At 42.4% G+C, this 144,179-nt stretch overlaps 6 protein-coding genes and 3 non-coding genes across 19 annotated transcripts; 1 reads left to right on the plus strand and 8 right to left on the minus strand.

Moving 5' to 3' along the window:
• Positions 1-5,989: 5,989 nt before the first annotated feature.
• Positions 5,990-10,703, minus strand: LOC129854278 (60S ribosomal protein L13-like). Its single transcript, XM_055921147.1, has 6 exons — positions 10,605-10,703; positions 9,975-10,092; positions 8,153-8,294; positions 7,425-7,598; positions 6,647-6,703; positions 5,990-6,200 (listed from the first exon to the last, which is right to left on the minus strand). Exons 2-6 carry the CDS (start codon positions 10,076-10,078, stop codon positions 6,042-6,044), a joined length of 636 nt encoding a protein of 211 aa, XP_055777122.1. The 5' UTR covers positions 10,079-10,092; positions 10,605-10,703; the 3' UTR covers positions 5,990-6,041.
• LOC129854651 (small nucleolar RNA MBII-202) lies at positions 6,374-6,458 on the minus strand. Its single transcript, XR_008759358.1, has one exon. It is a non-coding gene; the product is annotated as a small nucleolar RNA MBII-202 (small nucleolar RNA).
• LOC129854649 (small nucleolar RNA MBII-202) lies at positions 7,168-7,251 on the minus strand. The gene has a single exon (XR_008759356.1). It is a non-coding gene; the product is annotated as a small nucleolar RNA MBII-202 (small nucleolar RNA).
• LOC129854650 (small nucleolar RNA MBII-202) lies at positions 7,915-7,994 on the minus strand. The gene has a single exon (XR_008759357.1). It is a non-coding gene; the product is annotated as a small nucleolar RNA MBII-202 (small nucleolar RNA).
• A 1,035-nt stretch (positions 10,704-11,738) lies between the features above and the next one.
• LOC129854279 (glycine cleavage system H protein, mitochondrial-like) lies at positions 11,739-15,816 on the minus strand. Of its 2 annotated transcripts, none has more exons than XM_055921149.1 (5): positions 15,598-15,816; positions 13,890-13,969; positions 13,427-13,490; positions 13,186-13,257; positions 11,739-12,856 (listed from the first exon to the last, which is right to left on the minus strand). In XM_055921149.1, exons 1-5 carry the CDS (start codon positions 15,746-15,748, stop codon positions 12,759-12,761), a joined length of 465 nt encoding a protein of 154 aa, XP_055777124.1. In that variant the 5' UTR covers positions 15,749-15,816; the 3' UTR covers positions 11,739-12,758. The 2 variants fall into 2 exon arrangements, with proteins under 2 accessions (XP_055777124.1, XP_055777123.1); XM_055921148.1 differs by having other exon boundaries at positions 13,186-13,317; positions 15,598-15,814.
• Positions 15,817-16,987: 1,171 nt separating this feature from the next.
• On the minus strand, positions 16,988-45,120 carry LOC129854277 (lysine--tRNA ligase-like). Of its 5 annotated transcripts, none has more exons than XM_055921143.1 (15): positions 39,486-39,574; positions 27,093-27,281; positions 26,794-26,926; positions 24,769-24,934; positions 24,580-24,673; positions 24,295-24,481; positions 24,015-24,140; positions 23,687-23,806; positions 23,438-23,600; positions 23,128-23,301; positions 22,937-23,022; positions 22,761-22,846; positions 22,463-22,589; positions 18,426-18,569; positions 16,988-17,491 (listed from the first exon to the last, which is right to left on the minus strand). In XM_055921143.1, exons 2-15 carry the CDS (start codon positions 27,233-27,235, stop codon positions 17,417-17,419), a joined length of 1,824 nt encoding a protein of 607 aa, XP_055777118.1. In that variant the 5' UTR covers positions 27,236-27,281; positions 39,486-39,574; the 3' UTR covers positions 16,988-17,416. The 5 variants fall into 5 exon arrangements, with proteins under 5 accessions (XP_055777118.1, XP_055777117.1, XP_055777121.1 ...); XM_055921142.1 differs by lacking the exon at positions 39,486-39,574 and adding an exon at positions 31,375-31,476; XM_055921146.1 differs by lacking the exons at positions 27,093-27,281; positions 39,486-39,574 and adding an exon at positions 45,086-45,120.
• A 633-nt stretch (positions 45,121-45,753) lies between these two features.
• LOC129854281 (nuclear factor of activated T-cells 5-like) lies at positions 45,754-98,568 on the minus strand. 5 transcript variants are annotated; one of them, XM_055921150.1, is made up of 14 exons: positions 98,245-98,568; positions 70,669-70,797; positions 59,002-59,662; positions 57,661-57,850; positions 56,575-56,765; positions 56,223-56,395; positions 54,962-55,096; positions 54,790-54,842; positions 54,005-54,137; positions 53,312-53,380; positions 53,071-53,174; positions 51,056-52,925; positions 50,655-50,911; positions 45,754-50,447 (listed from the first exon to the last, which is right to left on the minus strand). In XM_055921150.1, exons 1-13 carry the CDS (start codon positions 98,315-98,317, stop codon positions 50,673-50,675), a joined length of 4,020 nt encoding a protein of 1,339 aa, XP_055777125.1. In that variant the 5' UTR covers positions 98,318-98,568; the 3' UTR covers positions 45,754-50,447; positions 50,655-50,672. The 5 variants fall into 5 exon arrangements, with proteins under 5 accessions (XP_055777125.1, XP_055777130.1, XP_055777127.1 ...); XM_055921155.1 differs by lacking the exon at positions 98,245-98,568 and adding an exon at positions 60,255-60,317 and having other exon boundaries at positions 70,669-70,756; XM_055921152.1 differs by lacking the exon at positions 98,245-98,568 and having other exon boundaries at positions 59,002-60,317; positions 68,917-70,761.
• A 1,991-nt stretch (positions 98,569-100,559) lies between these two features.
• Positions 100,560-105,533, plus strand: LOC129854282 (26S proteasome non-ATPase regulatory subunit 7-like). 2 transcript variants are annotated; one of them, XM_055921156.1, is made up of 7 exons: positions 100,561-100,737; positions 101,209-101,300; positions 101,402-101,494; positions 101,596-101,693; positions 101,826-101,906; positions 102,176-102,267; positions 104,834-105,533. In XM_055921156.1, the coding sequence occupies exons 1-7, from the start codon at positions 100,664-100,666 to the stop codon at positions 105,279-105,281; spliced, it is 978 nt and encodes a 325-aa protein (XP_055777131.1). In that variant the 5' UTR covers positions 100,561-100,663; the 3' UTR covers positions 105,282-105,533. The 2 variants fall into 2 exon arrangements, with proteins under 2 accessions (XP_055777132.1, XP_055777131.1); XM_055921157.1 differs by lacking the exon at positions 101,402-101,494 and having other exon boundaries at positions 100,560-100,737.
• Positions 105,534-105,841: 308 nt separating this feature from the next.
• LOC129852920 (polycystic kidney disease protein 1-like 2) lies at positions 105,842-131,580 on the minus strand. Its single transcript, XM_055918518.1, is given in 41 exon segments — positions 105,842-105,906; positions 105,909-106,002; positions 106,163-106,294; positions 106,393-106,494; positions 106,600-106,810; positions 106,928-107,088; positions 107,207-107,334; positions 107,432-107,565; positions 107,676-108,006; positions 108,131-108,316; positions 108,407-108,547; positions 108,703-108,799; positions 108,894-109,363; positions 111,058-111,280; positions 116,546-116,778; positions 116,866-117,065; positions 117,159-117,305; positions 117,423-117,601; positions 117,695-117,796; positions 117,990-118,220; positions 118,327-118,514; positions 118,644-118,869; positions 119,054-119,185; positions 119,386-119,506; positions 119,681-119,805; positions 121,467-121,619; positions 121,732-121,869; positions 122,516-122,695; positions 122,829-122,971; positions 123,137-123,526; positions 123,781-123,922; positions 124,276-124,393; positions 124,580-124,772; positions 125,097-125,354; positions 125,446-125,853; positions 125,950-126,179; positions 126,268-126,415; positions 126,599-126,709; positions 127,867-128,055; positions 128,188-128,346; positions 131,256-131,580. Coding segments are annotated over 41 exon segments (7,644 nt in total).
• Positions 131,581-144,179: the final 12,599 nt, after the last annotated feature.

Consider the following 144,179-nt stretch of genomic DNA (forward strand, 5'->3'; position numbering starts at 1 on the left):
CACCTACAGCACATATCCTTTCTGCCTTCCCACTTGGATGACAATAGGCTGGGTGAAAGAATTAAAGTGCACTATATGCCTGTCCCCATTGCTTCAGGGCGAAGCCTATTCTGGGATGCAGAGAAAATGTCTGACTTAGCAATTCCTCTCCAAATGTTCTCTAAAGAGGATACAACATCATTGGTGGTAATACATCCTCTGGGCTCTGTTGTTGATTTCACCTCCTTGACTGGTGGTCAGTCAAGGAGCACTCCACAGGTACGCATTTGGGGTCTTGCTCCTTATAAAAACTAGGCCTCCGTAAAGACTATTGGCAGCGAATAGGGAGGCTAATCAGCATTGGGCAGAGAGCTACTTATTCAAACAGCACTCGACTAAACGTTTGGCTCTATTTTAATTATTCGCTTTACTGGGCTGTTTGTCCCTCATCATGATCACATCAACAAACCCTGCAGCAGGAAACATCCTCCCCTCCAAGGCTTTCTGTCTCTATAAAACGGAGATAGGGCTGTTTCATTGACCTATGACCCTCTGATGGTGATCAACTGATTTCCTTTATGTTATAATTCTTATAAGTAAATGTGCATAAGCTCACGAGTACAATAATTAACATGGCAACGACAGGGGTTTGATGCCACGGTAGCAAGAGGGTTAATTGCAGTTGTAGCCTAAAGAATGGTTACCCTATCATCTTAGATTCTCACCTCCTGTGTCTTGAACTCGATGGGAATTCATTGCGAGTAGGAACCAACAGTGCCCTGGGCCATACACCTGAGCTCCATTATGCTGTAGCTCTTAACCAGAACCATCTGTTGCCGCTGTGCCAACACTAAGGCCTTTCCCTCTGGACTTCCTGTGTATTTATGCATATATTTATCAAGAGTCCTCTCGCTATCTAGCTGTTTATACCACTCCAGCTACCAGGCAGACATTATGCTGTTATGTAGTTCAAATGTTTTCCAGTAAAAATTGATTGCTTGTTTTCAACATAACAGAAAATAATTTTGATAATGAGAGCTACATACCAACCAACTTTAATTATTCCTGCCATTCAGGTAACAAAAATAATGGAAAACATGAAAATGGAATTTGTGCAGGCGCTGGTGAGGAGTTTATGTAACTTCATATGTAATCCTCCACCCAGCAGTTCCCCTGTGTTAAGATATTCTTAGACACATTGACTTACATGTAGGTTTTTGGGCAAACTCCCAATACTTCATTGATTCTAGAGGCTCCCATACTGGCTATGGTTGCTCTAATTTCCACTTAACAATCTATTTGGTGTGCTTTTGTTTTAACATGATCTAGTTGATCTAAATATGGCTCAGTGAATTGGAAATGAAGCCTATCCTCTTACCTCAACACTATTCATTGAGTGACCTAATATGAAAGCTGTCAGTCATAAACCTTTCAATCAATTCCTGTTGGATCCTAAGGCCACGATACAGGCCTAGGGGAGAACATTCAAGAAATAAACACTAGTAAATTATGTTTTGGGAAAGACTAAGTCAAAGCTACATTGAACAGATTGTATCATCTTACAGTTTAAACACTCAAAAGTCAGTCAGAACATGAATAAACAACCAGCAGCACAATCTGAAGTAAATAATCAGAACAGATACATTAAAGCACACCTGGTAGAGACAGCATCTTGTGCGGTTCTCACCTGATCTTTTATTCTGCTCAGGTCAGAGGTTGTCATGGCTAACAGAGTGTGCAGGAGCAGACGAAATGTGACGTTGTGTAATACTCCCACTGCCATCCCCGCCTCCGCCCATGAACACTGCTGAGCAAATCAAGAGACATGACATCATACAAAGCCCGAATACACTCAATTTGATATTTAAATCACATTTATAAAGCCTGTCTTACATCAGCTGATGTCACAAAGTGCTGTACAGAAACCCAGCCTAAAACCCCAAACAGCAAGCAATGCAGGTGTAGAAGCACGATACTGCATTCTTTCATTTTTAATGGATAGCCCACACACCTCAAGGCTGCCTTCCTTTACATAGTCAGAGCTACAGTGTATTGGTTGTATAATTGCTATTATAGCATACATTGCTACAGTTGACATTCAAGTAACCTAAAGACATCATGCTGTGGCAGTAAATCTAGCAGAGGGGCATAGGAACAATGCTGCCAGACTTCATCACCCGAATGATTTTTACCTTGAAGTAGTATGACCTGCACTGTCCTTATTTTACCACAGATTCTGCCTTTTCTATGGTGATAATCTCATCCCCAGGATATTACTCACAGTGCAGGTATTAGGTGGGTGAGAATACCATAGTGGTGATAGAATGTTAATGTACAGTGCCTTCGGAAAGTATTCAGACCACTTGACTTTTTCCACATTTTGTTAGGTTACAGCCTAATTCTAAAATTGATTCAATTGTTTGTTCCCCTCAATCTACACACAGTACCCCATAATGACAAAGCAAAAACAGGTTTAGACATTTCTGCCAATTTATTAAAATTAAAAATCACATTTACATAAGTATTCAGACCCTTTACTCAGTACTTTGTTGAAGCACCTTGGCAGTGATTACAGCATCGAGTCTTCTTGGGTATGACGCTACAAGCTTGGCACACCTGTATTTGGGGAGTTTCTCCCATTCTCTACAGATCCTCTCAAGCTCTGTCAGGTTGGATGGTGAGTGTTGCTGCACAGCAATTTTAAGGTCTCTCCAGAGATGTTTGATGGGGTTCAAGTCCAGGCTCTGGCTGGGCCACTCAAGGACATTCAGAGACTTGTCCCGAAGCCACACCTGCATTGTCTTGACTGTGTGCTTAGGAAAGGTGAACCTTCGGCCCAGTCTGAGGCCATGAGTGCTCTGGAGCAGGTACTTGATCTCCGTTGATCTTTCCCTCATTCCTGACTAGTCTCCCAGTTCCTACTGCTGAAAAGCATGATGCTGCCACCACCATGCTTCACCGTAGGGATGGTGCCAGGTTTCCTCCAGACGTGACGCTTGGCATTCAGACCAAAGAGTTCAATCTTGGTTTCATCAGACCAAAGAATATTGTTTCTCATGGTCTGAGAGTCTTTAGGTGCCTTTTGGCAAACTCCAAGGGGGCTGTCATGTGCCTTTTACTGAGGAGTGTCTTCCGTCTGGCTATTCTACCATAAAGGCCTAATTGGTGGAGTGCTGCAGAGATGGTTGTCTTTCTGGAAGGTTCTCCCATCTCCACAGAGGAACTCTAGAGCTCTGTCAGAGTGACCATCAGGTTCTTGGTCACCTCACCTGACCAAGGCCCTTATCCCCCTATTGCTCAGCTTGGCCAGGCAGCCAGCTCTAGGAAGAGTCTTGGTGGTTCCAAACTTCTTCCATTTAAGAATGATAGAGGCCACTGTGCTCTTAGGGAGCTTCAATGCTGCAGACATTTTTTGGTAGCCTTCACCAGATCTGTGTCGCGGACAATTCCTTCAACCTCGTGGCTTGGTTTTTGCTCTGACATGCAATGTCAACTGTGGGACCTTATATAGACAGGTGTGTGTCTTACCAAATCATGTCTAATCAATAGAATTTACAACAGGTGGACTCCAACCAAGTTGTAGAAACAGCTCAAGGATGATCAATGGAAACAGGATGCACCTGAGCTCAATTTTGAGTCTCATAGCAAAGGGTCTGAATACTTATGTAAATAGTTTTTTTCTGTTTTTTTTTTTTAAAGTTTTCACGTTGACATTATGGGGTGTTGTGTGTATATTGCTGATTAATTATTTTTATTTAATCCATTTTAGAATAATGCTGCAATGTAAAAAAGAAATGGAAAAAGTCAATGGGTCTGAATACATTCCGAAGGCACTTGTATACTGAACAAAAAAACAAAAAAAACATGTGGTTGTCAATTAAAGCAGCCCCCCGCACCTCTGATTCAGAGGGTTTGGGTTAAATGCGGAAGACACATTTCAGTTGAATTCACTCAGTTGTACAACTGACTAGGTTTCCCACTTTCCCCTTTAAAGTGTTGGTACCATGTTTCATGAGCTGAAATATAAGATTCCAGAAATGTTCCATACGCACAAAAAGTTTATTTCTCTCAAATTTTGTGCACAAATTTATTTACATCCCTTAGTGAGCATTTCTCATTTTCCAAGATAAACCTGACAGGTGTGGCATACCAACAAGCTGATTAAACAGCATCATTACACAGGTGCACCTTGTGCTGGGGACAATAAAATGCCACTCTAAAATGTGCAGTTTGTTACACAACACAATGTCACAGATGCAATTGGCATGCTTACTGCAGGAATGTCCACCAGAGCTGTTGCCAGAGAGTAGAATGTTATTTTCTCTGCCATTTGCCACCTCCATCATTTTAGAGAATTTGGCAGTACGTCTAACTGGCCTCACAACCGCAGACCACTTGTAACCACGCCAGCCCAGGAACTCCACATCCGGCTTATTCACCTGCAGGATCGTCTGAGACCAGCCACCCGGACAGCTGATGAAACTTTGGGTTTGTACAACCGAAGAATTTCTGCACAACTTGTCAGAACCCGTCTCAGGGAAGTTCATCTGCATGCTCTTTGTCCTCACCAGGGTCTTGACCTGACTGCAGTTCAGCGTCGTAGCCACTTCAATGGCCACTGGCATGCTGGAGTAGTGTGCTCTTCATGGATGAATCCCGGTTTAAACTGTACTGGGCAATGGCAGACAATGTATGGTGTCATGTGGGGGGAGCGGTTTGCTGATGTCAACGTTATGAACAGTGTCCCATAATGGTGGTGGGGTATGGGCAAGCATAAGCTATAAACAACATAATTACATTTTATCAATGGCAATTTCAATGCAGAGATCCCGAGGCCCATTGTTGAGCAATTGAGCCCCTGCCATCAACCACTTTCCAGCATAATGCACGGCCCCAATGTGCAAGGATCTGTACACAATTCCTGGAAACTGAAAATGTCCCAGTTCTTCCATGGCCTGCATACACACCAGATGTCACCCATTGAGCATGTTTGGGATGCCCTAGATTGACATGACAGCGTGTTCTCTTTCCCGCCAATATTCAGCAACTTCGCAGAGCCATTGAAGAGTGGTAAAACATACCACAATCAGCACCATGCAAAGGAAATGTGTTGTGCTGCATGAGGCAAAAGGTGATCACACCAGATCTGACTGGTTTTCTGATCCATGCCCCTGCACTTCAGGGCTAGGTTGAGAATCGAGGAATTCCACTATTAACCACAACAAAACCCCTCAAAACCACATTTTCATTAACTTCTAGAAGGCTGGAGCATTGCTCGTAAGTCAATCACACAAGGTTCTGGTTGAGCTAGCAGGGGAACTAATGTGAGCAGTAAACTATTCGAAGCTGGTAGAGGTGCCAAGGATGGCACATTCTATTGAGATTTTGTAGATCGACTGCATTGTGAAAAAAGCTATTTCATAATCAGGAATTCAAAGTACGGGAAACAAATCCTTTGAAAGCACCCACCACTTTGGCTTTACATTCCCTAACCTTTTGAATGGGTTCATAATAAATTCATGAATAACGCATTCATTTAAGATAAATTATAGTTTGTGGATGACTGTACTCCTGCCAGACGCCTTATGAATTTTTGGGCTTAAGGACTATTGTTCTTCATTTGACTCGTTGGAGACTATTTAAAAAGGCCACTTCCATAGTGTATAGCCCATATTCAGGAGACTGGTTTCCACATAAAATTTGAAAATTCCAGGGTGAGGGATTTACAATGTAGCACAACCACCACCTGCTGGTAGTGACTGGGAAAGATCAATTCCATCCATTGTTCTCTTGGGCAACAGTCAACACTCAATTTAATGTTCGCATTGATGGCTGTATTTCTATAATCCATCAAATGTGATAATTTTAATACTAAAGCATGAAAATCAATTTTTCTAATGTACCAAAGTTGAGTGTTTATCATTGTTCAGAAATGTCTCCACAACGGCAATAAAAAATTAAGAGTAAAAGATGGTAACAAACATGACCCTTCATATTGAAAAATGACCAGTGAAATTGTACACATTTTTTTTATTTTGGAAAGTTCCATAGAAACTAACGGTTTATTTCTTCTTGTCAATACTCTCCGCTTCCGCCTCCTTTGCCCTCTTGGCACGGATGCCAAAGAGACGAGCATTGGCACGGGCCATACGCAGGCTGGCGAAAGCCTTGAAGTTCTTCTCATCCTCAGAAATCACCCTGGCCTTCTCCTTCTTGTGCACCTGCAGCAGAGGGAGAAGAGCCCAATTACAACGATGTTGATGTAAAGATATACTCATCAAGAGTAGAAGGGCATTTCAGTCAAAAGAGAAAGTCAAATACAATGAACGGATTAGCAGAGTCCCATGTCATTACTCAATGCCTTAATTATTTGTGTCCACTTCTGTAACTTACGGCCCAGCACAATCTGGCAGTCATCAGCTAATAGGTTCAAAGAAAATCATCAAGGAAATACAGAGATTCCGGAGAATTTGTCATCACTTGACTGCTGAAAGAGCTCTAACATATGTGTCCAATACATGTATTCTAGAAACATCCTAATATTTCAACTATGACCTGGTCTTCCCATTTACAGACAATAACCCTAATCAGTGTTCAGTGCATTATAAAGAACATGAACTTAATTTTTGGGGATAAATGATAAGTGATATGAATGTGTGATACGTACATTCTTGATGGGCATGACAGCACCAGAGAGCTGCGTGGCCATCTTGATTTCCTCCTCCTGGAGAAAGGGAAAGGTTTTAATACATTAAGGGAAAGGTTTTAATACATTCAGGAGAAGTAACATCTACCATGTGCACATGCAAGACGGTACTGTCAAACCGACAATGCTACTGGGGTGAAGAGAAGAGATTTCAAACATTTAATTGCACACCAACTGAATCTAAATCGGAGCACATAAACAAAGTAGTCACATAAGTTGTAGTCCAGATAACCATGCAGATCTGTTGTGTAAACAATATTTTAAATTACATTCCAACACTGTCCACGAATATGTCTAAGACAGTAATATCTATAGCGCAAACGTCTGGTTAATATCCTGCCTCTGCAGATCAATGTTACTCTGCACAAAAAGCAGTAAAAACATTGCAAAACCTTCAGACCTGTTTGAAGCCCAATTTCCACACCGTAACTCCAAAACTTCTTTGCTAACAGGTGGCTTCAGAAACTACAGAATGGGTACTGGACACACGAACCCGGCAGTCATCAGATAATAGGTTCAAATGTAATCATCAAGGTAGTACAGAGATTCCGGAGAATTTGTCATCACTTGACTGCTGGCCCAGTGCTGCTCACGATCCAGGTTTCATCACAATTGCAATCATTGCCACACTGCAAATATTTATCATCTGACCTTCAAATTAAACAATCACTTTGACAATATGGTTATGCGTGCCCATGTTTATAAACACTCAACCCAATGGTCTATGACTGACACTTACAGTGCTGTCTCCCTTCTTGGGTGCGGAGGCCTTCCTGGGGAAGAGGATGAGCTTGGAGCGGTACTCTTTCAGGCGCTGTACATTGGCCTGCAGGGACTCCGATGATCTGTTGCGACGGCGGGAGTCAACCGAGATGCCAATGGTGCGGGCTGTCTTCTTGTGGATACCGGCGGCCTAGAGTACAAAACAAACGCAAGAACCAAATATTTAAGAACTGTTGGGCATTTAGTTGCTAGCCATGCCTGGACTTCTAGGAGTGTGAAGGCGTGCACATAATTCAATACAAGTAGATTGCTATATTCAGACAAAAAAAGCCTGTCAATCAAATGAGTTAATAACTGTCTTGAGTCCAAAGTTATTACTCAATTGACTAGCTTTGCGTTAGTTTTTTAATATGCCTATAGGCAATGTTTCCTGTGATTTCTGGTGAGGACCTGCCTTACAACAGGCCTACAAGCCCTCAGTCCAGCCTTTCACAGCCTATTGACACATTAAAAACAAGCAGACATCAGCAAATAGGTTCATATTGAATCATCAAGGAGGTACAGAGATTCCGGAGATTTGTCATCACTTGACTGCTGTAAAAGGTTCTAGTAGTCTGCAAGCTAAAATATATTCAATAAACACACACCCGTCTTTCAGGCTGTTCCGTCTTACAACGTACTAACACTGCCTAAACCCGGAGGTTATTATTCAAAAGTTAAATGTACTGTTAATTTTCCTCTTACCTTGAGCTCCTCCAGGGTGAAGCCACGTCCGGCACGCACCTTGGTGTGATACCTGATGGTGGGACACCTGACTTGAGGCCTGAGGGGACCAGCCACAGGACGTGGAGCAATACGGCGAGCCTTGATTTGACGGGCCTTTCGCCTGAAAAATGAGGAGTAGGTTAATAAACTCAGCAAAAAAAGAAAACATCCTCACTGTCAAGTGTGTGTATTTTCAGCAAAGTTCAAATGTGTAAATATTTGTATGAACATAAGATTCAACAACCGAGACAAAACTGAAGTTCCACAGACATGTGAAATTGAATAATGTGTCCCTGAACAAAGGGGGGGGGGGGGTCAAAAACAAAACAGTATCTGATGTGGCCACCAGCTGCATTGACTAAGTCCTGCAGTGCATCTCCTCCTCATGGATTTGCCAGTTCTCGCCGTGAGAGGCTACCTCAGTCTTCCACCTGCAAGTTCTGGGGGGGGGGAACAGGCTGTGCTCAACGGGATTGAGATCCAGGCTCGTCACTGGCCATGGCAGAACACTAACATTCCTCTCTTACAGGAAATCACGCACAGAATGAGCAGTATGGCTGGTGATATTGTCATGCTGGAGGGTCATGTCAGGGTGAGCCCGCAGGAAGGGTACCACATGAGGGAGGATCTATTCCCTGTAACGCACAGCGTTGATTTTGCCTGCAATGACAAGCTCAGGTCTATGCTGCTGTGACACCGCCCCAGACCATGACGGACCCTCCACCTCGATCCCACTCCAGAGTACAGGCCTTGGTGTAATGCTCATTAATTCGACGATAAATCCGAATCAGACCATCACCTCTGGTGAGACGAAACCGCGACTCGTCAGTGAAGAGCACTTTTTGCCAGTCCTGTCTGGTCCAGCGACGGTGGGTTTGTGCCTATAGGCGATGTTGCCGGTGATTTCTGGTGAGGACCTGCCTTACAACAGGCCTACAAGCCCTCAGTCCAGCCTCTCAGCCTATTGATGACAGTCTGAGCACTGATGTAGGGATTGTGCGTTCCTGGTGTAACTCGGGCAGTTGTTGTCATCCTGCACCTGTCCCGCAGGTGTAATGTCCGGATGCACTGATCCTGTGCAGGTGTTGTTACACGTGGTCTGCCACTGCGAGGACGATCAGCTGTCCGTCCTGTAGCGCTGTCTTCCTGTAGCGCTGTCTCACAGTACGGACATTGCAATTTATTGCCCTGGCCACATCTGCAGTCCTCTTGCCTCCTTGCAGAATGCCTAAGGCACGTTTACGCAGATGAGCAGGGACCCTGAGCATCATTCTTTTGGTGTTTTCAGAGTCAGTAGAAAAGCTTCTTTAGTGTCTTAAGTTTTCATAACTGTGACCTCAATTGCCTACCATCTGTAAGCTGTTAATTTCTTAGACCGTTCAACAGGTGCATGTTCATTAATTATGGTTCATTGAACAAGCATGGGAAATAGTGTTTAAACCCTTACAATGAAGATCTGTGTAATTAGGATTTTTACAAATTATCTTTGAAAGACAGGGTCCTGAAAAGGGGACATTCCTTTTTTTTGTGTGCAGAGTTTATATAGCAAGTTATTTGAATGACCTTCATCACCTACATACAGCCGCAGGCATGTCATGCACAGCTACACAACAAAATTACACAATAGCATCATTCAATCCATACTGCTATCAAACCAACTAGGTATGTCACATATCCATGCTAGTTAATAGCTGGTAGGTTTGCATACCGTAGACGTTCGAACGTAAGACAGTTCAACCGAAAGTTATCATTTATCCAACCATTATACTTTACTTAACCAAAGTAACTAATCAAGGCCTACCTGCGAGTCTTCCTTGCGGGCTGGTTGAACCAGGTGCGCACCCTCGTCTGCCAATCTTTGTGGAAATGTGGGTTCAAAAGCATGCCATTCCGGCTGGGTGCCATGGTTGCCTAATTCCCTGAAACAGAAGTTGACATTAACACATGTAGGCATAGAAGATAATCACATTTAGCAATACGATAAGCCCATCCAGCAGAGGAAAAAAATGGCTGACGAAGTGCTTAATAGGCCAAATGTTAGCCAGATAGCCATCACGTCAAGGCTAGCTGGGGTGCAACAATGAATGCCAACACAAACAGACGTATATTTTATTGTGATAATGACTCCGTAATCATTGGAGTTCATTGGCGATAATCTAGACCATTATCGACAGGTTGGTGACAATGAAACACTTGTAAAGTCACTGACAACACAGACATACATGCGTCTACAACCGATAGGTTGACTACTAAACCTATCTGGGTCGCCTTTATCTTAGCCTTTTGCTCAACAAACTCGTCAATAGTCATATATTCTGAACGACAACATCATAAACTTTCGCAATAAATACATAAAAGTAACATCAACTTCGATATATTTGAGGATGAAGGGCGATTTCGTTTGAAAAATAGTGAGCTTATTTGAACATACCGTCTGAGGCGGAAAATGGCCGAAAAGAAAAAGGAAGTCCAAAAATTGTGCATTGTGGTATATATAGATGGCAGCCAATGGTAGACGCAATGGCGTTTCAACCGGATGTACTAAAATTCACGTGTGAAGAGTTTGATTTAAAAAATATATCTTGTTCAGAATTAGCTTTTTGTACGTTTTTTTGTTAGTAAACCAAATCTTCTTGGTTTTGGCATAATGCTACGTAATAACGTGCTTTGTATACCCTATTCAAGTCCCAATACAACACATTGAAACAACCAGTATGCATGCATGACAGATTATTTGTTCTTTAACTAATGGTCGTCCACCCAAATCAAGATGTATATGTAGGTACACCACAAGGGGTCACTGCAGTCGCACAAGAAAGTTACACACATTTCACTTACGGACCTGTTTCAGACAGCCAATTTCTCTGAGTATCGCCCAATTTTCCATTCTCATTGTTGTAATGATCCTTATGAATTACATGTTTTCATTATAGGAGTGCTGTGCATCAAAATATTTAACCCTAATACGTTCTTGAAATCATATGCGGCACAATCTTTTAAAAGTGCACACAAACAGCAACACCATCACTTTGCTCATTGTGTCAAGAGAGGACCATTCCGAAAGGATATTTTCTGTATGACAGGCAAATTGTATTCTCCTGTAAGAGTAGTAAAGCCCCATGCCCCATTCATAGTTAAAGGGTAAATAAAAATAAAACAAAGTCAAAGATATGCTCAGTTTCTCTGCTGCACTGATCCTGTGCCCACTTTTGCCATTAATCATTGATCAATCCCCCCCTTGCACCTCATCTCAATCTAAGGGCAAAGGTCAAGGTGTGCCAAGCTTCAATGAGAAGTGCTTCTCTATATCTCTGGGTTTTCACCAGTTAGGCATCAGAACAAAAAGGTCTAGTTTAAAGCAGGGTAATTTCTAGGAATAGGTTCACACACACCCTTCACAGTATGTGAAACTTGCCCTTTACAATCTAAACTACTGTTCCATTAACTGACTGGGCTGATTATGTGTTAATAAATCAATGATGATACTGTGCAGATATATTAAATGTGTTAATATCACTTGTGTAACTTTCAGTTACCATTAGCTTGAATCACTTGGGTTGGAAAATACAGCAGCAGCATATCATATTTTATTGGTCACATACACAGTTTAGCAGAGGTTATAGCAGGTGCAGCAAAATGCTTGGGTTCCTAGCTCCTAACAATGTACACGAATAGTCAAAAACAAGACATGAATGTCAGAACAAATCCAGGTAACCCAAATAACACTGAGTAATCCAAATGCAATCTACGCATATATAGGCCTACACCAAAAATATATACTAAGAATGATATGTATAGCAGTAGATATTAGTGAACTATGTCTACAATCACAGGCAGTGTGTACAAACAGCACAACAAAAATGCAATATATTCCACATAGTCCTGATGTCAGATGTTACCTCAAAATAGGAAAATACACAAATAGAATTGATTCTTGCTTAATTTGTGCTTTAGTATTTTGTTCTAAAGAAGGTTATATTGCTGAAAAATGTGAATCTACAAGTGTGGGAGTCTTTGGAAGGGCCAGGCTGCCAGCCAAGGTTTGGTTTTGACTAGTCTTGCATTACCAGACATCAAATTAAGTTTTGACTATTAGATAATGACTTAAGGTGGTTTATGTAAAGGAAGTTAATAGTACTGTATTCCACCCTTCCCACCAGATGGAATAGAAAAGCCATAATGAAAAAAATGGATTGTAGGTTGTATTTATTGCATCTTCCCATTTCCAATCACTTTCCAACCTGTTGCCACTTCTCTGCATTTTTTCAGTTCAAACTAAGCACCTGAGGTAATCAACTCTTATTGACGTGCCAACAGGATTTATCGTTGTGCCAACAGGACATGGGAACAAACCCTTCAGGTTGTCTTGTGGTTTGTTCAGCAAAAGCACCTAAGTGAGTATTGTAAATTAACATTTTGGTTATCTTGGTGATTAAACAATTACAGTGAAAATAAATATGGCTACTTTATATAATCTCATTTTAGCTGAGATTTTACAGCCAGTCCAGATAGGTCTTTCACACTAATCCTGTAATCATCATTAAAAAGAACATTTTTTTTAAAAGAACATGGAGAGCCGAGCAGTCTACTCATCAAGTGATTTGATAAATTTCTCGTAGGAGCCATCGTCCATGAGGCCATCAAGTTCTGCAGGGTTGTCAATAGTCATCTTAATTAGCCAGCCTGGAAGTCAAAGGAGAACAACAATCAGTAAAATTGTCAGGATGGGGGTTAATAAGTGTGTTGAATGAGTATTCACCCCAAAAATATATATATAATAATTCACATAAGGTGGCAAGTACCATAGCGGTTAAAAGCATTGGCCCAGTAATCAAATGGACGCTGGTTCGAAACCCAAAGCTGAATAGGTGAAAATCTGCCGATGTGCCCTTGAGCAAAACAACCCTAATTTGTAAGTCGCTCTGGATAAGAGCGTCTGCTAAATTACTAAAATGTCAAACAAGCGTCTCAACTGATTTGTCATGTCACTTTGTCTTGCCTAAGATACTCACCCCCTTCGTAGCAGGATTTATTCACTAGTCCAGGGTTGTCTGCCAGCTCTGTGTTGATTTCAGTTACCTCTCCTGTCAGAGGAGAGTACAGCTCACTAGCAGCCTTCACACTTTCCAAAGCACCAAACTCCTCTGAAACACAAGCAAAGGACATGCATGACCCTCCTTATTGGCAACAAAGCTCATGGTCACAAGAGTCATTTACTTGTGGGAAGAAACTTAAACCTGAAAAAAATCTCACCCATTTGTTCAAGTTTTTGCCCCACCTCAGGGAGTCCACAATATACCACATCACCTAATGCTTCCTACAATGGAGGGACACAAATTCTATCATTTTAGCAGCTACACAGAATTTGCAACACAAAATATTCATATTTGAAGTACACATTGAGGAAATTCTGGGAAAGCATAAAATAAGGCCAATGTACATTGTGGTAAACTTCAAGTTCTTGCACAAATATCAGATTGGCCCTCACATTTTAAGCCAGGCATAATAGAAGTAATCAATTACCCTAAACAATAGTCATACATATGTAAAATTGTCATTCTGGTATATGTCTTTGTATTGCAGGACAAAGTACAAAGTTCCAAAATAAATCTCTCAAGACAATACAGGCATTATGTAGACCAATAAATGTCAGATAAGTAATTTAGAAACAGCAGCACACTAAATCATTCATAAAAATATCAACCAAACTGCCTACCTGAGCAAATTTGCTAATGCCAACTGTGCCAACTCCTCCCTCTACTCGTACCCACTCATGCTTGTCTGAGAATTTGAGGGCTGTAAAAATAGACATTCACATCAGATAATGGGATGCATGTGCATAGAAAAACAGCACAGACTAATGTTCAAACTAATAATGTTTTAGTACACTACACTGACTAGTTGACATGGCCATAATCTCAAAAACTTGACATTTTAGTTTCTGTGTTCTATGAGTACACCACCATTAATTTAGGGTTTCCAAACTCTAGTGTGTGGGGGACAACCTAACTAAGTACCCATCCCAAACATTTCCCTTGTTATTAACTGTCCAAAGGACACTAATGTACTATGGACCAGAGCCAAAAAGTACTGTGCAAAACAGCAAACCTCATTTAAAATACTGGAAGGTGGCAAAAGATACCATTAATGTACTGCCCCACATTCAGTCCTGTAATGTCAAACAAGATGTGAATTGTATTACTCTCACCATTGTGATGTCAATTGCTCATACAATGTACTAGCATTCTCTAGCTATTACTGTACATTGTAGTATGGTTGTACACCGTATGAGTGGTGGGAAGGAGCACAAACACATTTAAACATCATTCCTCTAATCTGCTATGTGGGCTGTTCATTCTATTAAATAGTAATATTTTATATATTTTTGTACAAATATGTAATCCGCAGTTAAAGCAAATAACATTAAAACATGGTTTATGTCAAACGCTGTCAATTTTTCCAGATACGCTGGGGAGGAATTAAATGCCTCAACAGTTTCCAATGCTAGCACCAGACCATGCAGAAAAATACAGGTTTGAACCAGATTGTGAACTGTGCAAGATGCCTTACCTTAATGGAGATCTTCAATATCATTTCTAGACTAAACCACCACCCACAAATTACACCATGCATGTATCTGCAGACTACACATTTAGTAAATATGCTAAATATAGGATGTATGCTCAAATGTGTTACTCCTGACCATCATTTGACTTGCCTACGTCCAAACTCGTTCGTGATTTGCTCTATGTAATTATCCATTACATTGGGGCACGAGACAGTGGGTGTCTTGAGTGCCTAACAAAAATAAAATGTTTTTAAGACCGCGGAAAGCAGACCCAGCAAATAATTGCAAGTTTAAGTTAAACCTCTGATAAACAATGTTTTACAGTGTAGTCTAAGAAAATGAAAACTTTAATCAACCTGGATTATTTTGGGGACATTCCAGATTGCATTTATGGAAAGCGACCATATAATAAAACATGTTACGGTTAAACCAACCTAACGCGGGGACCGTTGTTCGACAGGCTGGTCAGGGAATCACACAATTCCATAAAAACAAAATCCCTTGATTTCTGTCTGGGAATAACGAGAGAATAGTTTACTTTTAGACCACGTAACGGCCAACATTTGGCTACTTTTTATTTGACCCATCGACCAAACTTTATCGTAGCAGGGCATGCGTCCTAAACTGTTTATAAACCTGGACATGCTAACCACAAAATAATATTAAAATCGCAGTTCACGCTCTCTCACTGACGTGTAAAATGTACCGTGGGGAAGTGACAAAAACAGTGTGCGATTATTCCCCCCTCTGTGACTGGAATGTGTAGCCACAGACCCGTACATCAATTGTGATGTTAATAAATCTAGCATGCAACACCGACTGCGCCAATTTTGGCAACATTGTAACAAATTGCTACCTGTGGACAGTAGTGAAGCCGTGCTCAGTGTCTGTGTGGTGTTGGCCTTCCATAAGAGCCGACTTGCGGATATCTGTACAGGTCGAGAACGCTGAATCAGTACTGGGGAAAAGTTTGCAGTTAGGCACCGGAACGCTACTCTCATCGCCATCTTCAGTGTCGGCCGAAATGATTACACATGCAATTGACTGAGTGGAACGCGCACCATCACCCTTTGCGCGCTCTCGACATGAAATCGAAGCGGCTTTTCAGCAGGACTTTGTGGAAGTTGGACCGTATTTGCCAATAAGGTTTTTCCTTATATGGATACTCTCAAGGCGTAACAGATGCACAACAGAATATTTAGGATACTAATGGCTTTTTCGCATAGTTGGTAGTGTTAGATCTTCAGTCTACTCTGCATCTTTATGGCATTGTGGAACTAACCATACGGTTTTGGGCGCGTTCCTCTGCACAGGCGTTGCTGAAGCATGCCATGTTTTACACCGCCAGGATATGTATTAACTATCAGCGCACCACATATGTTAGAATAATCTGATAGTCGATGACGTGGCACACAACCATTGGTTGATTCATCAACGTCTGAACAGGTGAACGGGACCATTCTCATTATGCTTGATAGGTTGTAGAAACTGGGTTATGACTAACTCGTTTTTCCTTCATGAATATTACAGCCCTAACTCAATGTTTCTATTGTGTCCGACACAACTTCTGAGATTGGGCAACAGTTCCTAGAACCTAGTGTTGCTTTCATTAAACAAATGATGGTTCTCTTGCTAGACTTAACACTAGGGTCCTACAGTGCTCTGCAGCATGACTAGAAAGTGACTGGACTTCATTCACTGGAAATGAACTCACCTTGTGCTCTTCCTCATCGACCCAACGGTGTTGTACACAGGTCATCCCACAATCCTTTCTTAGGGGATCCATATAGGTGGGGTGCACATTGGTTGTCAAGAGTTCAGTCACCAGGGGTGTATTCATTATGTCTTGCAACAGAAACAGTTTACCGTTTAAGAAACACAGATGCAGAACGAAATGGATTGCCCTACCTGAATTTGTCCAATAGAAACTTTAGTTTGTTGCTAAATGTTTCCCGTTTGGAAAAAAGAAAAGACAGACAAAACGTTTTGTAACAGAATAGGTGGTTATTCTGCCAAACTGTTTCAATTGGACAAATTTCGGTACGTCCCTACCAACTTCGTTCGCTTCCGTTGTAAGAAATGATTTGGCTGAATGACTACACCCCTGGTTCATCCAAAAGCTTATGAAAAGGTACATAATGAAGACCATGGCTAAAGAACACAGACCAGTAACTTAAGCCTAATACAACAGTATATCAGCTGCAGACACATACTTTCACATGTAACTCAATCATAGGAATACAGAATCACCTTTGTCATTTTATTTTTGTGACAATGGCAGTTGTGTGGATGAACATAGATTTTTTTTTAAAGTAGTTGGACTGTATGGCATACACAAACATGCCCAGAAACCCTCATTCACTGACATTACATTGGGCTTGGATGTCCAACACTCTAATGAGGGAAGACAGAAAAGAGACAAAACCGCAAGATAATACAAGGCAAAACAGCACACAATTGAATGTTTCAACTATGTAAAGGTGGAAAAATAATTTTAAAAGATACTTATTTCCCTTAATAATGCAGATTGCAAGATTCAAACCATATGATAAAATGGATAACATTCAATGCCACCGGAACACACAGTGAGACCAACAGACCAATCAGATTATTTACCCAGGCGTCATCACCATGCCAACCCCTGCAGAGATTTGCCAGCAGGCGAGGTCACAATACTACACAGAGGTGCCCTCTGGGAGAGGGGCTGTCTTGTTGTCATCAGGCTTCATGGCAGGGAAGAACAGCACCTCCTGTGAAACAGAATTAACATCAGGTGGTTTCACACAGACATAGAGTCCTGCTGAAGCGCATTGAAGTTTGTAGTGCGTGTGTGTGTGTAAACAAGCATCAACACAATGTCCTCTACAGCATAATAATAAACATACATGCCTAAAGCCTTGTACACATTGGCAGTTTGAAGTGACTAAAAAGCAAATTTTTTTTGCATATACAATTCAAATCTATTATTTTTCCTGCAGTCTGAACAGCCAAAAAGCACATGGAATCAGATATTTCAAACCACCTTCGTAGGTGAATCTGATTCCTGGCCATGCAACTTGTGTCTGAACTGTCAAATGTGATTTATTTGCCCGCAACTGTTTTTGACTTATTCGGCATATCTTGTTTGCTAGCTGCTCTGTTGACAGTTTGACAGTTTGAGAAGAACATGTGGTAGCTAACTAGCTTGTTAATGGTTTACAAACAAATTAGTGAATGTGCTAAAAAGCTAAACAGCTACCTAGCTAGCGGACTGTTGTGGCTAGCCAAAAAGGACTCCTTTTGAAAGGTGGATCAGCTTATCGTTTGAGGCTTTATAAGTGTTCTTACACTATGACTTTTAACATTTAAAGGAACAGGGAAACATCCATCGCAGACATTGTTCTCGCCTTAGCTTGCTACATAACTTGAGTGATAGGAAGCAGGAGCACCACCAATCAGCCTAAACCACTGCGCACACACCAGTCGTTACTATGACAACTAGCATAGCCATGTCTGCAAATGACTGCCGTCTGAACACACACAAATCCGATTTGGTCACTTGTAAATTCCTGTTTGGACAGTCAGTATTTCAAAACGAGCTTAAAAACTATATTAATTTGAGCATTAAGGCCTACAGTGTGAACAAGGCTTTAGAGATTGCAAAGGATCTATATTGGCCTCTGCCTGTATGTACTTTGACTGTACCTTAATGTTGTTGGAGTCTGTGAGGAACATGGTAAGGCGGTCAAGGCCCATGCCCCAGCCAGCAGTTGGTGGCAGGCCATACTCTAGTGCCGTGCAGAAAGTCTCATCAATGGACATGCTCTCGTCATCCCCCTCTGCCTTGGCCTAATAAAACACAAACATACACACAGGAGCTAGATGAGAAACTAAAGCTAAGTAGCTTATCAAGATTTACAGGGTGGTGACTCAAACGGGAAAATATCACAAAGAAAATGAAGCACCAATGGTAACTAAGTTGACGTAAGGCAAGAATTTTCGGGAAATGCTTCAGTTCAGTGGCCCCTACTACTACATACAGTTGAAGTCGGAAGTTTACATACACCTTAGCCAAATACATTTAAACTCGGTTTTTCACAATTCCTGACATTTAATCCTACTAAAAATTCCCTGTCTTAGGTCAGCTAGGATCACCACTTTATTTGAAGATTGTGAAATGTCAGAATAGAGTGATTTATTTAAGCTTTTATTTATTTAATCACATTCCCAGTGGGTCAGAAGTTCACATACACTCAATTAGTATTTGGTAGCATTGCCTTTAAAATTGTTTAACTTGGGTCAAACGTTTTGGGTAGCCTTCCACAAGCTTCCCACAATAAGATATGTGAATTTTGGCCCATTCCTCCTGATAGAGCTGCTGTAACTGAGTCCGTTTTGTAGGCCTCCTTGCTCGCACACGCTTTTTCAGTTCTGCCCACAAATTTTCTATAGGATTGAGGTCAGGGCTTTGTGATGGCCACTCCAAAACCTTGTCTTTGTTGCCATTTTGCCACAACTTTGGAAGTATGCTTGGGGTCATTGTCCATTTGGAAAACCCATTTGCGACCAAGCATTAACTTCCTGACTGTTGTCTTGAGATGTTGCTTCAATATATCCACATTATTTCCCTTCCACATGATGCCATGTATTTTGTGAGGTGCACCAGTCCCTCCTGCAGCAAAGCACCCCCACAACATGATGCTGCCACCCCCATGCTTCACGGTTGGGATGGTGTTCTTCGGCTTGCAAGCCCCCCCCTTTTTCCTCCAAACATAACGATAGTCATCATGGCCAAACAGTTCTATTTTTGTTTCATCAGACCAGAGGACATTTCTCCAAAAAGTATGATCTTTGTTTCATGTGCAATTGCAAACCGTAGTCTGGCTTTTTTAGGGCAGTTTTGGAGCAGTGGCTTTTTCCTTGCTGAGCGACATTTCAGGTTATGTTGATATAGGACTCATTTTACTGTGGATATACAGTCGTGGCCAAAAGTTTTGAGAATGCCACAAATATTAATTTTCACAAAGTCTGCTGCCTCAGTTTGTATGATGGCAATTTGCAAATACTCCAGAATGTTATGAAGAGTGATCAGATGAATTGCAATTATTGCAAAGTTCCTCTTTGCCATGCAAATGAACTGAATCCCCCAAAAAACATTTCCACTGCATTTCAGCCCTGCCACAAAAGGATCAAAAGGACCATCATGTCAGTGATTCTCTCATTAACACAGGTGTGAATGTTGACGATGACAAGGCTGGAGATCACTCTGTCATGCTGATTGAGTTTGAATAACAGACTGGAAGCTTCAAAAGGAGGGTGGTGCTTGCAATCATTGTTCTTCCTCTGTCAACCATGGTTACCTGCAAGGAAACATGTTCCGTCATCATTGCTTTGCACAAAAAGGGCTTCACAGGCAAGGATATTGCTGCCAGTAAGATTGCACCTAAATCAACCATTTATCAGATCATCAAGAACTTCAAGGAGAGCGGTTCAATTGTTGTGAAGAAGACTTCAGGGTGCCCAAGAAAGTCCAGCAAGCGCCAGGACCGTCTCCTAAAGTTGATTCAGCTGCGGGATAGGGGCACCACCAGTACACAGCTTGCCCAGGAATGGCAACAGGCAGGTGAGTGCATCTGCACGCACAGTGAGGCGAAGACTTTGAGGATGGCCTGGTGTCAAGAAGGGCAGCAAAGAAGCCACTTCTCTCCAGAAAAAACATCAGGGACAGACTGATATTCTGCAAAAGGTACAGGGATTGGACTGCTGAGGACTGGGGTAAAGTAATTTTCTCTGATGAATCCCCTTTCCGATTGTTTGGGGCTTCCGGAAAAAAGCTTGTCCGGAGAAGACAAGGTGAGCGCTACCATCAGTCCTGTGTCATGCCAACAGTAAAGCATCCTGAGTCCATTCATGTGTGGGGTTGATTCTCAGCCAAGGGAGTGGTCTCACTCACAATTTTGCCTAAGAACACAGCCATGAATAAAGAATGGTACCAACACATCCTCCGAGAGCAACTCTCCCAACCATCCAGGAACAGTTTGGTGACGAACAATGCCTTTTCCAGCAGGATGGAGCACCTTGCCATAAGGCAAAAGTGATAACTAAGTGGCTCGGGGAACAAAACATCGATATTTTGGGTCCATGGCCAGGAAACTCCCCAGACCTTAATCCCATTGAGAACTTGTGGTCAAACCTCAAGAGGCGGGTAGACAAACAAACTCACACAAATTCTTACAAACTCCAAGCATTGATTATGCAAGAATGGGCTGCCATCAGTCAGGATGTGGCCCAGAAGTTAATTGACAGCATGACAGGGCGGATTGCAGAGGTCTTGAAAAAGAAGGGTCAACACAGCAAATATTGACTCTTGCATTAACTTCATGTAATTGTCAATAAAAGCCTTTGACACTTATGAAATGCTTGTAATTATACTTCAGTATTCCATATTAACATCTGACAAAAATATCTAAAGAAACTGAAGCAGCAAACTTTGTGGAAATACATTTTTGTGTCATTCTCAAAACTTTTGACTGTAGATACTTTAGTACCTGTTTCCTCCAGCATCTTCACAAGGTCCTTTGCTGTTGTTCTGGGATTGATTTGCACTTTTTGCACCAAAGTACGTTCATCTCTAGGAGACAGAACGCGACACCTTCCTGAGCAGTATGACGGCTGCGTGGTCCCATGGTGTTTATACTTGCGTACTATTGTTTGTACAGATGAACGTGGTACTGTTGTAATCGGCTAAACATTGAACATCGAGATATTAAATAAATGATTGAGAAGAAGCCTTGAATAGGAAGAGTGAAAGAGACTGGGTTGTGTGTCAGAAGTTAATGGTTCTCTGTGGGAAGACGGATAGCTGTGGAATGTGTTGGGTGGAAGGAAGTAGAGCGACGGTTGAGATAGGGGAGACAGATGGACATCTGTGGACTAGGGGAAGGAGAGGTTGAGGTCAAGAGGTGAGGTCAGTTCCCCTTAAGGGAGTAATCAGGGTTTAGTATCTGGTTACCTTCTTCCTGTTGAACCATACGATGTAAGGATTGGAGAGAGAAGGAGGAGTGTCCTAAAGTGGGATGTATATAACTGTGATGGTGAGAAATGTTTTGCTGTCTGAATTCAGCTGTGTCGACCCTTTGGGAAGAATTAAACTTGGTTAAGCTTCTCTAGTGTCCGTGAGTTATTTACTCTGAAAAATAAGAACCTAACAGTACCTTCAGGCATTTGGAAATTGCTCCCAAGGATGAACCAGACTTGTGGAGGTCTACAATTGTTTTCCTGAGGTCTTGGCTGATTTCTTTTGATTTCCCCATGATGTCAAGCAAAGAGGCACTGAGTTTGAAGGTAGGCCTTGAAATACATCCACAGGTACACCTCCAATTGACTCAAATTATGTCAATTAGCCTATCAGAAGCTTCTAAAGCCACGACATAATTTTCTGGAATTTTCCAAGCTGTTTGAAGGCACAGCCAATTTAGTGTATGTAAACTTCTGACCCACTGGAATTGTGATACAGTGAATTATAAGTGAAATAATCTGTCTAAACAATTGTTGGAAAAATTACTTGTGTCATGCAAAAAGTAGATGTCCTAACCGACTTGCCAAAACTATAGTTTGTTAACAAGAAATTTGTGGAGTGGTTGAAAAACGAGTTTTAATGACTCCAACCTAAGTGTATGTAAACTTCCGACTTCAACTGTAGTTTCTAGCATTACTCAGCTGACTCGCCCAGGCACACTGACCTTAGCCTGTTGCTCAAAGAGCTCCCTCTGTCTGATAGGGTCGTTCAACTCAGTGTAGGCATTACAGATCTCCTTCTTCAATACAAACAGCTCAAAACGCTCCGTCAGGCCTTTCTCTGACCGGTGCCTGTTTGGGGAGAGATCAAGGAGAGCATAGCTAGAGACATCAGCATTGACAAGCAGGGGGCACTGCAATACCTATGACTCAGTTTCAAATGGTAACCTGCAGTCCATTGGAATGTGAATAAGAGCATTGTTGCTTGTTTTTAAATGAGTAATATGGATAGGTAGAGCTCACCATTTGGCCAGGGGGCTCATGATCTGTGGGTGGTCACAGATGAACGTGGGGCTGATACATGTGACTTCCAGGAATTCTCCCACCAACTGCAGGGATAAACATCAGTTTAGTCGTGATGTCAACAACACGGAAGGGGTATAGGAGGAGGGTTTCCTGATGTAGATTAGAAAAGGCACCTTGTCAAGGAGGCGGGCAGTGGTTCTAGGAGGAGGGCACTCCACTCCTTTTTTGGCACACAGTTCATCAAAGAATCTACGGGTCTCTGGGATTGGTGGAAAGGGACAGGTCAGTAAGACAACCTAGGAAATTCTATAATTATATAGAGGTATAGCTGTGGCACTGTATTGACCGCCATTCATTCTCTTACCGTCACTGTCGTAGGTGTCAGCAGCTGGGAACTTGACGCCCATCTCCTTCTCCAGGTCGTGTGTCATGCTGACCCTCCTGAAGGGAGGAGTGAAGTCGATCTCATAGGTCGGGCCCTCTGGACCTTCTGGATGATACTTCACTTTGTACTCTCCAGTGATGTGCTTGACCATCCCTGATGGAAAGAGAGCGAGCAGACCAGTTAGTAAGGGAACCTACCAGCTACACACCTACATGTCACTGTGAGTAACACTATATATATATATATTCACATTTCAGAATGATGAAGTAGAAACATCCCCTTCATTCACCCGAGAGAAGCTTCTCTGTGATATCCATCAAGTCATAGTAATCTGCATAGGCCATATAGAATTCGCAGGTGGTGAACTCTGGATTGTGGGTGAGGTCAATGCCCTCGTTTCTGAACTGCCGTCCAATCTCATACACTCTGTCAATCCCCCCAACCACAAGCATCTGGGGGAAAAAGACACAGAAATATGAGCATGGAGTTGAAAGTGTTTTTCCATGTGTTATTGGTCCTTCCTCAGGGGACATGTTACCTTGTGGTAGAGCTCAGGAGCGATCCTCATGTAAAGGTTCATGTCTAGGTCATTATGGTAGGTCACAAAGGGTTTGGCCACGGCCCCACCAGGAATCAGGTTCATCATGGGCGTCTCAATCTGTAAGAAACATGTGTTGTGGTTTTAAAGTCTCAGTTACATATCTCCATCTATCACCAAAACCCTGTTTGTGAAAAAGAAGCCTTTAAAATTACTTTCCACATCAAAGAGAAGACAGCTTTACCCTCTTGAACTCTTAACCTGAACTCCTCCACACTCCAATGTAATTTCCCTGACACAAGTGCCCCCTAGTGGCCATTTCCCTCACCTCCAGGAATCCCAGCCCGTCCAGGAAGCTGCGGAGGTAAGTGATGATCTTGGCACGTGTTACAAACTTCTGCCTCACATAGTCATTGAGAATCAGATCCAGGTATCGCTGGCGGAATCGTGTTTCCTGGAGGCAATTGGTTAGAGAAAGTGTGAAGATCCCTAAAAACTGTAATTTCTTCTGCAGGTTACATGAATTAAAGGTGTCCTGTATCATCTCTCATTCATATGAAGGCCTGACGTTTTCTGTATGTCCACTACAGGATTGGGAAGGTGCTCACCTTGTCCTTGAGACCAAAGTGCAGGTGGGGCAGCATGTGCAGGCAAGGTGAAAGCAGGGTCATCTCTATGGGAATGATGCTCAGTTCGCCCTTTTTGGTCTTCCCTGGATTACCACGAACACCAATGATGTCACCACGCCGCAGCTTGTTGTTGATGCGCACAAACTCCTCTTCAGACTTGTAGCTCCTGACAGGGAAGATGGACAGACGGGGTTGGAAAAGATACATGTGGGAGTTATGAGCTCACATGAGTAGTGGAGTTCTGGAAAGGACCATGTTCTGTACCTGTTGGTTGCCATAACTTGCAGCTTGACGCCTTCCCCTCGCAAGTCATAGAAGATTAACTTGGCCCCAGACTCTCTCTTGGCATGGACACGACCTGCCAACAACAGAGTTTCACATATGTCAAAAATACAGATTGACCATCAAATTACATTATTCCAAAACACAATAGTTGAAAACAGTTGTCAGTACCTGATACATTGAGAACAATGTCTGTTAGCTGGTCTCCAGGCTGTAGGCGGTTGTATTTCTCAATGAACTCTGTGAGCGACAGATCTACATTGTACTTGTGAGGGTATGGGTCCTCTGCTGTGCCCTTCAGAGCCTGGATGGCCTGAGTGCGGATCTTAAAGTATTGCTATTGGGATAAACAATATCAAGTGAGGTTACTGCAAATGTACAAGAGCTCAATTACTGCAGCCCTATTTTTGAGAAATACACTACCGGTCAAAAGTTTTCGAACACCGTAATCTTAGAGTGAGTCATGTTACAAAATGTCAAGTTTGCATGTACAGTACCCGTCAAAAGTTTGTACACACCTACTCATTCAAGGTGTTTTTAAAAATGTATTTTTACTATTTTCTACACTGTAGAATAATAGTGAAGACATCAACTATGAAATAACACATATGGAATCATGTAGTAAGCAAAAAAAAAATGTTGTTACACAAATCAAAATATATGTTTTACATTTGATATTCTTCAAATAGCCACCATTTGCCTTGATGATAGCTTGGCACACTCCTGGCATTCTCTCAACCAGCTTCACCTGGAATGCTTTTCCAACTGTCTTGAAGGAGTTCCCATATATGCTGAGCACTTGTTGGCTACTTTTCCTTCACTCTGCAGTCCAACTCATCCCAAACCATCTCAATTGGGTTGAGGTCAGGGGACTGTGAAGGCCAGGTCATCTGATGCAGCACTCCATCACTCTCCTTCTTGGTAAAATAGCCCGTACACAGCCGTGGAGGTGTGTTGGGTCATTGTCCTGTTGAAAAAAAAAGGGTTGTCCAACTAAGCCCAAACCTGATGGGAAGGCGTATCGCTGCAGAATGCGGTGTTAGCCATGCTAGTTAAGTGTGCCTTGAATTCTAAATAAATCACAGACAGCGTCACCAGCAATGCACCCCTACACCATAACACCACCTCCTCCATGCTTTATGGTGGGAAATACACACACGGAGCTCATCCGTTCACCTACTCTGCGTCTCACAAAGACATGGTGGTTGGAAAATCTCAAATTTGGACTCCAGACAAAAGGATAAAATTCCACCGATCTAATGTCTATTGCTCGTGTTTCTTGGCCCAAGCAAGTACCTTCTTCCTATTGGTGTCCTTTAGTAGTGGTTTCTTTGCAGCAATTCGACCATGAAGGCCTGATTCACAGTCTCCTCTGAACAGTTGATGTTGAGATGTGTCTGTTACTTGAACTCTGAAGCATTTATTTGGGAAGCAATTTCTAAGGCTGGTAACTCTAATGAACTTCCTCTGCAGCAGATTGCAGCCCAAATAAATGCTTCAGAGTTACCTTCAAAGTTACCTGGCGCAGAGGTAACTCTGGGTCTTCCCTTCCTGTGGCGGTCCTCATGAGAGCCAGTTTCATCATAGCGCTTGATGGTTTTTGCAACTGCACTTGGAGAAACGTTCAAAGTTCTTGAAATGTTCCGTATTGACTGACCTTCATGTCTTAAAGTAATGATGGACTCTTTGCTTATTTGAGCTGTTCTTGCCATTATATGGACTTGGTATTTTATCAAATAAGGCTATCTTCTGTATACCCCCCCTACCTTGTCATAACACAACTGATTGGATCAAACGCATTAAGAAGGAAAGAAATTCCACAAATTAACAAGGCACACCTGTTAATTGAAATGCATTCCAGGTGACTACCTCATGAAGCTGGTTGAGAGAATGCCAAGAGTGTGCAAAGCTGTCATCAAGGCAAAGGGTGGCTATTTGAAGAATTTCAAATATATTTAGATTTGTGGTTACTATATGATTCCATGTGTTATTTCATAGTTTTGATGTCTTCACTATTATTCTACAATGTTGAAAATAGTAAAAATAAGGAAAAACCCTTGACTGAGTAGGTGTCCTAAAACTTTTGACCGGTAGTGTATATACATTTTTTATCTTCTACTAAGATTAGCAGTCGAATGTTCTCAAGCAAATCACAAGAGGGAGGGAAGGACGATCATAAACATCCATATAGCTCACGTTAGGGTCCAGGGTCTCCTCATCTGCATTCTGATCTGCCTGGTCATTGGTCTCCTTCTGCTCAACCTGCTCTTTGACTTTTGCTTCCTTCTCAGATGCCTTCTTCTCAGCTTTCATTCGCCTCTTCAGCTCACTGACAACAACAACACAGACAGAGAGGGTAACATCAGGGTATCTAGTGGACTCAGCATCGGGATTGAGGGGACTACTTTATAAAGCCATACAAGTAATGCCTAAAAAGGGAATCATTCATGACAAAAGGTTGGTTGTTTTTCTCACTGAATGGAAAAGCCACCAACCTTTTGTCACCTCGATAGCGATTCCCCTGAATTAGAGCTGGGACTGACGCTGCGCTGGGGAGAGCGAACTTTACCCCCTGTGACCTGACCCCAAAGGCTTGACACACCTGGTGCCTGGAAGTTCTGACCACCAGAGTCAGCATGGTGAGGCAGGATGACCTACTGTGCTACCCCAGTCAATGACCAGACCTGGAGAGACACACACACACAGAGCACAGCTGACTTATTTCTGTGAATTTGAAACATGGGACCAACACTTTACATGTTGCGTTTATAATAACTGATTGTTATTTAGCAACTGATTTTGCTTCTTTTCCATTTCGGCAGCCTCCTAGAATGACTCAATTCTCTTCTAATCCGTGATGTAAAAATGCTCAGATTCCACGTGTCATTTGAATATGGTTAGTTTAAAGTGGAACTGACAAGTGTTTTAGCAACATGACTTTTATTTGTATTTATTTTTACATTTTCTGACAATGTGAGCACTTAGATATGGTCATTTCCACGTCTTAATAAATTCATTGAATGTTTGGGAATGACGTTTGAGAACTATTGCAATATAGAGTGGGAAAGTGGCCATGCGTTTTGAAAATGAATAGATATTGCAGTAAATAAATTACAACAAAAAAAACATTTGTCTCACCCAGGACCGGAGTCTACGCAAACCGGTGCAGAATAGCCAATCAGAGCTACAGTAGGCCTTTATGCCATACAGGCCTCCTATCATTCACTTTGAACTGGACTGTGTTTACCAGCAGTAGCAACGGCACGATTTTAGATAATTAGAAAGCATTCGCCAAAAGCCACAAAATACACCTGAATGGATTTCTACAAATATTTAAATACCATTGGAGTCTGATTGATCAAACAACCATGAAAAAGGTAGGCTCCCTCCCCCCTAGTTGTGCACATCAACACCAAGATCAACAACTAATGCTAGCCAGAGCGAGATGAGCTAAACTCTAACGAGGGAACATTAGATAAACTCTATTAAACTTTTTCAGCTAGTTAGCCATCAAAAATTGCACTGATAAACGATGGGGAATGGTAGCCTGCTCGTCCTTCTGAAGCTTGCCTGGCAATGCGTGCTTGTCCCCAACCCACGTTTTGACAACTGAATGGGAACTTTGCTGCACGCACATTTGATCAATGCCAAATACATTTGATTGACAACTAATGGTGCGTTGGTAAATTACCTTCAGCGTGTCAGTGCGCTCTGGGCCGTTCGTAAATTCAGCGCATTGTCAGACACTACACTGGACGCTGTGGCTATGGGGAGTGGGGTTGATCCGAGCGTTCCTCACAATTGCAGTCAAGCCACAAGCTATCTGGCCACCTCACTCTAACCATTTTACCTGCCCTAGCAGAGCTGGTTAGGCTGTTTACATGTTATCTAGAGCGTTCGTGACTAACTGTGCTAGTGGCAACAATTCATCAGTTATTCTGCGCTCTGGCACATTCAGACGAGAGTGCTCGGAAATTGAAGTAGGTATCCAGAGATATGCTAACTGGATAATAGTCGTTCAAATTCAGAATAGTTAACTAGATAGCAAAGCAATTCATATTTATTGCTAGTTAACCAAATGACACCTGTATCTCTAGCTGTAGCCACTGAAAAAAATAAGAGGGGAAAAAGGTCAGTCACTCACTCACTTATCCAATGACATCCTCCTTAGCTAGCTAGCTAACGTTAGGCGCCATGCTTTAACTTGCTAGATAAATAGCTACATAAATAGAAATGCTAGCTTATTAGCCACGTTATGAATGACCTGTGATCATTGCCCTTGCTAGGTTTATTGTATTGCAATCCCCAGGATTAGTTACATTTCTTCCTATCTGCTGAGTAGTTAAAGCGCTGTCAGTTCAACTTTAAACAGCGCATACAACCCAATTATTTCCCCCCATTCTATTGATGTTAATGTGATATCAATATGAGTGATTAACAAAATAGTGTTGCGTTAACCTTTCCAAATTGGCAACCCACTTTAAACAAAATGCAACAATCCAAAATGTAGCTGGCTATTTTTTACAAGTTATCCTCTAACCAGTGATATGCACATTATTCCCAGATTCCATGCACTTTTTCAGTAGGGTTCCTTTGAACAGGATTTGCAACCTGACCCCCCCCCCCCCCACTTTATTGTATTGATTACAATGTGATATCGATATGAGTGATTGACAAATAAGTGTTGCATTTCCCTTTGCTTTGGCGACCTCCAAATCAAAACATGACCCGTTTCAGGAAGCTAGGCGAATGTCGCACGTCACTAATACACAGGAGAATTCAATGTAAAACATTTTTGGGGATAAAAATAGAATGTGAACTTTCATGTGCCTTAATAACAAACTGTATGCCATCTGTAAATATGAATCAAATTGTTAAATTACGATCCTAGTTGGTTTAGCTACATAAAAAGACAGGAACCTTCCCGCTGGTCATGATTGGCTGAAATAATGGATGGGATGGACATGCCGAGAGATGAGTTTGGATTGGTCTGCAATGTAGCATTCTTCTGTTTATAACATGAGCTACTCAGTACGTCAATCCGTTTGTACTGTATGGGTTGGGATTATGGTTCACTGTTTAGCTAGCTAGCTACCTAAACAAGAGACTCCGCTTCGCCAGATGATTACACAACCCATTAAGTTAGCCAGATGTGTATGGGGATGATTACAACCATCTATTGTATTTCATGAACATGTGTACATGTCTAGACAATAGTGACACATCCACTTAGGTAGATGTGGCTGGGGGGTGGTTATAGCATTTTTTTCCACATGACCCATCAATTTAAAACAAGTGTGTCTGGGTAAGCATCATCTAATAATTATTAAATATTTTTACGTGGACACTTAATATTGCTACTATGCAAATAACAATTTCACTGTGCCGTTTACATCTTCTGTATCCTGTGCCAAATAGATATTGATATGTAGTGTGTGTTTACCAAAAACGGTAATGTGAAGAACAATATGACCTGCACCAATGTCAGATTAGGATATATGCCTTAGTAAAGTGTATTTTTACTGCTACTTTCACCATGTTTAGTCTTGAAATCTTTGGTTGTTTACTACACTAGTCTTACTTTGTTTAGCACATGGCCTCACATGTGAATCCTTAAAGAGATGGGTGGGGACAGGCTTAAGAATGGTGTGAGCTTTGCTGAATGGGTGTTGACAAAGAGCTCTCCAGTAGGTGTACCAAAACATTCCATGTCCATTTTCTCAAAAGTGGTGATACAAGTCTATTAACTTTCAAAGCAGAATTACTTCCATTGTTCCTCAACTGCAGTGTACGATACACCATTTTGTAGCTGATTACTATTTTCAATTCATGTTTTAGGAATAACAATGGAATTTAACATTAATTTCCAATAGAATTCTAATTAAAATCAGGTAAAAACTGCTGAATGAGTTTGATGAATTTTGATGATATACCTGACATCGTGAAAATGGGTTTGTCCTGCCTAGTCACGTTTGTGTCCAAAAAAATCAAGCATTTTCTTTTACTTTTGATAATTAAGTATATTTCAATATTTACTCAGGTAATTTTAAGTATATTTCATGCTTTTACTCAGGTAATATTTTACTCTGACCTTCACTTGAGTCATTTTCTATTAAAGTAACTTTACTTTTACTGAAGTATGATACTGGGGTACTTTGTCCACTGAGTAGGCAGAACATTTTCACTTTCATTCAGAGCTGATCAGACCACTTAGCACAGAAGTAACTTAGCTAGCTAAATTCACTATATCTTTCAAGCCATCACATTACGGAAGTGAAATAGGATATTTAGCTGGGATGCATAAAGCTGACTACTTCAATGTTTCCCCAAATATATAGCATATCTGTATGACCTGAAAGGTTGGTGAAGTTGGCAAGCACCTCATTATGGTAAAGCCAAAAAGGCAAACACTTATTCAGCTAAAACGTGGTTTTGTCAATAAACCTAGATGAAAATAAGGAACTTCAGGTCAGCAAATTACCTGGGTAATTTATACGGTGCAATATGGATTTTGTAGTCATCACCATTCACAGAATAGGATGAAGAGCATGCATGTGCGATACGTCGTTTAAACAGTAAAGACCATTGGAATGTGTGTGCACATTCTCAATGGAACACTTGTTTATCCGATCTTTATCCGATCTGATGCAACTGTGTTCAACAATATCCTACAAATTTTATCGAATAATAACACGGTAGTGAAACACACACCATCAACGTGTTGCACACATCCTCTTAGATTATTTCCAATATAAGAGTGAATCGACATTGGCTTACTTTTTGCTGAGTTCATTTGCGTCAGCCATCTTCCTCTTGCTGCAAGCGAGATCAAGGCCGACACACAACTGTACGCAATGACGTCTCAACGCGCGAGGGCATCAGTCTGACGCAAGACGCTGCGTAAAAGTAGGGTTCCGCACTCAGACCACCAGGGGATCATATGAGTTTATTTTGTTGTTTCAAGTAACTCCATGGGTGGAGTTCATTTATATATTCGTTGAAGAACACAGATCCTTTACTAATTATAAATGTCTAATGCGAATATTAAAATACATGTCAATATGTGATCATATTCATCTGGTTTCTGAGCATCCTTTCTTCCCTCGCTCTCCTCCCTTCATAATTTTAGAACATGTTTTGGATGGACAACTAGGGTATGACCACAATGCATTTAATTGATGATTAGTTATGTTACTCTTCAAACGTAATTAGATTGATCTGCTTGTGATTTTGACATTTCAAATCTTTCACGCTATGGGAAATTCATGTCTGTGTCTCCTGAACAACAAAAGTTGATCAATGCAAAAATTGAACCAAAACCAAACATCAGAGTGGGTACATAAATTAGACAAAGGAAAACGTATCATCTATCTTTATTAATATAGATACCAGCAGGTTTACATAAGTATAACTACTAGGGATGCACAATATATCGGTAAGCATATCGGAATCGGACAATATTAGCTAAAAGCAGTCATTTGCAGTCATTTGGAAGAGTAAGAAAAGTTCAGCGAGGCAACTCATAGGCGAAATCCTTTAACGTCAAGATAATGGATTCATTGCCCTTGACAATCAACTATTCTCTGTCGTGGATGATGTTGGCTTTTGCCGACTGTTCGAGCACTGGTACACACTACCAAGTAGGTGCTATTTTTCAGATGTTGCTCAACCAGAGTTACACATTATTGTTGAAACTCACATCCATGAGCTACTTGCTATGGGCGTCACTGCTATTAGCTTAACGACTGACATTTGGACCAGCAATGATGTCAGCCCCATGCGCATTATGAGTCTGACAGCACAGTGGGTCAACGAGGATTTCCTACTGAGGAAAGCCGTATTGCATGCTCAAGAATGTGCTGGTTCTCATACCACTGCTGCCATTTCAATGGCATTTGAGAACATGAACACTCCTAGCTCCATTCGAACAACTGACTCAAGAAATAAGGTCAACTGCATCGGCAGCAGACGTGATACCCTGTCATGGCATTGAAACGCCTGATCAACAAAAATGCCAACACAGACCGTCGGGTTAAAGTACTCTACTAGAGGCTGTGAACAAGCAATTTGGTGGCACTTTCTCTGAGTCGCTACTGTGTCGCCGCCATGCTCGATGCTAGGTACAAAGACCGCTACTTCGATGCAGACAAGAAACAGGGTTTACGTGAAATGTTACAGACACAGCTGGACAAGATGGAAATGGATACAGTGACAGTGCGCACCGTGGAAGAGAAGCCACGGACAGACAGAGCTGAAACTTCACTGCTTGACATTTATGATGAAATCCTGGTTGAGACTGAACAAATTAACAATGAAACAACACAGCAAGTAAGTGAAAGAAATACGTTTTGATTATGTTTTACTGGTGATGGGGACATACGTAAATGCCAACAAAATAACGTTTTGGTCAGTGTGTGTGTTTCAACTATTTAACTGTACTAGAATGCCTAAAAGGCAGCTAAAATTTAACATTTCGGTTATGGGTATAGTTTTTTGGCAAGGAAAATATCGAATATCGTATCAGCCAAAAATGTCATAACTACAAGAATATACAAATGCCCCAACAAAAGCAAAAATAAATGTTATATAGATTCATTTTTTTAAAGGTAATATTTAACAGTTGTTCACATGGTAGCTAAAAACACATAGGCGATATGCACTCCCCATGCTATCAACAGGTTCAATAATGATCACCAGAAAAAAAATGACAAGTTTGTTTGAATTAAGTGAAATGTGTTTGTCTTGGTTGACAAAAGCACAATCATAAAAATAAAATAAAAAACCCAGTGGCACACAGTATCAATACTATTCAAAAAAGCTACATAAATAACTCATAGAATTACAATGTTTCGTTATAGTTTCCCCTTTGCAATGAACAATCAAGAGAGGCTAAATAGATAACATATATATTAAAAAAGTAACAGGTACACACTACCGTTCAAAAGTTTGGGGTCACTTAGAAATTCTTGTTTTTGAAAGAAAAGCCATTTTCTTGTCCATTAAAAAAACATCAAATTGATCAGAAATACAGTGTAGACATTGTTAATGTTGTAAATGACTATTGTAGTTGGAAATGGCTGATTTTTAATGGGAATATCTACATAGGCATACAGAGGTTCATTATCAGCAAACATCACTCCTGTGTTTCAATGGCATGTTGTTAGCTAATCCAAGTTTATCATTTTAAAAGGCTAATTGATCATTAGAAAACCCTTTTGCAATTATGTTAGCACAGCTGAAAACCGTTGTTCTGATTAAAGAAGCAATTAAACTGGCCATCTTTGGACTAGTTGAGTATCTGGAGCATCAGCATTTGTGGGTTTGATTACAGGCTCAAAATGTACAGAAACAAAGAACTTACTCTTGAAACTCGTCCGTCTATTCTTGGTCTGAGAAATGAAAGCTATTCCATGCGAGAAATTGCTAAGAAACTGAAGATCTCATACAACGCTGTGTACTACTCCATTCACAGAACAGCACAAACTGTCTCTAACCTGAATAGAAAGAGGAGTGAGAGGCCCCAGTGCACAACTGAGCAAGATGACAAGTACATTAGAGTGTCTAGTTTGAGAAACAGACACCTCACAAGTCCTCAACTGGCAGCTTCATTAAATAGTACCCGCAAAACACCAGTCTCAATGTCAACAGTGAAGAGGCGACCCCAGGATGCTGGCCTTCTAAGCAGAGTTGCAAAGAAAAAGCCATATCTCAGACTGGCTAATAAAAAGAAAAGATTAAGATGGGCAAAAGAATAGACACTGGACAGAGGAAATCTGCCTAGAAGGCCAGCATCCCGGAGTCGCCTCTTCACTGTTGACATTGAGACTGGTGTTCTGCGGGAACTATTTAATGAAACTGCCAGTTAAGGACTTGTTAGGCGTCTGACCATTTACATTTACATTTACATTTAAGTCATTTAGCAGACGCTCTTATCCAGAGCGACTTACAAATTGGTGCATTCACCTTATGACATCCAGTGGAACAGCCACTTTACAATAGTGCATCTAGATCTTTTAAGGGGGGGGGGGGGGGGGGGGGGGCAGAAGGATTGCTTTATCCTAGGTATTCCTTGAAGAGGTGGGGTTTCAGGTGTCTCCGGAAGGTGGTGATTGACTCCGCTGTCCTGGCGTCGTGAGGGAGTTTGTTCCACCATTGGGGTGCCAGAGCAGCGAACAGTTTTGACTGGGCTGAGCGGGAACTGTACTTCCTCAGTGGTAGGGAGGCGAGCAGGCCAGAGGTGGATGAACGCAGTGCCCTTGTTTGGGTGTAGGGCCTGATCAGAGCCTGAAGGTACTGAGGTGCCGTTCCCCTCACAGCTCCGTAGGCAAGCACCATGGTCTTGTAGCGGATGCGAGCTTCAACTGGAAGCCAGTGGAGAGAGCGGAGGAGCGGGGTGACGTGAGAGAACTTGGGAAGGTTGAACACCAGACGGGCTGCGGCGTTCTGGATGAGTTGTAGGGGTTTAATGGCACAGGCAGGGAGCCCAGCCAACAGCGAGTTGCAGTAATCCAGACGGGAGATGACAAGTGCCTGGATTAGGACCTGCGCCGCTTCCTGTGTGAGGCAGGGTCGTACTCTGCGGATGTTGTAGAGCATGAACCTACAGGAACGGGCCACCGCCTTGATGTTGGTGGAGAACGACCGGGTGTTGTCCAGGATCACGCCAAGGTTCTTAGCGCTCTGGGAGGAGGACACAATGGAGTTGACCAAGGCCCTTATCTCCCGATTGCTCAGTTTGGCTGGGCAGCCAGCTCTAGGAAGAGTCTCAGTGGTTCCAAACTTCTTCCATTTATGAATGATGGAGTCCACTGTGTTTTTGGGGGCCTTCAATGCTGCAGAAATATTTTGGTATACTTACAAATCTGTGCCTCGACACAATCCTGTCTCAGAGCTCTACGGACAATTCCTTTGACCTCATGGCTTGGTTTTTGCTCTGACATGCACTGTCAACTGTGGGACCTTATTCAGTCAGGTCCATAAGTATTTGGACAGTGACACAGTTCCTGCTTGTTCTTGGGGCTATTTGCCTTCAGTTTTGCCTTCAGCAAGTGAAATGCATGCTCAATTAGATTCATGTCAGGTGATTGACTTTGCCAATGCAGAACATTCCACTTCTTTACCTTAAAAAAATAATTGGGTTGCTTCCACAGTATGCTTTGGGTCATTGTCCATCTGCACTGTGAAGCACCGTCCAATGAGTTTTGAAACATTTGGCTGAATCTGAGCAGATAATATAGCCCTAAACACTTCAGAATTAATCCTGCTGCTTTTTTCAGCAGTCACATCATCAATAAATACAAGGGAACCAGTTCCATTGGCAGCCATACATGCCCACACCATAACATTACCTCCACCATGCTTCACAGATCAGGTGGTATGCTTCGAATCATGAGCAGTTTCTTCCCTTCTCATCATTCTGGTACAAGTTATCTTTGTCTCATCTTCACATAGGATGTTGTTCCAGAACTGTACAGGCTTTTTAGCAAACTAATCTGGTCTTCCAGGTTTTGAGGCTTTTTTGGCAAATCAGATGGTTTACATCTTTTTGAGGCTTTTTTAGGCAAACCAATGGTTTACATCTCTGTATTTACTATGGTGAAGTCTTCTCTTGATTGTTGACTTTGACACAGATACGCCTACCTCCTAGAGGGTGTTCTTGATTTGGCCAACTGTTGAAGTGTTTTTTCTTCACTAGGGAAATAATTATTGTCATCCACCACAGTTGTTTTCAGTGGTCTTCCAGGCCTTTTAGTGTTCCTGAGCTCACCAGTGGGTTCTTTCTTTTTAAGAATGTACCAAATAGTTGATTTGGTTACACATAATGTTTTTGCTATCGCTCTGATGTTTTTGTTTAGATTTTCAGCCTAATGATGTCTTGCTTCCCTGGCAGTGACAGCTCTTTGGACTTCATATTGAGGGTTAACAGCAACAGATTCCAAATGCAAACGTCACACTTGAAATCAACTCTAGACCTTTTATCTGCTTATTTGTAAATTAACTAATGAGGGAATAACACACACCTGGCCATGGAACAGCTGAGCAGCCAATTGTCCAATTACTTTAGTCCCTTAAAAGGGGGGGAGGAACATATAAAATGTGCTGTAATTCCAATTTGGATGTAAATACCCTCAAATGAACGTCTACACTTTCAGCTCATTATTTAATTTCAACTCCAATATGCTGTGGTAGACAGCTAAAATAATAATAACTTGGTCAATGTCCAAGAAACATCTCAAGGATGATCAATGGAAACAGGATGCACCTGAGCTCAATTTTGAGTCTCATAGAAAAAGGGTCTGAATACTTATGTAAATAAGGTATGTTTTTTATTTTTAATACATTGAGACTGAACAAATGAACAACGAAACAACACAGCAAGTAAGTGAAAGAAATACGTTTTGATTATGTTTTACTGGTGATGGGGACATACGTAAATGCCAACAAAATAACGTTTTGCTTCCAGAGGCAGTTTGAAACTCAGTAGTGAGTGTTCCATCCGAGGACAGACAACTTTTACACGCTACTCGCTTCAGCACTCAGTGGTCCCATTCTGTGAACTTGTGTGGTCTACCGCTTGGCAGCTGAGATATTTCCACCAAACAATAACAGCACTTACAGTTGATTGGGGCAGCTCTAGCAGGGCAGAGATTTGACAAACTGACTTGTATGGTAGAAAATTACGAGATTATGTTTTAATACTGTTTATGCATCGAATACGGTTTCTCAGTACTCCCTCATTGGTGTCTACTGAGTTGGCCTCTGGGGTTTGAGCTAGCAACTGATTTAAGATTGTCTTGTCCTCCCTCAGAGCCTGGTATTTTGGTGTTTGTGTACTCTGAGGTTCCAGGGAGGAGATGGCTCTGGTATAGACAGCTGATAAGAATAACCTTGTCTTAGGGGCCAAACTTTGGTTTCTATACAATTAGAACAGTTTTCACATTAAATTATATCTGGCTGGGGGTTACACCTTTCTCAAACACTACACTGGTTACCTTGTAACCCCACTTCTGAGAAAATGGCCCTTGAATGTTTTGGTACACCTACTGGAGAGCTCTTTCTCTATACCCATTCAGCAGCGTTCACACCCTCTTAAGCCTTAGCCCCACCCATCTCTTTAAGGATTCACATGTGAGGCCATGTGCTAAACAAACAAAGTTTTCAAGACTTAAAGTAGTGAAAGTAGTAGCAAAAAGTATTAGTACACTTTATCTATTCCTTGGCCTATATCCTAATCTGACTTTGGTGCAGGTCATGTTGTTCTTCACATTACCATCTCTGGTCAACACACACTATATATCAAATCAAAGTTTGTCACATGCACAGGATACAGAAGGTGTAAAAGCTACAGTGAAATGGTTACTTGCATGTCTGCTTTTGCAATATCAAAAATAGAACGTGTCCAGATTAAAATATTTTATTATTAGATGATGCTTACCCAGACACACTTGTCTAAATTGATGGTTCATGTGAAAGAAATGCTATAACCACCCCCCAGCCACATATAGCTAAGTGGATGGGTCACAATTGTCTAGACATGTACACATGTTCATGAAATACATGCATTGGACAAAGGTATATGGACACAACCTTCAAATCAGTTGATTCAGCTATTTCAGCTACACCCGTTGCTGACAGGTGTATAAAATCGAGCACACAGCCATGCAATCTCCGTAGACAAACATTGGCAGTAGAGTGGCCCGTATTGAAGAGCTCGGGGACTTTCAACGTGGCACTGTCATAGGATGCCACCTTTCCAACAGGTGTCGAGAAAATTCTAACCAAGTGAGAGAGACTCTGAAGTAATGACAAACAATCATCTGGTGATCGCTGAGAACCCCGAAACAGAGTTGTGTTAAGATGGCAAAGATACAACCTCTTAGTCTACATGACAAATAACATGTGTGGAATGGGTCAAAGGGTGAGGTTTTGTATTTGATATAGATATACCATTTTGTAGTCTGTGATTTTATCCAATGTAAAAAAAACAAAAACACGCTTTCTGGTGTGTCCTGTCTACTTAGTGTTTGAGGGGTTTTTTTTTAACAAGAAAAATCATGCGCTCTGATTTGCCTAATATAAGTAATAAAAAATTATAGTATTTTTTACTTCTGAGAATTAAGTATACATAAAACCAAATACTTAGACTTTTACTCAAGGAATACATTTTACTCTGACTTTCACTTGAGTCATTTTCTATTCGGGTAACTTTACTTTTACTCAAGTATGACAATTGGGTACTTGTTCCACTGAGTAGGAAGAACATTTTCACTTTCATTCTGAGCTGAACAGTCAGACCACGTAGCCTAGAAGTAGCTAGCTAAATACACTAGCTAGCAAGCCATCCCATTACAGAAGTGAGATTATAGAATAATGCAAAATACTGATGAGTTCAATGTTTCTCCACATAAATAGCACATCAGTATGACCTGAAAGGTTGGTGAATTTGGCAAGCAACTCATTATGATAAAGCTAAAAAGGCAAACACTTCGTTAGCTAACCTACAGGCAAACACTTGTTAATCAACCTACATGAAAACAAAACTTCAAATCAGCAAATAACCTTGGGTAATTTGTACAATGCAATATCGGTTTTGTAGTTATATCCACTCACAGAATAGGATGAAGAGCATGCATACGTGTACATTAAAGGACTGCAAGCAGCACGTGCGATAAGCCGCTTGAACCTAATGGACCATAAGAATCTGTATGTACATTCGCTATGGTACACTTATTTTTCCATCGCGCTTTATCCGATCTGATGCAACTGTGTGCAACAATATCCTACTGCTTTTATCGAATAATAACACGGAAGTGATCCACACACACCATCAAAGTGTTGCACACGTCATAAATGATGTCCAATAAACGAGTGAAACGACAATGGCTTACTTTTTGCTGAGTTTCTCTGCATCCACCTCGGTAACGTCTGCCATCTTATTTTTCTCTTTCGCTAGGCTTTGTCGAAGGTTGGCATCCAGGTTATGGTGCATTACCGCCACCTACTGTACTGGACTGTGGGCCAGAGCAAGGGAGAAACTAACGTCTACCTGCCAGCCACGTTTCTCTTAAAAAAGATTTACAAATATTTGAGACAATATTAAATGACGTTCTACTCAATATACTCTTTAAACTAATTTCCTGTATTCCCTTCTCCCCCATACCAGATCTCAGCCTCTCTCTTTCCCTCTCATACTGCCCACACTGTATCAATACATGCTCCACTATCTCCGTTTCAAAATAAAATAAAATAAAAATGTATTTGTCACATGAGCTGAATACAACAGGTAAAATGCCCTTAACCAACAATGGCGTTTTAATTAAAAGAATATAGTTAAGATTTTTTTTTACTAAATTAACTAAAGTTAAAAAAAATAATGTAACAAAATAACAATAACAACGCTATATACAGGGAGTACCGGCTAGTAGAGGTAACTGAGGTAATATGTACATGTAGGTAGGGGTAAAGTGACTATGCATAGATAATAAACAGTGAGTAGCAGCAGAGTAATAAAAAGGGTGTGTCAATGCAAATAGTACGTTTTATGGTTTGGGGGTAGAAGCTGTTAAGAAGCCTTTTGGATCTAGACTTGGCGCTCCGGTTCTGCTTGCTGTGCGGTAGCATAGAGAACAGTTTATGACTAGGGGGGCTGGAGTCTGGCAATTTTTATGGCCTTCCTTTGCCTGGTATAGAGGTCCTGGATGGCAGGAAGCTTGGCCCCAGTGATGTACTGGACCGTACTCACTACCCTCTGTAGCGCCTTGCGGTCGGAGGCCGAGCTGTTGCTATACCAAGCGGTGATGCAACCAGTCAGGATGCTCTCGATGGTGCAGCTGTAGAACAATTTGAGGATCTGAGGACCCATGCCAAATCTTTTCAGTCTCCTGACTGGGAATAGGTGTTGTCGTGCCCTCTTCACGACTGTCTTGGTGTGTTTGGACCATAATAGTTTGTTGATGATGTGCACACCAAGGAACTTGAAGCTCTCAACCTGTTCCACTACAGTCCTGTCGATGAGAATGGGGGCGTGCACTGCCCTCCTTTTCCTGTAGTCCACGATCATCTCCTGGCAATAATCACACTTTCCTGTTGAAGGCTTTCCTATCAAATGTAAAGTCTTATTCAACTGGCTGTTTCCCAGCCTTAATCTAAAAATAGCCTCCTCTCTTCTGTCCCTTCCTACTGTCTTCCCCTCCCCAACATTCCTATATACTTGCAATAAATGCCTGCCCTTAGTATCTCTATTCCACTGCTCCTGCCATCTCTGCATCATCACTGTCCATATCAGGGTTTTTTCCTCTGCCTTGCTCATTGAAACTACAACATCAACATCCCCGAACAAAGTGCTTCTATAGCCAGTACATCAACTGTCTCTTTCCCCTCCACCCCCACATGGACTGGAACCCAAGTAAATCTTATCTGTATACCCATCTATCTAATCCTGCAATGGGCTTGTAGTACATCATAAAGCAGGTCTTGTCTGCTACGTGATCTAAAGGACTGAAGACTCATCAACACTGCACATGAATCAGAGCAAATAACTACTCTGTCTGGCTTGACTTCCTCCATCCACTGCAAGGCCAACAGTATGGCCATCAGTTCTGCCGTATATAGAGCTAGATGATCTGTAATATGTTTCCTGAATGCCACCCCACATTCCTGCACTACAAATGCTGTCCTTGGATATTTTGAACAATCTGTGTAAATGGCCACAAAAATCCTGATACACAGTATCCAGATGTCTCTTAAACAAATCAGATATATCAACACCCTCCCTATCGTTCCGTAGTCTCTCCAACACTTCTAGGTCAACTACTGGAGACGGAGTAGCCATGCTGGGTTTACAGGAATAGCTACCGTTGGACTAAACTCCCTTCCATTCATCTCCCTCGCCTGAGTATTACCCACCCACCCAATGCTTGCGCTCTGTCCTCTCTCATGTTCCCAGCATGCCTGCAAAATCCCTTTCGCAGGATAAGACACCCCATGTCCCTGTAGGTTGACCCAATAATTCAGCTGCTGTTTACAAATCTGCAATAGCATATCCCTCATCTCCACCTGTATTGCAGACACTGGGGAGGTCCGAAACTCCCCACTGCATATTCTGAGTCCTTGCCCCTGTATGACATCTAGCCTTTCCAATGAGGTCTGGGCTGTCGAACCATACGCTATACTGCCATAGTCTATTACAGATCAGATCAATGCAACATGCATGGTCCTCAATGAGGAACGCCCAGCCGCCCACTTCTTCCCCATCAGACAGCCAATGACATTTAGCACCTTCTTACATTTTCCCACCACTCTCTCCATGTATTCTGCCCAGGTCAGCCTAGTGTCAAAGTACACCCCAAAGAACCTGAAGGCCCCCACCCTCTCCAAGTTTCTCCCATATACTGTAACCTCAAGCATACCTCATCTCCCACCTTCCTCCTGGTAAAGAACACTGGGTTTTCTCTACAGAAAACCTGAATCCCCACATTAATGCCCACCGCTCTACCTCATCCAATTGCTTCCTGTACCTTCCTGACTATGTATGGCACATTTATTCCCCTCTTCCATTAGGCCCCATTTGCAAATAACGACCTCCAAATATCACGCCGTACCTGAGAGTAAACATCATTGATCATGAATGAAAACAACAAAGGCCTAATTACGCTCCCCAGCGGTGTATCGTTATCCACCAGGTAGCTGCCTTGTCCTTCCCATCTGGACAAGAGGAATACCTAAGTAAGAATGCTGTTCATGAACTATAGCTCAGCCTTCAACACCATAGTTACCTCCAAGCTCGGGCCCAGGGTCTGAACCCCGCCCTGTGTAACTGGGTCCTGGACTTCCTGAAGGGCTACCCTCAGGTGGTGAATGTTGGAAACATCACCTCCACTACGCTGATCTTCAACACAGGGGCCTGACAAGGGTGCATGCTCAGCCCCCTCCTGTACTCCCTGTTCACCCATGACTGCGTGGCCACTCACACCTCCAACTCAATCATCAAGTTTGCAGACAACACAACAGTAGCAGGCCCGATTACCAACAGTGACGAGACAGGCTACAGGGAGGAGGCGATTGCCCTGGCGTAGTGGTGCCAGGAAAATAACCTCTCCCTCAATGTCAACAAAATGAAGAAGCTGATCATGGACTTCAGGAGACAGCAGAGGGTGCACGCCCCTATCCACATCGACATGACTGCAGTGGAGAAGGTGAAAAGCTTCAAGTTCTTTGGACTGCACATCACTGGCAACCTGAAATTGTCCACCCACACAAACAGTGTGGTAAAGAAGGCACAACAGTGCCTCTTCAACCTCAGGAGGCTGAATAATTTTGTCTTGGCCCCTAAAACCCTCACAAACTTTTACAGATGCACAATTGAAAGCATCCTGTTGGGCTATACCACCCATTGGTACGGCAACTGCACTGCCTACAACCGCAGGGCTCTCCAGAGGGTGGTGCGGTCTGCCCAACGCATCACCGGGGGCACACTGCCTGCCCTCCAGCACCCGATGTCACAGGAAGGCCAAAAAGATCATCAAGGACATCAGCCACGGCCGGTTCACCCCGCTATCATCCAGAAGACGAGGTCAGTATAGGTGGCTCAAAGCTGGGACCGAGCGACTGAAAAACAGCTTCTACCTCAAGGCTATCAGACTGTTAAATAGCCATCACTAGCTGGCTACCACCCGGTTACTCAACCCTGCACCTTAGAGGCTGCTGCCCTATGTACAGTTGAAGTCGGAAGTTTACAAACACTTAGGTTGGAGTCATTAAAACTTGTTTTCAACCACTCCACAAATTTCTTGTTAACAAACTATAGGTTTGGCAAGTCGGTTAGGACATCTACTTTGTGCATGACAAGTAATTTTTCAAACAATTGTTTACGGACAGATTATTTCACTTATAATTTACTGTATCACAATTCCAGTGGGTCAGAAGTTTACATACACTAAGTTGACTGTGCCTTTAAACAGCTTGGAAAATTCCAGAAAAGGATGTCATGGCTTTGGAAGCTTCTGATAGGCTAATTGACATCATTTGAGTCAATTGGAGGTGTACCTGTGGATGTATTTCAAGGCCTACCTTCAAACTCAGTGCCTCTTTGCTTGACATCATGGGAAAATCAAAATCATTTTTTTGTTCATCCTTGGGAGCAATTTACAAACGGTACCACGATCATCTGTACAAACAATAGTACGCAGGTATAAGCACCATGGGACCATGCAGCCGTCATACCGCTCAGGAAGGAGACGCGTTGTCTCCTAGAGATTAACGTACTTTGGCGCGAAAAGGGAAAATCAATTCCAGGACAACAGCAAAGGACCTTGTGAAGATGCTGGAGGAAACAGGTACAAAGTATCTATATCCACAATAAAACGAGTCCTATAATGACATAACCTGAAAGGCTGCTCAGGTAGGAAGAGGCCACTGCTCCAAAACCGCCATAAAGCCAGACTACGGTTTGCAACTGCATGGGGACAAAGATCATACTTTTTGGGGAAATGTCCTCTGGTCTGATGAAACCAAAATAGAACTGTTTGGCCATAATGACCATCATTATGTTTGGAGGAAAAAGGGGGAAGCTTGCAAGCTGAAGAACACCATCCCAACCGTGAAGCACGGGGGTGGCAGCATCATGTTGTGGGGTGCTTTGCTGCTGGAGGGACTGGTGCACAAAATATATGGCATCATGAGGGAGGAAAATTATGTGGATATATTGAAGCAACATCTCAAGACATCAGTCAGGAAGTTAAAGCTTGGTCGCAAATGGGTCTTCCAAATGCACAATAACCCCAAGAATACTTCCAAAGTTGTGGCAAAATGGCTTAAGGACAGCAAAGTCAAGGTATTGGAGTGGCCATAACAAAGCCCTGACCTCAATCCCATGGAACATTTGTGGACAGAACTGAAAAAGCGTGTGCGAGCAAGGAGGCCTACAAACCTGACTCGGATACACCAGGTCTGTCAGGAGGAATGGGTCAGATGAATCAGATGTTGGAAGTCATGTGTCCTTCTCAGTACTATAAATTCCCTCTTTCTACTCCTCACCATTGCCCCACACTCCTTCGTCCACCATTGGACTGCTTTCCTCCTCCTCTGTCCTGACTTCTTAGGTATAGCCTCAGTAGCTGCCCCCCACTCAGTTATTCATACTATCCACACCCCCTCTTATATCCACCCGAGCCATCACCTGCTCCTGAAACTGATCCCACTTTGCCCTTCCAAACACCCACCTGTCTACTCCACTGACACCTCCTTCAACCTACTGTACATAGTATGGGGTAATGATCACTCCCTACTGTCAACTCCTTCCATACATTCCACTCAAAAGATTCCTGCCATCACACTAGATACCAGAGTGAGGTTCAAGGCAGACTCTTTCCCTGTGGCTTCATCAATCCTGGTCCCTCGGCCATCATTCTGGCACACCTCATCTTTCATTTCTATCAGATTTTCCATCACTTGGCCATTTCCTTCCATCGGTTTCCCCACACCACATTACCTTCTATCCTGGCCCTCCATCCTCTCCAGCTCCAAACGAGATCAACGCACCTACACACATTTTGACGTTGAACTGTACGCAATGACATCTCAGCGTGTTCGAGGGGATCAGTCACAGAAGACGCTGCGCGAAAGTAGTACTGCACCCAGACCACCAGGGGGATCTCATTAGTTAATTTTATTGCGGGCGGTCTTCATTTTTATAATTTATGTAACTAGGCAAGTCAGTTCAGAACAAATTCTTATTTACATTGACGGCCAAACCCTCACCTTCTTCATTGAAGAACACAGGTAATTTACTAATTATACATCTCTAATCACAATATTAAATTACATTTGAATATGTGATCATATTCATCTGGTTTCTGAGCATGCAAGCATGTTTTTTCCCTTTCTACTTCCCTCGCTCTCCTCCCTCCATAATGTTAAAACATGTTTTGGATGGACAACTACGGTAAGGCCATGGCGCATTTGATTGATGATTAGTTATGTTACTCTTGAAATGGAATTAGATTGATGTGCTTGTGATTTTGCCATTTCCAATCTTTCACGGTATGGGAATTTCATGTTGTCTTTGTGTCTCCTGAGCAAAAACAAAAAGTTGATCAAATGCAAAAATCGAACCAAAACCAGAAATCAGAGGGTGGGGAAATCAACTAGACAAAGGAAAACATATCATCTATCTTTATTAATATAGATACCAGCAGGTTTACATAAATATAATTGCAAGAGTATACAAATGCCCCAACAAAAGCAAAAATACATTTTATATAGATACATTTTTTAAAGGGTAATATTTAACAGTTGTTCACATGGTAGCTAAAAACACATAGGTGATATGCACTCCCCATGCTATCAACAGGTTCAATACTGATCACCAGAAAATAAATGAATGGAAATAAAGCAGACTTTCACATCAAACCAAAGCCAGACAGATTAAGGGGACACAAACAGAACATTGTGTGAACGGACTAACTGATGACATTTATAATAAAAACAAAACACCCTTGATGAAAATTCTGAATGACAAGTTTGTTTGAATTAGGTTGAAATTTGGGTTTGTCTTGACTGACACAAGCCCAATCATAAAAATAAAATAAAATCCCAGTGGCACACAGCATCAATACTATTTCAAAAAGTTACATAAATAATTAACATAATTACAATATTTCGTTATGGGTTCCCCTTTGCAATGAACAATCAAGAGAGGCTAGATAGATAAAATATATATTAAAAAAGTAACATTTTATATTGAATCAAGCTGCATAGCAGTTTGAGACAACTTAAATTGCACCGACATTAAACAAATGCAATTCATATTTCTGTGAAAATAAATCAGATGCACAACACTATACATTTATCTGGTCACTCATTTCTGTACGGCATTTGAAGCACACAAGTCGTATGGCTTGCAAGATACTAGTTATCAGGGGCTAATAACCACTGACATTAGTGTCACAGTGGTGAATAAAACAGGCAACAATGGTACAAGATAAATCTGGTCTCTACTATAAAAGTTTGTCAAGGCACAAGTATATCATCCAATGTACTGAGCAATACTTCTAAAATATATTTGCTGTACACTGATGTCATAAATCATTGGTTAGTCTGGGTGCAAATATGCTAAAAATATAGCTGAACTTTCAAGGTGACCCCTGCATTTCTGTAGTCATTGGTTGAGTAGGAAAAGACTTTCATTTTTAGGTCTTCAATAAATGAAACCTTTACCGGCACAATAAAGTATAGCAACACTCAATTACAAAGACTCATGTCGTCATCAATGTAAAACATGTAGCCTAGTTGACAAATAGCCCTCCTATTTTGTCAAAGCTCATACTACATGAGATATTCATGGGTTACATTTGAAAATAGGTATTTTTACACTCAATATGCTTATGCTTGAAAATAACAATCTTATTGTGTATTCATAACACAAAACATTAACATGTTGCCGCCAAAATATTGTAGGTATACTATATATAAAGAATGTACTTTATCATTGTAATTGGTCCAATGTTGAGTAAGGTGGCCTGATTAGCAACCTGCTCGGGTTGAGGTAACAAACACATTATGCGTTTGGAGTTTTTTGTAAACCCTATTAACAAATATTTAATAGATGCTGTTTTAACTGTCTGTATGGCTTTATAACTGGCATAGTTGTCCAATAACTTCCTTCACTTTCCTTATTCAAGAGGTGAAATAAGTTGTAGATGTGACAGTATAGGTTCAATGTTTCATGAATGATATCACAAGGAGTTGACTTTAAACTATCAGATTTGGACAAACATACTGTACAATTAATCTCAACCTGGCATATGAACAGAAATCTATCAAAGGGAAGAAAACAATGCACAGGAATGTACATGTGACTCAGTGTACATGGTACATTTTAACTCCCTCAATCATAAAGTTGTATCCCTGTCCTCACTTCTACAGGGAGAAGATAAGCTTCACTGACAGATATGTCACACAAGACCACAGCCAACTACAGTTTCAACAGGTGGGGAAGGGCCAAATCCACATAACTAATATTAATACAATTACGGAGTTAAATCAGAACCAAACTTGTACATCAAGTCATTTGTAGCACAAATATGATTGTGGGACACAATTTAGACAATATCTAAGACAAAAAATACCAAATAAATTAGATATGATTTCTGAAAAGATGTATTAGAACTACACCAGTAAAAAAGATATGATAAAATATTTGTAAATCTTATAAAAATTCACAAATACTCATGACTATTGGAAACAAAACTACTAATATTTCACAAGAGTTGAAGAAAGCCAATCACAGACAGCTCTTTTCTCTAAAGCAACTTAACGGTTCATTCTTCATGAGTAGGGTCCCTTTAAATATCTAAAAGAACACAGCTCAAACTCTGGGATGGGGAATATGGGGCCCCACCAATCACATTACTAAAAATAGTTTAAATACTCTCCATTTAAAAAATTTGCTTGTTTTTAAAGTGAATAAGAGGTAATGATGTTAAGAACCCACAATAAAAGACAACAACACTAAGAGAGAAAGATGGAGGCACTCAACAAAGCTGTTTTTGTTGTCATCAGAGACCAGCCCCTTGTTCATGTGTATACTCAGATTCAGACTAAAAACAAGACACAATCTTACTGTTGGCTCCACTCCAGCCCAATACTCACATGTAAAGAATAAAAGCACAAACCAGTTTGGCAGCAGTACAGGTGTAGGGTCTTAATTTGAGCCAGTTTGCTACAGCAGAAAAATAATCCTGCAGCAAAAGGAAATGCGAATTATTCTGTGGATTATAATTAATGGACATTTTTGTTGGGATTGATACATTTTTCATTAGGGTAAATCATGTCTGAAATTTCAAAGTCGAAATCTGACACACAAGCGAGCTGTGTGTCAAGAAGCAGTGCGGCTTGGCAGAGTCGTGTTGCAGTTGCAGAGTTGCAGCGATGGTACAAGACTAACTACCAATTGGATATCATGAAATTGGGGTTAAAAAGTACAATAAAAATATATACAAAAACGATAAAATACAAATAATAATAATAAAAGTTTATCTTGCAGTGCAGGAAAATTCTCAGCAACAAAAGAGTGATTAAATTAAGATCATACACCTGTATATCACGCCTGACACTAATAATCCAACTACAAACAACCATTCATGGTCAAGGCAAAACAGATAACTGCTCCAGTCATTTTCACCACTTTCTTCCTGTCAAAACATGGCGAGTCTCAAACGACAAATATGAACACACCAATCAATATGAGCCATAAAACTGGCCATTCATGAAGACGAAAAAGGAGGCTGTGACTTGAGGCCTTGACTCAGGTCCTGGGGTGGCCCACTGTCGGCAAGAGCGTTGGTATTTTACAGTAAGACAAACATACGGAAAACTCCTCTCTGATCTATGGATAAAAGTCCAGTTTGTGCGTGCCAGACATGAGCTAATACAAACATCTTCCATGGAGACATCCTTACAAAACAACACATTAACTACATTTGCGATAGAATGATACAAATAACAATATACTCTTTAATTACATCAGACAACCGTGCACACTGGTATATAGTACACATATATGGTTCTGATTTATTCAAAATGTAGGCCTATTATTTAATTGTGTAGACTGGAAATTAATAATTTAAAGGCTGGATGATTTCTTTTCTCTTGATCCACATTGACCCTAATCTAGAGCATCTCTCGTACTACAGAGTCTAATCAGGGAAAGAAATCCATGGTGTAATACTCAAATATTTGGAGTTATTCTCATGAATGGGTAATGGGAAGATGGCTGCCAATAAGAAACTGGTATTTCATGAAAGGAACAATAAAAAAACTAAAGCCATAACTCAAAACACATGCATGAGTAATAAAGTTGTCGAGATGTACTGACTTAATAGCTGACTAGTGAATGCATAGGCCAACTTAATGAGTAACTGGCCACAAAAGGAAAGCATCGTAAAGTGCTGAAAGAACTAAAGTCAAAATATCTTACAAAGGTTTATTTTTCACGAACTGTATATTTTCTTTTGCTATTTCCTAAAATACTTTTAATTTCGTATAAAAAGGACAACAATGCGTTATAAACAATTCTGAGCCCACACTCTGGTCCTGGAGAAGACAGAATGCTGTGGTAGCTTCTACCACCATCCTTATTAAACCACACCGCAAAGTGCTGCTCTGAGAACTGATGAGTTAGCCAAACATTACATAGTGTCATGTTTCATTAAGAGCTGGAGGCGACTAGCTGCGAGATACACTGAACACACTGACAGTTGTGGGGTAACTACAACCTATGTCCTATTTTGAGGTCCAGGTTTAGATGCAGTGGAGGACTGGTGCCCTGCTCAGCGCCACTGTGGAGCATCTACACATGAAAACTGTCCTTGGAGAAAAAGGCCGCTGAGGCTTACATGTAACTTGGAGTTCGGACAGGAGCCCACCGTTGAGTTTGTTTTCATTCTTCTGCCGTCTGTAATGGGGGTTCACACTGGGGGTCTTCTGCCATCTGTAATAGGGGTTCACACGGGGGGTCTTCTGCCGTCTGTAATGGGGGTCCACACCGGGGGTCTTCTGCCATCTGTAATGGGGGTCCACACCGGGGGTCTTCTGCCATCTGTAATGGGGGTCCACACCGGGGGTCTTCTGCCGTCTGTAATGGGGGTCCACACCGGGGGTCTTCTGCCATCTGTAATGGGGGTTCACACCGGGGGTCTTCTGCCATCTGTAATGGGGGTTCACACTGGGGGTCTTCTGCCATCTGTAATGGGGGTTCACACTGGGGGTCTTCTGCCATCTGTAATGGGGGTTCACACTGGGGGTCTTCTGACATCTGTAATGGGGGTTCACACTGGGGGTCTTCTGGGCTCCTAAAGGGAGGGGCAATTACATGTTTAAAGGACATAGAAGCATGTAAACAGTAGTCAGTGATTCAAATTTGAACTAGAATTCCAAATGGTTAATCCTGCTTTCTGAGATACCCTCAAGATGTTTAAACTGAACAACAAAAGTGCAACCGTTTTAAACACATTGGTAAACCAAACTTTTCAAATGTTTATATAGAGATGAGCATTCACCTGAAACCTATAGCAGGCCTAGTAGGAGCGAGTGAGGTTGTTGCCCTGCTCCTGCAGGCTGACGAGCAGGTCATCTATCTTCTCCATGTTCTGGGAGGCCGTCATGCTGTTCTGCATGCTCCCTGACTCAGACATGGACTGGTTGAGCAGCGACTGGATCTGGGCCTCGCTCTCTCTCTGGTTCTGACCAGACTGACTGATGGCAATGATCTGATCAGACAGAGTGGTTCCAGGAGAGTTTATCAGCTGGCCACACTCTGTATGGGGGAGAAAGGGGTAGTCACTGACTACATGCCACATGAAATCTTAATGAAAACCAAACAATGTCATATGCTTTTCTGGAGCATATTAAAAAGATGACATTTGATAAAAGGACAGATCACATAATCATGAATCCTTACCGTTCTGAATCCCAAAGAGGAAGAGGCCTGGCTGCTGGGTCTCGCTGGGCTGGTTGAGGCTCCCACTGACTGCTGTGTGGAACAGTGACCCTGGCTGCTGCACGGGGGAGGAGGTGGTGGTCTGCAGGCCTGCCACCCCATTCTGAGTGCTGAAGATGCCTGTCTGCGGGAGCACCTGGGCAGCCATGCAACCCTGCAGGGCAGCCATGTTGGATTGGGGCATGAAGAGAGAGACGGGCTGCTCTGGGCCGTTGTTGGAGCTGGTGATCAGCTGCATGGGCTGCTGCTCTTGGAACAGGCCCTGCTGGCAAGGCTCTGAGGGGTTCCCCACCACCTGGCTCTGGTCCAGGAAGGCCATGGGCTCAGAGGATTCCTGCTGGCTAACCGTCACCATGCTGGCCTGAGAGAACAGCATGGAGGGGTTTTGGGGCTCCTGAGAGTTCAGGCTGCTGCTGCTCATGGGGGGCATCTGGCCCTGGCCACTGAACAGCAGACTGGGGGGCTGCTCTGGAGTGGAGAGGGGGTTGCTGCAGAACAGTAGGCCAGCCTGCTGCTGCTGGGTCTGAGAGAGAGTGTTTGCAGGTGGATGAGGGGAGATGTTCTGAAACATGGAGTTCTGCTGAGGTGGCTGAGACTGGGGCTGGGAGGGCTGCTGCTGCTCCATGGGGGTCCCCTGCTGGATGGGGGAAAGCTGGGTCTGAGCCTGGAACACTGACTGGGGCTCAGGGGCTGAGGTCTGCAGGGCACTGAGGAAGGCCAGCTGCTGCTGCTGGCTGCCGCTAGCGGAGAGCTGCCCAGGCAGGGCACCCTGGGGGAGGAACAGGTTGGCGACAGAGGGGGGCTGCTCTGGGGAGAGGCTGGTCCTACTCAACACTGTCAGGGTGTTCTGGAAGAGGGTTGCCTGGACCTGCTCCTGGGTGGGAGAGGCCTTCTGAGTGTGGAACAGCGCCCCCTGTGGGTCCTGTGCCTCAGCCAGGGGGCTGGGGTTATGGAAGAGGGGTGGAGAGGGATGAGAAGGGGTCTGATGGAGGAAGTTGGTCTGAATGGAGAGGAGCTCATTGGCTTGCTGAAAGAGTGCTGCTTGCTGCTGCTGTTTCTGTTGTTGCCTCTGCTGCTGCTGTTGTTGGGCCTGCTGAAAGAGGGAACCATGGTTCTGCACCATGCCCTGCTGGGAACCCTGCTGTTCAGCGTTCTCACCTCGAGAACCACCCTGGAATATGCCACAATGCATTGGCATCTGTGATTTAAACAGCTCCTGCCGCAGGTTCTCCAACACTTGCTGTTGCTGTTGTTGCTGCTGGTGTTGAATTTGTTGCTGCTGAATCTGTTGTTGTTGCTGTAGTTGCTGTTGCTGAATTTGTTGTTGCTGAATTTGTTGCTGCTGTTGTTGCTGAATTTGTTGCTGCTGAATCTGTTGCTGTTGTCGCTGTTGCTGTTGGCTGCAGTACCCTTTAGCCTGCAGTTGTCTCACTGCTTGTTCCAGTTGGGCCACATCGTCTGGGGGGAATACGGGCAGCTGGTGCTGCTGGGGGGCAGGTTGAGGGGCCTCCACATGTTGACTGAGCCTCCCTACCGCCCCAGCATTGTTGCCGGCCCTGTCCTGCCCCAGCCCCTCTCTGGGCTCCAGGAGGAACTGCTGAGGTCCAGGTTGGAGTAGAGAGTCTGCAGGCACGGGAAAGGAGTTGGTGGGAGCGATGTCCTGCTTCTGTATGGTGCTCAGGGCCTCTGCAGTGTTGAAGACTGCTGTTTGGGATTCTTTAGGGTCACTGGCAGGTGGCGGCAAGGAGTTGGAGAACGGGCTGTTGTTGGGGGGAAGGTTGGAACTCATGTCCAGTGTCTGCTGGGCCGAACACATGACATCGGGGGTCCGCTGAGAATACAAAAAAACAGATGATACCTGCTAGCTTTTCATATATATTGGGGGAAAGATCGATATGGTTCATATGGATATGATTATACTATTAAATGAGGCATTATCACAGCCATGGCTGGGAATGCATTTGTAGAACTTTTACCTTGAACACGCCAGCAGAAGAGAGGTTGCTGGAGACCTCCATTGGAGTGACCTCTTCTCTCTTCACAAGAGGCAACATTGGGGGCATCAAGGCACCATCAATTACTGTAGGGGCATGAATGACAATGTTACAATTTTGTCATACTGAAAGCCAAGATACCGGAATACATTGATACCCCTCCCACACACCATTGCATTACAAACAAGAACACACGATACAGCATGGTAGAGATATACTATACCTTTCATCCGTTGATCAAAAGAGCAGGGCTTGCCTGGAGATGGAACTTCTTTCTTCACAGATATGTCCACTGAGACGTACACAGATAAGCAGGTTGAGTTATGGACATGCAAATCAGATAACCTTATTCTTCATACCCAGTCTCATTCTCCATCGTCTGCATGTCAGGTTTTCATATACAAAAATATAATATAATATGAAATGTTATTGTATAGAGTGAAAAACAATCAGGAATAAATCTGTATGACTTGACTGTTTTGTATAGGGCGCTGCCTAATCCGGTATCATGTTTAGTACATACTGTATATAAAAGGGTATTTTTGTTTTTAGATGGATCATCTACACTTCCATGTTTTGTTTCATTGTTTTAGTTCCTTTCTCTGTCACTTCCTGCTCACTCATTGATAGTTCGTGCCACAGTGCCCAGAGGACGTTTTGACGCCTGGAAGTGATGAGAAAAAAGGAGGAGACAAATACCCCCCTCTTCCCGAGTGGACATGGCTTCCTGTACTAAGGACTGTAATGGTAAATTTAGAGCAGGCTAGATGATATATCCACCTAATACAGTTGTGGTGGTAGAGTAATGGTTGTAATTTACACTGGCTGAAGACATGCTGAGGAAATTTCGCTTTGGTCCTAATGTGGCGCAGAAGGTGAAACAAAAGAACATTTGTTCATGGACTTATAAACAGACCTGGTTCTGGAGTGTATGTAAAAGGCTGCACGTCATGGGATCGGCCAGCATTGGTCACCACGTACATTCCCACACACACTGCAGACGCGATGGCTGGGTTCTGGTAAGGAGGAACCTTCACAATCAAGTGATTCTGAGGGGAAACGCATAACAGACAAATCCACTTAGCTAACAGAAATGTACAGTAGCCCCAGTCTTATAATTACATACATCAAGTCATGTGACAAACGTGTCAACATCCCTTATAAAACAGGTGCAAGCACAAAATGACTTAGATTAAATAATCAAGCGATGTCAGCACAATGTAGAGTTGAAAGAGAGAGAGAGCCACAATGGACATAATCCTGGCACAGACGATGAACTGGAGACTCCGTACGTCATCAACTAGTTCAGATGTGCAACACCTTTCAAACTTTGCTGACTAGTAAAAGGCGTGGCGGTGATTTACATAGTTTGCCTGGTTACAAATTGTGAGTAGCATTTGAAAGACATCTAAACACCTCAGGGCTCAGACAACTGATTGAGGCTTAGCTAACGAAGCTCTGACCCTCTGGCTCCCAAGGGCAAAGGTTTATGCAGGACTGTTGAGACACACTTACCACTGTGGCTCACAGTAATTAGGTGACAAAACAATGAGGCCATTCACCTCCCTGAGTGAGTAGCCATTTAAGATGATTACATCTAAACCTACAAATATCAAATGGCTGCTGTTATCTAATCACCCCGTTAAATCATTAGCATGAATCATTCTAGGACCACAATAAGCAGAGAATAAGCTTATTTACCTGGTGAAACAGCTCCATGTCAATTTCAGCCTCTGCCTTCCAAGACTTCTCATCTTAGGGGGGAAAACAATGAACGGTTTCATTAGTATGGTAGGTAAAGGAATAAATATAAAAGTTATTCATATACTGTAAGTACATGGATTTCAGACAATAATTGGTTGTGTAGACCTACCTGATACATTTTCCTGGAATATGACCTTGGTGTCCTTGAGGAAGTTCTTCCCAATGATGAAGACCTCCTCACCACCCCTCACCGAGCAACTGTGGAGGGACTTCTTCAGAATCTCAGGCACCCCTGCAGGCTGGGCTGTAGACAGGACAAACAGACCGTCAGGCTCTGAGTTCTGCTTGACCTAGCCTCTTTAACTAATATTCTGTCACGAGTACAGAACTGCTGGACTTCTCAGAGGAACCAGGGGATGCCAACAGAAAAGCTTAAAACAATTGCTCAAGAGTACCTTGTGATTTCTTGGAAGGCACATGTGTAATCTTGGGGAAATAGTAATTGTGCTTTAATTGCTTTGCCAGGAAAAATATGTGCTTGAGCATGTGCTTGAGATTTTAAGTATTTTTTTTTGTTATTTTACAGTATATGATCATTAACCAGACAGTAAAATGACTGTACTATAGGTAAAGTTGACAGTATCTTTGCAGTCCCCCTTTCTCACAGGCAAATAGAAGTCCCCAAGTTTCTATAAACAACAAGCTCAGACTCCTCCCACCTCCCAGTTTTCACAGGCCTTCAACACTCTCACCACCCCGCTCCACAGCACAACACACACAGACAGACGCCATTGGAGATTTATATTTTATGGACAGATTTTTGCTTGGTCGGATTGCACTCTGGCATTGTAAACAAAAAAAGTCCACACCTCTTTCTTCGGCCTTTCTTTCTCTCCCTCGTTTTTTTGGTGAAGTTCTGCTTCTAAAACCACCGACAAATAGAATTTCTTATACCCCAGAGCAGTCTTTCCTGTTTTTGCCACTCACAGCCACACCCTATGCCCACAACGGGAGGAACACATGATGCTGAAGAGAGTCTATAGACATGGTGTCTGAAAATGTACTTAAATTAGAAAATGATCTGCTAAGCATACATAACGCATTAGAAATGAAACTTCTAGACTGAATCAACTCTTCAGCTTGGAACTTAAAAACGAGATCAAAACAAATAAAACAAACCTAAATTACAAATGCTCATAAGACTATCCAGTCAAATTTTGACAGTAACGGCTCCCAACGGAGATTTCATTATTTACATCCTTGTTATTTACATCCAAGCTCCTTTTCATTTTCCTCCAGTCCACCCAACCCCCTGAATGAACCTCTCCCTCCCCCTAATCCCCTGGTGACGTGCGTCAGCTCTAAGCTCCGACAGCGTTCCTGAGAGAACTCCGGTGGGCAGATGCTATGAATAACCTAAAGCTACTCACTGCACAGGATGGGGGACGACGGTGTCTGTAACGTGAGCACCGAGCCGTCCGGCCTGGGGATGTTGACCCGAAACACCAGCCTGGCACGCGTGCTCTTCTTTTTGGAGCCGGCCACCCCGATACGAGCTTCCACATCAGCGTTACGCAGCTTCAGGATCCCCACGCAGTCCACCCTGCAGAGAGAGACACACACAGCACAGCTGTTAGACTGGCAAGCAGGCCTGCTGAACAAGGCCCCAGCGGCTGCAACAGCCCCCAACACACTCCCATTGGCGGTCTACTAAGAGGAGCAGTCTCCAGTATGTGTGATTTTACAAAATTGCAACAGCTATGGCAATAAGCAGATACATACGCCAGGGTCATATTATTGCTGGGGTCCAGGGACACTTCAATGACAGTGGTGCCCTCGATGTCCACCTCCTTGCAGGCTGTAGTGTTGCGCCCAGTTACCCTGCAGGCCTGGTAGAACCCATGTGGCTTCACACGCCCAGCGTCATTACCCACAAACACCTGCAGCACCACTGCCTCATTCACACCCTCCAGCTGTGGACAAGGAAACAAAGAACACTCAAATCAGAAAATAGCACAGCTGCTCCAATGTCAGCTCTACCTATTTTTGTAAGTCACTAGAGAATTTTGAGCGTGGAATATATTGTGCAAGTGATAGTTTTCACAAGAGCCAAAAGGGTGCAGCTAAAATAACATACAAAAGTGAATACGTGATAGACAGTGGCAGCTTTCTGCTTAGTAAGATGGTATCTTATAGCATTCTATGATAACAGAACTGTCACTGCACAACTGTCTGTTTTGCTGTCTACTTTGAGAGTAAAACATTTGAAATATGGAATACATTGTGAATAGCAATGCTGATACTGAGATATGACAAAGAAATGAAAACAAAGCCAAGATTTGCGGTGGCTATCATTACTTAAAGAGAATAATGATAGTTACCTCTTTTCTCGGTGGACGAAGAAGAAGAAAATCTGTTTTTATGTAGGTTATATAATATATTGCATTTAGCAGGCACATTTATCCAAAGCGACTTATTCATTCATGGGAATTGAACCCACTATCCTGGCGTTGCAAGAGCCATGCTCTACCACCTGAGTGCTGCCTTCCAACGTGTGTTGTAACAGCTAGCTATTAAACCTTATTTCATAAAAAGAAAATAACCTGTTGATATGTTGCATGACTTTTTATACAAGTTTCTACATAGCCTGTGACAATCACTGAATCACTGACATGTTAACCCAATGTAGAGGTGTTATGTAACAATGAGTATGGAGCAGGTTGATGGTGGCATTTGATGAAGGACAGATAAAGGCATATTTCCAAAGGGGTAGAATCAAAACAGTGACCCGTCTATGGGGCACTGACCGTCCACAAAAAGCCCTAGAGGCCCCAGCCCCCCTGGTCCTGTTGCTGGTTTAAGGCGTACCTTTAGGGTGGGGAAGCCCTGCTGAGTGCGGTCCTTCACTGACCCCCTGCTGCCCTCAGTCAGGTAGCGGGCTCTGTGCTGGGTCTCAGGCTGGACCAGGATCTTCAGCTCCTTGCCCTCACTCTTCTGAGGGAACTGGCTCGCTAGGGTCCCACCTTTTTGATGGGTTGTTTGGGGGCCATCTGCCGAACTGCAAGACAGACTGGTTAGCTACTGTGTCAGCCCAACAGCTCCTAAACAACCTACATTGAAACACGCAACACTAACATTGACTACAATACACTTGCTTATATTTAATGCAGGGGACTGTTTCCTTTCACTCATTCACAGCCCTGTCCCCTGCTAACCCTAACCCTGCCTGTGACCTTGTAATCATTGGGGACTGAGGGCCGCACAACCTGGCGTTGGGTGGCAGTGGCGGCAACCCTCACCCCAACTCCTCTCCACCTTGTGTTCATTTATGTAAGGGGAGGAAAGATCAGCTCCACTGTTGGCACCAAACTTCCTCTCAGTGGAAGAGAACTTGACAGGACTTGGAGACCATCCACTTACTATCAAAGTTCCAGCCAAGCTGTGACCCCACCAGCAAATATTTGTGTGTGTTTGTGTGTGTATGGTGGAGCATAGGGGAACTATTTGGAACTGGAGAGCAGCAGGGAACTAGTGAGGGATCCCCAAATAGCTGCCATGGTTTCCCAGTGACACTAGTGAGCAATGCAGAGTTTGGAGGCTCACTACCAAGCAGAGTCCATCAGAACCTCTTAGGAGATGGACTTATTGGTTTATTTAATCACCTCTGCTTTCTCAACGCTTTTTCAAAGAGGCTCAGTGTGATTCACCATGGCTGACCATTGTTTGTGCTGTGGTATCCTGCCCCTCCCTAGCCTCTGATCTGCCAGCTCTTCTTCAAGCACAGACAAACGTTTAGCCAGTGGTTTGGTACGATTTCCGCTTGTGGTATAGTGGTTTACACATCTTAACAATGGGAATAAGTATGGAGCAAATTTAGATAGACTTCTTCAAAATCAGGCATGGTATAGAATGAACAGTTCTGTTGAGATGTCCATTCAATAGTAGTTGTAATGTTATAAGTCTATCAGTGTTTTTCGATTAATTAATCACTTTATGACATTTAACTTGTCTTAATGTATTTCTAAAAATATTTCCATTCTGTGTTCCAGACAAGATTCAAACTGAAACTCAACCAAAGTCCATAGAGCCATCTCAGAGATGTAAAAGAACAGGAAAGTTAACTCTGCAAACCAAAAGGAAGTAAACAGTAGGCTAGATAGGTTTCCACATGGGCTAATTTCACTGTAAAAGAGATCCAAGGGCACCCACCTTCCTTTGGTACAGGCCTTGCTGTCTGAGCCCAGCTGTGAGAGCACAAAGTGAGGCCCTTTGGCACTGTCTGCATCAAACACGTCCATGCTGGCCTCCTCGGCCGAGGCAGGCTTAGGCCCAGGTCGCTGGCGGGGGGTGCGCTTGCGGGACTTCCGGGGCACCTCTGTGTTGTCGTTGTAGGAGCTGGAGCTGACAATGCTGAAGTTAGAGGCGGAGTCATCCATCCAGATGCTATTGCTCTGCTCGGAGTCCTGGAGCTGATCCTCCTGGCAGGACATGCGGCTGTCGTCAAACAGGTCCTCGGGCGGAGGCGAGATGTTCAGCACCGTCCGCCGCTTGGAGGGGGTCATCTGGTGGTGCTGCTGGGCCTCCTGGGATGCCCCCCCTCTTCCTCCTCCACCTAGGGATCCGGCCCCTCCTCCTTTCTCGCCGCCAGCCCTGCCGCCACCAGCACTCCCACTGTTGCCAGTCCCGCCCTCGGCGCCAAGCATCTCCGCCACCGCTCTGCTACTTACACCTTCATCTGGAGCGGCGATGCCGGTGTGAGCAGAGGTCTGGTCGGTGGCTGAGGTAGTGGAGTGCACGATGGAGCTGGAAGAGGTGGGAAAAGCACTGCGAGGGCCTTCCATGGTCATAGAAGAGGAGACGGTGGTGGCATCTACAGTGTATATAAGTGGAGAGTAAATAAAGGCATCTCAACCAGCATTGGCTAGCAGTCCCATTCAAGCAGCGAAATTTGTGCATTATTGTTTTTCCCCGTTTTTAAAAATTTTCTTTGGTCATCCAATTATAATTTTCCCTTTTATTTTATTGCATCATGATGTGTGAGTGTGTCTATGTGTGTGCGAGTGTATGTAGTGTGTTCTGACACAAAAAAATGGGGGAAAAGAGTCATATTATAGAACATAATATACATGGAAAGTCATGCATTTTCTGACATGAATATCTAATTATCTGAAATTGATACGTAGAGAGTTTCTAATTCAATCTGCAAAAAAATTGTGCCCCAGAACGTGCAGTAATCCAATTCTCTAGCCATCTTTCAGTGACACTGGGACTTGATTTTCAATAGCATTTGCCGTGAACAGAAATGAACTGGGAAATCTACACGTAGAGGGATGTTCAAATGAAATGAAGATTATCTGGTGTGTAAGATGATGCGTGCCAAATAGAGCTTTTTCTCATACAGGTTCAAACAATTTAGTTGGGACTGAACGTAGCCACAGAGACAAAATAAACAAGCTTCTGACCTATGAAGCAGAGAACTGCAGACCATTTTATATGCAGACACTCCCTGCTTCAGAGGGAACTTCCTGGAATAAAAACGAGACAGCGAATGAGCAATAAGAGCTGAACATTCAAATGTACTAAAAAAAAAACTTTAAAAAAACTGTTGAACAAAAAGTATATGTGAAAATGGAACCGTCATTCAAAGGTCTCGTTCTATTCCTGCTCAATATGTTTTTCTGAATGTCCTCCTAAAACACCTGAGGAAAATGGCAGCAAATGTTGAGTACATTTCAAAAGCATTCCTAGTTATCAGGTCCTCAATGCAGAGTACAGTAGAGTGCAGCTTCAAGCAGGTGAAATGGCAGATGCCGCATGGTAGATTGTCATCTTCCACTTCTGTGAAAACAAACGGGATAGTTTGGCTACTGGCATAAAAGGGTGACAAAAAACATGGAGTTGGAGAAGGCTTATGACACCCCATGGTAAGAAATAAACACGCAATACCTGACTGTCTACTCAAGATGATATGATGGAAGAAATGGAAGCCTTGGTGGCCTAAGAGCCTAGCCCTAGGCTAAGGTGAGAGCATGGATGTAAAATCCTGAAGACTGTTGCAGGAGAAGGGAGAGGAGAGGCAGACAAGCTATCCTAATTTGCAAAACCTTTATCGATACTGTGAATTCAACATATCAATAAAAACAATTAAAAATAAGAGGTGCAACTAGGTTGCACATCATTCAAAACTGTAGCTACAGTGCTTATGACTGAAAAATAAGATCGCTTTTTGTTGGTAATCGGAAGAATGCCAGATATCTATGACTCATTACAAGCCAATGTGGTGCATTGTCTATGAAGAAATTCCAGTCACTTTACATTCCACCCACAAGCCCTCTCACTTTTCCCATTCCAAATGCACTCATATGTAGGAACCATGCAACAATATGGAGCACAATTATGCTTTAATAGGTTTTTATTTTTCTTCTCAAATTAATTTTAGTGGCTAAACTATTTGAATTTATTGAAGAGTAGCCATGATAAAAAGAAGAAATGGATGAAGCCATACATCTATTTATGCTCTGATGAACAGGAATGCTTTAAAACATACAGCACATTGGATGGATTTCTACAAACAGAAGCAATCTAGCAAACAGACAAAAAACTTCCACCTGATTGCAGATGGTAGGGAGCAGCTATTTTACCCAATAGATTATAATTAAATGTTTTATTCAAGAGACGGAAATAATTTTAGTTCGATTGGGATCCAGCAAGACAGCAATTTGTTCCCCATGGCAGCAAGAGAGCAATTTGTTCTCCATGGCAGCTGTAAGCTTCCTCCCACAGACCCAAAAGAACTAGTTCCATTTTCACAACCATGTAATATCAAATGAAAATCAGTTTTAAAACGAGAATAAACATAACAGAACAGTGGTTTTGAAATGCTGAAGGATTAGTAAATTACAAAATGATGTCAAGTACAAAATCTAAATATGACGCATTCCTTTGAAACACATTTCATGATGTGCTGTTCATGCAGAGTTTTGGAAGCGTAACAAACATGAGAAACATACAGGCCCTGCTAAGATTGGAACCACAGTGAATGATTTGCAGCCACTTTGAGCGCCCTCTCACCACACTTAAAAACACTCACAGAATCTGGAGAAACAAAGGCCTCAAAGAAACCTAGTCCAGTAAACCCCTCCAGCTTTGTAAAGGTTCACAGCTCTTACTCTGCTCCCTCCTGACTTATTTATATGGACTAAAAGCTTTCTGTAGACTACTGTACATTGGCAAATAGGCCTGAGTAAATTATCCCATCCGTGATTTGTGTACACATTTCAAACAACTGCCCTTTTATGTCCTGCTGTCTCTCCAGAGAGAGGTCATCTATTTTTTTCTCCTATAAAAACGAGTTGCCCTGCTTTGAGTGTAATGAAACTAAAGACAACCGCGTAATAAACGTCAGGACAGCAAACGCTGCGGGAGAGAATGAAATCCCTCTGTTTTTGGCCTGTGCTGTGGAGCAGTAGAGCTGTTGGATAGAATCTCCCTCTCCGTCTCTCCCTCTACCACGCCCCCATTAGCCTTCTAGTCTAAACACGCAAGGCTGATTGTTTAAAATGGTTTAAAATGTAGCCAGGTCTTAAAGAAGAGGAAACCCAGAGACACATACAGGGAGGATGGAAGAGAGCACTGCTGCATCTCTTTATCCAGGGTATAAATAATTTAAATCAGGAAGTCTGATTTATCACAGGAGAAAGGCACCTGGCCACAGAAAGAGGCATTTATCACAGACACCTTTTAACCCCTGTTGTTTAGCCTCTTTAAAGCCTAATGTGTCTTTGGTCATCATCATGTCAAGTTAAGACTATTTCTGAACTAAAAAGCACTTTCATTGGAGATTCTTTTTAATTCAGGAGTAGGCTTAATCTGGGTCCAGGAAATTGGCCCTCGTAAAGCATTGCCTGGTTTTAAACCTTTTGATCTTGACAAACGATTATACCTGCAAACAGCACAGTACATCTGATAACCTTGAAATGCTGAGCGCCAGGTGGTAATGAAGACATCCTGTTCAATAGGAGCCCATCCATTCTAAAGGAAAAAGACAGCTGGCCAATAGGACAGCTATAACCACCAAAATGGCTGACTTGAAGGGCAGAGATTCAGGATGAATTTCTTGTTTGAATTTTGAGTCATCACCTGCTCCGTCTGTGCATAATACCCTGGGCTAACGAAATGCATTGCAATTCAATAGTCAAAGGGAGATGGAGGACAAACGGTTGAAGGCTTCATGTATAATTACTCTGAGGAGGTTTGGTTCCGAGACATCCAGAGGAACAAAGTACAGATAGGTTGAAGCTAGAGAACTTCATACATAAAATGGTGTATATTATGAACACATTTTATTGAGTGCCTTCAGAAAGTATTCACACGTAGATTTTTTCTACATTTTGTTGTGTTACAGCCTGAATTTAAAATCGATTCAATTGAGATGTCACTAACCTACACACAATACACCATAACGTCAAAGTGGAATTATGTTTTACAAATAAAAAATAATATATTTTTTAAATGCCTTGAGTCGATAAGTATTCAACCTCTGTTATGGCAAGCCTAAATAAGTTCAGAAGTAAAAATGTGTGTAACACGTCACACAATAAGTTGCATGGACTCACTCTGTGTGCAATAATAGCGTTTAACATGATACCGCACATATACAATTATCTGTAATGTCCCTTAGTCGAGAAGTAAATTTGAAACACAGATTCAACCACAAAGACCAGGGAGGACTTAAAATGCCTCCTAAAGAAGGGCAGACATTGAAATAAAAAAAGCAGACATTGAATATCCCTTTGAGCATGGTGAAGTTATTACACATTGGATGGTGTTTCAATACACCCAGTCACTACAAAGATACAGGTATCCTTCCTAACTCAGAGAGTAAGGAAACTGCCAAAGGATTTCACCACAAGGCCAATGGTGACATTTAAACAGTTAGAGTTTAATGGCTGTGATGGGCAAAACCTGAGGATGATCAACAACACTGTAGTTACGCCACAATACTAACCTAATTGACAGAGAGAACAGAAGGAAGCCTGTACAGAATACAAATATTCCAAAACAAGCATCCTGTTTGCATCAAAAGTAATACTGCAAAAAATGTGTCAAAGCAATTAACTTTTTGTCCTGAATACGTGTTATGTTTGGGCCAAATCCAATACAACAAATTCCTGAGTACCACTCTCCATATTTTAGCATAGTGGTGGCTGCATCATGTTATGGTTATGCTTGTAATCATTAAGGACTGGGGAGGTTTTCAGGATAAAAAATATAAAACAGAATGGAGCTGAGCACAGGCAAAATCCTAGAGGAAAACCTGGTTCAGTCTGCTTTCCACCAGACACTGGGAGAATAATTCACATTTCAGCAGGACAATAACCTAAAACACAAAGCCAAATCTACACTGGAGTTGCTTAACAAGACAGTGAATGTTCCCAAGTGGCCGAGTTTTTACATAAATCTACTTGAAAATCTATGGCAAGACCTGAAAATGGTTGTCTTGCAATGATCAACAACCAATTTGACAGTGCTTAAAATAGGTGTGGAAAGCAGACTTACAGCTGTAATCGCTGCCAAAGGTGCTTCTAGAAAGTATTGACTTAGCGGTGTGAATACTTACGTAAATTCAATATTTCTGTATTTCATTTTCAATAAATTTGCTATATTTTGTCATTATGTGGTACTGCGTGTAGATGGGGGAGAGAAAAAAACGATTTCATACATTTTGAATTGTGTAATGTGTAATAAGTCAAGGGGTATGAATACTTTCTGAAGGCACTGGAGCTATTTGTTTCGGCCATCAATATATGTAGGCTATTCTTCCACAAACCCTACCACTTTCCACTGAACAAAAATGCTTAAAGTGGCTGCAAATCACCATGCTCTTAAAACCAATGTGATTATTGCCCAGTCCCAGCAGACGGAGGCAATAATATTCAAGGTGTATTACAGCGTAGACTTCATACATTTTCAAATAAACAGAGAACATTTGCTCTTATTGTAAACGCATTACCGAAGACCCATGCCTCCACCTATGGGACCATTGCATGTTCCATCCTAGCCCAAGATCTGCTTTTCTGAACCCTTAAACCCATGAAGGAAAACTATTTTTTCTCAACGTCATATTCATCATCTCCAGCACCACCCCAACATCAACATACGGGACAATGGAGCGTTTCTATGTTTTATAGTAAAAAAAGATAGCGGAAGATAAGTGTTTCCAATGACATCATCGGTGTGCATCGTGCGATTGACACATTTTGAGTAAATATTACCTACTAATTGGTTGATGATGTCATTGGAAAAACAGATCTTTATATTTTTTTACTACAAAACACAGAAATGCACAATTTTTGCATATGTTGATGTTGGGGTGGTGCTGGAGATGATGAATATGACATTTATTTTTTTTATTTTTTTATTTTATGTCCCTTTAACCCCACCCCCTTCTACACTATGTTCCACTACCATTTAAATGCAGAATTAAAGAAACAACATTTTGACATAAAAATGTTGACATCAAAAACTCAGTTGCAATACAATACAAAAAACGGTAAATGCAGTAAATGAAAAGAATAAGAAGTCTAAAAGTTTAGACGGACCTACTCAACACCCTGGGTGAATTTTGATGGGTTAAGAGCCCTTGGGACTAAATGTCTTCACTACTGATAGACACAGTCACACAACCCACCACGACGCCTGTGGGGCCCAGCTAAAATGCAAGTTAAGTTCATTAATAGCAAAACAACTTGCATCAAATCAACAAAAAAGCAATTCACTTTGTGCATTTGCTGAATATTATTGAAACAAAGAAAGGAAGAACTTTTCAAAGACTTTGTGGAGTATGTTCACTTGTCAATATATTGCTGAGGTGTGTGGATGCGCTACTGATCAGGTGCTGTTCAATGTACAGGCTGAGTGTCATTTTGGAGCTTGTAAAATAAAATGCATTTCCACTTTAAACTCATGCAGAAGCTAAGTTGGCACAAGCAAACTCAGACCCTTTAGCATGGGTGGGAAGCAGGAGAAGGAGTGGCTGGGATAGTAAGGTCTGAACTAAACAAACATTCCTAAAGATTAACTGAATGAAATTAGGGGAAAAAGTAACATAAGGTCCTTTCCCTCTCTAATGGGTGTTCGCCTATAAAAAGACTCGCACTGCAATTACCTACTTAAAACAGAAAAACAGACTCTCTTGTGAACTGCACTACTTGAAATGACCTCCCTTAAATGGCCTGGCATTAGTTCCAATTTGGATTTCATTTTACAAAATGTTTTCCCATATACAGTCATGGCCAAAATTTTTGAGAATGCCACAAATATTAATTTTCACAAAGTCTGCTGCCTCAGTTTGTATGATGGCAATTTGCAAATACTCCAGAATGTTATGAAGAATGATCAGATGAATTGCAATTAATTGCAAAGTCCCTCTTTGCCATGCAAAGGAACTGAATCCCCCAAAAACATTTCCACTGCATTTCAGCCCTGTCACAAAAGGACCAGCTGACATCATGTCAGTGATTCTCTCATTAACACAGGTGTGAGTGTTGACGAGGACAAGGCTGGAGATCACTCTGTCATGCTGATTGAGTTTGAATAACAGACTGGAAGCTTCAAAAGGAGGGTGGTGCTTGGAATCATTGTCAACCGTTGTTACCTGCAAGGAAACACGTGCCGTCATCATTGCGTTGCACAAAAAGGCTTCACAGGCAAGGATACTGCTGCCAGTAAGATTGCACCTAAATCAACCATTTATCGGATCATCAAGAACTTCAAGGAGAGCGGTTCAATTGTTGTGAAGAAGGCTTCAGGGCGCCCAAGAAAGTCCAGCAAGCGCCAGGACCGTCTCCTAAAGTTGATTCAGCTGCAGGCATAAACAAATAGCAGTGAAGTGTTGCTCTGTGAATCTGTGTGAAGCAGCAGAGGAACTGAACACAGCCTGGACACATTCACCAGGTCAGCCAGAGGTGAGCGTTGGGCTGGGAGCTCAAAGCCTGAATTCTTTCAGTATTTAGTTGTCAGGTGCCAGTGTTCTTTGTAGCGACTCTTTTTTTTGCACCCCCACCCACACTCTATCACTTTCTCTGGCTCTCTCAGTAGTCAACAACTTCAGGGCAATGTTTAAGCAGGTTTCCTTTGGAGTAGGTTGTTAATCGCCTGTGGTTGCTGGAAATTTAGAAATTGCCACAGAGCTTAGGCTTGCTAATTTGTGTAGCATCTCTACTGAGGCTCAATGTGGTTTCTGGATCGGGGCACCACCAGTACAGAGCTTGCTCAGGAATGGCAGCAGGCAGGTGTGAGTACATCTGCACGCACAGTGAGGCGAAGACTTTTGGAGGATGGCCTGGTATCAAGAAGGGCAGCAAAGAAGCCACTTCTCTCCAGAAAAAACACAGGGGACAGACTGATATTCTGCAAAAGGTACAGCGATTGGACTGCTGAGGACTGGGGTAGTCATTTTCTCTGATGAATCCCCTTTCCGATTGTTTGGGGTATCTGGAAAAAAGCTTGTCCGGAGAAGACAAGGTGAGCGCTACCATCAGTCCTGTGTCATGCCAACAGTAAAGCACCCTGAGACCATTCATGTGTGGGGTTGCTTCTCAGCCAAGGGAGTGGGCTCACTCACAATTTTGCCTAAGAACACAGCCATGAATAAAGAATGGTACCAACACATCCTCCGAGAGCAACTTCTCCCAACCATCCAGGAACAGTTTGGTGATGAACAAAGCCTTTCCAGCAGGATGGAGCACCTTGGCATAAGGCAAAAGTGATAACTAAGTGGCTCGGGGAACAAAACATCAATATTTTGGGTCCATGGCCAGGAAACTCCCCAGACCTTAATCCCATTTAGAACTTGTGGTCAATCCTCAAGAGGCGGGTAGACAAACAAAAACCCACCAATTTTGACAAACTCCAAGCATTGATTATGCAAGAATGGGCTGCCATCAGTCAGGATGTGGCCCAGAAGTTAATTGACAGCATGACAGGGCGGATTGCAGAGGTCTTGAAAAAGAAGGGTCAACACTGCAAATATTGACTCTTTGCATCAACTTAATGTAATTGTTAATAAAAGCCTTTGACACTTATGAAATGCTTGTAATTATACTTCAGTATTCCATAGTAACATCTGACAAAAATATCTAAAGACACTAAAGCAGCAAACTTTGTGAAAATTAATATTTGTGTCTCTCAAAACTTTTGGCCACGACTGTAGACTGACTGAAAGGCAAGGAAGAAAGTTGACCTCAGACAACAAATAATTCATGCTCATTTCAGACTTCTAAATGGAAATCAATAACATGTTACATCACTTACAAAAATAAAAAGAGGAGAGCTAATCAACAAAGTAAAAGCAATATGAATTTTGTATGGCCAGAGTGGACTAAAACTAGCCGACATTCCTACATAACAGCTGAAGCCAACCTAGAGTGATGCTACATCTCCATTCAGCCATATCTCAAAACGGAGGGATCAGGGGAGGGGACAAACAGAAGTAACGAAGCCTTAAAGTTACAGACAGGGGTGGCAGGACAGGGATAAGAACAGGGATAGGAACATGGAAGTGTGCAGCCGCATAGAGCTCAACAGGAAGGACACGGGCATCAGGGATGTGGTGACAGCCAGGCCAAGCTATAAAAAGTAGCAGGGCAGGCAACGGATGGGTGATGGGAGTAGAGTAATATCACAGTCAGCATGCACCCGCCTTGCAAAATACAGTAACAGCACAGAACAGTAAAGGTGTAAAAAGGCCAGAGCAGAGATGCTTCAGCAGAGAGCTATATGGCTGGCAAATGGAGGAAGGCTGTGCAGGGATACGGGGAGGGAGAAACTACTTGAACAAAGAGCCAAAGCAACGGGCAAAATTGGCTGGTGTGACCAAAAAGAACTAACCTGAACGGCTGGACAGCCTAAAATTAAAAAGTTGTCCTCATTTGACAGAGAACAGAAACCTACATTTTAATGTCAAAGTATTTTTCCCAATACTTGACTTCAAAGATTTGGGGTACAAAATAAAATTCACAAAAAAAGTGAAAAGAAGAAGAGATAGCCAGAAGAAGTAAGGCCAATTTGCAGTAAAACCTACAGTCCCAAATTAAATTTCATGTAAACTGAAAAATACTTCACCTTCCTCCAGCTACAGCCAGTATGTCCCGCCTTGTCTGAGGGCTGCATTGGCTGCATTGAAGCACTGATGTCCGAAGGTAACAGACTTCTGGTTCTACTGAAACTCACTCTAAACCGGGGCACTTTGGTAAGGGGCAGAGTAAAAAGAGCTAAAGTGAATTGCATTTTGAACGTTCAGGTTGTGACAGATTTAACCAGAAAAAGGTGTTTTGTTTTATATTTTTTCCTCTTGCTTTGAATATGATATTGGGTTAATTAACATTTAGGCCTACAGTTGCAAACATACTAGTTTCAGTGATTTTTTCTGGATTCCTTATGTGTAAGTACTGTAGTGTACTAGATGTACTATTTAGCCTTACACAGACTGATGCAACGTGTCAGAAGATACTACTTTAATTAATGGTGTGGCAGTAACTGGTTAAGCAAAATAGCTGCAAGACACATAAGTAAACAGTTAGTGATATTTCTGGAATTTTGCAAAGAGGTATCACTGAATTACTTAACATTTTTGGATCTCAAACAATGCTTTTGTGAGCAGTACAGAAATGGTTTTGTACCCGGGTTCTGACTTGTGTCTTGTTCCAAAGAGAGATGGTTTGCATTTTTATAACATCTATCTTCACAAATGTACAATAACAGACTGGGAGCCAATCGCTATTGTCAATTAATGGGGTACATTTTGCCTTTCATGATTTAGTGGATCCCAAAAAGACAGACTGCCGTATTGAAGATCATTCAGACAGCCCAAGAAGATAGGGACTCTGTAGGTCTTGTGTGCCCCGAAAGAATCAGGGGTGTCCTCTAATGGCATGGAATGAAGAGGGTTTCCTTAGACTCCAACTGCAAGGCACAGTGTTCCCAGCAAGGACTGTAGGCATGACTTTGTTTTGGCATAACCCAACCACTCAAAACAGTGTAATCCGTTTAGCCAATTGTTGAGCTAGGATCATGAAGTTGGATTTCTATGGAGAGCAAGAATGCCCTCTCTGTTTGTGTGTAACAGCCCCTACGCCCTGATGGGAAAACCTTTAAAAATGTCTACTCTAAAGCACATTAAAAAGAGACCTTTCTGATCTGCTTGCAACCTGTAGGCCTGTGTCATAAAGAGATGTTTGGATCCTACAGTCCCTGTATAGAATCATTGTGTCAGCACAAAACCAGGCAATGCTTTACTACAGCTCATTTTCAGTCTAGCCCTCTGATTGGGATTCTAAAAGGGGCTGCAGCTGGAGCTGATTACATCTGAGCTGTGAGGTTTATAGCAACCAGCAACAGATCATGATATAAAGGTGCTCATAGTTCTGCATGTCTGCAATAATTATCTCTGTGTAAAACCCAGGGGATAATGCACACCAAAACAAAAAAACAGGAACAGGTGGTTCCCATCACTCACAGTCAGAACTGTTCAGTCTTCAGAGATGTGAGCAAGCCCCCAGGGCCCAGGGATGGCTGGCTGGCATTGTGTGCAGTATGTTTTCTGAGGGCCACAGGACGCCCAAGGGAGAGGGCAATAAGGCCTCATAACTCCGGTCTTCAGCAGCTGCTCCTTGCCTATTGGCTGTACTCTCTACATGCAGGTGTAAGTCTACAGGTACAGACTGTGAGCTGCCTACCCCTAATGTAGTTGGAAGTGGTCTTGCAGGTAGCCTAAAGAAGGGTTGACTCCAGGAAACAGGATGGAACCATTACCAGCACTGCTCACTGTTACCTTGGAGGCAGAAGAGAAAAGGGGGTAGAGGAGGAGGGGCTTACCTGAGTCAAGGGCCGCTGAGGGAGGAGGAACCGCCTCTCCACCGCTCTTCTGGCTCATGGCTGCTGCTGGGTTTTGCTGAGTGGAGGATGGCAGCTGCAGCTCTTTGGGGAGAAGGTCATACACTGATTCTGTGTAGAGAGAGGGGGGGGGGTTCAGGAGGTGAGTCGAGTCCCTTTGTAAGGACTTGAAAGGCTGTTCAAAATCTAACAGCATGAGAGCGCTTGCAAAGAAGTCAGCAGATTTACTGTAGATGAAGCTCTTTCAGAATTCTAAAGAGAAGTTTAAATACAGCAAAGTTGCAGCACCTCCTTTTCAAAATTTGAGTAAAATTGTAAAATACAATTCTGTGAGTATGGTTCTTTTTTTCCTTTCACCTATACCTCCTTATAAACATCAAGAAAAATGTTAAACAGCAAAAACAATAACCTTCATAAACATGGTACAGCATGCCTTTGTCAGTTGACACTGACCCTGTACCAGGCCCAGAGCATTGTCCTGCCTGGCCAGCACTCTGGAAAATGACCTAGCAGTTTATAAAATGCACTATAACAACAAGAGCATAGTGATAAATACAGCCACAGTCCAGATTCCTGCCATGTCTCCACAGCCTGGCCTATCAGCTGCTGCCCGGGTGCCCCCACCACCTACCAACCCCCATCCCCACGTGTCTGTGCCAGGGGCCTGGGAGATCTTGCTCGGCCCCCTCCCTGAAAAATGTCAGGGAGCTATTTAGAGGAACAAGAGCACAATGCCCCCCGAGCCATGTTAAGTATGCTGATGAGCACCACACTGAAAACAATAGGGGCTGAGGAGGACTGGAGGAAGGCGGGTGTGGAGGGAGGTGACTTCAAGCGCTACACTACTTGTGATGACAACCAGAACATTCACACATCCAACTCCCTCCATTCAATAGGACTATCTATGGTTCTGCAGAATGAGCCTCTTCACACTTACTAGACTTTTACTAATATAACGTTGGCTACACATATTACTTCAGAGGTAGCGCATGACACTCGCCGGACAGTTGAAGCAGGGCAGTGCGAACAGAATTGGCTCATTGAGCCAACACTCCTAAAGTATAAATGGCAATACCAGAGCAATGTTTTTGAAACAGCTGAAATGTATAGGCATTTTCCTAATATTTGAGACTTGATTTGAGACATTCTAAAATTGTCGCAGTAGGTGGCGGCTGACCTGAGCCTGATCTGAGCCAGAAGGGAGACCAGGAATCTACCACCACTATCAGATTAGGGGGGCAATGTAGTTTATGTTTTTTGTCTCCCCGCTTTGGTTCTGAAATCACCTGCGCCCATTAATTAACTTGTCATTTTTGCAGATTAAGTGTTTGGGCTAGTAATGTATCAATATTTATTGTTTACAATTTAGCTATGACATAGCCAATGAATTTAGCACAACTTTGGATTTCACCCCATCTCAAAACCGATTGGTTTTGAACATTTGACATTTTTAGCTAGCTTCTTTTCTCCTCCCGCTTTAGCAATGCAGTGCACCTCCTAAAAGTGATTCCTTGTCATGAAATGATCAACTTTACCCTGTATATGTAATTACCACATACACTGGAGTGTACAAAACATTGGGAACACCTTCCTAATATTGAGTTGCACCCCCTTTTGCCCTCAGAACAGCTTCAATTTGTCGGGGCATTTACTCTACATGGTGTCGGATGCGTTCCACAGGGATGCTGGCCCATGTTAACTCCAATGCTTCCCAAAGTTGTGTCAAGTTGGCTGGATGTCCTTTGGTTGATAGACCATTGATACACACAGGAATCTGTTGAGTGTGAAAAACCCAGCAGCGCTGCAGTTCTTGACACACTCAAACCGGTGCGCCTGGCATCTACTACCATACCCTGTTCAAAGGCACTTAAATATTTTGTCTTACCTATTCACCCTCTGAATGGCACACATACACAATCCATGTCTCAAGGCTTAAAACTCATTGTTTAACCTGTCTCCTCCCCTTCTCTACACTAATTGAAGTGGATTTAACAGGTGACATCAATCATAGCTTTCACCTGGTCAGTCTATGTCATGTCAAGAGTACGTCATGGAAAGAGCAGGTGTTTTGTACACTCAGTGATCGTTTAGCAAAAGTACCAAAACTATTGCTGATGGTGAACCTGAACAATTGAAATAATATATATATATATACACTGCTCAAAAAAATAAAGGGAACACTTAAACAACACAATGTAACTCCAAGTCAATCACACTTCTGTGAAATCAAACTGTCCACTTAGGAAGCAACACTGATTGACAATAAATTTCACATGCTGTTGTGCAAATGGAATAGACAAAAGGTGGAAATTATAGGCAATTAGTAAGACACCCCCAAAAAAGGAATGGTTCTGCAGGGGGTGACCACACACCACTTCTCAGTTCCTATGCTTCCTGGCTGATGTTTTGGTCACTTTTGAATGCTGGCGGTGCTCTCACTCTAGTGGTAGCATGAGACGGAGTCTACAACCCACACAAGTGGCTCAGGTAGTGCAGTTCATCCAGGATGGCACATCAATGCGAACTGTGGCAAAAAGGTTTGCTGTGTCTGTCAGCGTAGTGTCCAGAGCATGCAGGCGCTACCAGGAGACAGGCCAGTACATTAGGAGACGTGGAGAAGGCCGTAGGAGGGCAACAACCCAGCATAATTGAATCGATTGCTTTTAGTGTCCTAGTAAAGCCCCTTGCTGATACTTTATATATTTTACAAGACAAAAAGCTCAATAGCTACTTTTCTCTTTATGATTGAGATTGCAACACCAGATCTGAATGAATCCATGCAGTCATGTCAAACTAGAATCAAAGGAATGGCCTGCTGAGGGTTCTCTGAGAAGGAAACCATCTTTTACTTTCAAACCTGAGATGGTAACACGTCAGGGATAAATTACTTCTATGGAAAAAACAAGACTTTGCAGGTCACAGCAAAAGCCTTGGCATGTCAATAAGTAGCATTTCAGAACTGATTACAGTAGAGAGAGCAGGATTTACAGAGGGCCTGTCTCTCTCGGACTCCCCCATCAGGATGAACGGGACAGAGGAAGGGGAGCTAGAAAGCCTTAGGTCAACAACAATACAACACGTTTACTACCAGACCCTATTCATCTTCCAAATATTATGGTATGAACTTACAGCCATTACAGTCGCCTGACTCTCTGCCAACTGCCAGCTTTAATTACTTGCAGCTGAGTCCCGGGGTTTGGTGTGTGTATCAGAATCTTAACCCTCCCATTGTTACCGCTGGCTGTCTACGACAGACTAACCTGGGAAGCAAGTAGTGAAACAAGCCCACAGGCCTTGAGAGTCCCACAGCACTGCTCATTCTGGATGAAAACACAGTTTCCCACACAGAGGGGCCTGAAAATGACAAAGTCTGCCGCCTCCTCATCCCAGCTTCACGTTGCAGCGGCACAAGGGGACCTGGTGTGGTTTGAATGCTTCTACGTTAGGTAACCTCTTCAGAAAAGAAAGGCATAAACAAACACACACTTTCTCTCCAATTCTCTGAGTCTGCCGCTCCGTTTACCAGTCCCTCTACCAGTCCTCCCTGGCCACACTGATGGCACATGCAGGAACATGTGCACTTCCAGTAAACAGAATGCAGACCGCACAGACAGAAAGTGTGTACTCTGCTCTCAGAGCTCTGCTCTCGAATCAGTGGCTGGCCTGTTTTAGTGTTTCCACAGTCCCAGGACTTTATAAAGAGTGAAAATTCCTATTCTGCTGCATAGTTTCCTCCCTCGCAAACAGAGCACAGTGCTTTCTTTTCACATCGCTAAACACAATTTTCCTTTCGCATGGGGAAAAGAAAAACAAGGGTCAATATCATTAACTGGCTAAATAAACACATTGACTTGACACCATGTGTTGCCTCCATTCTAACACGCTCTATATTCTTACACCCTGTTTTGCTGTTCTGTGAATTTGATCAACTCACACTGAAAATGAGGATAACTTAATTTCCTCTCCTATTCTGACAGACGTCACAGTTCAGAAAGTGAATCAGTTCACAGCTCCAAAACTGGATTTAAGATGCCAATTATTTGATTTGATCTGCTTCTAAACTAAAATGAATGAAGGGAAAGATGCTACCATCCCATTTCTCAAATAAATAATGCTGTTACTATACATGCAATGATGATAGGGTACAAATGAAGATACGGGTACAATTTATTTAGCCCAACTCTGCCAAGCCTATGATCTGCCACATGTAGCCTACTGTTCAAAGATTCATCTTCTTTAGAGGCAAATCCAGGCAAAGTTGATCTCAAAACATCCACACAGTTAAAAATCGTGTCCATAGCATGTGACACCCTTGTGTTCAGTTTTTACTGCACAACTCTGTCGAAGTAAAAGTGTAAAGAGAGACCACTCACCATGGGAAAGGCAGGACTTACACTCCCATTCATTTCCCTCACATTCCTGCTGCTTGCTCTTACTAGCCCTAGCACCTGGGGCGTGGCACTGTGTTTTTGGCCGAATTACTGTTAACGCCCCTTCTGTCCCCCTCCCCTCCCACCACTTGTCTTGTTACGGTGTTCACCAACATTTGTCTATCAGCTTGTTCAACTTGTCATTGGAAGCTTGTCAAATAGAAATGGAGGCCATTGAGAAAAACAAAAACAGCCAAAGTAGGATAAAGGTGCAGGGTGGCTAGGCTACATTATGGTGGGACACCACTAAATGAAGAGACACCACTAAATGAAGAGACACCACTAAATGAAGAGACACCACTAAATGAAGAGACACCACTAAATGAAGAGACACCACTAAATGAAGAGACACCACTAAATGAAGCGACACTAGGAAGGATAAAGAATAGGCTTACCTTCACAGCAGCACATCTGATGTGCAACCCAGGCAGGGAGAAACACATTCAGGGGGCTGGCACCTGCAGTGAGCTATTTACAACACTCCTGATATGTTTACAACCAAGCCTACATGAGGGCTGCCACTGACACCATAGCAACAGGGAACATGGGGGCACTTTCCATAAGAGAGTTGTCTCTTCTCCTGAGCTAATGAGGAGAAAAACAGACACATATATCCCTAAATAAGTTAGCCTACCATTACAGGTGGATATTTCAACAACTGCCAGAGTTACTGTAAATACTGCAGAATCATCTCAGTAAGCAATGGTAACCCATGTGTTAAAAAATAAATAAAATAATCGTTCAAATCTTTAAACGCCCCCCACGGCCTCCCCTGACATCTAAAGCAGTCAAAGGATCTGGGCAGCCATCAACTCTATATTCAAATCAGGTGCTACTCTGGTATGAGCCCAGAGGGAGAACTCAACATCTTCGCAAAATACACTCCTAACTGCAAACCAACACAAACCATTGAAGCACAAGTCACATACGGCCCACCTACTTTGTAAAACATTGAGACAGAAAAATACGATTTTGAGTGAGGAATGTTGAATGATGACGTCAAAAGCGTGGTTTCAAATTTGTTCAACAGGAAGGAAGATGTTGCCATCCATGCGACTTGATAAAATGTATGACTAAATCATGGTGAAATTGTTGCGACAAAAATAAGTGCTAAAAGTATTCACCACAAATGTCAACCAAAACTTATTTGACAAGTAGGCCTATCCTAACCTGTCCACTGTGATTCTCACACCCAAAAGTAACCTATATCACCAAGAGTCCACTCAAGCCACAACAAAAAGGTTTCCCCAAAGGCAACTATGACAATCTCAACCATTGCAATGCCCTTCGGTTCGATTTGGCCAACCTAACAGAGGCATGATTCAAATGCGCCTGACAACTAAGGGATGGAGTGATAAAAATGCTTCCACGGTATCCCCCAACAGCAAATCTGTCCCCTCTCACTCTCTCCAGGAAAACTGGAGGGGTGGTGGAGAACAAATATGAGGGGTCACCAGCTCTGGTGTCAGGGATTAATGTAAATGTTCATGTCCTCCATGTGTTGACATCTAGGGGGCAAGCTCAATCAGAGCACAGTTGGCTTGCGCCTTACCAGTGTCACCGTCTTGTCATCAACCCTCATCTCTAGCTGCTGTGCCCGCTCCCAAATAGATGTGTAAACAAGGACCACACGGCCTAGTGACATCATTATAGACGTGGTCACCAGCACACCTCCAACAAGGACATTGCAAAAAAGACTAACAAAGACACTGTGATGTGTGTCAGTCACAGTCTTGTGGAAACAGTTTGGCTAAAAGCACAACAGACACAACTATTACTTTGTGTTCTCTCCCACACACAGTTCCAGTCACAGAATAAACTCCTACAGGTTCCCAATACACTGCCCCACCACACAGCTGAACTGGGGTCTCTATCTGTGCATAACCAAAGGAACATTCATATCTCCATCTAGGGTACCTGAACACTGGAAACCAAATGAGACCATCCTCAGCCCCAGACCAGTCACAATCTCTCACTACCTGAGAAAAAAACAGAATGGCTTCATTAATCCAATAGAGCACTGGTCTGGTCTTCTCACCTACTTCCTAATGCATGGCAAGTGCCATGTCCTGTCACCTAAGCCATCCACCGATTAATGTTTTATGACAATGCTCTCCATGGAATTGAATCCCAGAGCAGATCTATTCTTCACACAGAGACAGAGAGGAATCAACCACCTGAAAGAAAAAACAAACACAATGTGTGACTTACACAGGGGCCCATACCCTCTGCCTCCAGTCCACTTCCTGTTTCGTAGGAAAAGCTTAGGTGAATTTGATCACAAATAACAAGATGAGGATTCTCAATTTTATCTGTATTTTCAAATCACTGTACTACTTGGAACAATGTTTTGGGGCAAATAGCTCAAATAAATTACTTAATGAGTGGCAATATTTCAGTTATAGCCCAGTTGCAGTACAATGTTTGGAAGGAGTCACGAGGAGTGTAGAGGTTAGGTTAGAGCAGATCTACTTCAGGCTTCTTTCCACACAACCAGTCCAGTGTGTATCTGTGTGGTTGACCATTAGTACAGCGGCATAACGACTCACGCAAACAATATCTTAACACTGAGATGAAAGAAGACCATTTTAGACCAATGCAAGAGCAGTACATGGACAGAGGGGTTAATAGAGTGGATGTTTATAATTTCCCTTCCATGTGCTTCCTAGTGTGTGTCATTTATTCCATTCAGTATGACAGGGGAAGAAACTAACTAGCTGAGGTTTGTTAACCATTGAGTGAAACGCATCACAAGGTAAGTTGAGAGGTTTGGTTTATAGACTGTGCATTATCTTTATCAGGTCCCATATCATCTCTCAGATTCTGATGTGTCGTCTATGCATCTTTGGTCTTCTCACTCTTTATTCTTTCTCCATCTGTGTTTGTTGTAGAAGTGAAAGACAGCCAGGTCCTGGGTTAAGGGCAGCCGTTGGTGTCATGCAAGGCTCAGAGATCGTGACCTGCATCCGGTTTCTGTCCAGCTAATCTCATGGTGACCAGAGACCACTTCTTGGAATCAGATTAGGCCTACCTCCGATTGGCTGGCAACATAACACCACCAACCATCATCAGGATAAACTAGCCAGTCACAGTGAGTCCTACTGTGGAATTCAATTGTGCGTGTATTTTTGTTAGTTGTTATGATTCTTTATTATTACGCATGCACAGTTTACAGATACAGAGCGTAATTTGAGTGGAAGATCTGTGCGAGAGCTGCTGCTACAGATCCTGTTGCTGCTGGAGTGAAACGTGCTTCTATTAGCCCAATCATTGTGCAACAATTCTACAGATTTGATGGTCACGATTAAAGACAGCTACTATTTTTATTTCTCAACTGGTAATTGAAGAGCGCTTCTCATTCGCCATTCAAGTGCTTAGGCAACGGTGGGCAGGATTCAGCGAATCCCACCACAAGAGCTGGAGGCAGTATGCATTTTGAAAACATTTACGTATTGTGTGAAACCTTTACGTTTTACTTCATATCACGAGGCATGTCTTTACATTGCTTCAAAGTAGCCGAGCCAAAATCCGTTTCTATAAACGCGGAGGCAGTAATAAAAAATAAAAAAACTCCATATGCCACTGAAACAATTAGCATATTTCTCTCATGTTCTATTGGTTTTCAAATCAACTTTCTTTCAATGTCCAGTAGCCTAAGGCACAATCCTAGTCATATTAGCAACCCATGTTTGTTGCTGCATCTTTAGATCTCTCAACATTTCTAATGGATATTTTCATTCATCTCTGTCACATGAAACCGCTTGCATGTGCAGTGTGCTTTTGATAACGATGTTGTTTTCTCTCTAATTGCATTATGGAAGGAACATTCACGCATAGCCTACTGACGTGTGTGTGCATTGCCACACAGCTATAATGTCAATAAATAAATGTTTATCATAATTAAGCCAAAAGTTCTGATCTGTTGCATCAGCCTCAATGCTTTTTAAAGTTATTTTGATGTACTAGTTGTATGAATATGGGATCTATTGTCGCACAACTGTCCCAGAGTCTGTTTGGAATATTCTTTCTCACACAGAACAACAAGCTGAAAAACAGAGTAGGTCAACGTTTTACTATGGAGGATAGTAGATTGACATAGGCTAGTGATTTTGCTGTTCGTTACTCGTCTTGTTGGCTGAGGAACAGTAAATGTGGACATTTATTCTAACATCTTCAAACTGCACATCGGAATTCAGTAAGAAGGACGAATGCTGTTGCATCTGTGAGTTGCATGTTCTGTTTAGAGAACGACAGATATGGATTTTTTAGGGCTAATGCCCATCCCAATTTTGAGAGGCCGATGGCCGATATTTTAGGCTGATATTCAATTTCATAAAATTTCCCAGAGACAGCCATGTACGCATTAATTAATCAATTAAAGAAAATCTAACAATACATTTGCCTTTTTTATTTACCAATCTAACTACAAAACATTTGATTTGAATGGTAAATCTCTTGATAAACTGGGTAGATTAAGATGGCATAAGATGGCACAATACATGTGAAGGCATATTCAATAAGAGTGTGTGCATGCATTGAGTTATTGAGCTTGTTTTGACAACATTTGCATAGCAGCATCACTCCAGCATGTCACGCGTGTATGGAAGGACATCATATAGGCACTGTTGTTAGTTTGAGAATATCTATTCAATGCAAATGGGTCCAACGTAACGTCATGATTTGTGATCATGGATTCTTATGAAACTAGTATTTGTAGTTATTTTCTTTGATCTGGAATATATTTATATATTTTTTGTTGCCGTCAGGACGCACCTCTAAACAACTCAGCTGCCATGACAAATTCGAAATAACTCAATCACTTGTTGAGGTTTTCAGATACTATGAGAACTAGCTAATGGCGATTACATTAGCTACGAAGCCATATATGTGGATAATATATATCTAACAGGGAGAGCGAGGGTAGCAAAAAAAGATTAAACGACAATGCACATTCTGTCTGAACAGCTGAAATCTGCCCATAGTTTGAGAAGTGAGAACGCACATACACACACTGATCTACAGATTTCTTGGTTCATAAACATGCAGTAAGATTCTTAAGTAGCTAAACCTATTGCCAACCTTTATTTAGCCATTTAAACACTTCCTTCTTTCCCTATTACGACAATTATCTAATCCGACTATCAACTGTCAATTTACGGGTACGATTGCAGACCGGGCCTTGCATACCATCAGGTGTGGGCTGTCAGTCACAATCGGGTCCATCTGCTAATATCTATCTTGTTACTGCCTGTCTCATTTATAGGACACATCACAGGACTGCCATTCCCCCACTCCCCCATTATCACAAGGATGCTGCTTCACAATGAGCTTAGTGTGCCCACAGGCATTTCTCCAGCCAGCGGGAAAACCATGCGTAGGCAACAAGAAGGTCGGTGGTCACTCAGCACGCACAAATACACTCACTGCATGACATCACCAAGCCAAGCTTTTAGCTTCTCAGCCTCCCAAACTGGACAATCAGAAAAAGAACCAGCCATACAACACTGAAATTAGAGTTAATTTACCTCAGAGACTATCTGCACCTTAGAGATTAATTGCACTGACTAGTGATGAAAAAAAAAAAAATACATACAGTTACATATCGGGATATCATTTTGGACGATATATCGTTTCATTTTGACAATATCGCAATATTTTTTTGCTAGTTGCACCAATGTTCCAGTATTTTTCCTTCATAGCTTGTTCTCCATCTTGTTTTTAAATAGGGAGCCAATTTGTTTTCAGCACTTTTATTGCCACAACTGATCAAATTCATTTTCTCCCGGCTCTCTCGTCCCTCTGCAGAAGTCATATGGTGAGCAATATGTTTGTAACATGGAACAGCAATAAAATGTAAGTATATATACAGTGGGATCCAAAATTATTGGCAATGCACAAACAATACTTAAAAAAATATAAACAATATAATTTATAGAAAGAAACTAAAAATACCAATATGTGAGAAATACTGTACTTTATTAATGTTTCAATGGAACCAACCAAAATCATACAATTATTTAATACAAAATACATTTCACCAAAATCAAGGTTTAATCATTTTTGGCACTCTTTTTATTTTATGTATTTATCCTAATTTAGTACTTAGTGCAACCACCTCTGGCAAGGATAACAGCATGGAGTCTTTTCCTGTAATGTTTGACAAGGTTATGGAACACATTTGGAGAGATTTTGCAGATCCTTTCAAGATTCTTCACATTCTTGGGTTTGCGCTTCTCAACTGCCCTCCTCAACTCAACCCACGGGTTTTCGATTGGATTGAGGTCCGGCAACTGAGATGGCCATGGCAGAACATTGATTTTGTTGTCACAGAACCATTTCTGTGTGGATCTTGAGGTATGTTTTAGGTCATTGTCTTGTTGGAAAGTCCACCTACGGCCAAGTCCCAGCCTTCTGGCAGAGGCAACCAGATTCTCAGCCAAAAATTGCCTAATACTTGGTGGAATTCATTATGCCATCAATCTTAACCAGTGCCCCTGGACCTCTGAAATTAAAACAGCCCCAGAACATCACTGACCCACCACCATATTTCACCGTGGGTATGAGGTGCCTCTCCTTGTATGCATCTCTGTTTCGACGCCAAACATGCCGATGCTGTATCTGACCAAAACGTTCAATTTTGGTCTCATCTGACCAGAGCACCTTCTTCCAGTCATAATTTAAATGACGGTTGGCAAACTCCAAGCACTTGCGTCTTTGTCTTGGCGTCAGAATGAGCTTTCTTCTGGCAACCCTTCCAAAGAGCCTGTGGTTGTGGAGGTGGAGTCTGATGGTGCTTTTTGAAACCTGGTGACCCCAAGATGCCACCAAGGCCTGCAATTCTTTCACAGTGATTCTTGGGGATTTTGTTGCTTCTCTCACCATCCTCCTCCCTATCCTGGGGGGAAAAATGCATTTGCGTCCTCTACCTGTGAGGTTTTCAACTGTTCCAAATCTTTAGAATTTTTTAATAATTGCTCTGATAGTGCTCAGCGGTATATTCATTCATTTGTGGATCTTCTTGTAGCCATTACCAGATTTATGAAGGTCTACAACAAATCGGTCTCTTTTGAACTGCCAGCTCTTTTGTTTTCTTCATGGTGTTGGATGACAAAGGGATATTGCATGCGTTACCTCATTTTTATACCCTTGTGAAACAGGAAGTGATGTAACGGCGCAATATAGTTTCTTAAGACTTAGATAAACTTAAATAAGTGGAATTTAATTCCTGGTTTAATTTTGGTAGATGTTATTTACAATAATCTTTAAGGTTGCCATTAATTGTGAAAACTTGATTTGGAGGATCTATAAATCATTTTGTTGGGTTCCATTGAAACATGAATAAAGTACAGTATTTCTCACATGTTGGTATTTTGAGTTTCTCTATAATTATATTATTTATATTTTTTTAAGTATTGTTTGTGTATTGCCAGTCAGGGGTGCCAGTAGTTTTGGAGCCCACTGTGTGTATATATGTATAAATTAGAATAATGAGAACCGCAAAACATATTGTTTCGGCACCTAAATATCGTGATAATATTTTCTTGTGAAATCCATGGCAATTCCCAGCCCTACTGACTACCCACACAAACAAGCCCCCACATGTACTAATAACTCTCACACACACACACAGTCAACACTGCAGTTCTACTATATAGTATTTAGTAAGTCACTACCCACTCTATATGTATAAAAATAGTGTAATACAGTCCATTATTACTATGCATACTACCTCTCTTATTACTTGTTATTTTTGACTCTTTTTTTCCGGTATTATTGTTATTGACTGAAGTACTGCATTGTTGAGGGAGCTTATCAAGGGGCCAGGGTTCCTGGAAGTATGCTTTTGACTGCACCTACAGTATTGCTTCAGTATTGCAGTTTAACTGAATCCTGGCCAAGAAAGACAATTCCCATTGACGGCGCCATAGAGAAGTCGAATTATAAAATTTACAATAAGACACTTTAGTCATCCCCTTTATGCACAAAACAACCATTGAATTATTCAAATAATTGTTGCTGATGGTGCTTTATAATTTTTTTCATCACTCACAGCAGAAGTTAACATTTTATAGTCTTGCTCTGAGGTCATGACCCCAGCTAGCCAGGGGAAGAGCCGGTTGGCTTGTTTAGCTGCCCACCTGCTTTGACTGAGTTCCCGAAGCAGGTTCGCGCGATACTGCTGTCTGTCCAGTGCGCACAGAGTGCTACTGCGCAGGCGGCGTAGTCCCAGTAAGAAAGTTGGCAGCAACCACGGAACGGTATATGCGAACGTGAGAAGATTAAGTTGAAAACAACGGTCGGCCATCTTGTAGGCAGTTTCGAGTTCTTCTTATACCTCAGGGGATCTAGCACATAAGCATTTTGCTTCCCTCTTCATACCTACCTGTGAAAAATACAAATTGATTAGATTTAGATTTTGTTAAAAGACAAAAAGGGAGATACTATTTACTAGGGCCAGGACGATAACTAGTATCGTGGCAAGGAAACAAAACAAAGTGGATTTAACTTCTTTAGGAAAACAGCCCCAATGTTGGAAACAAACATCATTATGTTGTCATCCAGAGTCACATTTATTTCTTTTCCAAGCTATAGTACAGAATATTTTACACACTGCAGGTTTTTAAAGGACCAAAGAGTCTGCTTCATGGTTTCATTTTTGTCATGGAAAAAATAATCGCAATACTGGTATAGTCCCGGCCCTATGATTTACCCAGGATCATATGAAGGAGAAAAATGCATCTCTTCCGAAGTGAATGATTGATGAACAATGGTTACTGGTTGAGGCTCTATCAGTACCAGCCATGTTGACATAGGGAACTATGAAAGACTCCAAACCATTTACCCAGCAGCCCATGAAATCCACAGTCAAACGTCAGAGCTAGCGCTGTAGAGCATGGGGAAACAGAGACTCCTTTCCTACCATCCATCTATAAAGCCCAGGAGAGTTATTAGTAACATGCTTAAAAATAGCCTGCTCCAAATTTGGAACCTTTGTGTATTTGCTCTTGATTTTGCCACGGGCGCATGTTGACACTGCTGATAAGAATGTTGAAATAAGCTGATAAAATATTTGGCATTAACAATTTATGTTAGGAAGGGTTGTTTTGGCTTTGAGGCTCCCCCTTCATGGGGGTTGGGGAGGCAGGTTGTGGATGCATTTAGAATAATCGACAAACATGAAAATAACATTGGTTATTACTGAGCAGAGTACTATGAAGGACTGCAGCAACAGCTGTCAGAACAACAAAAATGAAACCAACTGTGTATTTACCTATTTGTATAATTTAACCCGTGATGAGATAGGCTTGCTGTACACATTGACCACAATCCTGATTGAATTCTTCAGTTGGACCATGATGGTGCCGCATGGAGGGCTGTGTGGGGTTGTAGCGGTCTTTGCCTTGGCCAGTGCTGCACGGCAGTGCTAATTTGTCCTTCGGTCTCACCTCTCCCAGCCATACTAAGACCACACCTACAGTATATTAATCACCTAAGAGGATTTGGCACAAAATCTAATTGAGGCTTTAGAATGTCTGCTGATTAATTAGAAATAACCATGGGAGAATGAGGCTATTATCAGAGCAATGGTACAAGCCAACACCACCACAAATAAATAATTGATGGCAACTCAGTTTGCAATGTTTGGAGGCGAGGGTGTTATCCTGAGAAGAACAAAATTAATTAAACTACATAACTTAGTTCAGCAGAATTGTTCTGTTGCCAAGGCTGTATTGGATGGGATTCAAAACTATGAGGGACAATGAATGCGGTTCCAGATACGTTTCGAGAAAGGTAGTAGCCCAATTTTTTGCAACACAGATTGATTAAACAGGATACAATGCTATCAAGCAAGAGGCCCTGAGATAACGTGTAATCAGTCACATCTCTAACCAGAAACAGGTTCCATCTGGTTCAGAGCTTGGCAGTGGGGCACCGTCATACCTGATGATGACGTCTGGTTTTCCCACTCACCAAAACCCTTCTAACATTTCATAATTTATCAGGCTGTGACTAAGAGGCAGTTCAGCTGAGGTAAAATTATAACTAACTGTACTTCAGTGAAAGTGAACCTTATTATGCTCCCAATTACAAGTTATTGAGACTTAAGACGGGTAAGCTAAGCTACTTACATAAAATATATATTTTTTTACAACAGGATGTTAGGGGGGAAAATAGGACACTGTCACTCCAAAAGGTGCCATTCTTTCTGCCCCCACCTCCCTGGGAACTAACAGGTGACTCAGGAAAAAGGAATGAAAACACAGGAAATTGAGATTGCACAACCGTTATGGTGCGCTGGAATGTTTGTCTCTTTATACCCCCCTTGAAGTCACAGTGTTGCCAAAGCCCTTGACATACCTCTTGTGTACAATAATCTATCGTTGGGCAAGCTCTCTGACACAGATCACGTGTTGGTGTGGCAATGGCAGGAGCAGAGAGAGGGAGAAGAGGGAGGAGAGAGACAGCTTTAACAAGAATCACAAATCAGGAATAGGACTTTAAATAGCACTAAAGAGCAAGGGTTTATCTGAAAACTACCACAAGAGGAAAAGGCTTATGGTCTTTGGTTAAGATTGATGAACAATGCTCATTAGCGGTGGATCCAAGTGGGGCAGACATGTCACAAAGTCCACATAAGGAGCCATGCTCTTTGAGGAGGGACTAGAAGAGCTGTAAGCCTACACTGAAACCTGACCTGGTCTCCTCATCTGCTAACGGAAAAGCTCCTGACAGCTATGATTTAGCCCTCTAAATATTTAACATCTTTGTTGACATAAAAAAAAGTCTGCATTTCGCTCTGGGAGGAAACAGAGGGATCAGAGCTCGGAGACGCTTTTGGGTTTTCACAGAAAGGTGTCACAAATCAGTCTCCTACGAGGCACAGCGAGAGCAGAGAGCGCCACAACCAACCTCCCAGCCTATCCCGTCTATCACTGGTACAGCACCTGTGGCCAGAGAGGATTTAATAAACCACTAACCTCGGACATCCAGAACTAAAACCTTTCGTAATTGCGTCAGATGCTCGATTAGGTTATAGGGGGGAGACGTGTTCGAAAAATTACTAATGAGACAAGCAGTCTCCGTCCCTCTAAACATAAACTCTCAGTTTTGGGGCAAGTCTACAGCCCAGATTAGAGGTCGACCGATTATTCGGAATGGCCGATTTCAAGTTTTCATAACAATCGGAAATAGGTATTTTTGGGCACCGATTTGCCGATTTTTTTTCTTTATTTAACTAGGCAAGTCAGTTAAGAACACATTCTTATTTTCAATGACGGACGAGGAACGACAGATTTTTAACCTTGTCAGCTCGGGGGATCCAATCTTGCAACCTTACAGTTAACTAGTCCAATGCTCTAACACCTGATTACATTGCACTCCACGAGGAGCCTGCCTGTTACGCGAATGCAGTAAGCTAAGGTAAATTGATAGCTAGCATTAAACTTATCTTATAAAAAACAATCAATCAATGACTGTCATTGCTCCAATGTGTACTTAACCATAAACAGCAATGCCTTTCCTAAAATCAATACACAAGTATATATTTTTAAACCTGCATATTTAGCTAAAGGAAATCCAGGTTAGCAGGCAATATTAACCAGGTGAAATTGTGTCATTTCTCTTGCGTTCATTGCACGCAGAGTCAGGGTATATGCATCAGTTTGGGCCGCCTGGCTCTGCGAACTAATTTGCCAGAATATTACGTAATTATGACATAACATTGAAGGTTGTACAATGTAACAGGAATATTTAGACTCATGGATGCCACCCGTTAGATTAAATACGGAACGGAATAAACGTTTTGTTTTAGAGGTGATAGTTTCCGGATTAGTCAAAGGTATATGGTTTAGAGAGAAATAGTCGACGCATTATAATTCCTGTAATAACTTGCGGCTGAACTTGAAAGGGGTTCATTCGTTATTTTACCGTTCATGTCTTCCATAGAGAATGTCTTGATCTACTTCAAATAAGGTCTGTGTTTCGTACAGGCTTAAACCGCCTCGACGTTTTGATACCCGTGTAAATCTCACTAGGATAAGGTAACGTTTGTCAACATATTTTCATAAATCCACTATACAAAAAAAAAAAATCTTCGCTTATATTTATCTAATATTGATCAGAGTTACCTTGTCCTACACAGTTATAACATTGGCAAGGTGGTGTAAGCCTACACGAAACACAAACCTTATTTTAAGTGAATCTAAAAATATCCTATGGAATAAATGAAGGAACCGCTTTTCAGATTTTGCTAGAAGGTGTCATGGGAATTATGACTCGCACTTTGGTCGTCAATTCTTACCATGCCCATTATTAAAATAGGATTTCCTGCATATAGAAATGACAGTTTTTGTTTTCAACATTCATCACAGGTAACTTAAACTCTATTTTTATTCAAACAGTTGAGAGCATTTGTCTCCTAAGCAGACTCTTCAGTATCATTGTCACTTCAGAGCTGTGTGTGTGTGTGTGTGTGTGTGTGTGTGTGTGTGTGTGTGTGTGTGTGTGTGTGTGTGTGTGTGTGTGTGTGTGTGTGTGTGTGTGTGTGTGTGTATTTATGTGTTATATTAAGTTAAAATAAAAGTGTTCATTGTTCATTCAGTATTGTTGCAATTGTCATTATTACAAAAATGTGTGTGTGTATGATATATATATATATATATATAAAACATTTTTTTTATTTTTTATAAATCGGCCGATTAATCGGTATCGGCTTTTTTTTGCCCTCCAATAAATCGGTATCGGTATTGAAAAATCATAATCGGTCGACCTCTAGCCCAGATATCTCTTCCCCTTCTGAAATTTGAAAGATGTGAGGACCTGCTAAATCGTGATTTGTCCAAAAGACCAGTGACAAAAAAATCTGTGTACCTGAAAGCTTCCCGTAAAAGGCGTCTGCATACTAGGTTCGGTTTGCTCCTAGCAGAACCCGGCTAGGCAAAGTGAACTTCTGTGCCTCACGTGATCCTTTAAAAAAAGACCTTCGCTTGAAAAACTTGAAAAAAAGCTGCAAAATTATTATTTGTCCCTCTTGAAATGCTGTAGCAACAACATACCCAGTAACACTTCCTCAAAATAATTACTCTAAGATAAATCAAGAAATCTGTAATTCATTTGGACGATTTTGCAAAGGAGGTCTTAGTTGTGCAATTTCACATCTAACTGGAGTATTTAAGTAAAAGAATGTGCATGAAAACTAGTTGTCTCTCGTTCAATGACAACAAACACTATTGAAAAATCCTGCCCATAGTTCCCACTCCTACTAGGAGTAGTACTGTGTACCAATCACTGACGAAGGGGAGCAGACTTCAGCTACCAAACTTCGACTTGCCTTAAGAAAAAAATTTGTGCGCGTGAACAGATGAAAAAACCACTGCCAAACACCAAAACTTCACCCAATTTGTTCATAATATATGTTTCGATTGGGAAGCATGCAACAGGCTTTAGTCGTCGCATCACACTCTGTCGACAGCTGCTATTACCATTTATGTTACGTGCATCTGTCAACAAGAGATTTCTGAAATACTAAACGTGAGAATTAGTCTACGACCGGAGTTCAACTGTGGGCACACGGTATCACTGAATACAGCAGGATCTGTCTCTGAGACAAAAGCCAATTGTATCGCCCAATTTAAGGCCCTATTTGGTCAGAGCCTATGCTGTTAAGTGCATAGGCCTACCTAAGGCCGACATGTATTTCCTTAGTTACTGGCAGTAGCAGAAATCAAATAGTGCCAAGTTCTGATTCCAAAGATAAGCTACAACTTGGGTATGTGCAGATCATGTGGCACAAGATTATGATCACTGTTGATTGTACAGAAGGTCTAACCGAAATGTGACTTTTGCTTTATCCCAACCCCACCAAAAGACACATACAGGTTGGAGAGGTTGGAGCAGGGGTTGCCACACTGGGCGCCGGTGGAGCAGTTGTTATGGGGGGGGGGGGGGGGCGGGGGGGATTTTACTGCCTTGCTCAAGGGCACAGCGGCAGGCAATGGCATCTAGGATACCAGCAACCCTCCAATTGCCTGGCTCACTTTCAGCCAGATTTTCCCCCTTCAGACCTGGGTTTCAAACTGGCAACCCTCCGGTAGCTGGCTCGCCTCTCTAACTGCTAGGCTACCTACTGCCCGATGTGTCATTCTTCCTGCACGATTGTGTCTTTCTTGAATAGTCCCCAACAGACAACTGATCTGGGAGTCCTTTCATTAGCTCCTAAAACAGGCTTTATGTAATCAATTAGAGTCACATGAGACCACAGTCTTGATGTTCACTAAAATCACAAATGGCATTTAACAGTACTGATAAAAGCCACGCTTTTAAACTCAATGAGGCGAGGCACTTCATTCACAGCAGTGACTTATTGTATCAATACAAACCATGCAACAGGGACTGGTGTGTTGATCATTATGGGATACTAATGTTTTGAGAAAGGTAGGCCTTAACCAACTGGCCTTGACAACCTCTTGACATGCATTCAAGAGATTGTAGCCCTGCAACTATTGTGGCTTTTGCTCTACATATTTTCTCACACTCATCTGACCTAGTATTCCCTTGCCAAATTATGATCAGGGTGTCTATGCCACTGGCTACATTTTTCTGCAGTCATTTTAAACAAAAAAAGTACATATGAAAAAAAAACATAGATAAATGAAAGCCTCGTAGCATAATACCGTCAGAAATCGGTCAATTTGATATGAGAACAAGAAGGATGATAACCACTGCAAGGTGAAATGACAAGTGTTGATGTTACTATCAGTGCCTGTTGCTAGGGGTGCTAGGAGGTTAAACCGCTCATGCATAGAATGGTTAAATCCTAAACAAGGTCACAGTAAATACTGGAAGAGGTAATGTTTTGACCTGAGGCGAATTGCTCCTCTTTACTGAGGTTTGGTTAGTGTTAACCATTAACCCCTGAGAGTTTCTAAAAGGAAGTTATGGGGGACAAGGGTGTAATGGGGGAGGGCCCCACGGCCGCTATGTGACCCCCAACCAAAAGGAGGTATTACTAGTCATGTCAGTTACTGGCAGCCAGTCCATGTCAGCTAACAGTTTAGTTTGCTTGGTAAGTTAGTCTAGCCAGCTAATCTAAACCTTATTTTAGTCATGAATTAGTGACTGGGCACTCAAGGCATGTTCCCAGGGGTCCTGACCTCTAGGGGGCCCTCATTGATTTTGATATTCACTCTCACTCAGATGTCATATGCCTCCAGTATTTATGCTGCAGTAGTTTGTGTCGGGGGGCTAGGGTCAGTTGGTTATACCTGGAGTACTTCTCCTGTCTTATCCAGTGTCCTGTGTGAATTTAAGTATGCTTTCTCTAATTCTCTCGTTCTCTCTTTCTTTCTCTCTCTCTGAGAACCTGAGCCCTAGGACCATACGTCAGGACTACCGGGCATGATGACTACTTGCTGTCCCCAGTCCGCCTGGCCTTGCTGCTATTCCAGTTTCAACTGTTCTGCCTGCGGTTACGGAACCCCTACCTGACCTGTTTTCAACTCTTAATGATCGGCTATGAAAAGCCAACTGAGATTTATTCCTGATTATTATTTGACCATGCTTGTCATTTATGAACATTTTGAAAATCTTGGCTCTCTCTAATTTTCTCCTTCTCTCTTTCTTTCTCTCGGAGGACCTGAGCCCTGGGACCATACGTCGGGACTGCCGGGCGTGGTGGCTCCTTGCTGTCCCCAGTCCGCCTGGCCTTGCTGCTGTTCCGGTTTCAGCTGTTCTGCCTGCGGTTATGGAACCGCCACCTGTCCCAGACCTGTTGTTTTTCAACTCTTAATGATCGGCTATGAAAAGCAAACTGAAAATTATTCATGATTATTATTTGACCATGCTTGTCACTTATGAACATTTTTGAACATCTTGGCATAGTTCTGTTATAATCTCCACCCGGCACAGCCAGAAGAGGACTGGCCACCCCTCATAGCCTGGTTCCTCTCTAGGTTTCTTCCTAGGTTTTGGCCTTTCTAGGGAGTTTTTCCTAGCCACCGTGCTTCTACACCTGCATTCTAGCTGTTTGGGGTTTTAGGCTGGGTCTCTGTACAGCACTTCGAGATATTAGCTGATGTACGAAGGGCTATATAAAATAAACTTGATTGATTGATTGATTGATATGAACATGGAATAAGTCATGGCAAAATGTGGATTTAAGATCCATCAGTGAAGCCTTAGTGTGCAGCCTGGTTTGAAGTAGGCTAGTGTGTTGAGGGGAGTGGGCTTTGCGTTCAAATTTCATTTCTCAAAACAAGTCTTCACTTTTATGCATACACCGCTGTAATAACTCAGCTAGTGCTGACAGCTCTTGTTCATTGACAACATTGTACTCTGAGAGCATAAGAAGCATTTATGAACCTGTTAAACATGTTGGCCCAAGACATAGGCCCAAATAACATTGGGTGAAAAAACTAGGCTATTGGTCAACCTATCATCTTCCAGAAATCGTGTTGTTTTCACATACAGATTAAGGATTTTAATTTGATCACTCTTGTTGCTGAGAATTTTCCTGATTTACAGGAAATGCAGATTGTGATTTACAGAAATTCCTCATCATGTCAGTTACTGCACTAACACACAGTTATATTAACAGTATTCCACATTTCATGTAGCCTCATTTTGACCAGTTAATAACCTAACCACCGATCCAAGCAACATTATGGACTAAACGTTCTAATCCGGTTGCTGCAGGACTATTTTGCTGCGACAATACAGGTCAAAGTAAGATCCTACACCTGTAACTGTCATCTGTATTGGCTCTTTGAACCAAGTGAAAGAACTACCACTCTCAGCCATGTCAACACAGCGGACGCGATGCCGACCCATTTCCTTCCATGTTGGTGGTGACATACAGCTTTCAATATCCAGACAAGCACAAAAACAATGAGCAACTCAGAAATAACCAAGCATTTTTGTAACCACTGGATGGATTCACAACAAAGAGTGACCCAGACCCACAGATAACAAAGACAAGGGCCTAAGCTATAGATTGGCATTGAACATTCCTTTTACCTAAAGTACACAGCAATTTACATGACCATGACTCTTAAAAATAGTTCTGGATTAAGCTAATCCTAGAGACGGAAATGGACTGAAAAATACCAGCCATATTTCAAAATGTCCAGACCACACTGTAATTTGACTCCCCTACAGTCAGAGTCCTAAAGTAGGTCTATCTCTGTAAATGGCAAGTGAAAAAAATACCAAAAGGCTTTGCATACAAAACAATCCATTCATTGATATATCAACTATTCCTATGTGAATGATACTAAAGTATCAAACCATTTAGCCTAGTTTATGACAATGTTCCTAAAGCAGTAGCCTATGCCTAAAGACACTAAATCATACGATGGTTCTTGGAAACCAAATCCAATGGATTTATCTGCGTGTAACTAGACATTAAGACAATCATCCACTTTGGAAGAAATATACTGTTACCTTACACTTGCCCCTAACTAACCCACTGTGGATCCTAACTCAGCCTAACTCACTGACACAGATGGCGTTGTAACAGCCCCTCTGCAGCCCTTGTACCTGTAGCACCCCAGCTGGCAAACTCTTATTATACCCTGCATGACATATAATACCCAGCATGGTGTATTATAACTTGGTCTCTGGCAAAATTATGTTTGAGAGAAACTTTTTGTACCTCTTGAAACACAAAACGAGAGAAACAAAATGAACTTTCGAGCCTCCAAAACCATGAATAAAAACACAAGCAACCATCCAGTGAACAAGGAGATTATTTCATAAGGACATGTCTGAGAAAATAGAACCTAGGCCGTAACTCTGCACACCCTCATCGGAAGGCTTTAGGGCACGTTTCAAAAGTGTGCCTGGGTAGTAGCGTGAAACTGACACCATCAACTGCTGTGATTAGGCTAAATTAAATTGTGTGGAGCAGAAAAAGAGTGGGATAGCTGATTCCGGCCTCTCTCTAAACCCATGATAATCCCAAAGGTTAAAAAGAGAGATCACTAATCCGTCCTTTCTCTGTGTATGCCATGCCTGCAGATTTGAGGTAGAAGTGCAAGCACAGGAGTGTGGGACTGAATGTTTGTGCATCGGTTTTAAAAGAGAGAGGAGATTGTTATTGTAGTCTCATTGTTCCGATGAGAAAGTCAAACAAGTAAAATTATTTTCAAGAATCTAATCAAAAACTGGCTTCATTTGTTGTCCCTCTGAGGTCTTTGGTCTTTCATCATCATAAATATATTAGCATTCAAGGCAATCAAATATTTTTAAGCACATGCCGCCAAGTTTGTTTAACATAGCAGAGTCAATATTAATTGAGCGCAAGCACAGGTTTACACACAAAGCAGCCGCTCCCTTGTGATGGTTAATGATTGACCCTATGGGCTCTGGTGGGCCAGTTTAGTAGAGATAAAGAGGGCCTCTGCCAAAGGGAGATCTGTGGTCCAGGGTAGGACAAAGACACCAATACTGATGGAAAGCATCACTGTGAAATACAGTCATTAACACAGGGACCAGTCTCCCTAGGCCTGAGCTCTTAAGCTTACCAAAACCACAGGGCTTGTAAATTGGGCCAACCAGTTAAGTTAACAGTGAAGTAAGTGTTCAGGAGTAAAGGTTTCATTGTGTGGCTCGCCATTTCAAATATCTTAACTTGTAATCTACCAATTCCATTTGACTTCTAATGGTAGTTACACCTTCTCCTAAAATGCCTGTCACATTGCAAAATGGTCACAATTCTACAACTTGACAAGGCACGCTAGTGATGGGGGTAAAGAAAATCGCTAAACTATTTTGGACAATAGTATATATTGATACTTTGACTCCAAGTATCGATTTTGCTAGGTAGCATTTGCTAGCACTAGTGGCTGTACCTGCACCAAACCTCCAGTATTTGTCATCCTATGTCCTCAATCTTCTTTAGAAAAATATCGAGCCAACATTTTTTCAGCTTTTATTATCATGACTGATCAAAACTACATTTTCTCATGCTCTCTTCTCTCTGCAGCAGACATATAGTGAGCAATATGTTTGGAATATCAAAACAAAACACATAGAATCTTGATCATCTCAATACATATCGTATCAGAACGAAGTATCGTGATATCATATTGTAAGGTCTGTGGCAATTGCCAGCCCTAAGACAAGCAAAGTATGCCCTTGTCGTATAGTTTCAAATACTCTTACGTCTATGGTACTGTACCTGGATCACATTACAAAACCCAACTGAGATGTATGAAATGCAACCTAAGCCCTCACTGCCCCTACATCTACATATAGACTATGTGAATTATGACTAAAAACAGATGTAATAGGAGAGATGTACTAGAAATAGAAGTGTTTCACCTCTAGGGCATTCTGCCATGGTATAGGACAGCAGAGACAAGGCCATATGCTTGGCTCCATCTCCAAAGCAGTGTTTGCAGTGTAGTGTGATTCACTGCCTCATTAGAGAGCGTGCTCCCAGAGGCCCCGGAACTCTCTCTGAGCCAGAGGGGGAACCCCACAATATGATCATCATCTGTCCACAAAGGACAGCAAAGAAAAGTACAGTATGACGACACAACCTCACGCAGCCATGAGGTAAACAGCTGTCTGCTCCAAATTCCATGTAAGCTGTGAATGTTTCATGTTTTGGATTCAACTTTTGCTGCAAGCAAACTTTGCATTCACCCTTTGCATGTTTCAATTCACATATATTTCTATCCTTTAACATGAAAAGAATACTCTAAAATACACAAGGATGAAAATCCTTACCCAAATCAAATCAAATTGTATTGGTCACATACACATGGTTGGCAGTGTGTGTTAATGCGAGTTTAGCGAAATGCTTGTTGCTTGTCCATCATAAAAGTCCTTGTACAGTTTTATACCAGCCACATAACATTGTAATAGATGTAACCTACCTACAAGTATTTAGGTGTTTGACAATTGATTTAATAAACTACCACTTATAGCCTAAAAATCAGGTTAAGAGAGTCAACAGAACGTTGGACGTTCATTGCACTCTGTCCTGTCTATGTAATGCTTATCGCCATGCCTCGGCTGACAGCAACATCTGCTTTATCATCCCAGTGTTTCCCCTATATTACTTTAACTGCAAAAAATATATATATATTTCTGCCAAGACATGCTTTTAAAAGGATAGTCAGTGGCTCAATGACTGGAAGTCTATGGGAAGGTATCGGCAGGTAGCCTAGTGGTTAGAGCGTTGGGCCAGTAACCGAAAGGTTGCTGGATCGAATCACCGAGCTGACAAGGTAAAAATCTGTCGTTCTGCCCCTGAACAAGGCAGTTAGCCCACTGTTCCTTGGTAGGCAGTCATTGTAAATAAGAATTTGTTCTTAACTGACTTGCCTAGTTAAATACATTTTTTTTGAGGATGCTCTCTCTTCCTCAAATTCTCTACTTTCCCTTCTTATTACAAAAGTGGATAAACGTCCTCTAAACCCGCACAAAATCTTTTGGATTATGTAAGGAGCCTGCCAGTCTAGAGAATCATACATGCCCGGTCACTCATTCCACCCTTAAAAAAGTAGTGACAGAAAAAATAGATAGCCCTGTGAGCCTACTGTAATGATATCCATCTGTAGCTCCTCAAGAAGCAGACTTTCAGTGAAGAAACTAGGCCTAGCCAAATCATTTGCATATTCTGACATGGGGCAGTCCAATACAGCCTCAAATCAGGCCAACTCAGGTTAACCCATTTATGAGCAACTCCCTGACATCAGTCAAGAGAATGATTGGGTCATTTCTTCACTCCGCTGGCTTATAAACTACACAAATTAAGGGTGGCTCTTTGACCCCCTCTGGGCTTCAGTCTGCCACCTCTCCAACACCGCTGGCCTATGACATTTAGACTACTCTCAGCAAATCTGAGCCACAGATACAATCTGATCATTTGTACAGAGATTACTATGGGCAAACAGCCTCTGTGTGGTCACTGCCAGCAGCCAGTCAGGTAGAGGATTAACAGCAATGCACAGCACAGTCAGACACACCCACTTCTCTACTTCAGCACCTAACAGAAAGTCAATACAGCCCTTTATACTTTAGGTTACCCAGATTATTGTGAATTCAGTTGAAAAACACAGTCAAAGTCTTATGGATACCTTCAGCAAACCACAAACATACCAAAGACATCAGAAAAACATACCCACTGTTTTTCTCCTTTCTCAGTTGAGGGAACATGCAGCTTAAGTTATAAAGTATCTGTCTTTGAAAGTAGGCAATGAAGACTGAAGCGTCCTCTAAAATGCTAAGGAACTCAAGACTCAGGTGCAACACTACACCCGCAGAGTCCCTTCTTGCCTAACATTGTGATTGAAGTTGAATACTCACATGCAAATGCTGGTAAATGTATAGTAATTAGGGGTTTGATAAAGATGCCAGGATAAAAGTTGAATTTCTCTCAGACTAAATTGCACAGAGATTACTGGGGTCCTGTACTAGGAACCAAAGGCGTTTGAATATTTACAAACAGAATATATATCTCTGCAGTATACTCAGGAAATTAAAAACATGTTTTCAGGAATGGGTTACAAAAAAGTTCTGATTTTAATAAAGACTGCATTTTCCACTTTGTAGGGTATTTGAGGGAGTAAAAAAGAGACATAGGCTAGCCTAAGTCCATGGGATGTTTGCTTCACAATGAACTTTCACTGACATTGGACATTAATACCATTGTTCGTCAAAGGGCTTGTAGATATGTTGTTGAAGTGCTGTATTGAGACATATTGCCAAAATATATGAAAAGAGATTTGGAGGATGAATCAGTGTACCTGGCCCTGAGTATTGCCAACATAACATTTTGTTAGAAAAACAAAAGCTGCTCTGAAACACACAAATAGCACATGACCTTTAAACAACTACAGTGTGAGATACTTCAGACATCTCAAATTCTACACTTTCACATTTGACTGTGCAGCGACCCACTTCTCTCAGTGACTCTGCTCTTTGCTGCAGATCTCGAGCAACCCCAGTTCAGCTCTGCTGTTGCATCAGTCAAAAAGACTGACATGCTGCTGCGGAGACACCTATTAACTGTTCAGCTAACCAGTGCACTCCCCCTTGGTTGTTGTTCAGTGGGACTAGGCCATGGTGAATATAATCTATTTGGACCTACAACTACACCATAAAAATAGGGCCTATATTGTACTCTAGTATCTGTCTCTTTTAAAAAAAAATCACCATCTGAGTGATGAGTGTGTTTGTTTAAACATTAAATATTGCAATTACTGCTGGCATTGTATTGTTAAACACTTCCACTGAATGCATGAATGGCTTTCAACATAGGGTATCAGGAGTTAACCCTTTTTGTGTTGTGACATCAATGAGGCAGTCTTTATCCTCTCACACTCATGACAGCACCTAAAATATGTGTATGGTATGGGACCATAAAAACGAATTGTTTAATTTCCATAATTACATGCAAAATAATAATGAAATAGTTAGTATAGTCATTTACCAGCTGAATAAATAGCCTAGTTGACTTGTGACGAACAACAGTAATATGTTGACATTGCATCAAGGTAAGCAGATGTTGGTCCATAATCAGATACCAGTCTGTATATCATATAAAGCTACATTGAATCGTATCAAAATCTCAAAATGTCTTACATTCATAAGACTAGCCTATAATTAAGAGGCAACTTTCTGTTTTCTTACATAATCTACACATGGCTCTAATACAAAACAGATCACTTGATGGTGCTTTCAAGACAACTGGGAACTTGGAAAAAAACGAGGTCAAATCATGACGTCAGTGATCTTCAGGTCGGAAAGTCGGCGCGCTAGGAAGATGCGTTTCCGATTTCCGACTTGGAATTCCATATTGGATGACGGTTCAAACCGATTTTTCCCAGTCGGAACCCTTTTTTCCGAGTTCCCAGTTTACTTAAATGCATTGAAGTCGGAGATTTCCGATTTCCCAGTTGTTCTGAACGCGGCAGCAGCTATATAGCCACGGTTTAGATGCAATGCCAAAGCGACGCGATGCGCTGGCGTTCACGCCGACGGTAAAAAAAAAAAACAGGGCAGCGCTCTTAACACACATGTACGAGAATAACAACAGCGTATATCAACGAAACAAAACTAAAACAACACAAACAAGAAAATAGGACATTCTCTGCTTAACATAAAATAGATGTATTACCTTTGGAATATAGGGATTTGGGGGAATTCAAGTCGAGATCCGCGCTGAGTAGGGATATAAAATCAGAGGGCATCGTAATGCCTCTGAAGAGAAGGGAAAATCGGACCCCCTCAGATATAACCGTCGTTGAGCTAGAAAACTAGAAATAAATATTTCTCTGACACTGAATTAATGGGAAATAAATATACGGATACCAAACAAAACGCTATTTGACATTTAGGCTATGTATATCTTGAACCAGACGTTATTAGCCTGTGTAACACGCTTCTTTCTGCTGCCTTTACATTCGTGTTTGTCAAATATGTTCAGTTCGTCTATTTTCTGTACAGCCCCGCCCACACATGACGCAAACCCGTCAGCTAAGATAAGACAGTAGCCACTGGACAATAATCTGTCACATGATTGTAGGCCTACAACTAGTGTGAAATTTGCATAATTGAAAGTGTAAAAGCACTAAGCTTACACAAATAAGGGAAAAGTAAATCGAATAATTTTCATTCTTGCATTTGGTGATCTCCCCCTAATTGTAATGTAGTTCTAGGATAATGCACAAGCAAATGGTCATGATGAGATTGGTCACAGCTTTTCTTTCTTTCGGGCATAGTGGCTATAAATCATGCGGGTGCATCCACTCATCACATTGGCCATTTCTGACGTGTTATGTCATATGTGATATTAAATTAGTTAAAAAAGACTGTGGCACTACAACTCCTATAACTTTCAAAAGTTTAAATAGATATACAGACTTTAAAAAAAGTCTTGAATGAATAATGATATGCTTATAAATCCTAACAATGGCCAAGAGCAAAGTTAACGCAGCAGCAAGGTAATTGCAGAAACCAATTTGTTGATTGGGGCATGACTGTAACAATGGGTGTACTGCACCATACTGTAGATCTTGTGAGGTATGTGAGACGTTTTCGTTATTCATGTCATATGTACCCTTTAGAAAGTTTGCAGGTTTGCAGATAGGCATTGAAGTACAAATTGGAGAATGGCACACTCTATCCTGACTTCTGCCAGATCAAATCCCAACATCATTGGACATCAAATTGTATTGGTTGCATGTGCAGAGTACAATAGGTGTAGATTTTACAGTTAAATGCTTACTTACGAGCCCATTCCGAACAATGCAGAGACCTAATCATAGACCTAATCTCACCACTGCACTCACCACATGCCTCCTAAAATAGCCATTCACATGCCATGGTCTAAATCTGTATTTGATCATTACTTTCTCAGTGCATTGAGTTAATAATGTTTTGTCAGTTGTTTCAAATTTACAAGTTCATTCATTACTCTTTCTATAAAAAGAAAGGAACACTGAAAAATAAACTTCAAACGACCTGCGGCCTTAGTGTTTATGACCCTGTTCTTGGGATTTAATGCCTTTATTTGCCCCCTGATTTTGATGATCATCAGGCCTCTCTGACCACCCTTCCAAAAACGGTTAATAAAAAAAATGTTTTACCGGTAGGCTACATTTGAAGTAAAATAGACAGTAGGCCTGCGATAAAATAGCTCCCTGCCCAGCTTGTAGCAACCCAACAACCTAAGGATTTATAACGAGGGTTATAAGTAGTTTATAAACTGCTCATTATTAGTGTATAAAGGCACTACCCTAACTCCTCCATCACAAGAAGCCTCATCAACCTTTGTAGAAAATACCAGACAACCAAAATTCGAAATATTGTGTACCGTTAGATAACACACCCAGGGTGAAGCATGTCATGCACACAACATGTGGCAACTACTTCTAACCTTGGATGAGCATGAGGGTAATGAAGTTACCAAAGGCGGATTATTATTTACTCTAAAGAAACGCGAGAAGATAGTTCAGTATAAAGTGAAGCACCAACTCTAAGAGCTACAGCTATAAAAAATGGGAAATAAATTAGGATACAATTTATTGATTGATTTGTCCACCAAGATCCCTGTCTGTATGGCCATCATGAGCAACATTGAAAATAGGTAAAATGTCTAAATTCAACCGCACTTTCATGCTAGAATCAAACTATGAAAGGAGGGGACGGGGGTAAGAGTTATTATTTATGCGTTTACAGCCCTCTAGTGTTAAAACCAGGGACAGCCCAACCCATGGAGGAATCAATACTAAAAAAGTTTGAACATGAACTTCGCAATGAATCTACACAAAGTATATTCTCGACTCATTTAGGTAAAAAAATTGGATGTCAAATTAAGATATTTCGCCCGCCTAAAAATGTTTTTGAAAGCGTATTCAAATGAATGCAAAATGCACGTTAAAACCCAACGGAGCATTTTTTGCGCAGTTTTGACAAAGCAATCCCCTTTGGTCACATGACCCTACGCGAAGGATTGTGGGATTGTGGAGCACTGACGGTGATTGTTGTTCTCTATCGCGAAAATATTTTCTATTGAATTTAATTCACACATAAACATGCCGGATTTGGCTGTTGAGAAAGTGATTGTCCATCCATTGGTGCTCCTGAGTGTGGTGGATCATTTTAACAGGTAAATGATTCGAATGAGCTAGACAGTTGTTGATGATTGTTCAAAAATGTGGACTCATTGTTGTTTCCCAAATAACAGTAAAGTGTAGCTAGCTAACTAACGTTAACGTTAGCTAGCGACAGTAAATTAACGTAGAGCAAGCAAACTAACGTTAGCTAACTAGCTACTGTGTAGCTAACTAGCTGATTCACCTCAGAAGGCTATGGTTCACCTAATGCTATCCAGTATAGCTAGTAGCTAGCTAGATACACAAGTTCTCATATTACACAAATGGCAGGTTTCCTCTACGGTTAGTGCATCGTTTTATGCACTTTATTAGCTATTGTAGCTAGCTAACGTTAACCAGCTTATAACGCGTTAGCCTCATCCGCGCTCTCTAGTCAGGGATGTCACTGTCACGTCTGTAGCAAAGACAGTTCAGAAACTCTGTGTCTGTAGCTAACAGCCTACTCTCATTCTGTATTTGATCAGAATCGGTAAAGTTGGAAGTCAGAAGAGGGTTGTGGGTGTACTTCTCGGCTCATGGCATAAGAAGGTTCTTGATGTGTCCAACAGCTTTGCAGGTGAGTTTCCTAACGTGACCTATTTCTACAACCACAGTCCATTATTTGATTACACTCTGGTATCTTGTTGATCTGGCTGACCCCCCCCCCCCTCCTTCCAGTGCCGTTTGACGAGGATGACAAGGATGATTCTGTGTGGTTCCTGGACCATGACTATTTGGAGAACATGTACAACATGTTCAAGAAAGTCAATGGTTAGATGAGTTCTTTGTAAATTAGTATGCATTTTAACAACACTAGAATTTACTTGTTAATGTGATTTGGAGATTAAACATGTATTCCCATTGTGTTTCAGCAAGAGAAAGAATAGTTGGTTGGTATCACACAGGACCCAAACTACACAAGAATGACATTGCCATCAATGAACTCGTGAAGCAATATTGTACCAATTCTGTAAGTATAAGTACAATATATTCATTTATGTCATTTTTTTACTTAGCAATTACCTTTTACTACTGATGTCACTGATATGAGTAAACATACTATGGTACAAAGATTTTAATTAGATTTTTTGGTCCTTTATAGGTTTTAGTCATCATTGATGTGAAACCGAAAGACCTGGGTCTACCAACGGAGGCCTACATATCTGTGGAGGAAGTGCATGATGTACGTTTTTATCAGTGGAATTATTGAATGAATGTAATAGTGGAACTACAATTCTCTACTATTACCTCTGCAACAAAGGTTTATGCTGCATCTCAGTCTTGCATCTACAACTTAGTGAATTCAAAAAATTGTAGGATTAGAAAGAATGTCACTGTACAAATTTAAGTTAAGGGTTGTGGAGCAACGGATGCCTTTTGAGCTTTAATGTTGAGGAAAACCTGCAAATTTGCTTGAAGGTCTAATGGTTGTAACATTCCTTTTCTTTTTAGGATGGCACTCCCACATCCAAGACCTTTGAACATGTCACCAGTGAGATTGGTGCTGAAGAAGCAGAGGAAGTGGGCGTGGAGCATTTACTACGGTAAGACTGGGCCCATGCATGTGGTCAATGTGTTTGTTCTTGTCATTGGTCTAGAAGTTCAATATGTAAATTACTGTCCTTGTATTATTGCTTAAATTTTTTTCATACCAGACCTGGGTTCAAATACATGTATATTTGATTATCTGGTATTTAAAATACCTTTATTCTCTTTGAGTATTTTCAAATACACAGCCCAAAACAAGTACTTTTATTTGAGTATTTGAATGTTTATTTGTAAAAACAAAAACAAATCGTCTACCAAATTGTATTTGAAACCATTTTCAAATACTATTTTCAAATATCTGTGTTAAGTGCATGGGTGTGTATTTGAGACAGTGTATTTGAGTATTTTCAAATGCTTTCCAAGTGTATTTCTAAATATACTGGACAAAAATATAAATGCAACATGCAACAATTTCAAAGACTTTACTGAGTTACAGTTCATATAAGGAAATCAGTGAATTTAAATATATTCATTAGGGCTCAATCTATGGATTTCACATGACTGGAAATACAGATATGCATCTGTTGGTCACAGATACCTTTAAAAAATGAAATAAAAAATAGGGGCATGATCAGAACACCAGTCAGTATCTGGTGTGACCACCATTTGCTCCATGCAGAGCGAAACATCTCCTTTGCATAGTGTTTATCAGGCTGTTGATTGTGGCCTGTAGAATGTTTTCCCATTCCTCCAGCGAAGTTGCTGGATATTGGCGGGAACTGGAACACGCTGTTGTACGTGTTGATCCAGAGCATCCCAAACAGGCTCAATGGGTGACATGTCTGGTGAGTATGCAGGCCATGGAAGAACTGGGACATTTTCTGCTTCCAGGATTGTGTACAGATCCTTGAGACATGTGGCCGTGCATTACCATGCTGAAACGTGATGGAGGTGGATGAATGACACGACAGTGGGCCTAAGGATCTCGACACGGTATCTCTTTGCATTGAAATTGCCATCGATAAAATGCAATTGTGTTCATTGTCTGTAGCTTATGCCTGCCCATACCATAACCCCGCCACCACCATAGGGCACTCTATTCACAATGTTGACATCAGCTCATGAAACATGGGAGCAACACTTTACATGTTGCGGTTATATTTTTGTTCAGTGTACTCTAAAATATTCAACTACTTTTCAAGTAAAATGTTTCTGAATACGTACAGTACCAGTCACCTAATTTGTGGAATTTATTTTCATAATGGGTTTTGAGGCTATCAGTTGTGTTGTGACAAGGTAGGGGTGGTATATAGAAGATAGCCCTATTTAGTAAAAGACCAAGTCTATATCATGTCAAGAACAGCTCAAATAAGCAAAGAGAAACAACCGCATTATTTCTTTTAAGACATGAAGGTCAGTCAACGCAAACAATTTCAAGAACGTTTCTTCAAGTGCAGTCAAAAAAAACATCAAGCGCAATGATAAAACGGGCTCTCATGAAGACCGCCACAGGAAAGTAAGACCCAGAGTTAATTCTACTGCAGAGGGTAAGTTCATTGAAGTTACCAGCCTTTGCAGCCCAAATAAATGCTTCACAGAGTTCAAGTAGCAGACACATCTCAACATCAACTGTTAAGAGGAGACTGCGTGAATTAGGCCTTCATGGTCGAATTTCTGCAAAGAAACCACTAATAAAAGACAACAATAAGATGAGACTTGCTTGGGCCAAGAAACACGAGCAATGGACATTTAGACTGGTGGAAATATGTCCTTTGGTCTGAGGAGTCGAAATGTAAGATTTTTGGTTCCAACCGCCTTGTCTTTATGAGATGCAGAGTAGGTGAACGGATGAAGCATGGAGCATGGAGAAGGAGGTGTGATGGTGCTTTGCTGGTGACACTGTCAGTGATTTATTTAGAATTCAAGGCACACTTAACCAGCATGGCTTCCACAGCATTCTGCAGCAATACGCCATCCCATCTGGTTTGCCCTTAGTGGGACTATCATTTGTTTTTCAATAGGACAATGACCCCAAACACACCTCCGGGCTGTGTAAGGGCTATTTGACCAAGAAGGAGAGTAATGGAGTACTGCGTCAGATGACCTGGCCTCCACAATCACCCGACCTGAGTTGGACCGCAGAGTGAAAGAAAAACAGCCGACAAGTGCTCAGCATATGTGGGAACTCCTTCAAGACTGTTGGGAAAGCATTCCAGGTGAAGCTGGTTGAGAGAATGCGATGAGTGTGCAATGTTGTCATCAAGGCAGAGGGTGGCTACTTTGAAGAATCTAAAATATTTATTTGTTTTTTAAACAGATCAAAATATAAGTTACTACTTGATTTCATGTGTTATTTCATCGTTTTGATGTCTTCACTATTATTCTACAATGTAGAAAATAGTACAAATAAATAAAAACCCTTGAATGAGTAGGTGTGTCCAAACTTTGACTGGACTGTACTTTAAATGTATGTGAAAGTAACTGAAAAATTTGAACTAGTATTTGAACCCAAGTCTGATTCTTACCATAAAAATGTAAGGCCAGTTTTGCCACCAAAAAGGGAAACGGGGTGACTTAAAACAGGCAAGTTTCTAAAATAAAATGTTTTGTATCTCTATCCAGAGACATCAAGGACACAACAGTTGGCACCCTGTCTCAACGCATCACCAACCAGGTGCATGGCCTAAAGGGCCTCAACTGCAAGTTAGTGGATATCAAAGGGTATTTGGACAAAGTTGCCGCAGGTAAGCTGCCCATCAACCACCAGATCATCTACCAGCTGCAGGACGTCTTCAACTTGCTGCCTGACGTCAACCTTCAAGAGTTCATCAAGGCATTTTACCTTAAGACCAATGACCAGATGCTGGTGGTTTACCTGGCTTCACTCATCCGCTCCGTGGTTGCTCTTCACAACCTCATCAACAACAAGATCGCCAACCGAGATGCAGAGAAGAAGGAAGGCCAGGAAAAAGATGACAGCAAGAAAGAGAAGAAAGAGGACAAGGAAAAGGAGAAGGAGAAGGAGAAAGAGAAGGGAGACACTAAGAAAGATAAGAAGGACAAGAAATGAAGCAATGCTCATTTCTGACTACGGACTGGCTTTTTTTTTCATTCTCCCCACCTGTCAGACACTATCTTTTTTTATGGATTAAAAGAGTGAAGGGAATTGGCTATTTGGTTATCTACTCCACATAAGTCTAATTGTTTTTCATTCTTATGCAGCTCATTTGGTTAATTTTGACAAAATACTTGTTTGCTATGGTTCAACCATTTTTATTAATTTCACAACAAACATATTACTAATACAACAACATTGGAATTATCTTTGTATCCTGCTCTCCTCATTGTTGTCTCCTCCTAACATGTTACCATAGTAACCATACATATGTATTTCTGACAGTGTGAGGTAACAGAAGGAGCTGTTATTTCCTCTAACATCTTTTTAAAGCTTTGCATTAGATCACAAAATGGCACAAATAGCCTAATTTATGCGTGATATGTTAGATAATTAAACAGCTAGAGGCAACACGTCAACAAAATGCATCACCGCTCCTAGAAGGCAACAGAACTGAAAATGACAGCTCACTATGAATACATACAGAGTGATACACCAGTACTTAGAAGTAACATCTATGAGGATATAGTGGAGAATCCTTTGTTAGTTGCCGAGGCAGTCATGCCATCCGCCTTGGGTAGTCACCATCTTCTTTCTCCTCCTTCTTCATTTTGATTCCAAACAAGCTGCAGAGCTTCATCAGCATCAGATCCACTATCTCCTCCTCCTCTGAGGGCTGTGGAACAGTGAACAGACAGCTCAGAATGGATAGTCAAGTGACCGCCTCAGTCAAAATGTATTGAGGTATTGGTCCCTGTTGATTTTGATATTCAAATACGACCTAATATGACCAGAACAAGGTAAATTTGACATAGTGTAAGATTGATGCACAGTACCTTGTGATGTATTTGCTCTTGAGTGAACGCCACCAGGATGACGGAGATGAACAGGTTCAGAACCACAAAGGTCATGAATATAATGCAGGAGCCGATGAGGAACGCACCAAGCACCGGGTTGTAATCAAGAACCTGGATTAGAAGGAGAAGTTACAGAATTTAATCACAAAGCTACCATCATGGTTACAGCAGTAACCATGAGTCTAGTAGAGCTGTCCTACTTTACTAACCTCGTCATAGTTGAAGATGCCCAGTTGCAAGCTGACCATGGTCAGAGCAGCATCCAGGAGAGTCCTATATGAATACAGCTTCCAGCCATACATTAGATAAGACTGCAGACAGAGAATGATCACAGTTTAGACACTCACGCAGAAAGTAGAGGGAACACCAATCATACACAAGCACTTCTAGGTTAGGTGTTTCAGAAAGACCCTTACAGCGATAGAATAGGCCAGGAACATAATGGTAATGACCACGAGGAAGCCTGATATGTCAGTCCAGGCCCGTTGCAATGTGGCTGTGATCATGTGTAGCTTGGGGTTGAGCCTCAGCAGATGCCACAGTTTGACTGTAGCCAGTAGCACCAGGAATGCGATCAGATACCCCAGCACTGCATCTGCTGTGGCTGTCTCATGGAAACTGGCAAACCTGGATAGAGAGCGGAGAAGTTGAACATCACACAGGAGCAACTGATCAACAATAGGGATAGCAGACTGGCAAAACTAAAGCAGAAGCCCATGATACCCCAACCCAGTGTGAACTGACTGGTCTTTATGCTTGTGGTAGTACTCCATATCCCGGTTCCCTAACAGGGTCCTCTTAATGAAGACAGACAGCGCGCTCCAGCTCAGGAGGATGATGGCGAGCTCCAGCAGGTTCCACTTTGTCTTGAAGTAAGCCCACTTCTGCTGCTTCATCAGCTTTCCCTGTGAGGAGATGAGAAGAGTTAGACGGAGGAGGAATTCCAGAACAATGGCACTACACCATTGTTTCACAGATGTTATACTTTATACACATAAGAAAGGTATTTAAATTAAGGCTTACCTGAACATACATATAGTAGAGGATAAAGAGGAAATAGATGACCTCAGAGGCCATGACAAAGATATGGAGTCCACCGGTGGACTGGTATAGTCGGACACTCTGCAGCTCACTGCGAAACTGGAACGCTCCTGAGAGAATACGACAGGTGCTGACAATCTGAGCTTTGAATGCCTTTAAATATTTACTTTGTGCTGTATTCATGGAGTGATATAACAACTATCTCACCTACAGCTGTGGTCTCCAGCATGAGTGTGACAGTGCAGAAGAGGTTGACATTGGCATTGTACACTGTGAACTCTACAAAAACTGCTCGGGTGAACATATCAAGCCAGGTGTTGTCAAACAGATACTGAAGGGTACTGCAGGGACAGAAGACATTGATGAATAAAATAACATCTTTCTCTACCACAAAGATGGTTTGATAATTCTGATCATTTTTAAACATTAAGTACTGTAAATGTTAATTTACCTGCTAGCATTCTGCAACTCCGGGCCCAGGTCCACCACAAACCCCCCTCCCCTGTAGAGGACCACACTGCCCCAGATGGGTTGGGCTCTGAGTCTGGCCTGGGTTTGGTACTGCCAGGGACTGCGGAGGGTCTTTGAGGTGTTTTCGCTCACAGAGCGGTCCCAGCCTGGCCCATAGGAGCCCATGTCCTCCACCTCCCATGAGTATGGAGCATGGCAGTCAGGTACAGCCTGGCGCATGGAGCGGGCGATGCGGCAGGAGTTCTTCTGCACCCTCACTTGGCGAAGACGGGCATTACCAACCAGTTTGGAGTTCCCATCTGTGATGAAACCTATAACAGCATGCAAAAAATTACCAAAAGATAAAACGCTAGCACGCTTTCACCTATACATTTTGTCTTTAACTTTCTAGAAATGAATGTTCTCTCTGAAATAAACATCTTTAGAGAATCCTACCTGGGTACTCTCCAAAGAGGTTGCTGAGAAGAGAGTTATTTGCCCAGGTGAACACATCTTTGTGACTCATGCTGTCTGAGATCCCTTGGCTGAAACTCTGCCGAATGTGCTGAGTCAGGAAGTAAGCATTAGGGTCCCGCTGGCCATACGCCACCAGGAGTAACATCCACATGAACCCCATGTAGGCTGCAACAGAATCATAGGCCTTAAACATGTATGTTAACCAATAAGTGCGGGGAAGGACAGTACGGTGAATGAAAAAGCGTTTTTTCTTACTGAGAATCTCTTTGATGAGGGCAAAGACCTTCTGCTCCTTGATCTTGTTGCTCCTCATCCTCTCGATGTCTGTTGGAGGAGGGGGCTGGTAGAAGCTGCATGTGCTATCCCTCCGGACAGCCCGCACCGCATCAGGGTCATCTGTGGACAAGATGGTTGTAAAAGTTGAAAACAAGCTGTATCTAGTCTTAGCTATCTCATATACAAGTAAACACAATATTCGTAACAGTGATTTAGGAAAGCAGAATTTATATGTTATGCCTGAGATATGGAAAATTAGCTTGAAGATAAAGCACCTGGGTTTCGGAGCTCCCCCTCAAACTTTGCATCCCCATACTCCTCCTGATCAACTTTCTTCAGAACAAGAGCAAAGAAGGCTGCAAAACCTAGCACCTGTGATAGGAAATCCACAAAGTAATACCCAGATTTCAGATACATGCTGCACGGCATTTGACATTGACAGTATGTATTGTACTGTAGGTCTCACCTTCAGCGGCTGAGTGATAAAGAGGCTCTCAAAGAAAGACACGACCATGGAGATGAGCCAGCTTATAGAGCGGTCCTTCCCATAGGTCAGCCCATACATCATGGTGAAGTATCCTGATACTCCGCTGGTGGCTAACACCAGAATCCAGCCAATAAACACAAACCACCAGGGCAGCCCGCCCTGCTTCTTACTGCTGCTGTCTCCCTCATTGCTCTCTGCTGGGCTGGGGCTTTGAGACAGCTGGTCCCCTCCCAGGCTGGAAGAGGAGAGGTGGGACTCTAGCAGCCCCCTCATGCCTTGGACCTGCTGCACTGCCCGGCAGTAGCTGTCTGGGTTGGGAAAGCGAGAAGGTCCCAGTAGGCTCAGCTCCTTCTCTACATGGCGTAGCTGCCTGTACAGATACTGGCTGTTTGTGCTCCTTTTCTGTCTCCCATCCCCAGTCTTCTCAGGGCTCCCACACAGGCTGCTCTCTGAAAACACAGCAATTCTTGATTTGATTTATTTAATTATTAAAGTGTCTTGCATTTTCAAAATGCCCAGCCCACATGGGCTTGTAGGAGCACTGTATCTGCAGTAGCAAAGAAAATAATGATATATATGCGCATACAAACGGTTCCTTTCATATTCATTTTGATCCTGACAAACTCCCCAGTCCCAGTCCCTGCTCATAACATGATGCTGCCACCACAATACTTGAAATTACAAAGGGCTTCACTTGTGTGATGTATTTGACCCAAACCTGTCATTTTTAAAAGTACATTAATTTGCCGTATTGTCTGGCTGTATTACTTAACAGTCTTGTTGCAAACAGAATTGATGATTTAGAGTGGATTTTTTTACGCAGGGTTTCTTCTTTTCACTTTTTCATACAGGTCAGTAATGTGGAGTGAATGCAATGTTGTTGATCCTCTGTATTTTCAAGTATTGTTGTGGCAGCATCATGTTATGGGTATTGCCAAAGACACACCGGAATGGCTTTCCAATAGGTGTTGAGTGTTCCTGAGTAGTCCTGACTTAAATTAGCTTGAAAATCAGGGACAAGGTTTGAATATTTGTTGTCCATAAATTATTCCCAACCAAATGTACTGAGTTTGAACAATTTGGACAAAAAACATGTACAAAACATTAGGAACACCTTCCTAATATTGAGTTGCACCCCCTTTTGCCCACAGAACAGACTCAATTTGTCTGGGCATGGACTGTACAAGGTTTGTTAAGCGTTCCACAGGGATGCTGGCCCATGTTGACTCCAATGCTTCCCATAGCTGTGTCAAGTTGGCTGGATGTCCTTTGGGTGGTGGACCATTCTTGATACACACGGGAACCTGTTGAGCGTGAAAAACCCAGCCGCATTGCAGTTCTTGACACTCAAACCGGTGCACCTGGGACCTTCTACCATACCCTGTTCAAAGGCACAAAAATATTTTGTCTTGCCCATTCACCCTCTGAATGTCACACATACACAATCCATGTCTCAATTGTCTCAGGGCTTTAAAATCCTTATTTAATTCACCTGTCTCCTCTCCTTCATCGACACTGATTGAAGTGGATTTAACAAGTGACATCAATACGGGATCATATCTTTCCCCTGGATTCACTTAGTATATGTCATGGAAAGAGCAGGGGTTCTTAATGTTGTGTATACTCAGTGTACCTTATCTTGATGTATCTTCCATGCTTTGGAAACAACATTTGTGACCAGGAACACTTATTTTGTCAATAAGCATTCCAGTTTCTATTCATTTCTAATTTCTGGTTTCAGTTGTTGCATTTTATCAAACACGGTTACTCTTAAATTATCATGTAAATCAAAATGTAAATGTAATATACAGTTGATTCTCAACCTGCCCTAAATCGCCCCTAGCTGCTCTTCTTCAATTATTGCATTTAACCTGCTTACCTTAATTGCCAGAGGCAGTAACCCGGTTCTCAACGTGGCACACAGGGGTCTTTTGGTTTCTTGTAAGGTGAGAGGTGACACAGGGTTCTGGATCCTAGCTGTTTTTAATCTGGTTATAAATTCTGAGTTTCGGTTTGAGCCAAATATCCAATGATTCAACTTTGGCCACTAAATACTGTAAATATTGCATCTCTGGACAAGCTACCAGAACATCAGATCAACCAGCAGTGCAATGCAGCCCCCCCCCCCCCAACTGGGCTGTACCTTGCAGATTGGCTACCCCTAGTGAGAGAATGAGCGATCCCTCTTTCTTGGAAGCATCAGTGTAGAACTCTCCACCGGCTCGGTTCTGCTGCCGGATGATGTCCTCCACCAGAGAGAGCAGGGTGTTGATATCAGTTTGTTGTCCAGGCTTCATCTCTAACTCCAGGCGTGGAATGGGGCTCTTCATAGCCTTGGAGAGTGACTGAGCAATCTTCTTTATGTCCTGAGAGAATAGCGTGTATATACAGTTGAAGTTGGAAGTTTTCATACATTTAGGTTAGAGTCATTAAAACTCGTTTTTCAACCACTCCACAAATTTCTTGTGAACAAACTATAGTTTTGGCAAGTCGGTTAGGACATCTACTTTGTGCATGACAAGTCATTTTTCCAACAATTGTTTACAGACAGATTATTTCAATTAAAATTCAGTGTATCACAATTCCAGTGGGTCAGAAGTTCCACAGTAAAACAAGTCCTATATCGACATAATCTGAAAGGCCGCTCAGCAAGGAAGAAGTCACTGCTCCAAAAAAAAGCCAGACTACGGTTTGCAACTGCACATGGGGACAAAGATCGTACTTTTTGGAAAATGTCCTCTGGTCTGATGAAACAAAAATAGAACTGTTTGGCCATAATGACCATCGTTATTTTTGGAGGAAAAGGGAGAAGGCTTGCAAGCTGAAGAACACCATCCCAACCGTGAAGCACGGGGTGGCAGCATCATTTTGTGGGGGTGCTTTGCTGCAGGAGGGACTGGTGCACTTCACAAAATAGATGGCATCATGAGGAGGACAATTATGTGGATATATTGAAGCAACATCTCAAGACATGTCAGGAAGTTAAAGTTTGGTCGCAAATGGGTCTTCCAAATGGACAATGACCCCAAGCATACTTCCAAAGTTGTGGCAAAATTTAAGGACAACAAAGTCAAGGTATTGGAGTGGCCATCACAAAGCCCTGACCTCAATCCTATAGAACATTTGTGGGCAGAACTGAAAAAGCGTGTGCGAGCAAGGAGGCCTACAAACCTGACTCAGTTACACCAGCTCTGTCAGGAGGAATGGGCCAAAATTCACCCAACTTATTGTGGGAAGCTTGTGGAAGGCTACCCAAAATGTTTGACCCAAGTTAAACAATTTAAAGGCAATGCTACCAAATACTAATTGAGTGTAAATAAATCACTCTCTATTATTCTGACATTTCACATTCTTAAAATAAAGTGGTGATCCTAACTGACCTAAAACATCGAATTTTTACTAGGATTACATGTCAGGAATTATGAAAAACTGAGTTTAAATGTATTTGGCTAAGGTGTATGTAAACTTTCAACTTCAACTGTACAGTGCATTCAGAAAGACTCCTTGAATTTTTCCACATTTTGTTACAACAACCTTTCCCTCAACGTGATCAAGACAAAGGAGATGATTCTGGACTACAGGAAAAAGAGGACCGAGCACGCCCCCATTCTCATCAACGGGGCTGCAGTGGAACAGGTTGAGAGCTTCAAGTTCCTTGGTGTCCACATCACCAACAAACTAACGTGGTCCAAGCACACCAGGACAGTTGTGAAGAGAGCACAACAAAACCTATTCCCACTCAGGAGACCGAAAAGTTTTTGCATGGGTCCTCAGATCCTTAAAAGGTTCTACAGCTGCACCATCGAGAGCATCTTGACTGGTTGCATCACTGCCTGGTATGGTAACTGCTCTGCCTATGACAGCAAGGCACTACAGAGGGTAGTGCGAACGGCCCAGTACATCACTGGGGCCAAGCTTCCTGCCATCCAGGACCTCTATACCAGGAGGTGTCAGAGGTAGGCCCTAGAAATGGTCAAAGACTCCAGCCACCCTAGTCATATAGTGTTCTCTATGCTACCGCACAGCAAGTGGCACCGGAGCGCCAAGTCTAGGTCCCAGAGGCTTCTAAACAGCTTCTATTCCCAAGCCATAAGACTCCTGAACACCTAATCAAATGGCTACCCAGACTATTTGCATTGCCCCCCCCCCCCTCTTTTACACTGCTGCTACTCTCTGTTATCATCTATGCATAGTCACTTTAATAACTCTACCTACAGTGGCTTGCGGAAGTATTCACCCCCTTGGCAATTTTCCTATTTTGTTGCCTGGAATTAAAATAGATTTTTTGGGGGGTTGTATCATTTGATTTACACAACATGCCTACCACTTTGAAGATGCATAATATGTTTTATTGTGAAGCAAACAAGAAATAAGACAAAAAAACAGAAAACTTGAGCGTGCATTACTATTCACCCCCCCAAAGTCAATACTTTGTAGAGACATCTTTTGCAGCAATTACAGCTGCAAGTCTGTTGGGGTATGTTTCTATAAGCTTGGCACATCTAGCTCCTGGGATTTTTGCCCATTCTTCAAGGCAAAACTGCTCCAGCTCCTTCAAGCTGGATTGGTTCCGCTGGTGTACAGCAATCTTTAAGTCATACCACAGATTCTCAATTGGATTGAGGTCTGGGCTTTGACTAGGCCATTCCAAGACATTTAAATGTCTCCCCTTAAACCACTTGAGTGTTGTTTTAGCTGGAAGGTGCTGGAAGGTTGTCCTGCTGGAAGGTGAACCTCCGTCCCAGTCTCAAATCTCTGGAAGACTGAAACAGGTTTCCCTCAATAATTTCCCTGTATTTAGCACCATCCATCATTCCCTCAATTCTGACCAGTTTCCCAGTCCCTGCCGATGAAAAACATCCCCACAGCATGATGCTGTTTCTCGGGGTGATGAGAGGTGTTGGGTTTGCGCCAGACATAGCGTTTTCCTCGATGGCCAAAAAGCTCAAATTTTTGTCTCCTCTGACCAGAGTACCTTCTTCCATATGTTTTGGCGAACACCAAACGTGTTTGCTTATTTTTTTCTTTAAGCAATGGCTTTTTTCTGGCCACTCTTCCGTAAAGCCCAGCGCTGAGGAGTGTACGACTTAAAGTGGTCCTATGGACAGATTCTCCAATCTTCGCTGTGGAGCTTTGCAGCTCCTTCAAGGTTATCTTTTGTCTCTTTGTTGCCTCTCTGATTAATGCCCTCCTTGCCTGGTCCGTGAGTTTTGGTGGGCGGAACTCTTTTGGCAGGTTTGTTGTGGTGTTATATTCTTTCCATTTTTTAATAATAGATTTAATGGTGCTTCGTGGGATGTTCAAAGTTTCGGATAGTTTTTTATAACCCACCCTGATCTGTACTTCTCCACAACTTTGTCCCTGACCTGTTTGGAGAGCTCCTTGGTCTTCATGATGCCGCTTAGTGGTGCCCCTTGCTTAGTGGTGTTGCAGACTCTGGGGCCTTTCAGAACAGGTGTATATATACTGAGATTGTGTGACAGATCATGTGACACTTAGATTGCACACAGGTGGACTTTATTTAACAAATTATGTGACTTCTGAAGGTGATTGGTTGCACCAGATCTTATTTAGGGGCTTCATAGTGAAGGTTGGTGAATACATTTGCACGCACCACTTTTCCTTTTTACCTAGTTTTTTTTTTAAACAAGTAATTTTTTTCATTTCACTTCACCAATTTTCACTATTTTGTGTATGTCCATTACATAAAATCTAATTAAAAATCCATTTAAATTACAGGTCGTAATGCAACAAAATAGGAAAGCGCCAAGGGGGATGAATACTTTTGCAAGGCACTGTACATGTACATATTACCTCAACTAACCGGTGCCCCTGCACATTGACTCTGTACCGGTACCCGCCTGTATATAGTCTAGCTATTGTTATTTTGCTGCTGCTCTTTAATTACTTGTTACTTTTATTTCTTATTCTTATCCATATTTTTTTAACTGCATTGTTGGTTAGAGAAGTAAGCATTTCACTGTAAGGTCTACACCCGTTGTATTGGGCGCATGTGACTAATAAAATGTGATTTGATTGGATTTATTCTAAAATTGATTAAATAGATTTTTTCCCCCCTCATGAATCTACACACACTACCCCATAACGACAAAGCAAAAACTGTTGATTTGCTCATTTATTTAAAATAAAAAACTTAAATATTACATTCATAAAAGTATTCAGATCCTTTACTTAGTACTTTGTTGAAGCACCTTTGGAAGCAATTACAGCCTAGCGTCTTCTTGGATATGGCACTATAAGCTTGGCACCCCTGTCTTTGTGGAGTTTCTCCCATTCTTCTCTGCAGATCCTCACAAGTTCTGTCAGGTTGGATGGGGAGCGTCACCTCACAGCTATTTTCAGGTCGGGTTCAAGTCTGGTCTCCGATTGGGCCACTCAAGGACATTCAGAGACTTTTCCCAAAGCCACTCCTGCGTTGTCTTGGCTGTGTGCTTAGGGTAGTTGTCCTGTTGGAAGGTGAACCTTCACCCCAGTCTGAGGCCCTGTGCGCTCTGGAGCAGGTTTTCATCACTCTCTGTTCTTTGCTCCATTCATCTTTCCCTCAATCCTGACTAGTCTCCCAGTCCCTGCCTCTGAAAACATCCCCACAGCATGATGCTGCCACCACCATGCTTCACCGTAGGGATGGTGCCAGGTGCTTGGCATTCAGGCCAAAGAGTTCAATCTTGGTTTCATCAGACCAGAAAATCTTGTTTCTCATTGCTGAGAGTCCTTTAGATGCCTTTTGGCAAACTCCAAGCGGGCTGTCATGTGCCTTTTACTGAGGAGTGGCTTCCGTCTGGCCAATGTACCATAAGGGCCTGATGGGTTGAGTGCTGCAGAGATGGTTGTCTTTCTGGAAGGTTCTCCCATCTCCACAGAGGAATTCTGGAGCTCTGTCAGAGTGACCATAGGGCTCTTGGTCCCCACCCTGACCAAGGGCCTTCTCCCCCGATTGCTCAGTTTGGCCATGCGGACAGCTCTAAGAAGAGTCTTGGTGGTTCCAAACTTCTTCCATTTAAGAATGATGGAGGACACTGTGTTCTTGGGGACCTTCAATGCTGCAGAAATGTTTTGGAACCCTTCCCCAGATCTGTGCCTCGACACAATCCTGTCTCGGACTTTAAGACAATTCCTTTGACCTCATGGCTTGGTTTTTGCTCTGACATGCACTGTCAACTGTGGGACCTTATATAGACAGGTGTGTCTTTCCAAATCATGTCAAATCAATTGAATTTACCACAGGTGGACTCCAATCAAGTTGTAGAAACATCTCAAGGATGATCAATGGAAACAGGATGCACCTAAGCTCAATTTTGAGTCTCATAGCAAAGGGTCTGAATACTTATGTAAATAAGGTATTTCTGTTTTTTATTTTTAATACATTTGATTTTTTTTTATTTTTTTTTACAGATTTCGCTTTGTCATTATGGGGTATCGTGTGTAGATTGATGAGGATTTGTATTTATTTAGTCCATTTTAGAATAAGGCTGTAATGTAACAAAATATGGAAAAAGGGAAAGGGTCTTAATACTTTCCGAATGCACTGTATTAACAGCTTTGCTACTGTGGCGATGCAAACAGGGTGACTCTTGATCACAAATTCTGTTAAAATGGTTTACTTCTTTTACCTTGATGACAGTGTCTGGTGTGAGTTCTCTCTCCCTCTGTGGGGAGGGGGGCTGTGAGGGAGTCACTCTGCCAGTCTTCCCCTGCTTGGACACCTCTGCCTTGGGCTTTCCAGGCTTCGTCTCTCGGGGGCGGGTGTTTCTGAAGATACTCACAATGAGGAGATTAATTGGAAACATTATGATTGAACTCTGAACTCCAATCATCACCTGCTGCCAGGTGAACTCGATATGACCTACAGGAGAGAGAGAGAGAAAATCTTAATGTTCTGAAAACATGTTATTATTTCCATACAGCACCATTACCGTGCAGGCGTCCATACCCAGGTCCATGGTCTGCTCAGAGGGGTCGGTAGGGATGCCCCAGAACATGATGCTGGTCAGCATGGTGCAGAGCAGCAGAGAGAAACAGCAGGAGACTCGCTGGACACATGTGAAGGTGCTCGTTGGAGGCCGGCTGATCACAGAAAACCAGATGTGGCCATCACGGAAATCCTTTGCCGTTTTCATGAAGAACAGATTACTGCAGAATATACAGTGTAAGAAGATTTAGTTACATGATGGACAATTGTCCTGGGATATACATATTGCCATACCAAGGTGCATCCATCCTCACCTGAATTTCTTCAAATCCGTGTCAGAGGCAACAGGGAATACCTTATCAAGGATGCACTGGCCCATATCTATGGCCAGCCATGAGTGACACAGGAAGTGCCACTTCTGTCCAGTTTCTAGATCCTGCACCGTCACTTTGTTTATATACCTGCATGAAAACCGTTATTGTCAACTACATCCACAATTTCAAACGTCAGCTTTAATTAACGTCAAATCCATCTGTCCCTCTACTACTGTGAGACATCCTCCCCGTCCACTCTCCTACCAGGCAGGGTGCCCCCCTGAGTTGTCGTGCCACAGCCTGATGCTCTGCAGCTCCCCCAGAGAGAAGGGTGTGGTCAACAGGAATGTATCCACTGCACCCCTCTCAAAAACAGGCTTGTCAGGGTCAGTGAGGTGGTGTGGCTCACTCTCTCCCTCCATGCCCAGCAGAGTCACAGTAACCTGCAGCAGCAACACAGGGTCAGGGTGATGAGTGTGGTTTTAGCAGAGAACAGAATAGGATGTCCTGCAGCAGTGGAAACTGTCGGTACTGACCTGAGAGGAGGTGGAAGCACCACGCCGATGCCCAGTGCTGATATTCAGCATGTAACGGTATTCAGCCAAGGGGTCATTATCTTCCAACAATGTCACCTTCACCTACAAGAAGTAACACTTGAAGATGAAACTCTGCATCAACAGAAAACCAACAGGAAGATACATTCTCAAATTGGTAAATCTAAGCACTGGAAATCTGCTGATTGGATCACCAGAGTAGCATGTCCTCAAGGTGTCTGTATAGTCTGGACAAAAATTGTCTATAAAATGGCGGCAGGGATTGTTCAAGGCAGACCTTGGCTATGTCCTGGATGTCCTTCCTGCGTGCCCACACGACCACCAAGAGATAAGCAATGAAGATGGCACCAACAAAGCACACCACCACAGGGTTGTCTGAGAAGGTGGCAAAGAGCTCAGCGGTACGGGACACATCCACAAGGTTGGGCATGACGAAGAAAGAGCTCCCGAAGAAGGTCAAGTGGTTACATAAGCACTGAGTGACCAATGACGTGGTTAAAGGACCAACCTAAGGAGACCACAGTCAGTTTATGCATTTGACATTGGCAGTGCCTGGTTGCAGTGATGTGCCAATATTTTATTATTAGGTGTTGTGTAGTACTTGTTGAACTCACCCTGCAGCCATCTTCACTCCAGGTGGATAAGGTTTCATTCCAATACTTGCACTGGGCAGCAATGGAGGTGACAGTCACAGTGGCATTGACGGATTTAACCCCTGCTTCTACAATGGGCCTCACCACAAGGTAATGCACCCCAACTTTTCCTGTCAAATCATTGGGACCCAGGACCCAGGTGTATCTCTCTGTACCCAAAATAAACACAACACAAGCACATTTATCTTTCTAAACACTCAGTGTTGTTTGTTCATTATGCTTCACAATAGTCCTATGTCTCTGCCATTTACAAGAAGTCAGTTCAGGAGGTTGATCACCTTGTGAATTGCCTTGGTGAGGCATCTGTGTCTTGGCTAGATATTGCTTGTCCTTTGGGTAGTCTTTATACCCCAGCAACAGTACAAATGGTATGTCCTCTGAGGGCTCCATCTTTAGCACCAGTGTTATGTCTGGTGAAGGGACGTCAATCATCAGTGTGCTGTAGTTTCCCAGGTCAAGGATTGTGCTGTTTACCTGCCCGCCTTCAAGTCTCGGCAAGAGGATCTGAGAATCATAGAAGATGTTGTAATATATACAACTGTAATCATAATTATGTCTACTTGATCATATAGTCTTTAACGTATACGTCTTGGACATTATCTTAGAAGATATACTGTAAGTCTTGGACATCAAGGGCTCTCAAGAGAAAAGCTCCACTAAAATTGGTACACGTTTGCAGCGTTCTGACCTCAATTTCCTCAGACAGGTTCTCCACAGGGATGGCTGATCCATCCTGTCTGGTGAGTGTCACAGACCCCATGGCACCACTGATGTTACCCCCCTCACTCCAAGAATAAGGGTTCTTCTCAAAACTCAGCATCTGTAAAAATAAGGATATTATGAGATGAGGGTTAAAACCGTCCACAATATACTAATAGACAATTACTACATGAACAGTTAACCAAATGAATACCTCCCTAATACTTGACACAAAAAAACAACACTTTCACTGCCGTATTCACTTCTGTGATAAATCCCTCACTAACCTCCACACATTCACTCGCAGACATTCACACTTACTCGCACATCCACTGGTTCCTCTGGAGAAAGGACATCAGCACCCAGGTGAGGGAAGGAAAAGCTTGCAGAGGAGCTATCTGGGATGTTTATAGACTGCATCTGAATGCTATTTGGAGATATCCTAAGAGAAGAGTGTATAATATACTTTAACTCAAAATTGAGGCAACTTAACAGGAGCATTTTGTATTTGAGATATTGTATTGTAAATACAAATGACATAATTCAAGTTACATTTATGTGACAGGCCTTGCATTTTTTTATAGTAATGTTTCCACTCCAATGCTCTGTCTCTTACCTGTTAGCATACACACTGATCTCAGGGCTCTTGATAATGGCAGGCTCCTGACCAACCTTTTTGCCATTTAACAGTGCACTCTGCACATTGTCCATACTGTTCAGGAGAATCTTTGAGACCTTTCTCTGTGAAAGACAAACAAAATGCAGTAGTCCTGAAAAGGGCTGAAAAGTAACCACAATTCATTACTGTCATCAGGGGACTCAGTGAAGCTATATACAGTTGAAGTCGGAAGTTTACATACACCTTAGCCAAATACATTTAAACTCAGTTTTTCACAATTCCTGACATTTAATCCTAGTAAAAGTTCCCTGTTTTAGTTCAGTTAGGACCACCACTTTATTTTAAGAATGTGAAATGTCAGAAAAATAGTAGAGACAATAATTTATTTCAGCTTTTATTTCTTTCACCACATTCCCAGTGGGTCAGAAGTTTACATACACTCAATTAGTATTTGGTAGCATTGCCTTTAAATTGTTTAACTTGGGTCAAACGTTTTGGGTAGCCTTCCACAAGCTTCCCACAATAAGTTGGGTGAATTCTGGCCCATTCCTCCTGACAGAGCTGGTGTAACTGAATCAGGTTTGTAGGCCTCCTTGCTCGCACACGCTTTTTCAGTTCTGCCCACAAATGTTCTATAGGATTGAGGTCAGGGCTTTGTTATGGGCACTCCAATACCTTGACTTTGTTGTCCTTAAGCCATTTTGCCACAACTTTGGAAGTATTCATTGTCCATTTGGAAGACCCATTTGCGACCAAGCTTTAACTTCCTGACTGATGTCTTGAGATGTTGCTTCAATATATCCACATAATTTTCCTCCCTCATCATGCCATCTATTTTGTGAAGTCCCTCCTGCAGCAAAGCACCCCCACAACATGATGCTGCCATCCCCGTGCTTCATGGTTGGGATGGTGTTCTTCGGCTTGCAAGCCTCCCCCTTTTTCCTCCAAACATAACGATAGTCGTTATGGCCAAAAAGTTATATTTTTGTTAAATCAGACCAGAGGACATTTTCCAAAAAGTACGATCTTTGTCCCCATGTGCAGTTGCAAACCGTAGTCTGGCTTTTTTATGGCGGTTTTGGAGCAGTGGCTTCTTCCTTGCTGAGTGACCTTTCAGGTTACGTCGATATAGGACTCGTTTTTACTGTGGATACAGATACTTTTGTATTTGTTTCCTCCAGCATCTTCACAAGGTCCTTTGCTGTTGTTCTGGGATTGATTTGCACTTTTCGCACCAAAGTACGTTCATCTCTAGGAGACAGAACACGTCTCCTTCCTGAGCGGTATGACGGCTGCGTGGTCCCATGGTGTTTATACTTGCGTACTATTGTTTGTACAGATGAACGCGGTACCTTCAGGCGTTTGGAAATTGCTCCCAAGGATGAACCAGACTTGTGGAGGTCTTGGCTGATTTCTTTTGATTTTCCCATGATGTCAAGCAAAGAGGCACTGAGTTTAAAGGTAGGCCTTGAAATACATCCACAGGTACACCTCCAATTGACTCAAATGATGTCAACTAACCTATCAGAAGCTTCTAAAGCCATGACATCATTTTCTGGAATTTTCCAAGCTGTTTAAAGGCACATTCAACTTAGTGTATGTAAACTTCTGACCCACTGGAATTGTGATACACACATTACTTGTGTCATGCACAAAGTAGATGTCCTAACCGACTTGCATAAACTATAGTTTGTTAACAAGAAATTTGTAGAGTGGTTAAAAAACAAGTTTTAATGACTCCAACCTAAGTGTATGTAAACTTCCGACTTCAACTGTATATCACCTGTGTGCTTGCATTTGAAGAGACTCCCAGGATATTGCTGGCTGCCTCTACAATTGGTGTAGCTGCCTGCACCATCTCTTCTCCACCATGCTCACGGACATTCATATAGAGGAGGGAAGAGCTGAGGTCTGCCACCAGGGAGCTAGCTTCTAGCTGGAAAAGATCCACAGCACAACATAGACCATTGGGAACTAAATCTCTGCTCTCTTTCAGCAATACATGTTTGGAAAAGATTATGTTGCCTTGCTCTCATATCCAAGTGTACCTGAGCAGCAGAATTGACCTCTTCCCTCCTCTTGGTGATCCCTGCCACTGCTCTGGCCGTCAGCTGCACTTCCTGAGGAGTGTTGTTGGGGACATTCTTCAGCACTGCAGTCATGGTGCTCAGCATCTGTTCTCGCAGCTGGAACATCAATCAGAATACCTCACAAACATCCATCTAAAGAGACACTTCCTTTTGTCTTGAACTTCATACTAATTTATCGTAACTCTTTTAGTTTAGTGTAATGTCTTACTTTCAACAATACACAGAGTCCCTACACCAGGGATGGCAACTTTGATGGGGATGAGGGGAAGCATAAAATGTGAACTCATCATGAGGAGCTGCAGTGGCTCGCGGGTCTGCGTACCCTCATCCATAGCCAGACATGCAGTCAACTGAATTTTGCAATCGATCAATTTCTGCAGTTAAACTACTTAACGCTCTTAGCTAAATGCATTACACCAGTAGAGTGGTCCGGCCTTAGTCTTTTGGGGGCACTAAGCGAGACTTGGCCCTGCACCTCGTGGGCCAATTTTTTTGACTGGTCCCCCGTCTTAGGGCCCCTGGCTGCTAAGTGACCGCTTATGCCTGGAGCCAACCATGATAAGTAGTTTATAAACTGCTCATTATTAGTCTATAAAGGCTATAAACAATTATAATTATTGGTGGTTCGTTTTTGGAAATTGATCCACGGGACTACAAAAGCGGGTTGCCCATCCCTGGCGTAGACATTCCTGGCATCAAAGCCCATGCTCCCTATGACCTTAGAATATTACCCCGTTCTCACCTCCTCCCTGGCACCTTTCTGATCCTCACTGGAGCCCTTGTTCAGAATGTCGGACACAGACTTGAACATCTGTCCTAGGGTCTCCCCAGTGAGCAACCCCTGCTGCTGTAGCTGAGCAACAGTGTTGTCAACCACAGACTGCAGATTCTCCACTGAGGAACTGGAGTTGGCTGGCCACACCTTGGGGGACAACAATCAAATGTGAGCTCCAGATACTACATTATAAATGTGAGCTCTATGGAGCATAAAGGCAGGACAGTTTCCATGCATTAAATCATTAAGTAAATGATAGGATTTTTACTTGATAACAAACCTCAGTGGTGATTGTGGCAGTGGTTTTTCTGTCCCCATTTGTTAGAGTAACCACCACAGACAGACTGTAGTTGTAACTTTTGTTCCCGAGAGGTAGGAAGATTGACTTTACTTCATTTCCATAACTGCAGCGCAAATGTTTATCTGAAATATAAATAAATATTATATAAAGTATTTTCATACAGTGGATGAAGCTTCATCTGAATACAGGGAACTGAATTTTTGATTTACGGTCCTACTATTCAACTTCTTTGATAGGGGAAAGTCTCTTAAAATGACTACATTGTCGACAGATTTCAGACAACTCACCTTTGTCAGTTTTGAAACAATATTGGCATTTGCCTGTGGAGCAGGAGGTTGTTGCACAGGTGATATTGAAAGCATCTAGAACTGTGCCTGACTGAGGGGAAATTATGCAGGAATGGAGGTTGGTGATGGTAGTTGGGGCTGTTATTTCAGGCACAGTTACAGATACAGTAGTAGTTGCCGCTATGGTGGTAGCAGCCAGTAGGGTAGTGGCTACCAGTGGGATGGTAGCAACTGGTATGGTAGTAGCAGCTGGACGAGTAGTAACAGCCGGTAGGATGGTGGTAGCAGCCGGTAAGGTAGTAGCAGGCAGTATGTTAGTGGCAACAGGTGCAGGTGTTGCAACACCTGGTATCTGAATGGTGTACTTGACAACGCCAGATGTCGTCTTACCTACAACAAAAAGTTGAACAGGTTACATTAATATAAATTAGTTAATTCTGTAAATGTTGGTCTGGATGTACAATATTTACTCTAAATATCCATGATCAAGTGATACACTACCTAAAATATAACACATTGGCCCACATTACAATGGCTAATTTGACATTCTGATGTCAGGTTCAACATAAGTGATGCTCATCCTACTATTATCTGTAACTAAAGCACGTGTAACAACACATACTCTAAAATCAATGAATACCTACCATACGCTATCACATTGAGATTCAGAGATCTGGACTGTGCATTTTTCAGATTGTCACTTGTCACCATGTATTCAGTGCCACCATCTATTCTGTGTAGCAGTGGTCTTTGCTTTGCTTTTTTGTAGCAGTGTTTGAGGTCTCCCTAGAAGAAATTAGCTCAAAATTATGACGTTTCCTTCATAAACACTGTCGTTGTACAGAATGACTACAGTTTTTATACAATCCAACTGCACATGCATTAATTTCAGGTGACTTATTTTGCTCATGTGACACGTTACAAATGAATGTATGTTTGTGTGTATGTGTGTTCAAACACCTGTGTGTTTGTGTGCATGTCGGAGGGGTTGGTTAATAGCAGACATATTTCTGTCTGGACTAATAAAGTATATCTAAACTTAAATTAGACAACAGAAGTTCTATCTATTCATGCACTGAAACCACTATTCATAAATATGCTTGTGTGCAACATGTACAATAGAGGAGTCTCAGACTTACTGTCAAAGGTCTCGTGTCCTCAACATGCCAAACTACTGTTGGGCAACTCCTTGCGGTGGTACACTCCAATTTGAGGGTTACATCGTTGTTTATGTTCACTGGGTTACAGTTAGAACAACTAAGAGAATAAAGGTTAACTTTTATCATACAATAGATCTTCTGGGACATAGATTACTGTAACTTAGAATTTGATTCAAATCAGCCATTTAGCTTCTTCGTTTGATAATGCAAACCTCTCCTAACAAACAAAATGTCACTCAGGACTATACATCTGTCTAATGAGCCATTCCCTCCCTCGTTTTACCTTATGGTAACATCGGTGAATTCTGGCGGAGTAACAGTGATGCATTTCTCTGCTTTAGCCACTTGAGCCCCGGCCCCATTTTTCTTCTGCACAGTAAAACTGTATATATAAAAAAGAAATGGGTCTGGAAGGCAGACTGCTGCAATCACATGAGTCTCCTGGTTTGTTTTGTCTCTGCATTTACATTGTTCCTCTGTTGGAATAAATGGGGAACATGGTTTGAGTATAACATCTGTGCTGAAAGGACATTAAAGGTACTACACAATCGATACGGACACCTGGAAACCAGAGAAATACCGCCATTGTTACTTAGTGAATTTAGAAGAACAATTCTATTCATAGAAAGATTGTGCCTGAACTGAAAACTAAAATCTTCGGATTTCAGATTTATAACTAGCACTGGCCTTGAAGATAAGACTTGAACAAGTGGGCCACTTAAAAGTCTTGACAGACTTTGTTACTGTAGCCTACTAATGAGTTGAACTGAGAGGTGAGTGTTCTCAGCTCTGGTACTTACTGCATTCCCATTCAAGTTGTATCCCAGGTTCACTGATTCCGGGTACTCCACTCAAGCCAGTTAACCCAAGTGTGACACTTTGAGTGAAGTCAGATGGACTTTCTGGATCGGAAGTGATTTTCACATTATCCCGGGGAAGCCTTTTATGCTCTTCTGTCTGAAAGTCTGAATTATTGTGACAAACTGCTGCTGTGTTCCCCACATCCACGTCCATGTGTGAAAAGACATTCCAGGCCCTGACTTTCACTTGCAAAGCTCCTGTAACAAAACAGCTGATATAAATAAACAAGGAAACGTTTAATCTCTTCCTATCTTCTGTCATTGTTTCTGATTGTAGTTGGGTAGGTACCTTGGATAGTGGTTGAGATATTGTAAACCTGCATGCTTCTGTTTTGCATGTCTCTGGTCTCGGAGATGCTGTCGTTGGCTCCAGACACTTGGAAGAGAAGCTGCACCGGGGCCCCCCGGTCCAGGGAGACACTAACGTAGAGGTCTGAGTCTGGACACTCTCCCTCCTCAGCCATCACTGATCCCAGCAGGCCCTCCACAGCCTCCAGCAGACACACCTGCAGCTCAGTGGACACGCCCAAGACCGAGACCCCGTTAGAGGCATGCAGGGTCAGCTGGTGGCAGCCAGATCCCAGCTCTTGCTCCACCTCTGGTCCCACTGTGATGTTGTGGGGGACGATTCCTCTGACTGCTGATGAATTGGCCACCAACATCTCACCACAGTGGATTTTGTAGGTCACATTCGTACCTGTAGATAGAAAAGTTGTCTTTTTCTACCAAGACTTGTACTCTCGGAAATGTAAGACCAGATGCTTTTATTTCTGCTCATGTTGGTTTTACTTACCAGCTTCTACTTCAACCTGGATTTGAAGGGGACTGCCATACAGGGCCTTGCAGTTTTCTCCATCTGTTGATTGGTTCACGCTATAGCACTTAATGACACCAAACTCCCCGATAGGCTCCTGAATGGTGATGGCTTTCTGAGCTGTCACATGCCACTCACTGGTGGTACACTCCACCCCAACTATGAAGACACCCGGACGAGTGTATTTATGAACCACACTGCTCTCCAACCTGTGAGAGTGTAAATTCCATTCATTGTGAATGAATTAGGGACTTTTTGGTTTTGATGTTGGGTGATATACATTACTCAGTTACTCACTCTTCTGGACTATAAGGATCGATGTTGTGCCCATCTCCAGCACTTAGAGTGCAGGTCAGGTTGCCCTGGAAGGGATGGAGAAGCCACTTCACTGTTATGGAGACATTGTCAAAGACGGCAGCCAACTTGCTCATTAATAAGTGGAGACCTGTGGACCACAGACATGGCTAGGTTAGATTGTGTGTGCTAGCCACCACTCATAATGTGTTGAAATACAACATTAGAAAAACCGTAAATCGAGGCCTTAACTAGCTGAAAACATATTTGAGTATTTAAATGGAATGTAGAAGGGAGGGAAGGAGAGACAGTGACAGGGGTAGAATGTTCTGACCATCTTTGCAGCTGTATTCCACAGACAGGTAGCTTCCAAGCCCTGGGCATGGTTCACCAAAAGAGGCCACATCTGCCGTGGCCTGGCATGCCTGCAGCCCATGGCAGTCTCCTGGAAATAATGTACATGAAATAGAGATATGAGAGGTGAAGAAATAGAGGAGGAGGAGAGTTTTCCACCATAATTGTCATCAAAATCATCATTAAGATCATCCACATTATCATTATAATAGACTTATCCAAGTGCTCTGAAAATATAAATTGTGTACACACTGTTCAGAGGAAGGATTATTATCACAATGCCTATTCTATTTGTCATTCATACATGAAGCACTAGCTTAAGCAATGGCTTAAACCTACGGTCCGTATTTAGTGCAGTACATTTAGATTTCATTGACAGTATTACAACCATTTAAAACTGGTACTTTTTGTGGCCTTACTTTCAGTCTTGACATTGTACCAGCATCTGTACCTCTATTATGGTTTTTGTTAAGACACAAATACATATTTTTTTGGTGCTTTGGCAATTAAGTTTTATTGCTGCCTCAGTGCATCTGGTGCCGTTGTTGAAGCTGTGTGTGTTTTACAATATTTACAGTTCTGCTCTATGCTTTGCAAATCCAAACATGTTCTAAGAGCACAATGTTTAAATATTGTTCATCATGTAGTTGTTTGGTAATAGCATCCTGCTGAAGTGGAACTAAGTTCAATTGCTGCCTCTATTGAATTGCTTGGCCCTTTATTGAATCTGTGTTTGCTGTTTGAAAAGACTGTGTGAAATGTCAGCCTGTTTTAGTGGGATGGAGTGTTGGCCTGCCTCGCAACATCACCAGGCGATAAGTTAGTTAATAGACCAATAAGAAATATAGTTAAATCCAAACCTCTCTGCCAATAACAGCTAGTTTTCAGTTTTCCCCTTCCCACTCAGACCACTCCCAGACAGTCCAAGCAAAATTCTTGCTTTAGAAATGACTCTATGCTAAGAAGCTATTTATGTTTGTTTTATGACCATTTTAATTGAAAGCAATCACAGTAAGGTACTTAATTGTTACCCAGAAAGGATTTGATGTTGAGATAAAAACGGCTGGATTGGACCTTTAATGTTCTTACTCATACGATGTAAGAACAAGACTATTCTTGAATCAATAGTCAAAATTAAACATACATTTATATCAATATCCTAAGTGATGGATGGAGCAACATTAATGGACAAAATACACCTTGCACAATATTTCAAAAGTTTCAAAAACATTAGACTTCACACCATACCTGTCACTGAATCTACAACATCTATCCAGGTACACTCCTCCTGTGTGGAGGTGGCTGAAGAAGCGGGACTCGTCCGGCAGTAGTGAACCGTCTTACGACCATAGAAGCTGTCATCAATCTCTATCACCTGACCAGAACCACACTGTAGTGTTGCATTGTGGTCAGCACAAGCAATGGAGCGCCCAGATTCTGAGACAAAGAAGTAAGTAAGGTTTAATAATTAGAGTGAAAGGGAATAGCAAGCGCATACAGTATATTCCTCGCTTCCTTGTTATTCTGCAAACATGCACACACAGATGCAGACACATATCAAATACAAACCAAATTGGCAGATGAAGTGCAGCTCCTGGCTACAGTTGCTTGTTGCCTCCCATTGAAACCCTGAGCTCCTCAGTATGTGACCACAGCCAGCCCCTGGATCAGGGTCGTTCACCCAGTTAGAGTAGCTGACATCAGAGCCATCAAGCCAGGAGAGAGGACCTGAGGATGTACAGCACAAACACCAATGAAAGTATTATATTCTATATACATCGAGGGTACAAAACATTAGGAACACCTGCTCTTCAAAGTAGAGGAAATAAAGTATGTAAGTACTCTGTTATATTATATTTGTGACATATATTCCTACAAAATTATATCCCATCTGTTCATCCTGATACATCATTCTGTTAATACTCTAATTCACGTAATAAAACACTTGAAAAGCAGAGTAAGGGATATGACGTAAGAAAACAAAGTCAATGCCACAGGAGCCGGCTGTGAATAGGTGATAAAGTTGGTCCTTTGTGCGGGAATTAAAAAGGCCTGTCTAAATCAAGGGACTGGACAGCAGCTCCAATTGAATGACAAGTGTTCTTCATCAGCCAGGTGCTGCTAAAAGGAGATATCTTAATGTGGCATGGTCTCCTAGCAATGGTGCGAGATAAATACATTATAAATCTCCCAGCGAGACACAGAAAGGCCAGCTGACTTGAGAGATAGCCACCAAACCCAGCCTGTGTCTACTTCCAGTTTTACTGCCAGATCAAAGAAGGTCTACTGAGAAAACAAGACCAAGAGTGACCATTGTCTCAAGAGAAGTGGTAGGCAGGTGGGCGGATCATGTTAGTTTAGGAGACTGGGAATTGAACTGATTTCTGATGCAAATAATCATGAAAAAAAAACAGATTGTGAGGAATACTTCTGCCACAGCTCAGCAAAGGTGTAGGATTATTCTATGAAAAAACAACAACCCCAAAACAATATTACCTCTTTCAAATATCAATTAAATATTTAGGCCTACTCTCACACAAAGTCATCATGGGCAATTCCATGGTAACGTAAAGTGCATTCAGAAAGTATTCAGACCCTTTCACTTTTTCCACATTCTTTTACGTTACAGCCTTATTCTAAAATGGATTAAATAATTTTTTCCCCTCATCAATCTACACACAATACCCCATAATGATAAAGCAAAACAGGTTTGTGGAAATTTTAGAAAATGTATTAAAAAGTAAATTATGAAATATCACAATTACATAAGTATTCAGGTTCTTTACTCAGTACTTTGTTCAAGCACCTTTGGCAGCGATTACAGCCTCGAGTCTTCTTGCGTATGCCGCTACAAGCTTAGCACACCTGTATTTGGGGAGTTTCTCCCATTCTTCTCTGCAGATCCTCTCAAGCTCTGTCAGGTTGGATGGGGAGTGTCGTTACACAGCTATTTTCAGGTCTCTCCAGAGATGTTCAAATGGGTTCAAGTCTGGGCTCTGGCTGGGCCACACAAGGACATTCAGAGACTTGTCTCCAAGCCGCTCCTGCATTGTCTTTTGCTGTGTACTTAGTGTCGTTGTCCTGTTGGAAGGTGAACCTTCGCCCCCAGTCTGAGGTCCTGAGCTCTCTGGAGCAGGTTTTCATCAAGGATCTCTCTGTACTTTGCTCCATTCATCTTTGCCCCGATCTTGACTAGTCTCCCAGTCCCTACCGCTGAAAAACATCCCCACAGCATGATGCTGCCACTACCATGCTTCACCGTAGGGATGGTGCCAGGTTTCCTCCAGACGTGCCGCTTGGCATTATATGGACAGGTTTGTTCCTTTCCAAATAATTTCCAATCAATTGAATTTACCACAGATGGACTCCAATCAAGTTGTAGAAACATCTCAAGGATGATCAATGGAAACAGGATGCACCTGAGCAAAATTTCGTAGCAAAGGGTCTGAATACTTATGTAAATAAGGTATTTCTGTTTTAAAAAATTTATAAATTTGCCAAAAAATTGTAAAACATGTTTTTGCTTTGTCCTTATGGTTTATTGTGAGTTGATTGATGAGGAACAAATGTATTTAATCCATTTTAGAATAAGGCTGTAACGTAACCAAATGTGGAAAAAGTCAAGGGGTCTGAATACTATCCGAATGCACTGTAATTGCGCTGAGACTCAGATGTTTTACGTAAGACTACTTTTAACAATGTACACGGAGCATTTTACAATACAGTAAATACATTTACTGGAAAAACTGTGCAGATGCATATTTGGTAACAGAATTTCGGTAAAATCTCCCTCAGGTTTTTATGGGACCACGTTTTCCAAAAAACTATAGTTAAATATCTGCTCCGAAGGAAGATTCAAAAGATGTCTGCAGAAACAATGGGGTGTCAGCTATGACATGAAACCTTAACCTTGAACCTCTTTTGGTTATTGAACTACAGTAATGAAGTGGATTTACACACCCGATAACATCATTATGGATAACATCATGATCATACACCTCCAATTGACTCAAATGATGTCAATTAGCCTATCAGAAGCTTCTAAAGCTATGATATAATTTTCTGGAATTTTTCAAGCTGTTTAAAGGCACAGTCAACTTAGTGTATGTAAACTTCTGACCCACTGAACTTGTTTATCCACCTTTGCATATTGGGGTATTATTCTACACACTGGCTATTATTTTAATAACGAGCTCCTCCCAAAACAAGACAACATTTTAGTGGTTCGGATCGGATCAAATCTGGTAGATTTTTTCTAAGACCCCTTTTCCATCTGTTTGACCAGCAGTCAAAGCCTTTGCTTGTTATTCCTAATATTTAGGATAGAAGATGGTCGAAAAATGTATATATTCCTTCATTTAAAAAAATATTGCTTTCATTTGACTCTAGATTTGACATGATCCTATGAACTTCTCTTGTTAGTGCTTATTGGTACTTTTACATAAAAAGTCCCTCATATCATGGCAATTTCATAAGACTTTAAATCATACACTCTAGCACATAATAAAATAACTCTTTGCAAATACATCCATGCACAAGACAGTCTGCTCTCAACCTTTGATTTCCTTTACATAATCATATCTATCATTATACCGTATGTTGATGGCAATTAGTGTTTTCTTCAGTTGTCCTCTTACCCTCAGCAGCAGCAGAGTCCAGTGTTAGGTTTGGGGAGGCAGGTGCCAGACCCAGCCACCAGTCCTGCTCCGGCTGCAGGTGCTTCTGTAGGAACTGCTGGGTTTCGTCATTTAAAATGAAGGCCAGGTGTCCACCACCTCGCTCACACCAACCCTGTGCACTGAGGAAGGAACGCGAACGAGGTAGACCCACAAACTCATAACAGGAGCCATCAAAGCCCTCTTGGTACTCTGGGCAGGATAGAGGTGCTATCTCATCCTCAGCACAAGACAGGCTTAAGAGGAAAGCATTCAAGAGCAACACAGAGAGATTAGTGCTGTCCATCTTCACCCCTTCACCTGTACACTGTTACAGGCAGCCTGGTAACATGCTATCTTTAAAGGGGACTGACGTCAGCAATTCCCTGTCACCACTTCAACATCACAGAATGATCTGTTCTGGATCCAACAAAGGGCTGTTCGCCTTACAGTCTGTCTTTGTGAGTTCCCATTGGTTGCATTATCCTTGTTCACAAACAAACAGAGCAATGGGCTATAATAAGGTCCTCTGGCCCGTCTGTCAACAGCCTCCGAGTTTTACTCTTTCTTTAAGGCTGCCAATGATGTTGCACTCATTGCAGCCTGCATGCAGTATAAGATGATTGTGTCCAGTACGCAGTGCTATACACTCCAGTAGGCTACTCTGGTTAGAGAGAGACCTTTATACTGTATATCCAACCACTATTCAAACCCTAGCAGAAGCTCTAACCTGCCTTATTCAAATTATAAGAAATCAATATATTTTTACTGTCAGAATTTCCTTTTCAAAGTATATCAAGGACATATCAAAATAGTAGTAGAAGTATTAGAGTCACAATGAACTATGTTCCCGCTCTCAACCCAGTACTATACTGCCAGTCAAGTTGATGTCACTTTTGTAGGGGAATGAGGAAAACTTAATAAAATAAAAGCCTGCATTTCAACAGATTGTAATAATATCATTAGCTGATTAAAAAGATATTGAAATGTAATCAATGGCCACCTTTATTGTGGCAATAAGAAAAGGCAGTAAGTATTTTATGAAATCAAATAAAAAATATGGTTTAATTGTAATCTATTGTATTGGGAGCTATGGAGGTGGTGGATAACAAAATGTTGCTGGATATGTACTGCACAGTCCCCCTCCAAAACTACACATCCTTGGTTAGTTAAGACCCTACTGAGTATTTTCCACCCCACTTTAGCTGACAGTAAAGTTTTTTTCTCTACAGCCCAATATTCTCAACATACCAGTGTCAGCATTTTATTATTTCATTATTGAAAAAAACTTTTATCAGTTTAATGGTCAATTGCACACAAGGTCCAACTGAAATTTTACTTCCACCTTTTAACCCAACCCCTCCGAAATACACACATACTGTCACGACTTCCGCTGAAGTTGGTCCCTCTTCTTGTTCGGGCGGCGTTCGGCGGTCGACGTCACAGGCTTTCTAGTCGCCACTGATCCATGTTTCATTTTCGTTTGGTTTTGTCTTCATTATACACACCTGATTTCTATTCCATGAATTATGTTCCTTATTTAACCCTCTGGCTTCCCTCTCTGTTTTGTACTTTTGCACTTAGTTTAGGGATCCCTATTGTTCCTGTTGATGTTCCCTTCCCTGTACATGCCTTAGATAGTCGTCCTTTGGGGTCAGGGCTAATCAGAGAGGTCACAGCTCCACTCCGTTTGATAACGCAGGAGAGTCATGAGGAGAGAATTAGTCTCTTTCTGATCGACTCTCCTGCGTATCCTGTTGTGTTGGACCTTCCCTGGTTGGCCTCTCATGATCCCATTATTTCGTGGCAACAGAGGGCTCTCAAGGGATGGTCCTGTCAGTGCTCAGGGAGGTGTGTAGGTGTTTCCTTAGGTGCCACTACGGTGGAGAGTCCAAACCAGGTATCCACCATGCACATTCCTCCCGAATTGCCGATTTGGCAATCCAGTGTGTGTTAGGTTATCAGCCGGTCCTGGCACCGTGGCATCAGAGCCAGATCGAGGCTCCTGCGGTGGATGAATGGTTTCGGCACTCGGAGGCGACATGGGACGCTGCTCATGTGCGTCTACAACGGGCCATCGGGCGGCAGAAGGCGAGTGCCGACTGCCACCGCAGTGAGGCCCCAGTGTATGCACCGGGGGACCGGGTCTGGCTCTCAACCCGAAACCTGCCCCTTTGCCTGCCCTGCCGGAAGCTGGGTCCGCGGTTTGTGGGGCCATTTAAAGTCCTGAGGAGATTGAACAAGGTTTGTTATAGGTTACAACTCCCCCCTGATTACTGTATTAACCCCTCGTTCCATGTGTCGGAGGCATGGGGCAGGTTATATTAAAAGTTATATTTTTGTTTCATCAGGCCAGAGGACATTTCTCCAGAAAGTACGATCTTTGTCCCCATGTGCAGTTGCAAACCATAGTCTGGCTTTTTTATGGCGGTTTTGGAGCAGTGGCTTCTTCCTTGCTGAGCGGCCTTTCAGGTTATGTCAATATAGGACTCGTTCCACTGAGGATATAGATACTTATGTGCCTGTTTCCTCCAGCATCTTCACAAGTTCCTTTGCTGTTGTTCTGGGATTGATTTGCACTTTTCGCACCAAAGTACGTTCATCTCTAGGAGACAGAACGCGTCTCCTTCCTGAGCGGTATGACGGCTGCGTGGTCCCATGGTGTTTATACTTGCGCACAATTGTTTGGACAGATGAACGTGGTACCTTCAGGCGTTTGTAAATTGCTCCCAAGGATGAACCAGACTTGTGGAGGTCTACAATTTTCTGAGGTCTTGGCTGGTTTCTTCTGATTTTCCCATGATTTCAAGCAAAGAGGCACTGAGTTTGAAGGTAGGCCTTGAAATACATCCACAGGTACACCTCCAATTGACTCAAATGATGTCAATTAGCCTATCAGAAGCTTCTAAAGCTATGATATCATTTTCTGGAATTTTCCAAGCTGTTTAAAGGCACATTCAACTTAGTGTATGTAAACTTTTGACCCACTGGAATTGTGATACAGTGAATTATAAGTGAAATAATCTGTCTGTAAACAATTGTTGGAAAAATGGCTTGTGTCATGCACAAAGTAGATGTCCTAACCGACTTGCCAAAACTATAGATTGTTAACAAGAAATTTGTGGAGTGGTTGAAAAATGAGTTTTAATGACTCCAACCTAAGTCTATGTAAACTTCCGACTTCAACTGTACATATACAGTGTATATTTTTTACAAAATAGTTTTTTAAAATAATTTACAAAATAGTTTTTTCCCCTCATCAAATCTACACACAATACCCCATAATGACAAAGCAAAAACAGATATATTTTTTGTGCTATTTAAAAAAAAAACATATTTCACTTTTACATAAGCATTCAGACCCTTTACTCAGTACTTTGTTGAAGCAACTTTGACAGCAATTACAGTCTTCTTGGGTATGACTCTACAAGCTTGGCACACCTGTATTTGGGGAGCTTCTCCCATTCTTCTCTGCAGATCCTTTCAAGCTCTGTCAGGTTGGATGGGGAGCGTTGCTGCACATGTTCGATCGGTTTCAAGTCCGGGCTCTGGCTGGGCCAGTCAAAGACATTCAGAGACTTGTCCAAAAGCCACTCCTGCGTTGTCTTGGCTGTGTGCTTAGGGTTGTTGTCCTGCTGGAAGGTGAACCTTCGTCCCAGTCTGAGGTCCTGAGTGCTCTGGAACAGGTTTTCATTTTTTAAATTTCACCTTTATTTAACCAGGTAGGCCAGTTGAGAACAAGTTCTCATTTACAACTACGACCAGGCCAAGATAAAGCAAAGCAGTGTGACAAAAAACAACAACACAGAGTTACACGTGGGATAAACAAAAGTACAGTCAATAACACAATAGAAAAATCTATACACAATGTGTGCAAATGGAGTAAGGAGGTAAGGCAATAAATAGGCCATAGTAGCGAAGTAATTACAATTTAGTAAATTAACACGAGTGATAGATGTGCAGATGATGATGTGCAAGTAGAAATACTGGTGTGCAACAGAGCAAAAAAAGTAAATACAAACAATATGGGGATGAGGTAGGTAGTTGGATGGGCTATTTACAGTTGGGATATTTCCTGATGGGCTGTCTTTAGCTGCAGTGGTCGGTCAGCTGCTCAGATAGCTGATGCTTAAAGTTAGTGAGCGAGATATAAGTCTCCAACTTCAGGGATTTTTGCAATTCGTTCCAGTCATTGGCAGCAGAGAAATAGAAGGAAAGACGGCCAAAGGAAGTGTTGGCTTTGGGGATGACCAGTGAAATATACCTGCTACGGGTGGGTGTTGTTATGGTGACCAGTGAGCTGAGATAAGGCGGAGCTTTACCTAGCAAAGACTTTTATAGATGACCTGGAGTCAGTGAGTCTGGCGACGAATATGTACCAAGGGCCAGCCGACGAGAACATACAGGTCTCAGTGGTGGGTGGTATATGTGGCTTTGGTGACAAAATGGATGGCACTGTGATAAACTGCATAGTCTCCCAGTCCCTGCCACCACTATGCTTCACCGTAGGGATGGTGCCAAGAGTTGAATCTTGGTTTCATCAAACCAGAGAATCTTGTTTCTCTTGGTCTGAGAGTCCTTTAGGCAAAGGACCTGCTGAGAGTCCTGCTTTTTGGCAAACTCCAAGCTTGCTGTCATGTGCTTTTTACTGAGGAGTGGCTTCCGTCTGGCCACTCTACCATACAGGCCTTATTGGTGGAGTGCTGCATAGATGGCTGTCCTTCTTGAAGGTTCTCCACAGAGGAACTCTAGAGCTCTGTCAGAGTGACCATAGGGTTCTTGGTCACCTTCCTGACCAAGGTCCTTCTCCCCCGATTGCTCAGTTTGCCGGGTGGCAAGCTCTAGGAAAAGTCTTGGTGGTTCCAAACTTCTTCCATTTCAGAATGATGGAGGCCTCTGTGTTCTTGGGGACCTTCAGTGCTGCAGACATTTTTTGGCACCCTTCCCCAGATCTGTGCCTCGACACAATCCTGTCTCTGAGCTCTATGGACAATTCCTTCAACCTCGTGGCTTTGTTTTTGCTCTGACATGCACTGTCAACTGTGGGAACTCATATAGACAGGTGTGTGCCTTTCCAAATCATGTCCAATCAATTGAATTTACCACAGGAGGACTCCAATGAAGTTGTAGAAACATCTCAGGGATGATGGAAACAGGATGCACCTGAGCTCAATTTCGAGTCTCATAGCAAAGGGTCTGAATACTTATGTAAATAAGGTTTTTCTGTTTTGCAAAAATGTAAAAAAAACAGTTTTTGCTTTGTCATTATTGGGTATTGTGTGTAGATTGCTGAGAATTTGTATTTATTTGATCAATTTTAGAATAAGGCTGTAACGTAACAAAATGTGGAAAAAGTCAAGGGGTCTGAATACTTTCCAGAGGCACTGTATGTACTGTACATATGCAGGGTTTGGAAAGGTGCGGGGGGATACCACACTGGGCCCCGGGGAGCTGGTTTGTGAGGTGTTAAGTGACACCTCAAGGGCACAGCGGCAGGCAATGGCATCTAGAAGTTGATACCAGCAACTCTTTGGTTGCCAGCTGTAATACACTGTACATGGGATACATATTAGAGAGAGAACTTTCTACCTGTCTCAGCTAAAGTGGGGTAGAAAATACTCAGTAGGTTCTCTACTAACCAAATATGGTTTGTTTTTGAGGGGGACTGTGTTGCATGGCCTGCTGCTGCAGGCTGCTCTGGGTAGGTTGAGGCCTCCCACTGGGTGCGAGCAGGTCTCCTCGTAGCTGTAAATCAAGGTTAACCTTAATGTTGCTAGGGGCTACCTGGTTGATCCTGCCAGTAGCATATGCTTGGCTCAAAGATTAAGCCATGCAAGTCTATGTACACATGGCCGGTACAATGAAACTGCTAATAGCTCATCAGTTATGGATGCTTTGATCACTCCAAATCTAGAGCTAATACAGATATAGAATCTTAATTTGAGCCAGTATGCTACAGCAGGAAAATAATCCTACTGAAACAGAAAATGTGAATTATTTTGTGGATTTTAATTAATAAACATTCTTGTAGGGTTTGATACATTGTTCATAAGTGAAAATCCCCCCACGTGGGGGAAAATGTAGGAGAAAAGGCGACACGCAGATACCAAAAAACAGTCACTTTTAAACTATGGCTAATTGAGGTAAAACAGTAATAAAAATAGTATACACAAGTTCATCTGACTCTGGGGAAGTAGATAAAGGGCCTCATTACCATAATCCTGAAGTATCCCTTTAATGACCAACCATCTTGCACACCAGCACAGTAAATTGAAATGTAATTTTTATTTACGTCTGGCTTCCCACGGACTGGTTTTGTGCAACCCAATACAATAGGGAGCAATACTAGTGTATGTAAATATACCCGCATTGCGAAAAGCACCTATGTTGTAGCTAGCTACAGTAGCTAGCCAAGCTTGCAGTTTATCCATGCAACTATGGGCCAGTCAAGCCAAGCTAGATTTCTGCTTAATCTATGCATGGTAGGGCTAGCTTAGCCAACGTAGCCAACCAACTGTGTTCGTTTTCATTATTTCATTGTGTGGCTTATTTATATATTTTGGATAGAGGATGGTAGACCTGATGCAATCACTGGTGGTTGAAGATGGCACCGACGGAGATGACAGCATCGCAACTAGCTCTTAGAAAACTTTTTTATGATTTATTTTTACATTATTAGCTCAGGAAATGTTTTGTGTCACTACATACAGCCGGGAAGAACTATTGGATATTAGAGTGGCGGTAACGATCAGCATTACGACCAGGAATACGACTTCCCTGGAGCAGATCCTTTATTCACTCACCCAATTGCACTTATTCCAGAGGCCGACCCAAAACATCGCCGGCAGAGGAGAGGCACTCGAGGCAGCCTGCTGGTTCGACTTAGGAGGCGCGCACACCACCCACCGCTTCCGAGTATATTACTCGCTTATGTTCAGTCTTTGGATAATAAAGTTGATGAGCTTAGATTAAGGATTTCTTTCCAGAGAGACATCGGGGCCTGTAACATACTTTGCTTCACGGAAACATGGCTCTCTCGGGATACTCTGTTGGAGTCAGTAAAGCCAACAGGATTCTCAGTACATCGCGCAGACAGGAATAAATATCTCTCCGGGAAGCAGAAAGGGGGGTGTTTCATGATTAACGACTCATGATGTAATTCTAGGAACATACAGGAACTCAAGTAATTTTGTTCACCCAACCTAGAATACCTCACAATTAAATGCCGACCATATCTCCCAAGAGAATTCTCCTCCGTCATCGCCACGGCCATTTACATCCCACCTCAAACCACATATTCTGAGGCTGCATTTATTGTAACTGGGAATTTTAACAAAGCAAATCGGAGGACTAGGTTGCCGAAATTCTACCAACATAATGACTGTCCTACTCGCGCTACTAAGACTCTCGACCATTGCTATTCAAACTTCCGGGATGCTTTCAAGGCCCTCCACTGCCCTCCTTTAGGCAAATCTGACCACGACGCCATCTTGCTCCCCCCGTCCTATAGGCAGAAACTCAAACAGGAAGTGCTCGTGCTTCGTACTATTCAACGCTGGTGTGACCAATCGGAATCCACGCGTCAGGATTGCTTTGACCACGTGTACTGGAATATGTTTCCAGGGAGTGTGGGGAAATAATCTAGATGCATACACGGATACGGTGACTGACTTCATATGGAAGTGTATAGGAGATGTAGTACCCACTGTGACCATTAAAACCTACCCTAACCAGAAACCGTGGATAGATGGTAGCATTCGCGCGAAACTGAAAGCGCAAACCACCGCATTTCACAATGGCAAGGCGACTGGTAATATGACAGAGTATATACAGTGTAGTTATTCACTCCGCAAGGCAATCAAACAAGCTAAACGTCAGTATAGAGATAAAGTCGAATCGCAATTCAACGGCTCAGACACGAGACGTATGTGGCAGGGACGACAGACAATCACGGACTACAAAAGGAAAACCAGCCACGTCGCCGGGACCGACGTCTTGCTTCCAGACAGGCTAGACACATTCTTCCCACGCTTTGAGAAAAACACAGTGCCACCGACGCAGCCTGCTACCAAGGACTGTGGGCTTCTCCGTGGCCGACGTGAATAAACCATTTAAACGTGTTAACCCTCACAAGGCTGCCGGTCCAGACGGCATCCCTAGCCGCGTCCTCAGAGCATGCGCAGAACAGTTGGCTGGTGTGTTTATGGGCATATTCAATCTCTCCCTATCCCAGTTTGCTGTCCCCACATTCTTGAAGATGGCCACCATTGTTCCTGTACCCAACAAAATAAACTTAATGACTATCGCCCCGTAGCACTCACCTCTGTCATCATGAAGTGCTTTGAGAGACTAGTCAAGGATCATATCACCTCTACCTTACTTGCCACCCTAGACCCACTTCAATTTGCTTACCGCCCCAATAGATCCACAGACGATGCAATCGCCATCACTCTGCACACTGCCCTATCCCATCTGGACAAGAGGAATACCTATGTAAGAATGCTGTTTATTGACTATAGCTCAGCATTCAACACCATAGTATCCTCCAAGCTCATCATTAAGTTCGAGGCTCTGGGTCTGAACCCCGCCCTGTGTAACTGGGTCCTGGACTTTCCAGGTGGTAAAGGCCCCTCCTGTACTCCCTGTTCACCCATGACTGCGTGGCCAAGCACACCTCCAACTCAATCATCAAGTTTGCAGATGAAACAACAGTAGTAGGCTTGATTACCAACGATGACGAGACAGCCTACAGGGAGGAGGTGAGGCCTCTGGGACTGTGTTGCCTGGAAAAAAAACTCTCACTCAACGTCAACAAAACAAAGGAGACGATTGTGGACTTCAGGAAACAGCAGAGGGTGCAGCCCCCTATCTACATCGAAGGGACCGCAGTGGAGAAGGTGGAAAGCTTCAAGTTCCTTGGTGTACACATCACTGACAAACTGAAATGGACCACCCACAGAGACAGCGTGGTAAAGAAAGTGCAACAGAGCCTCTTCAACCTCAGGAGGCTAAAGGAATTTGGCTTGTTACCTAAAACCCTCACATTTTTACAGATGCACAATTGAAAGCATCCTGTCGGGCTGTATCACCGCCTTGTACGGCAACTGCACTGCCCACAACCGCAAGGCTCTCCAGAGGGTGGTGCGGTCTGCCCAACGCACAGGAAGGCCAAAAAGATCATCAAGCACATCAACCACCCGAGCCACTGCCTGTTCACCCCGCTATCATCCAGAAGGCGAGGTTAGTACAGGTGCATCAAAGCTGGGACCGAGAGACTGAAAAACAGCTATCGCAAGGCTAGCACTGTTAAACAGCCATCCCTAGCACATTAGAGGCTGCTACCTATAGGCATAGACTAGGAATCATTGGCCACTTTAAGGAATGGAACAACACCTCATATGTATATACTGCATTCTATGGTATCTTAGTCACTTAATGTTTACATAAATGTAATTACTCATCTCATGTGTATATACTGTTTTCTATACTATTCTACAGCATCTCATTCACTTAATAATGCTTACATATCTTGCATTACTCATCTCATATGTATATACTGTTTTTTTCTATACTATTCTACTGTATCTTAGTCCATTCCGCTCTGACATCGCTCATCCATATGTATATAGTCCTAATTCATTACTACTTAGATGTGTGTGTATATGTTGTGTAATTTGTTAGATATTACTTGTTAGATAATACTGCACTGTCGGAGCTAGAAGCACAAGAATTTTGATACATCCGCAATAACATCTGCTAATCACGTGTATGTGACCCATAAAATTTGATTTGAGCTTGGTGCAACTTCACTTAACTTCGACAGAGTTTGACAGGCTGTCACCCAACCAGACTGGGGTTAAAATACTTTCAGGTTTTCAATTATTTTACAATACATTTTTTTTTTTCAGATACACTTTTTTTATTATACACTCTCATGCATTTAACCCAGGTATTTGAAAATAGTATTTGAAAGTATTTTCAAATACAACTTAGTTGTAACCATTCAAATAAAGGTACAAGTGGTGCAAAGGTCTTGATATAACATGTTTTAATACTCCTATTGAGCAACATAAATGAAAGCAGTTCCAATATCAATTCATACAGTGGCAGATCATTACTGAGAAGTAAGCATCCATGAGGATATAGTGGAGGGTTCTTTCTTAGTAACAGAGGCATTGTTGGCAATCACCTTGGGACTATTACTTTCTTCTTTATCTTCTTTCTTATATTTGATCCCGAACAAGCTGCAGAGCTTCATCTCCTCCTCCTCTGAGGGCTGTAAAAATAAAGATCAGTCAAATCTGGTATATTAGTCTGACATTGATACACCTACAGTAGCCAATGGTCACTGTTAAATGGTGGTGTTGATACTGTATTATTTAAATGATAATGCCCTCAAAGCCGGTGTTGAGGGTATATTGGCACGGGTGTTGGCCAACTGTGCTAATATATCCTCCAAACACCGGCTTCGAGGGCATTATCATTTAAATAATACAGTATCAACACCACCATTTAACAGTGACCATTGGCTACTGTATATATCAATAAAAATGACACCAGCTGATTCATGATTTCGCCTGGCTGAGAAACGCTGCATGTCTGTCTTCTCCCTACACGTTCATTACTATGGGACAGTGGGAGTTGAATATTGAAACAATGTTTCAAATTTTGGAGATACAGACAGCAAGGTGTATACAAATCACCACTGCTGAAAACCAAATGTTAGTCTAAAATAAATCTGAGATAATGTCTAATGTTTTTTATAGGTGAGATCACATTTGTAAATTGCTGGGCTGATGAGACAGTAGATTGTGCAGTCAGATGGAACAGAGTAAATAGGCATTTTAACGTCATAGATTTAGCCAGTGGCAACTTGTGAAATAGACACCGGCTGGATTGCGTTTTTTTTTACCACCCTGTAACGGCTGTCGTAGCCGTTCTCCTCCTCAGACGAGGAGGAGCATGGATCGGACCAACACGCAGAGTGGTTAGTGTTCATTATTTAATGAAAGTAAAACAGAACACTTCAAAACAACAAACGTAATGTCACGATCGTGTACTGGAGAGAATGAGGACCAAGGCGCAGCTGGATATGAATACATCTTCTCTTTTTTTATTTAAAAGACGAAGATGAACACGACACGAAACACTTTAACAAAACTATACAAAACAACAAAACGACCGTGAAGCTACAAACGTTGTGCACATACAAACAGGCTACAAACGTTCTTACATAGACAATTACTCACAACCAATGAGAGCCTATGGCTACCCTAAATAAGGCTCCCAATCAGAGACAACCGAAATCAGCTGTCTCTAATTGGGAACTCATTCAGGTAACCATAGACTCTCCTAGACAACTAAACATACATAGACAACGCTAGACATCTACACTCAACACAAACCCATATACTACACCCCATAACCCCTTTACCATATAAACACCCAAAACTAACAAAACATAAACATTCCCCATGTCACACCCTGACCTAACTAAAATAATCAAGAAAACAAAGAATACTAAGGCCAGGGCGTGACATAACCCCCCCCTTGAGGATAGAACTCCGGGCGCACCATACACAGTCTAGGGGAGGGTCTGGGTGGGCTTCCCTCCACGGTGGCGGCTCCGGCTCTGGTCGTGGTCCCCACTTCACCACAGTCCCTAACCACCTCCTTAGCTTCTTCAAAATGACCCCTCTCCACATTAACCCCATTGCATTAAGGGGCAGTTCTGGACTAAGGGGCAGCTCCGGACTAAGGGGCAGTACCAGGGTAAGGGGCAGTACCAGGGTAAGGGGCAGTACCAGGGTCAGGGGCAGTACCAGGGTCAGGGGCAGTACCAGGGTAAGGGGCAGCACCAGGGTAAGGGGCAGCACCAGGGTAAGGGGCAGCACCAGGATAAGGGGCAGCTCCGGACTGAAGAATGGCAGCTCCGGACTGAGGGACTGCAGCTCCGGACTGAGGGACTGCAGCTCCGGACTGAGGGATGGCCCATGGCTGGCTGACGGATCTGGCTGCTCATGGCTAGCTGACGGATCTGGCTGCTCATGGCTAGCTGACGGATCTGGCTGCTCATGGCTAGCTGACGGATCTGGCTGCTCATGGCTAGCTGACGGATCTGGCTGCTCATGGCTAGCTGACGGATCTGGCTGCTCATGGCTAGCTGACGGATCTGGCTGCTCATGGCTAGCTGACGGATCTGGCTGCTCATGGCTGGCTGACGGATCTGGCTGCTCATGGCTAGCTGACGGATCTGGCTGCTCATGGCTAGCTGACGGATCTGGCTGCTCATGGCTAGCTGACGGATCTGGCTGCTCATGGCTAGCTGACGGATCTGGCTGCTCATGGCTAGCTGACGGATCTGGCTGCTCATGGCTAGCTGACGGATCTGGCTGCTCATGGCTAGCTGACGGATCTGGCTGCTCATGGCTGGCTGACGGATCTGGCTGCTCATGGCTAGCTGACGGATCTGGCTGCTCATGGCTGGCTGACGGATCTGGCTGCTCATGGCTGGCTGACGGATCTGGCTGCTTATGGCTAGCTGACGGATCTGGCTGCTCATGGCTAGCTGACGGATCTGGCTGCTCATGGCTAGCTGACGGATCTGGCTGCTCATGGCTAGCTGACGGATCTGGCTGCTCATGGCTAGCTGACGGATCTGGCTGCTCATGGCTGGCTGACTGATCTGGCTGCTCCTGTCTGGTTGGCGGCTCTGGCAGATCCTGTCTGGTTGGCGGCTCTGGCAGATCCTGTCTGGTTGGCGGCTCTGGCAGATCCTGTCTGACGGACGGCTCTAGCGGCTCCTGTCTGGCTGGCGGCTCTAGCGGCTCCTGTCTGGCGGACGGCTCAGTGGGCTCATGGCAGACGGGCGGCTTTGCAGGCTCATGGCAGACGGGCGGCTTTGCA

This window comes from Salvelinus fontinalis, chromosome 4 (genome assembly GCF_029448725.1).
Source record: "Salvelinus fontinalis isolate EN_2023a chromosome 4, ASM2944872v1, whole genome shotgun sequence".
In the NCBI taxonomy this organism is placed as follows: domain Eukaryota; kingdom Metazoa; phylum Chordata; class Actinopteri; order Salmoniformes; family Salmonidae; genus Salvelinus; species Salvelinus fontinalis.

Bases quoted from the DNA above. Each gene is read 5' to 3' on its own strand.
- LOC129854277 (XM_055921143.1), bottom strand. From the start codon at position 27,235: ATGCTGACTCTGGTGGTCAGAACTTCCAGGCACCAGGTGTGTCAAGCC. The intron at 24,674-24,768 runs GTACTGACAACT...TGTTGTTGGCAG, and splicing joins CATTGTTCTCAATGTATCAG to GTCGTGTCCATGCCAAGAGA. The intron at 23,302-23,437 runs GTGAATGAAGGG...TCTTTCCATCAG, and splicing joins CACAGAGAAGCTTCTCTCGG to GGATGGTCAAGCACATCACT.
- LOC129854279 (XM_055921148.1), bottom strand. From the start codon at position 15,748: ATGGCGATGAGAGTAGCGTTCCGGTGCCTAACTGCAAACTTTTCCCCA. The intron at 13,970-15,597 runs GTAGCAATTTGT...CTATTTTTACAG, and splicing joins GGCTTCACTACTGTCCACAG to CCCTCAAATTCTCAGACAAG. The intron at 13,491-13,889 runs GTAGGCAGTTTG...CCTCCATTGTAG, and splicing joins GCATTAGCAAATTTGCTCAG to GAAGCATTAGGTGATGTGGT.
- LOC129854282 (XM_055921156.1), top strand. From the start codon at position 100,664: ATGCCGGATTTGGCTGTTGAGAAAGTGATTGTCCATCCATTGGTGCTC. The intron at 100,738-101,208 runs GTAAATGATTCG...GTATTTGATCAG, and splicing joins GTGGTGGATCATTTTAACAG to AATCGGTAAAGTTGGAAGTC. The intron at 101,907-102,175 runs GTACGTTTTTAT...TTTTCTTTTTAG, and splicing joins CTGTGGAGGAAGTGCATGAT to GATGGCACTCCCACATCCAA.
- LOC129854281 (XM_055921150.1), bottom strand. From the start codon at position 98,317: ATGCCCTCTGATTTTATATCCCTACTCAGCGCGGATCTCGACTTGAAT. The intron at 56,766-57,660 runs GTACGCCTTAAA...CCTTGTCCACAG, and splicing joins AGGGCTTCCCCACCCTAAAG to CTGGAGGGTGTGAATGAGGC. The intron at 52,926-53,070 runs GTAAAAGTTCTA...TTGTATTCTCAG, and splicing joins CTTCTGCTGGCGTGTTCAAG to CGGACCCCCGATGTCATGTG.
- LOC129854278 (XM_055921147.1), bottom strand. From the start codon at position 10,078: ATGGCACCCAGCCGGAATGGCATGCTTTTGAACCCACATTTCCACAAA. The intron at 8,295-9,974 runs GTAGGCCTTGAT...CTCATTTTTCAG, and splicing joins CCCGCAAGGAAGACTCGCAG to GCGAAAGGCCCGTCAAATCA. The intron at 6,704-7,424 runs GTAAGTGTCAGT...CCCTTTCTCCAG, and splicing joins CCAAGAAGGGAGACAGCACT to GAGGAGGAAATCAAGATGGC.